The sequence below is a fragment of the Mizuhopecten yessoensis genome, unplaced genomic scaffold (assembly GCF_002113885.1).
Source record: "Mizuhopecten yessoensis strain PY_sf001 unplaced genomic scaffold, ASM211388v2 scaffold9541, whole genome shotgun sequence".
NCBI lineage: Eukaryota > Metazoa > Mollusca > Bivalvia > Pectinida > Pectinidae > Mizuhopecten > Mizuhopecten yessoensis.
The window spans coordinates 179,945-285,762 of NW_018408099.1; the positions used below are offsets into that span (position 1 = coordinate 179,945).

At 35.0% G+C, this 105,818-nt stretch overlaps 6 protein-coding genes across 10 annotated transcripts in view; 3 read left to right on the top strand and 3 right to left on the bottom strand.

Annotated features, from left to right (window-relative positions):
* Positions 1–5,287, top strand: part of LOC110458313 (flap endonuclease GEN homolog 1-like) — a 20,468-nt gene extending 15,181 nt beyond the window's left edge. Inside the window, exons 10-12 of one of the 3 annotated variants that reach the window (XM_021509964.1) lie at positions 328–389; positions 1,543–1,659; positions 2,705–5,287. In XM_021509964.1, coding sequence (XP_021365639.1) covers positions 328–389; positions 1,543–1,659; positions 2,705–2,793 — 268 coding nt within the window. In that variant the 3' untranslated portion in view covers positions 2,794–5,287. Of the gene's footprint in view, positions 1–327; positions 440–1,542; positions 1,660–2,704 lie in introns of those variants that run through there. The other 2 variants (XM_021509965.1, XM_021509966.1) reach the window with 2 other exon arrangements.
* Positions 5,288–9,404: 4,117 nt separating this feature from the next.
* LOC110458325 (hydroxylysine kinase-like) lies at positions 9,405–17,025 on the top strand. The gene is made up of 5 exons (XM_021509985.1): positions 9,405–9,831; positions 10,525–10,655; positions 11,056–11,157; positions 11,850–11,934; positions 14,833–17,025. The coding sequence occupies exons 1-5, from the start codon at positions 9,477–9,479 to the stop codon at positions 15,324–15,326; spliced, it is 1,167 nt and encodes a 388-aa protein (XP_021365660.1). The 5' UTR covers positions 9,405–9,476; the 3' UTR covers positions 15,327–17,025.
* A 6,169-nt stretch (positions 17,026–23,194) lies between these two features.
* On the bottom strand, positions 23,195–27,464 carry LOC110458328 (hillarin-like). Its single transcript, XM_021509988.1, has 5 exons — positions 27,309–27,464; positions 26,418–26,606; positions 25,174–25,415; positions 23,450–24,611; positions 23,195–23,218 (listed from the first exon to the last, which is right to left on the bottom strand). The coding sequence occupies exons 1-5, from the start codon at positions 27,462–27,464 to the stop codon at positions 23,195–23,197; spliced, it is 1,773 nt and encodes a 590-aa protein (XP_021365663.1).
* An 11,924-nt stretch (positions 27,465–39,388) lies between these two features.
* LOC110458295 (phosphopantothenoylcysteine decarboxylase-like) lies at positions 39,389–47,959 on the bottom strand. The gene is made up of 5 exons (XM_021509935.1): positions 47,513–47,959; positions 47,083–47,178; positions 46,176–46,304; positions 45,629–45,797; positions 39,389–39,654 (listed from the first exon to the last, which is right to left on the bottom strand). Exons 1-5 carry the CDS (start codon positions 47,690–47,692, stop codon positions 39,575–39,577), a joined length of 654 nt encoding a protein of 217 aa, XP_021365610.1. The 5' UTR covers positions 47,693–47,959; the 3' UTR covers positions 39,389–39,574.
* Positions 47,960–48,250: 291 nt separating this feature from the next.
* LOC110458294 (neuroblastoma-amplified sequence-like) lies at positions 48,251–91,485 on the top strand. Its single transcript, XM_021509934.1, has 58 exons — positions 48,251–48,359; positions 51,547–51,610; positions 52,471–52,513; positions 53,314–53,394; positions 54,104–54,151; positions 54,737–54,914; positions 55,342–55,430; positions 55,935–56,226; positions 56,902–56,970; positions 57,447–57,575; positions 57,875–57,938; positions 58,274–58,323; positions 58,539–58,682; positions 59,276–59,445; positions 59,549–59,618; positions 60,952–61,077; positions 61,975–62,126; positions 62,782–62,919; positions 63,275–63,353; positions 63,853–63,957; positions 64,615–64,679; positions 64,931–65,002; positions 66,663–66,737; positions 67,004–67,078; positions 67,709–67,838; positions 68,311–68,445; positions 68,996–69,169; positions 69,773–69,846; positions 71,395–71,463; positions 71,874–71,936; positions 72,504–72,567; positions 74,002–74,060; positions 74,409–74,511; positions 74,993–75,335; positions 75,974–76,053; positions 76,529–76,624; positions 76,975–77,096; positions 77,823–77,910; positions 78,337–78,657; positions 79,164–79,287; positions 79,692–79,768; positions 80,406–80,706; positions 80,947–81,013; positions 81,326–81,436; positions 82,112–82,356; positions 83,307–83,425; positions 83,682–83,777; positions 84,702–84,815; positions 85,083–85,174; positions 85,674–85,836; positions 86,175–86,317; positions 86,594–86,683; positions 87,204–87,312; positions 87,629–87,715; positions 88,393–88,535; positions 89,052–89,178; positions 89,646–89,774; positions 90,161–91,485. The coding sequence occupies exons 1-58, from the start codon at positions 48,264–48,266 to the stop codon at positions 90,440–90,442; spliced, it is 7,014 nt and encodes a 2,337-aa protein (XP_021365609.1). The 5' UTR covers positions 48,251–48,263; the 3' UTR covers positions 90,443–91,485.
* A 6,451-nt stretch (positions 91,486–97,936) lies between these two features.
* On the bottom strand, positions 97,937–105,791 carry LOC110458323 (adenosine kinase-like). 3 transcript variants are annotated; one of them, XM_021509981.1, is made up of 4 exons: positions 105,331–105,394; positions 104,314–104,341; positions 102,083–102,191; positions 97,937–99,818 (listed from the first exon to the last, which is right to left on the bottom strand). In XM_021509981.1, the coding sequence occupies exons 3-4, from the start codon at positions 102,188–102,190 to the stop codon at positions 98,781–98,783; spliced, it is 1,146 nt and encodes a 381-aa protein (XP_021365656.1). In that variant the 5' UTR covers position 102,191; positions 104,314–104,341; positions 105,331–105,394; the 3' UTR covers positions 97,937–98,780. The 3 variants fall into 3 exon arrangements, with proteins under 3 accessions (XP_021365656.1, XP_021365655.1, XP_021365658.1); XM_021509980.1 differs by lacking the exon at positions 102,083–102,191 and having other exon boundaries at positions 105,331–105,791; XM_021509983.1 differs by lacking the exons at positions 104,314–104,341; positions 105,331–105,394 and adding an exon at positions 101,700–101,793 and having other exon boundaries at positions 102,083–102,158.
* Positions 105,792–105,818: the final 27 nt, after the last annotated feature.

The following is a 105,818-nucleotide window of genomic DNA, read 5'->3' on the forward strand; positions in this document are numbered from 1 at the left end:
CCCTTGGTTTCATTAATGCGATGCATGCGTTCCATGATGTTGTATTGCACTCATTGATCTACCAGTTATGTTGAATGATTTCTCTTTTAATATCAATTACTCACAAATACTTCATATATTTCAATCATACAAACAACTGCTCATTCAATGTGTGACGGGCGTATTATATACCGCTCGCGGTAACCTTGTGTATATCTATAATGTGTAAATTGTGATATTCCTTGTGTATATCTACAATGTGTAAATTGTGATATTCCTTGTGTAGACCTACAATGTACTTTCTGCAATGGTCTTGTGAATCAGGTATATGTTATCATTTCTTTACAGAATAATGAAGACCCACAAGAAAATGGCAGGAGATCAGCTGGAAGTTCGCTGGTCTAAACTAGGCAAGTCTAGCTTTGATCAATACACTCTCCCGCTACATGCCTAAGTCATTGTACAGTTATTCAAATGTTCACATATTAAATCCAACCACTTTTTATAGCGAATCATCCTTCAGGAAACCTTTCCATACTCTACTAGCAGATATTAGGTCTTTGTCTATTTAAAGCACTGCCTACCTGGATAAGAGATTACCTGTAGTATGTATGAAAGGTCAAGGCTATTGTGGTTTGTGACTGATGAAAAATAATTCAAACCAGGTACATGGACTTACTAACTGCCTGTTATACTTTTGGCATGTAGGGCAGCAAGGTGGTGTCTCCACTCCTGCTTGTTGTCCGCTTGTCTTTGTATGGTACCCTATTTTTCTGACATTCTTAAATCCCAAACTCTTTTGTGCACGTCCATATTATCTTGTGTTTATCTCTCCTGCTTCTTCCCTTTGGCATCCAGAAATGTCAGTCTTTGTAATATGTAGTATTTTCTCAGTAAATGGCCAAGCGATTTCCAACGCATTTTTCAACATATGGTGGTCGTGTCCTCTTGGAGACATCTGTTGAGGAGGTCCTGGTTTGATATGGTACAAAAAGATTCCTAGGATCCTTTTCAGACTTTGTGTACGAAAAGTTGACAACATGTTAAAAGTATGCTCCGTCATTCTCCAGCATTCAGATCAGTGTAAAAGTATGTATATATGCAACAGTGGTACGGTTTAAATTTAAACCAGGTATGGATGAGTCTATAACATTGAAGATGAGGTAGGGTGTTTGTTTTGAGCATATCATCCTCTGACTTGTTTAGTGAAGTGGTAGGGGGATGTGAAATTGTGAACTTCATCAGCTAATTATATAAATAATCTACAGAAGGTGTGTGATTGGAGAGAAATGACATATATATATATATGTTCTTGTGTATAACAAAGTGGATACAATAGGTAGTTTTTAATTGCCTTTCACATATTGATACAATTGTAATGCACATTGATATAAAAGCCTTTGGCTTCATAATTTATAAAACTAGAAACTCGATATTTATCAAACTTCATATATATGTGGATACATGTCAAATGTAAGCGACTGAAATCATTAACAGCTCTTCTTATTTTAATTTTGACAATTGTACTGAAGTTGATGATTTCCAATTGTTTCCTTTGATCAGATGAAGACAAAGAATCAAGTGTTGAATTCTATACAGTTACATCAGAAACAAACTGCTTCAAAGAAAAATTTCCGGTTATGACTGCTAAGTATTTTGAAGAAGTACAAAGTAAAAAAGGTATGTACATGTATTTGTGAGCACCTTTTGGGTAGTCAAACCATCATGTGACCTACTTTTAAAAAACATTGTTTACAAAATCCCTGGATTTTAATCTGTAAAATTAAATTAAGATATGACTTAATATCAAAATTTTAATCTGTAAAATTTGATTAAGAGACAACCTGATTTCCAAGAGTAATATTTTTTTTATTTACCACGATAAAAGTCTTGTTCTCTATATCGTAGATAGTTAGCGACACACAGTGTATTCATATTCAATTATAGCCTTTGACTGAGGTAGGTCAATATATCTTTTCTCGGGTCGAAAAATCCAGGTATCGACCTCAGCCAAAGGCTATAATTGTTTTATTATTTTCAAAACAGCAATGTAAGCAATCTGAATAAAAAAAAACACAACAAAAAAGCTACGGAAGCGGGACTGTGCGTTCGTTTGGAGGCTCGTTATTATTTATTTCATGTTTAGAAACACCCAGTCCTTTAACAAAAACGACGCGCTCATAGTCAATATCAATTTTTATTGGTGGACATGTGATGAACTTCTGGCCAATCGCTTGTTGGGAATAACATGAAAAAACAATAACTCTACTTAGTGCACAGGGTGCTTGGTAAATTGGTTGAAAGGGTGCTTATTTAAATAGCAAGACACAGGCTGTGTCAGTTGCTGTGAACAATTACTGTCAGACACATAGCCGTGGAGAATTTCAAAATTATTCTCTGCTGTTTAAATACTGGGAGAAAAGGCTTTGGGCCCTGATTTCATATCTTATGGACGAATCTTAGTACTAATAATCATTATTGATATCTTAATCGTACAAAATGTATTCCTTCTTTATCAGCGACATTTTGTGTCAGATCTGTGAACACGATCTTATAATTATTTTTTTAGGTATATAGTGTCAATCATGAACCACACTTGATCAAATGAATACTTTTCTTTGTTTTGTAATTATTAATTTACTTAGATGTGTATACAGAAGTTGTAATTTGGTAAAAATATGCTGAGCCTTCAATTATGCTTTAATTGTATGGACTTATCATTTAGGTGTGAAGAGGAAGGCTGAGCCCCCTGTAGATGGACGTTCTTCTAAATCTCAACCTTCAATGAAACAATTTTTCAAAACGGTCAAATGAAGTGTAGGAGGCTGAGACCAGTCCAATGCAGACCACGTGCACAGGTTACAAGGCATTATGGTCAGGTACCATGCTGACCAATTGGCCCATACTCTGGAAGAGCAGAGACACCACATACCCAACATTTCATTCTTATAACCCTTTCACCACTATGGACCATAATGGACTCATCCAGATAAATGTATGGTAGAGTCTACTCAAGTTACCTAGGAGTGAAAGGGTTAATTACCAAAAAGGGAACAGTAAATAGGACACGTCATTTATGTGTAAATCTTCAGAAGTACAGTTCCTCACTGTTATTTGAACAAATGCCTTGAAGCATAAGTGTGTGAATGACATTTGTTTTTCTCATTCTTATGTGTGCTTCCCGGTACATAAAAATATCCAGTAGTCTTGTTGACATATTTTTTTTTCTGAAATCTGTCATATGATATAGTCATAAATGTGATGTCACAACGAAGACAATTGGCAGGCAATCACGATTTAATAATGTCTGGCCAAGCATGGAAACTGGCAGGCAAATTAATATTTTTCTCACAAAATATTGATATTGTCTTGCCTTTTAAAGGCAGCAAATCCAAGGAACATCAACTCACAAAAAGGAGTCTTCTGATTTTGCATGTTAAGTATTTTATGTCATAGGACAATGTACATGTACATTAGGACATTGCATGTTTAGTTAAGACTTAAGGAATGTTATAACATACTGTATACTAATAAAGACACAATGCATTTAAATAAAACCAACAGATCTAGAGCTGGTCAGGAATTGAACATGGCTATGTAGAACTAAAAGATTTTCTGAATTACTTAAGTTCAAGTGTACCTGTGTCACAAATTTAATTGGTCAGTATGAGCTCCAGATATTCCCAAGTTATGTGTGCTTGTTGATGGTCCAACATGCATTATGCTTTGTCATGTAATTTTTTTAAGTCTCAGAAATCATAAAATTTACCATTCAGAAACAGAGACATATATTAAAATGTAGCTGATAATTTTCTTAGAGTGCCTAACTCTATTTTTAGAACATATTTTTTTTAAAAAATGATGAATTTTTTATATGTTTGTTCGGTGCTTGTATAATTATGATATTTTATGATTTAGTGCAATATATTCTACATTTCATGCATGTAGTGCTTGTTGATATTTCTCATACATCTTAAGAAGAATTACTCTATGTTAAGTCTATGAAAGTTTAGATTTTAAAACCAGGCGATTCCCTGCAAAGCTAGGGATTTTAGTCAAGGTTTGTTGACACACTCTATTATGTACAAGCAATCCTTGAAATTCCAGGGGTTATGTTCATTTACGTTCTCTGCACCCCTAGAATGTGTCATGGAAGAAAAATCTGACCAATTGCGAGGCTGACACCTGTCCCTTAAAGATTACAGCTAGAGGAGCGACACTCTACTTCAAAGCCAGACAGTTTTACCATTACACTGCTGTGAGATTCTTTTGATGGACATCAATAGATCAAACTTATTTTCTTGTATCATCCACAATACGGCACATGCATATCCTTCTATTTCTTCACGATTTATTTCAGGGTTACAGAGAACATAATAGAGCATAATCGCTGGAATGTTTAGGATCGATGTGTATGACTGGATTTGAAGATGAGCAAAATATTAAGAACATTAATGGAGCTATAGCAACTGCTTTATAATGTTTTGAATTTCACCAAATATGGTAATGCCCATTGCCTAGCCTCAGTCAGAAGGTGACTGGGATATTTGTATTTTAATGAGGTCAAACGTACACTTTGTACTTCTTCACTTCTGTTTTATTATTGTTTTTAAGCCAATATACATGTTTTTTCTACAGGTATCTATGAATTTAAATTTCACCAGATTTGATTTATGGTTTTATAGAATGTCCAAGTTGGAATGAATGTCTGTTTTATTCAATTCATTCAGTTACATCTGTAAATCGAATGAGATTATAGGCATGTGTATCAACTCTCATTGGCCATTTTTTTTGGATATTATAGTTTTGTTATTTCTTTGAAATTCGGCTAGCTAATGGCTTATTTGTATAATTTCACAAACAATTAAATTATGCTTCATAAGAGTCCGCTAAGTTACCTTAGGGAAAGCTTAAGGTTTTTCCCAACTTAAACCTATTTCTTTATGCATTGCATTGAATCTATTGCATATGTTCTCTGCCATCGTACAAGATATTTGTATGTGTATAAGTTTATTGGTCAATGTGTATATTTCTATATACCTACAATGTGCATTTGGTAATATATTGAAATCCAGATATTACTACATATATAGGAACATAACAATGGAGGACTTTAATCCCCTTTTGACTTTTTCTGATAACCTCGTTTTTTTATACTTAGTTTTTGTTATGTAATTGCATTATTCCTTAACTAAATGTACCAATTATGTGATAATCAATGGATAATATGCTATGTAATTGCACAATTCATTATACTGAATGTGCCAATTAGGTGATAATCAATGGATAATAAAATAATTACTGTATTGAAGATTTTACTCTTGTTTATCCTTACACATGGTAAATACAAAATACAAAAACAAAAAGATTGTCCACATGCTTTTGATGTTGTAATGCCAAATGTTTAATTACAAAACTTAATCACATTCAAGTGATCAAAATTATTAGAGTTTATTTTTTTCCCAAATGATTCAATATTCTAGAGATGGGGGCCAGTCTAGACTGACATCTGCCCAAGTGGAATTACTGGTACCTTTTGTCTTTTTTTCTTCCTTTCACAGAGGAGAAGAATTTATGAAAAACGATCTTGTAATTTTAGTAAAAAAATAATCATAACTAGTTAATTGTTATTTTTCTGACAAGATTTGTTTGTAAGTTTGGCTTTTAAAATTTCTTGGACATTTCTGACAAATACTTTCATAACATTTTTTGCATAAAGTAGCCAAAAAATAATTCCTACTAATGAAAGACATGTTTCTCATTGTTCTTTACTATCTGTTGTTTTGTGTCAGTAAATGTCAGTCATGGTGTGTATAATATGATGTGCTGTATAGGATTTATATTAAAAAAACCAACAACAATGTAATGCAATAACATAGCTGTCAACTCTCCCTCATTATGAGAGACACCCTCTTTTTGACCAAAATTTACCAATTTCCCTTAAACCTCCCTCATTCAAGTCCAAACTCACACAAACTAAAAATCTACATCCTGTGGTCAATTGATCTCCTAGTTACTGCAGGGTGTGTGTAAGGATCATAACAGGTGTGTCTGAATCAAATTAATGCTTTTTTGAGTTATTTTGATGCATAGGAAGGGAGAGATAAATTGAGCAAAGCAGTTGAAGTCGGGTTTCAGGCACTTTCTCCCTCATTAGAATGAGGGAATGAGGGAAATCTCCCTCATTGGAGGTTTCTTAGGTTGACACCTATGGCAATAATCTTAGAGGCAGTTGCACCTCCATCTAATCATTTTTTATTTTTTTTGTATGCAGGTAACACATGATTAAAGCATGAAACAGTTTCCATCAGTGAATTCCATCATCCATCTATTAACCTAACAAACCAGTGTGTCTATATAAAAATGTTAAAGTAATAATTCATGGAGTATATATACTTATGTATTGTCATGCCACTTGATATATTAATGCATATTAATAAAAACTAAACATCACATGATAGGAGAGTAAACCAGCTACCTACCCTACCCCTCCACCGATAAAGTGACAAAGTGACAGCATTCTTGAGTCTTAAGTAATATAGAATATGTTTTTCTTCTAAGTTTTTGATAATTCATGGTGGTAAAACATGGAAAATCTTACTGTAGCCTAGCTAGTGCATTTTCAATATAAAGTTTAAATTCTGTCATACACACGTGTACAATTCTACTGCAAGTATTTAGCGGTGTAGTAAATCATATCAAAATCTTGTTTTAGGTCTTAATTGCTGGAATATTTTTACAGAAGTTCATGTTGCTTAGAACTATACAGAACTGTTTCTAATGAAATTGTTCATAATAAAACATTATATTAACATTATTGATAACTACTAATAACGAATATATCACATTATGCAATAATCTATATAGGCCTATATGTGTGTTGAATTTTGTAACCAATCTCTGATCAATGTAAGCTATGAACTATTATCCAAACTACATACATATATATATTCCACAACCCTGTTGAAATATTGTCATATATATTTCTGATTGTGGGAATCCCAATCTTGCTTGCCAAGACATGCAGAGTGGGGAAGTCACGATATCACCAGAACCCTAGCCTGTGGCAATATCGCCGCAAGTGCACCAGAACATTTTGGCTATATCGAGGAAAGTGCACGAGAGCATTCTGGCTATATCGCCGCAAGTGCGCCAGAACATTCTGGCTATATTCCCGCAAGTGTACCCCAAAACATTCTGGCTATATCGCCGCAAGTGCGCCAGAACATTCTGGCTATATTCCCGCAAGTGCACCACAGAACATTCTGGATATATCGAGCCAAGTGTACCGGAACATTCTGGATTTATCGCTGCAAGTGCACTAGAACATTCCGGCTATATCGCCACAAGTACGCCAGAACATTCTGGCTATATCGCCAGAAACATAATTTGCATACGAAATCTGAACATGCTTTATGGCAGCAATAGTGTGCCAGAGACTCAGTATTTTTGTAAGGGTATTTAGAATTTTGTGACTTTAAAATGGGTCTTGGTCAGTCATTTGAACAGACTTGGTAGCCCTTCATCCCAGTACGCTTCTGGCCAAACATTGTTACTCAAAAGGATGTCTGTCGGTAAAATTAAACAAAAGTTGTTTAAATGTTTTAACACAATTCACCCCTGTGATCTTGAAAGAGATGAAGGTAATTTTGTTTGATGCTTCTAGCTTTTCCCCAGCAAACTACTGGCCAAATATGTAAGTAAGTCAAAAAAATTTTTTTAAATGTTTTGAATTATTCGAAGCCTTGAACGTTGGTCAATGTCATTAATTTGAACAAATTGGATATCATGATAGCATTAGTCATTCCTGTCACCTTGAGAGTGGGTGGAGGTCATTCATTTATGACCAAATGTGATATCTTATCATCCCAACATATTACAGGCTAAATAAAGAAAACGCAGAAAACGCGAACTTTGGTATAAAATGCGTAACAAACTAACTCCAGACTATTTAAATTCTCTATCGCCATCTTCCGTTCCAGAAAATAACCGTTATACCCTTAAAAACAATGATGATTATAGAATTCGTCCTTTCAGGCTTTCTCTAACAAATTCATCTTTTTTACATTCAACTCTTTGCGGTTGGAATTCGTTGGACCTTTCAGTACGATCATTGACCTCATTACATTCTTTTAAAAACTCGTTAACTTCACATGTACAATCTCCTCCACCAATATACTTAGGTTTCGGTGAACGTAAATTGAACATTTTGCATACTAAACTTAGACATTAGTGTAGTCCACTTAAATATGATATTTTTAGAGTAAATCTGATTGATAGTCCAGTTTGTTATTGTGGCCATCCCTGTGAAAATGCCTTTCACTTTTTTTGTGAGTGCTTACTTTTTAACAACGAAAGACATACCCTGCTCCAAAATTTGAATGCCGTGCATGTTGATTTTAATTTAGAACTACTTTTATTTATGTGTAAGTTGTTATATGTGTTTATAAAATTGTAATTTCATTATTTTGCCTGATTTATTTGTTACATTGATTCTGTTCATTTTGAAATTACTCTACCAGGATGCATGTCATGAAATCTGTAATTTATAATTTATTCAAATGCGGATCGATTTCTCAGTTTACACGTTTACTTTTCTATAGAGGTAACACCCGTACCCCTCCCCTCCATCACCCCACCCCCTCCCACCCCACATTTCCTTCCCCAACCTATCTTTTTCCCTTTCCCAAAAAAAACATATACACTATTTTTACAATATGTATTGAGGAGAGGACTCTATTAAGTTGTAATAACTTAAGTTGTAATAACTTGTTGTCCGATCCATTTGTAAATTTGTACAATAAAATATGTTTAAACTTAAACTTACAGGCTAAATATCATGATCTTTAAAATTCCTTTTGTTTTTTAACTGAAGATCGAACTTATAGTTAAAAGTTTTGACACATTAAACACCATTGTGAACTTAAAAAAATGAAGTCAATGTTATTCATTATAACAAACTTTGAGCCCATTATCCAGACATATGGTACTTTGCCATTACCCTAAGCCTCTCAGTTGTGATAGAAAAAAGTTGATGGTGTTCTGACAGACAACTGACGCTGCAACACACGGCAATATGCTCACGTGCTACAGGCACTTGAGCGAATACATTTACTTTTTAGCTCCATTTAGTCATAAATAACAGACTATTCCTTTTAACTTTTTCTTATTCGCCAAAAACATAAAAAGTCAAAATGACATTCAGTATGTATGAAGACATGTATATAATATAAATTATATATGAGTATGATGCCTTATTCTTCCGAGGCTAAATTCGCTATTTAGAACGATTCTTTTTAAAAAGTCGGTTCGGTATATGCGTATTATACATTTATATGATTTATTATGAGTCAAACTATTTATAATGATTATTTCGATCAGTTCATGTGCGGCGTATTTCTATACGAACACGCCTATATCTTTGCCGCACTGTGTATGTTGCTCATCTCTTTTTAAATAAGCGATTCCCTTGTTGTCGTTATATACACATACATTGTATGTCGGCCAGAGCAGATGTGACACCAGTGGACGTGGTCCATCTGGCAAAAGAAATATACGGACTGACAGTAACAGACTTGAAGGAACTTCCCGGTTTTGAGGACAGAAATTTCCTTGTTTCCTGTGAACCGTCCCCGCCCATCCACGAGGACAAGCAAACTGTACCGGATGCTCAACAGAAGACCTCGGGGCAATACGTGATAAAAATTTCAGGATCGAGAGACAAACAAGATGATTCCAAGTTAGAAAAGCAGAGATTAATTATGAATTTTCTGTCTTGTGAACACTTTATATGTCCTAAATATGTAAAAACTAAATCGGGAAGTTGGTTCGAATGGTACGACCGTGGTAATGGTAGGTGATAATGAGCTTTTGCGGCGCGTTCTATTCGGTAACCGTTTCGATAATAGCAATGCAATTATAAATATGCATCTACTGTTTTACCTTTTATTATGTAGAATAATATATTGTTCTAGTTCTAGTTCTTTATTAATTTTAAGTCTTGCGACTTATCAGTGTAAACATATAATAAACAGGATATTTGCATATGTACAAAAAGCCACATTGGTCACAGGAGAATGAACAATACACATATACAAAAATATATATGATTTCTCATGAAACATTTTTTGCTTTATTTCTAAGACGGTATAATTTTTATTGGCAGTTCCTTAAAATATTCAATTTACTTACTTTAGTTATTCATGAACGGAGAATCGTGGGTTGTGCTTAAGTTGTATTTGCCCATAATATTACAACAGTAACTTATTATTTACACAATTTTAAATAATTGATATCAATGTTGACATGGTTTGATTAATAATAGGAAGACTCCACAAAACAACGTCAACGAAATTCTAGGGGTTACACTCACTTACGTTCTAGAGTTACCAGAAAACAAATTTAAAGTTGACGTTGTCAAAGATATAGCAAATTAATATAAATATTAAAAATTGCATTATGTTCGGGGAGACGCCTCTCTCCTGTAAGATAGCCACAACCATTACAATAATGTATTAAGCTGAAATATCCATTACAAACTTGCAGGCCCAATGCGCGTGCGGATGCTGACCTATGTACCCGGCGATACTCTTATGGACCACTGGGAAGTGCTGTCTGCACGTGATACACTGACAACACTGGGTGAATTTGTTTCAAAATTACACCTAGTACTTGAGGTAAAAACAATACTTAGTTCGCAAAATGTGTTATCCCTCGCGACACGCAGAAATATTAACAACTTACAAGAAAATGTCACGCCGGGGCCTGCTCAGAGCTCGACGTTTTAGTATAGAGGGTATTAATTAGTCAGACTTTTTCATTTAAACACATTGTCTGATAAATACCTTTCCCTTGTCATGTGAAAAATACACATTAGGTATAATATCGGGGGAAATAACTATTTTTCTAGAGTAAACACTGCATACAGCAGAGTAAATGTCCCGCCACATGCTCTGTAATACATCGTAAATGTCCTGCCACATGCTTTGTAATGAGGACACGAATGCATCGTAAACGTGCTTTATCGTGTAAATATTATCCGGTCCTAGTACTCTTTACATAATAATTGTATTGTAGAGGCTGACCCAGTCCGGTGATGTCCAGGTAGACGTAGATACACTAAATCCTTGGAGAATGGACAACTTTCTCTGTCTCAAAGACTTTCTGGACGAAATACAAGTAATGTCATTTATATGACTAGTTTTATAAATGGGGTAACAGTAAATACACATTTCACCTGTAACTTTTAACAAATTATCAAGATGTCTTTTATAATTAATGAAGCGGCTTTTACGCCTGACAATGAAGGTAACATTCTTTTTTGTAGAGGTTGTATTTAATTGCTATAAGCAAATGATATTTGCGATTTTTATCTTGATATGAAAATGGTGTGTTTCCTTCAAATATCAAACCTCTATATATGCTCTTTCGTTTTCTATTTCTGTTCCAACATAACGTTATTCTGTTGATGATTTTATCAAATTTTCAATGGGCTTTTTTTTTTATCAAAGAGGCTATTGACGTGAATATGTTACAATGTAGTGTTCAGGTATTGGCATCACATTGAACAAGAAAAAAAAGAAAAAAAAAGATGATGAACAGATTTTTTTTTTGGAATGTCAATGGTGATATGCGTATAGCATGCCAATTATCGTTACAATGTGTTTCTATACAACATGTATTGAATAATGAAATATTTTATTGTCTAATTGATATCGGGATTACTTCAGAAACACATGTTTTACCAGCTGTTTATGCCGTTCATTGCATCACTGTAATGTTTGAATGGGGCACATGTTTTGATTGTCAATTGTCTTACTATCTCTTAGGAATTCTGTTATTCCGTTTTACTTTGTTTTAAATTAACACAGGATGTGAAAAAGAGGCAAACGCTATCAGATATACTCAAACGATTCCAGGAGGAGGTGCTATGCAAATCAGATAGTCTATCTTCAGGTACGTATCATGTTTAAAACATATCAGGAGAGAGGCAAATTTTGTTCACGTAGGAATGACCACAGCCTGATGGATAATCTTGTAACCCTAAGCGACCAAGATATTGCCAGCCGGGAACATCTTTCTCACGATTTCATCTTCAGCTGGGCGTCTTTTGAGTTCCACATGATTCACATTCTATTGATTCCGACAGAGTATAAACTGTCACAATACGACAGTAGCCCTGCCTTAGTGGTACTAAGAATGGTATAAGACGGTTTTTATAATGGAAACGAGCAGAGTTGGCCAAATATGGACCATAGACACTCGACGTGGTTTGTGAAGTTCCGGCATCAAATACAAATGAGACCGGTCCGTATCCTTATCAATAATCGTTATTCAGAAAGTTTTGGTTGGTTGTGTAAAAAGAACTTCTCATATTCCATACTTACCAACCCGAAGAGAATGTTTAGAAAATAAGTTATTCAGAAAGATTATAAAACATAATGACGATGAGCTATAATTTTATCTTTCGCAAAATTGGAAAATGTATAGGTACAGTAGTGATTGCAGACAGAGAGCAAGCTATTGGGCTCTTTGTCTGCCGAACTTTACACATTGTACGTGTATCGTGCAGATTATTGCAATGGTTGGGAGGTCGGCGTCATCATTTCTCAGTTCAAGCTACCTAATTTCTATTTTTTTCTTGAATAATAGACCTGGGCCCTTATTCATAAGACTACTCAAGCATGGATTTTCTGTTCAAACCATCTTTCTTGTAACTCACTTAAGTCATGTCAAACGATAAAAAAGTCAAATGTAAACATTGAAAACAGTCTATTTGGCTTAAATCTCTCTTTTTCCCCAAATCATTTACAAAATAACGTTTTATTTTATAATTTATAAACGGAACAAGAAATAAGGCTTGAGCACAAAATCCATGCTTGAGCATGAGAACGGTTTCATGAATACTGGCCCAGGTATATTTCATCCTACTCTGAAAATGCGTCCAATTCAATAGTGCAATATGAATATGCTTTTCTCTTTGTTTTTACAAGTGTTGTATTTGCTTTTGATTTTATTCCTTCGATTTGAGCAGTGACGATCCTCAGTTTGCTTTCGTCAGTCCAAAGAATATGCTAATTTGTGTTCTATGTAGTCTTACTCTATTTAAGATGACTATTGATTTGTTTGATTGCTTTTTGGAAAATGAAGTTTTTATACAGAAAAGGAATGAAAACAACGATTGTTGTCCTAAAATTATTTGTTTTTCTAAAATGTAAGATTCGATGTCCATTGAATTGTTAACAAAGAAGTAAATACGTTCCTGGGTTTATATAACGTATACTGTACGATAAACGTCTTTGGATCTACAGTTACAACGCATCATATTTACACTGAAACTAGCACGTGTAAAGTGTAAATTGTTCCGATCAACAACTTTTCTTCTGATAACAACACCTCAGGTCAAACTTATGCACGATGAAAAGAATTTAAAACCTATTTCATTAGGTATTATGAAACTAATTTTGAACGATAATTTTGAACGATTTATTTGGCTTAAAAGAAGTAAGAATATTGAATGTGAGTTAAAAACAGGGAATTATCAAATGGGAACTCACCAAGGATCTCCTTTAATGTAATTTTTAGGTCACCTGAGCGTTAGCTCAAGTGACCTATTGCTATCCATTTTCGTCCGTCGTCGTCCGTCGTCGTCCGTCGTCCGTTAACATTTTACATTTCAAATTTAAAGTCAAGTGCTGCTGGGCCGATTGAACTGAAAGTTGGTTGGAATGATCGCCTCATGGCCCTGACAAAGTGTTGTTATTTTTCGGGTCGATCAGAAATCCAATATGGCCGCCACGGCCGCCATTTTGAAAAACTGTTTCAAACTTAAAGTCAAGTTCTGCTGGGCCGATTGAACTGAAAGTTGGTAGGAATGATCGCCTCATGGTCCTGACAAAGTTTTGTTATTTTTCGGGTCGATCAGAAATCCAATATGGCTGCCACGGCCGCCATTTTGAAAAACTATTCCAAACTTAAAGTCAAGTTCTGCTGGGCCGATTGAACTGAAAGTTGGTGGGAATGATCGCCTCATGGTCCTGACAAAGTGTTGTTATTTTTCAGGTCAATCAGAAATCCAATATGGCCGCCATGGCCGCCATTTTGAAAAACTATTTCAAACTTAAAGTCAAGTTCTGCTGGGCTGATTGAACTGAAAGTTGGTAGGAATGATCTACTCATGGTCCTGACAAAGTGTTGTTATTTTTAAGGTCAATCAGAAATCCAACATGGCCGCCACGGCCGCCATTTTGAAAAACTATTTCAAACTTAAAGTCAAGTTCTGCTGGGCCGATTGAACTGAAAGTTGGGAGGAATTATCAGCTCATGGTCTTGACAAAGTGTTGTTATTTTTCGGGTCAATCAGAAATCCAATATGGCCGCCGTGGCCGCCATTTTGAAAAACTATTTCAAACTTAAAGTTAAGTTCTACTTGGCTGATTGAACTGAAACTTTGTAGGAATGATCGAATCATGGTCCTGACAAAGTGTTGTTATTTTTCGGGTCAACCAGAAATACAATTTGGCTGCCGTGGCCGCTATTTTGTAAATACCTATTTCAAACTTAAAAACAAGTTCTAATAAGCCGATTTCACTGAAAATCGGTCTAGGAATGATCAGCTCATGGTCCTGACAAAGTTAAGTGAACATTATACTTAAATTTTGTTTTACTCAAATTGGTACATATTTCAACAACAAAAATAAATACTGTAGGACTCAGGTGACCGTTAAGGCCCATGTGCCTCTTGTTTTAACTCATGATATATCTAATCCGAAGTTTAATTTGAAGTAAACATCTGTAACATTTTAAACACATAGAGACTGTATGACTCACGTTATGAATATTACTTTTGCACAGGGATAATACACGGTGACATTCACGATATGAACATCATTATCCATGTAGAGAATGGAAAGATCCGTCCAATACACCAGCCGGCAAAAGAAACAGATTCTGATCGTGTCAAAAACACGTTTGGAATAATCGACTTTGGTGACGTCACCTTTTCTAAATACGTGTTTGAGGTATCCATGGTAATAAGAGACGCCATTGTAGACGTGAAGTCGATGGACCCTATCGAAATAGCTGGTCATTTTCTTGGAGGGTATCTTAAACACAGACTGCTCAACTGTGCCGAATTGGACGTTCTCTTTGTGTGTATTCTGGTTGCCCTTTGTCAGTACGGAGTTCTTGGGGAACACGAATACAAACTTCAACCTGACAACGAGTACACAAAGCTTGGTGCTGAAGACGCTTGGAAACATCTGGAAGTTCTTCAAAAGATGGACAAATTACACGTGATAAAGACATGGTCAACTTTGTTGTCCTCTACATATGATCTAGTATTATAACACCGAACTTTACGGAATTCGTGTCATAGGAAAGTATATTTGGTCCATAGGATTTAAATTTACAAGGAAAACACATCAGTTATTTAAATGTGTAAAACATTTTTGTACGGGATTAAAATGCAACATTGATTCCTGATTTTAGAGCAATTCACTTTCATGTTATTGAAATCCGACATGAAGGGAGTTACATATAATTGAAAAATGAGTCCTTTCTTCAGTGGTGAAAATAATAGCATTTTTATCAAACTTTAAATACACTAATACAGCATCAAAATGAGAGGGAAATGTTTCATGTTTCCTTGATAGCTGATGTTTGGGCTTTGCTCGAAATATAAGATGTTTGGGTTGTGCTCGAAACATTAGTCAGATTACCAACAAGGACGTCTGTTCGCACTTGCTGACGTCCTAAACCGGAAATAGTATACACACAAAGGTGTTCCGCACAAAAAAATAGTCCGTCATAAGTATATTATGAAATAATGAAAAAAATACATTTTTGTGAATAACTATACCATTCTAAGCGTAAATATGGATATGAAGAAGCCAACGGCAATACTTTTGTTTTAAAAATATCTTTCTACATAGTTATAAGGTGTATGGTATTCCTCCGCGCAAATCTGCTATTTGTTTACGCTTGTCAAAGGCCGATGATCTCTATGATAATTAAGCTTAGAAGTCAGTTACAACATATGCTATTAAGTTGACTGTTTATGAATGAACAATTATATAAGGTACATGTAGTAGTATATACATAATAATCAGTTTATCACGCAATGTTTTCAGGGTTTGCCAGTGGCCTTCCGCATCGTGTGATTGTCTCTAAATCTGTCTGCAGCCTGGATCATAAATCTTTTGGCCCTTACGTTTTCAAACTTTGATAGACGCGGTCACATAAGAGAGCCAAACTCTTCATATTCACTTCGTTGTTCAATTGACAAAGTCACTGCGTCTGAACATGACTTCACACTTTCCAGTGCACTTCCAAATGAATCTAAAATATGACAGTCATTTTTTTATCACTTTTTACAATGTACTTCAAAATGCATTGTGGAGTTTTGACTTGTATGCATAGTTACTTAAAATTTCAGAGACATGGGTTAAAAGGTCAAGAGTACTTTAAAATACATTCCAGTCCAAAAATCTATTGCTTATTCTTTTAGAAATTTATGAACATTATAACCTATTCAAGGACCACCAACGCTACTTATATTGTAGTTTAGAACATAAGGAAAATTTCACTAAGACATTAATGTTGGCTGAGATGTGATCGGTGTCATCACTGAACTTGTAATGATATATGGTCTTCCTAACAATAACGTCACTGATCGCTTATATATAGTTATCGACGATCATAAATTTATCGTAACTCTACACTTAAGATACATTGATATGGTACAATTGTTTGCCACCTGTTTTAAAACTTTCCATAGTTTAATGTTGTATAATAATTGTTGCATAATAATATGTCCGGTATAGAGGTCAGTAGTGTGTCGTCAGTATATATCTGATTGGCTATTGTGTTGGCGCGCAATACCTTTGTAGGACTAGGTAGACGAGAGAGCGACGACAACGACAACGGACAAGAATATAAGTGAGGTATAAACTCGATTTCTTGATTTACAAACTTACCTGTCGATCTTTTCTATTTGTCCTTTCTGCTGTCCGGCGTGCGGTATTTCCCGCGAGCAGTATCTGATATTATTTGTACGGTATTTTATATTATTTTAAATAAAACATGTATGTGTGCGTACGCTGGGTTTACCTGAGTGACCGCCATTACACCGGCCGGAACGAGTGTGTTTATATTCCATATCTTATTATTTGTATCGTTTATGTTTACAGACTTGAATATGTGTACAGACTAATACATGAGCTGGATATATTGTAAAGCTTTCTGCCACACAGAGGTGATTATTTCATTATAAGTCATAATAATCCCGATATGTATATATCCTTTTGAATGTCCCGTCATAGTGTACGTCCTTGAATAGTTTTCACCATTTATGAGTAACGTCAACAGTAAATACCAAAAGGCCATACACTTATAATATAATATATGTGTAAAGGTAAATTGTAATCCATATTGTAACTAATAGATAAGGAAATAGCATATGCCCTATTTCCAATTCTTTATTTGTTATTATATCATCCCCGGTTAAACGTACGTATTTTACAGCTAAGTGTTAATTGTCAGATTGTACTCGTATCTGTAATATATATATCGATAGCGATGTGTATGCGTAATAAAGTATTGTATGTTTGTATCGTTGCAGGGTAAGATTTACCTACAATAAAACCACTGGTTCGTTTATTCACCCCCAAATACCCCCTCGGTTTCACTTTTATTTCAGGTTTAGTTGTTGAGAGTGTTGTTCATAATGTCAAAGGCGGTATTACAAGTAAGGAGACTTGTCAGCATTTTTCAATAGATTGCTGATATGACAATTAAGTGCTGTTAGTTTCAGCAGAACCTCTGATCGCATGTACAAGCCTCATTGACGTGTTGAAGATACTGCTAAGTTCAGAAACTGATTAATTTTGTCGACGTCCTTAACGAAATCTTAGAAACCATACAAGACATATGCTATTTTTCACTTACGTAATCTCTGCCTGCTTCCTAAATGGACGATTTACTCAATCACTGTAGAGAAATAGAGCTGTGGATACATCAGGTAGGCGTGCATAGAGAGAAAGTAAATTGGTCCGTTTGATCTAGGAAAAGTTGTTATTGAAATTTTTAATATAAGTTCTACCTTTTCTAAAAGATGAATACACTATCATATTTTTCATGTGATCATACTGAAAGCCATTAGGGAATGTTTTTGTGTTATGAATATTTTCAATATAACATGTGACAGGAAAGTAATTGGTTCAGTCAATCAAGCTCCCATATCTACATGTATTAACGACACTAAAGTTGTATTTATGTTAACTACCTTAGAAACTGATTCTACCATTGTCACGTTACTCTCTTTATAACATTGTAAGTTTGCAGGATAAACAATATGAGATTTATTTTAAAAAGAAATAATTTTTATTCAAGAATAAAAATTCATGATTACAGTTGAAAGTAAACACAGAGATAGAATATGAATAGAAATATTCTAATAATAATAAGTTATATTATACATGTAATTAATTTCTGTAAACTTTGATAATTGATACAACTATATCTTTAATAAATCATTACTGAAAATAAAACATTATTTTACAGAACTTTCAAATGACCTTTACGGAATTAATGAAGTTCTGATACCTGTTTATAAGGTTGATTTATTGTTATTTGCAACAAATGAAACAACGTGTTTCTTATGTGAGTGGAATATGTTAATTTGAAATATGACTTGAAAAATTAATACTTCTGTCATCATTATTGCGTGATTTTTTTTTGATTTTTTTTTGAAAGTGCTTTAAACACATTTTCAAGAAATAAAACTAAATATTATGTGTCAAGAAGTAACGGACTTATTTCCTTCATAAAAAATATTAACCATGGAAAAATAATAAGTAAACATGTGATCTGTGTTCTGAGTAAAAGCACAACGGGACTAGACCGGGAATTCTAACCCTAGAACTCAAAACAAAAAATTGTCAATCTAACAGGCGCGTATGTGCCAGCGCCGCTAAAGCTACATTTAAACAGTGATAAGAGTAGGACATGTTTGTACTAAAACACTAAGTTAGATTTCTCTCCTGTTTTGGCAGGGATTTAAACTTGATAAATTCTCTGCAAAGACCACGTGGAATAATTATTATGAACTATTTACCACGCTAAAGCACTGACAATATAAAATCCTACCAAGTTTTTATATCATTCATGTAGACCGCTGTAAATGCCATGTCCCATGTGTTGACGTCATCACTATTATGACGACATAATTATAACGTGAGATACATGTACAGCTGATTCTCCATGGAACATTTTTGACTGCTCGATTCTGCTGGAACAAACACACACGATACATTCACTAATTTAAACTAAATGTTGAATTTGATTGAGCAGATTTTTATTTCTATGATGTTATTTGTCTGCATTTAGTCCTGGGTATGGATACCAGACTGCTTTATTTTTTTACAAAATAAATGAAGATTGGAAAAAGAACATTGGATCGAATCAAATATCTAGCCTGTATTCTAATGTGCCTTTCCAAAGCTTTCTATTGCAAAACAGTGATTCTTAAATGAAACCCCGTCAGTAACATGAAGAAGACAGACTTTCAAACCATGAAAAATGAAACACTTTGAAACTATTAATCAACAAAATTAATAATAAAATTTCACAAAATATAACATAAAAAGGTGGGGAGGGATTAAATTATTGAATTGTTAGTGTGAATTTAAGAATAGGACTAAACATTTAAAAGTTATATCACAATATGGTTTGAAATTCAAATTAACACCGTTTAAAAAGATATATAAATATACATAATGCAATTAGTCTAAATTGTATTATTTGCGCACTTTTCCAGTAATTAAAAAAAAATAGCTTTAAATAAAACTTCTTACATCTTTTCAATAAAGCTTTGTTTAATATATTGGTAAATAGAAGATACGTTTAGATTAAAATTTCCAAGAGTTAAAACAATTGCTTTAAAACCTAAGTGGATTACAGCTTGATAACAGATAGGTACTGAATTGCCATACCTGTAGATTTATTAAGGGTACATATGCACACACGATTGGCCAGCACCTCCTGGAACAGGTGCACAACAAACTTGTCTGTGGTCTAAACGTACAACATTCCTAGTCTTGAGGTACAAGTTAGCCCAGAACAGACTACAAACAGCTTACACTTAACTCTGTATAGACTATTAGCAGTCCATATTCAATTCTGTACAATGTATTAACAGTCTACATTTAACTCTGTTCAGACTATTAACAGTCTACATTTAACTCTGTTCAGACTATTAGTAGTCTACATCCAACTCTGTACAGAATATAAACAGTCTACATTTATCTCTGTACATAATATTAACAGTCTACATTTAACTCTATTCAGACTAATAGTAGTCTACATTTATCTCTGTACATAATATTAACAGTCTACATTCAACTCCTTGCCATCCTCGATTTCCAGGGGTTACGATCACCTACGCTCTCTAGAGCGAAAGTGTGCGTAACCCCTGGATATCGAGAATGACTCCTTACAGACTATTAGCAGTGTACATTCAACTCTGTACAGAATATTAACAGTATGCATTTAACTCTGTACAGAATATTAACAGTCTACATTCAATTTTGTACAGAATATTAACAGTGCACATTCAACGCCGTGCAGACTATTAGCAGTATATATTCAATTCTGTACAGAATATTAACAGTCTACATTCAACTCTGTACAGAATATTAACAGTCTACATTCAACTTTGTACAGAATATTAACAGTCTACATTTAACTTTTTACAGAATATTAGCAGTCTACATTCAACTCTGTACAGAATATTAACAGTCTATATTCAACTTTGTACAGAATATTAACTGTCTTCATTTAACCCTATACAGACTATCATCAGTCTACATTCAACTTTGTACATATTATTAGCTTTATGCCAGTACTATTCCGGCATATAAAAGTGATACATTATTGGAAATAACATGTCTTTGAAATGTTTTACACTGTTTAATATATATTTGCATGGAGTGCAATACATAGTTCAATCTTATGATATGTGTACAATTGCTGTGCCAATAATCTTTTAGTTCACATCTACTATGAATGCAACCTGTGAAAAAAGAGGGAAAACAAAAGAAAAATAATAGTTTATGCTCAAGCCACCTTTTAATATCAGTGGCATTCATTTGGCATATCAAAGTTGATGCTTTCATTTAGTTTATTACATATATAATCTGGAAAGAGGCAATTAACAATAACATCATTGAATGAGATTACCTACGATCGCAGTGAACTATTCATTAATCTGTTTTGCCGGGTTTTTTTCAAACGCTTATCACTTGTCGCCAAAGTTATATTTAAAGATGCAAAAATGTACTTTAGACTGCGTTCAAGAAAACGTCTCCATAGATTTACAGGGTAATCAATATTGGTTTCAGTAATCAATGTTTTGATATTTTGATTTTACTCTTCGAACAACATGTTTTATTTGTTTTGCTCCATTAATGATATCATCTTTCCAACCTAGGTTTTTTGTTTAATACTGAACCAGCTATTAGTCATTGTTTACTCTACATAATGGCCTATAGTATACTGGGGAGGAAAAGTCAGGGCATTCCTATCACAACTTTTATTCAGATTCCTTTCGTTGAAGTGCGAGTCGTTCTCTTTCCTGTTCCAGCTCCTTGATTTTCTTTCTGAACGTGTGGGCAAACCGCGATTGTTGCAGCCGACGGACGGTTTTCTCTGTCACGTGCCAATTCTCTCTGAGTTTGGCGTCATGTATGTCTGAGAATAATGAATATTAAAAGTATTGTCATTATTATAATAGAAAGGTAGACATCATAACCATCTTAAAACACGAGAGGAAAAAGCACATGCTCCAGATTAGTATGAGTTTTTAAAACTTATTTACATGATGAACTTGTCATGTTGTCTGTCAAATCCGGGAAGGTAGAGTATGTTGGTGCCCTACTAGGAAGCGTTAAGTACGAATTTAAAATATAATAAGAAGTACTTTCGGATATACCAATCAAAAGATTGAGTATAATTAGTAGGATCAATCAAAAGGGAATAATTAATCAATAAATAGATAGGTTCAAATATTGCTAAAAAATCATCGTTTTGTAAACAATGAAATTTCAGCCATCAAGCAGCTTACCAATTTTAAAACGCAGATACTCCAGCCTAATTTTTCCAGATTCAAACTCTTCGTCATCTTCTGGAACTTTCTGCTTTCTACAATTTTTCAATACATTCTCAATATCTTTGATAGCTTCTCTGTCTGATTTAGTGTCGAAGTCATCTGCTAAAATGTTTCGAAGCGCATTCTTTGCGAATCTCACATGACTTTTCTGCAAAAAAGAACAAATTCGCGAAATGAAACCGCTGAGAGCAAATCAAGTACATGTGTATCATAACATAACGTTATTGCACAAGGACACAATCGGAACTAAGATTGATACGAAGGACAAGATGGAATTCCTTTCGTACCATTTATAGCTAGTGAGCTATAGAATTCTTTTTGTGGTATATATCAAAAGTAGTATCTGTAAGTGTGGAAATGTAACCTTTTATTATTTACAAGTCATCATTGCATTTCTTTTCTGTTAAATGCCGCAGAATTTCTAATCATAAATTGATGAAGCGACGTTAGAATAAATCGTTGTTTTAGTACTTCTCTATTGCATTCACTAAGGTAGTAATTTACCTACAACATTGATACCATTTATCACCGCGAATATTACCAAATTATTGCAGAAAGTGGTAGAATTGTTTTGACAAGCCCGTTCAAAATAGCGCACAGGTTTTTTGTCATGCGTGGGGTCCCCTGTTTCTGTAAGGTGTCAGTTACTTAAAAACAAAATAGTGTGTGTCATTAGTACATACGGCGAACATGGAACATTGATAATGAAGGAGAGGATATCCAATGCTGATAACGTTCATATATCACTGACAAAGATTGATTCGATGAGATTAGGTTGTGACGTCGTTAGAATATTAGATCATCGATTATACTAACACATCCCAAATTGTTTTGACTTGGTAAAATTTGCGTCGTTACATGTAGTTTTAAAATGTAATAAATAGAAATAGAACATGTAATGGTTTTACTTGGAATACTATATATTTTACACTTGTATGGTAGATAATATACGAGTATTGCACGAATTTGCCTTCTTGAGAAATACATATGGTATTCAACGGTCAACCTCTACGCCTCCCATAAGCGCATACGTATACCTCGGTATCAAGATCAATGACCCGCTCGAAGTGTGGTCTTATCCCGAAACAGAATACAACGTAAACATATTGAAGTATTATTCAGATTGCATAGAGACAGTTGTTAACGCCCTGATAAGGAAACTTCTGCAAAATTCTCATATTGACCGGAATGTATTTATTATTGTTTATCAACGCATTATTAAGCGTTGTATCAAAGGTCACTTAATAATAATTTAAGTGAAATAACAGATAATTCATTGCACGAGTTGTAAAAAGAAGAACATACCTCTTTGTCTGCAGTTGTATCAGATGACACGAGATAGTTGCAGACGTTCCTGTATGAAGCTGATGATACCGTTTTTGTCGTAGAAATTGTAAGAGCATACTCCCCGTTTTCAGCGATTGCAAATGTGATTGATAGCTCCCTCTTTCTCCTGTTTACAACGGTTTTGACTGATGATTTTAAAGAATGTTGTTCAAACTGCCCTTTGCCTTTGACATATTTTGACGTGATGAGATCGGTTGTCACTTGTACAGATTTTGAAGCCTCTTCTTCGAGGTGGAACGTGAATCTCATTTCCTTGTTCTTGGAAAGCGGATATATTCCATTTCTATGCGACGGAAATAGTAGACCAGACACATCAGCAGCTGGTCCGGGTCCAAATCCTACTACCTTTGGGTCTATTGGCAGAGGTATGCATTCTTTTCGGCGTGATGTACAATCGAGTCTAAACTCCCCAAGGAGAAGGAGCGGTGTCTTATTAGGTGCACCATATAATCGTAATTTGTACGTTCCTTCTATTGGGAAACGGACTCGGATCTTCCATCTTTCGCCGCATCTGAGCATTGCAACCAGCCTAGGCATTGATTCCATCGAAAGCAGGAATTGCTCCTCTAGGCTTTTTTCGTTACTCCCTTCCTTCAACAAAAATTCGTACCACATATTGATGGCATTTGCATTTTTCGCTGGAGCCTCTATATCGATTTTTACTTCTCCATTCTTGGCTTCATAAACACATGCGTCTCTTGATTTCATGACCATGCCTAATCCAAAAAATGGTGGGAGAACGTAAGCCTGATCCAAAAACTGCTGCTGTGTTATAGTTTTCTCCAAAAGCTGCCATCTTTCTTCAGAAGGGTGACACATATAAACTAATTCAGCAGGATTGGTCATGAAGTAATATTCTTCAAATGCATTTTTCATCACTCCAATTAATTCTTTCTCCTTTCGACCGATGGCTTTACCATCTGCTTCAAGTTTGATCCAACCGCCAACGGTTTTACCCACAATGCATCTACATATCCAGAATGGATGAACAATATGCCATGCTTCCTCCACATAAATAGCATTCCATACACAGTTGACATTTCCTAGATTCCTATCTCCCGGTTGGTAATTTCCCGCTTTACATATTCCTTCGATTTGCGTGCATTGTATGTTTGCCTTTCTGAGAATAGCAAAAACAAATTAACGATTGAGAATATCAAATGAACCCAACAGCCAATTGAACATTTATACAGATGCTAATTAAGTGCTTAACGTATCTCATAGAAAAAAGGAATTGTTCAAGACGTTGACATATTTTTTTTTATTTTTTTTTCAACAGAAATGCTGTTGAATAATGATAGGAATATTTGTTTATCATTCAATTACATAATAAACCCGCTGACGTCACAAGAGCGTTACAAATCGATAGACTACGGCACTGCCTTATTCCGTTGATTTTACCATGGAAACCATAACGCTTGATAGAGTGCAAATGGTTAACACGTAATTCCACTCGATGCAAGATAAACACCGAATATTAGTGTTTTTGTAAATTTCAAAATTGTATAGCAAATTTTTGATTTTTTACCATCATATTTATAAGTTCTCATTAATACTTAAATACAAACATGCTTATGACATTTATAAAAAAAATACTACATTTCTTTTTCATTTAAGCCACTAATTTAGAAAGACAACAAATGCAATGCTACATTATGTAAATACCATTATTTAAAATATACCTGCAAAGCACCAAGAAAAATGTGGAATATGTAGTTCTACTCTGTGCTAAAAGTGTAAGGTATCCCTCAGGTGTTTCAGTGTTCCCGTCTTTACGTTTCACATGGTCGGAGTCAACATCCTGGACACTAAGCCATACCATCAGTGCTCTAGCCCTGAACACCTCAGGTCGCTCTGACTGGTCAAGGTCACCAGTAAGGTAGTTTATAAGGTCATTGAAGCTGCTATTTAATTCAGCAGGCGCCTATTAAATGAAGAAAATGACCTTGCCACTGAACTCAACACAGAAAAGAACGTTTTAACGCTATGCTTATCGTTGGGCGCTTAAAGTACTAAGGCAAGCATATTGTTATTTATGCTGATTGATTATTGTACATATGTGTCCTTTTAAAATTAAAGTTAAAAAAGAAACAGCTTGTTAAATTACGATAGTTTTGGGCTGTATGAAGATACACCTACTAATATTGATATAAGAGGCAATGTCTGATCGTTTCATGTTTGTCAAACATTGTAACGCACAATATTTTGTTCACAACATTTTATACCATTAAGGCTTAAACATCATACTCCCTAGATTATTGATACATGACGTTGTTTTATCATTGTAATGCCTGCTGACACTATCATTAATAAATATGTTCATGGGGTAAAACCGTTCTTATCGATTATTTACCTCGAGATGTACAATAACGGCTTAATTAGCGAGGGCAGTCGGTAGCCTGTTAAAATATCTCGCTCAAAATAATTAGGAAACCTCATTTGGTCAGTTTGTGTACTGAACAACAGCCAAAATAATATCCAGTAAATATTTTAAAAAAGTCAGATATTTCATTGTATATGCCTCAGTTATGAAATGTTCCTTGTAACACAACCACAATATTTTTTCTATGTGATGTGTCGATGACTAGTACGGTATGTATTCTGTCACCTTCATCAGATAAATGACCAGTGAAGCGTATGCACACAAAGGTATAAACTGTGTACGAGTTGTCCACAAATCGATGTCCTTTCAGTTATTATATCTTATATCTTCTTTTGTTGAGTATAACAAGATTATGTTTTGTTGACGTGGGAGAATTAACTGTTTATGTGTCCCGCATTTATCTATGTAGCCTTGCTCAATTCATTACTTTTGGATGCGTTGGGTACATAATTATAGCTTTGAGTGATTCTTGTTGTATTAAAAAGAAAACAAATGAAATCAACGTTTCTATTTCCAATTAAAGTAAGATGTTCATGTACAAACCTGCCGCGCATGTCTGTCGACGTCCTTTTGTGTACGTATTGCTGGCATATCTGACTCGGTGGCAACAACGTCACCAACGTCGTCATCTATCTGAGCTGTCCATTTAATCTCCGTCCCCCTTTTCAGTTTGGATTTATCATCGATTGGAGCAGCGTTTGGATAGGAGGATAATATTTTATCAACCTTGACCTTCAATTCAATTAAGATAATATCCTAACAGATTTGAAATAAATATCTATTTCAGTAAGGTGTTTTTTCGGATATGTGATTTAAACATGGACGATAAGCCTTTCTCTTACAACCACTATAGGTTTCCTCACTTTAAACTCTTTGGATAAACCTACGAAGAGATGATAAGCATTTTGGTTACCCACTTGTGAACGTTATTTCATCGGTCAATCTTCTAATTATGACGTCAAGGAACAATGCTTTTCGACGTCATCCTCCATAGAGAGGCATTAATCATGACAATTATTTCGAGATATAATATCTTAACGTTGTGGAAGAAACATATCCCCAAACTCATAATGGTTGGTTATCATGTTTAACTCTCGTTAGTTAATTTTCAAATTGTAAAAAACACTCGATAAACTTCGTGTATTTCTAAAATCATATATTTAATTTGATAAAATAAACAGTTCATAATCATGATGTGCTGTTGACTCATTTTCCCAAGCATTGTAGGCAATGGAAATAAAACAATGATTTATAATATTAACTACAATTGGAAAACCATCGGTATATAATCTAAACATTTCGATGTGCGGCATTCCAATACAAAGCTTGCTACTGTACTGTTACGGATAATGTCAGTCATATATTACATAGCCCATGCACGTACCTATGCATTTTTATCGTAACTTGCTTTTAACATTAAATTTATAATTTTACCTCATCATTATCAGCGCTTTCTGATTCCATCAGGAAATCAGAGCCGTTTTCTTCCTCTTCCTCACTGACAGGTTCTGGTTCCGGATCCGATGTTAATGGTCGATTTTGACCAGTTGTATCTACTTGAGCACTTCTGGACGACAGGCAGCTACCCATCTATATTTTAGTGGTGAAATACAAAAATAAGTTAGGAAATGGAACGAATGAAACTAAATCATCATAAATCGTTGCACGTATTAATCGTACGTTTTGGAGTATCAGTTTATCAACAAAATCTAATGAAAGAAATAAAAAAATAAAATTGCCATTAAAAATTACGTGTTTAATTTCGATTTAGGACGTGTGTATCATACATTTGTATAACTACAACGAGAACATGCCACTGTAGTTTTATGATACAAAGATTAACATGCCCTGGTTTGCTTTTACAATGATTTAGTAAAAATGTCATCTCAAAACTGTGTTTGCCAATAGAAATACATAATCCCACCACCGTTTGTTATTATTTTTCTATAAGCAGAGAAAGAGGCATCGGTTCAGAATCCACGCTCTAATCCTCAAATAAAAAAACAGGTCCCATTCATCAAACCACATGAAATACATAGACACAAATATATGTTAATTATATCCATTCTACCAGCTTTAATTTATTGGAAGTATGTTTTCATTTTTACCTTGGCTTCCTTACGCCTATTATTATGCCAGGTAATCTATAAAGTCCCATTATTTAAATTAGGTTTAATTATGTGCAAAAAGGTAGAGAAATTTTACAAAGAGCTGCGCGTTTGTTTCATTTCTGAGACTGGGAGAGGTCCATTTTTCGTGTTTAACATTTGGGAAGGATAATATACATGAATATGCCTCATATTTTGTAACTGTATCGTAAAAAAAGATTGAAAAATCAAAGAAGATATTTTGTGCCCGCTACCTGAACGTGGCCTTTCAACCTGAGCAAGTTGAGAGGAGGATTTACATGACTGGCGAATATCAACAACTTGGTACAATACTGATGTCATGTTTAAGGTTCAACAAGTCCCCTAATAGATGATGTGCTCACCTAAAATCCTATTCAAAGACCTTCCATTAAATATCGGAAAATATGTAATTTGAATATATTGAACTTGTACATTTGCTTTAAAAAAATACTAAGCCATGTTAACGTTGTCATTCGAAACCACTAAAATCATTGTAAAATCCCCTGTTAATATATATATTAGCAGATTAAAAATAAGAAAACAAAGGTTAAGTAGCCTTGACTGATAAATGAACTTTAGATGATGTGCAATTTGATATCATTCTGCGCTAGACATGTTATAAACACTGAAATTGAAAAGTTCGATAATGTTTATAGCATGTCTAGCTTTATATAATGACATTAAACGTTACGAAAGGACACTTTATACGAAGTTAAAGTGGTTCTTATTGTCATAGATCTATGGTTTTATACAGTTTATACAGTTAAACCAGCAAAATAGGTCACTTGGACGTTTAACAAGGATTTTTGTTTTTTATTGACTACGTTAACCTGGTTATGTACTTTTTTCATAGGTTATGAACATGTTCTGAGTATCCAAAGAGTAAACATGTATATGAATGTGACTTACCAGGGAGTTGAAATTTAAGTTGACTACAACATCATTTTGGGGGGCATAATAATAATAACAGTTACTATGTAACTCTTCTCAGCGACAAGTATATCCCGTCCAAATATATATTTCATTAACAGGGTTCGGTTGAATAACACCACCAATGATGTGCCCGAAAATCTCGATAGTAAGTCTGATTTAAAAATAAGGAGGGGATTCCGTGCAGTCAAATATATCTCGAAGTTGTAGTCGGCTTCGATGACAGGCTGGCATTTAAAATATGCCTTCAATATGCAATAATTTTTCTCAAAATTAAGCTGCCAATGTATTTATACATAGCTGTTATACAAGGGTACATATTGTACAAGTTGTTAAGCAAACATGATAATATATGTATACCAAGTATTTACTTATATGAAACCATTAATATTTTTGTATTTGAAGATAAAATCAAAGCAAATTTTTCTCTAAATAAAGGTATCAGAATGCCCGGAAAATTGACAACGAAAAAGAAACTAATATATACTATTTCGAATAACATCCCACCCAGTAATTCGTTTTGTGTGTTGATAGTGATTTAAAAGAAGAAGAAAATGTTTTAAATAGCTGGCATATCGGTTGTTGTTGTTTTTTTGCACATATCGGCACACACAAACCTTTCAAGTTAATGTGTAGTAATCACTGGTGCATTCATAGAGACGAAAACTGTATAATCAAGACAGCTAATGTGACCATAATTATGATCGAAGTGAAAAGGGTTCCACAATGACTTCGGATATCGTATTTGTTAAAGAGGTCATAATTCGCGTCACCGACCAATCCGTCGGCTGGTCCAGCACCCCGTATTTGAGTCAATAATGTTGTGCTTTTTTAATAAATGCCTACAGCTGCAAACTAGCCTGATATTTTACCACCACTACGGGTATTCTTTCCAAGACCTTGGAGGACCTTGCAAATCAAAGATTTCGTTGAAAGTAAAAATACCTTAAAAATAGGTCGTACGCGCATCACAGTCTCAATAGCTTCGAAAATTTGACGACATTGAAGAAAGGTTGCCTTCGAAAAGTAAGCCTGATCATGAGATTCCGCATTAAGAATTAAATAAGCTAGATTTTACGGTTTTGTATTGCTAATTCAGTGGAATCAGTATTATTGTAACGTGTAAAATTTTAGGGAAAACCCATATTTGAGTCCTTCAATAATGTTGAGTGGAGTTATATTTGCGAATTGATAGTAAAAGAAATTTGATTCTAAAACAAATATCCTAAATACATGTACCTAGTTTATAATTGAGATATAAACCAGAACAAAATACAGCTTCGCGCTGAAGTCCTTTCACTTGCTACCAGTAGAATAACATGCCATTATCATGTTTTTATTTGTATGTATTCGAGGCTCTTCGCAGAAATTCTCGAATGTGCCTCAAAGACCTTGTGCTATCATGCGTTCCGAGAACACTTAAGTCCCAGTTTGGTGCCTGCAATTTCGCAAAACACAAGTGACCTTATCACTGCGTATTGATACACTTCAATGACGTAGCACAGGGCGTAGTTGGTTCACGTCCGCCGTGAAACAGTCATCGATGAGGATTTGTTTTGCTTATATGAACTAACATTAAACATGATTGGCTTGATTTCAAAGCTAAAATAAGGTGTGAAAAGGTATATAAAAATATGAACGACTTGTATAAGCTATACAAAATCAATTTTGAAAATGGAACTATATTTTGTTTGTTTTGTTGTCATGCTGTTGCTAGGACCCCCAGCGGAAGTTTTACATATTCCCGCGAAAACATGCTGTTTCTCTCAATAACGTTGCCCCAAAGAATCAAAAATTTAAAAAAAAACCTGTATTTTTCTATTTATGCTTGCATCGGAAAATTCAAAGCACTTAAAATGTAAATATAAGGAACGATAAATGTATTCCTTAAATATCCAGGTGTGTTGTCTTTCTGTTCAGGGATGTTATTACAAAGAAAAGGTTAAGCTAACGATCTGAAAATCTTAATTATAACGCTTACTACATAGCCTAATGAATGCATCAAGTCCATAAGCCGTCCATGATATTGATGTTGTAAGTATAAAGATCGAGATAAAGCAGACCGTTGTATAATGAGAAAGGTATGTAGTGTCTTTGACTGCATGTTCAAGTGAACTATAGATCGACGTGATCAGTTAATTTCGTGTTACACTGTTACACAACATATATTGTTTAGACAACATATTTTTTATTTATCCGAAAAGGAAAATTAAAGGACCTGGCAATGTCTTTACTTATTCAACGTTCCTGCCTTCTCCGAAAATAACGCACCTTGTCTAGAGAAACTTCACTATCAAACATTTCTGTATTTCAAAAGCTTCTTAAGTGACACATCATTGTTTGAATATCAACATCCATTCCGGATATTTTTCATTTCGTCCTGTAACTCGAGTTATTCATGTTTCAAATTATATTAGAAGCTCTGAAAAATCCCCAACATTTAACTTGTGTGAATTCTGAACAGGTTGTAATTTGAGTGAAAAGATTTAATCAATAATACAAACAAGTAACCATCTGTCTTTTGATAATGTATGGAGGTGAACTTGTTTTGCACCTGTGAATAGGGTTAGGGTTGACGTTGCTAGGGATTATTTAAAAAAATCAAACATTTTGCATAGTTTTCTATGAGGTATTCTATGTTTTTTACCATTTTCCCCATTTCTTTCCAGACATTATTAGATCATAAAGGAACTGTAGTACTAAGTAGGCAAAATTCCCTTACATATTCAATGTTCCACACAATATAACAATAAATTAATAGTATGTAGATATACCTACCTTCCTGCAAACTGTTACGACGGCGAAGAAAGAATCCCTACAAAAACACACGTGTAAACCAGTAAACCGTGTAGTTTAAAAATAGTTCCATAATTTACGTGCAAAACAAAGCAAGAGGTACGCTTAACTTACTTCATGCCACGCACAAGTGAATTAAATGTAGAACGCAGATTCAACACAAAGCCATTCGAGAAGGACGAGTCTTATTCAATATTTGCTTCCAGGAATTATATTTATTCACAGTTCCTTGAAAAAAGGTTTACCTGTACGCAGTGTTTTTTTTCTCTCTTTACATTGGTCTATATGACATAACACAAATTTTATTTGATGTCAAAATAACATCAAACTACGCACACGCTCTTTGATTCGATCAACGAAACGTTCCTAACCGATAGGAATGTAATGGCTAGGTAATTCTGCCTACTTTGTTCCATGCTGTGCGCTGACTTCCTTGTTTAGAGCTATTTCTTACCTGTACTGTACCTGTACTTAAAAAACCGTGTCATTTAAAACGCCACGTAGAGCCCAAATTCATAAAACGATATCAATTTAAAAAACTATCTCACCTATAAATAATATTCTTCGTTCAATATTTATTCAATACCGTTTCTGAGTAAATAATCCTATTCTGGAACGACATTTGTTAGTAAGAAGTTCACCGACAGTTTCCGCTAATTGAAGATTTCTTCATTACTTATTATGAACGCCAAGAAAGCATGGTCTCTTGTGAATTTCTCGACATGCTTAATAATAAACGCCGTGTTTTTGTTTCATTTTGACAATAAGACACACATTCTTTGTAACATGTACCCATCCACCATTAGCCCAAACACTGTTACATGTATACTACTACTGTACTGTTACCATGATTTTATAATTTTGCCAGCAAGATGATACTGGCTGGAGAACAGGAAATGTTCCACTGTGAGAACTTCTATAACGAGCTGACAAAATGGAGAATGATCAAACAAGAATATTTTAGAAGGTAATGGAGTACGGGTAGAGGTTGTCTGACTTCAATTGCACTTTCGTCGTAATGTTAATGAATCTTTTTCTAGTTATTACTTGAAATTTAACACCAAACAGTCATCATAGTAATTCCTCATTTATTTATTCTTCCCACAATCTATAACAGCCCATAATGAAAGTTGTGCTTGTAAATATATGCATAATGGAACAACATATGAACGTTAGAATGCTATCTTATGATCGTTGTCAACATCTAACCACATATTGGCCTTCGACTGGTCTGTTATAGGAAGTTTTGACCAATCTGGGTTTTAATATAACAACAGTCATATAGTATCTCTTAGTTATTAAATCTGCGCTGTAACTCATTATTTGCACCAAACGAAATGCATTTCATTACACCATTAACGCAATAGGATCAGTGATCTTTTGGTCACTTTTCCTTAAAATTTTATAACGCGAGTTTATCATCACCTCCACACTTTCTTGGATTTGACAGAAAACATCATGGTGGGTGCTTAATGTGGTGCAGAAAATCATTTTTGAAACTTTCATGGGATTTATTTCCGCCTCAAATTTTGTTGTGGTGTCTTCATTGATTTCAGGGCTTTCTTGTGCATAGACACTGTGGTATTTCTTTTTATAACACTCATCTTAAGTATACATTTGCATGTACACCTGAATGTTATCAAACCAGATAGCGTTCAAGTAGATAGATTAAATCTACTCTAGGCACGATGGAATTTAAATAAAAATACAAATTCTAGTAGTTTACAGCTTAGTTTCCGAACGAATATCGGATATTTTTAAAAGTATCGCTACAATGTAGGTACATATAGTTGTAATTTGAAACAGGAAATCAGTGGGGACTCTGTGACTTTTCCAGTAGAATCAATGTACACTAATGTTTAACAGAAATGAGTTCTCTTGCACATACACGTGTACCTTCTCCGATTAACTAGAAATGGTATATTCATTTAATTGACAAAACTTGCCAATGAACTCTATGCAAGGTTTAGCTGTCGTTATAGAGTGAATTAAACATGAAGTGTCTTACACCGTCTTTTTATATCAGATATGCACATTCTATAAGTTTACAAATATGAAATGTACCATTTAATCAAATGAATGGAGTCCTATTTTCTGTATAATTCAAGATTTTATCACTATGTATCGCAAATTATTTACATATCAAACACATAGCAGGATGTACATACTAAAGAAGATGTTAGATCAACAAACGCACGTCATTATTGGTGGATACATCAATCATATTTAAATCTTTATTCAAATGAAATCAAAACAAGAGTCCTAAATGGGCCTGCATCGCTCACCTGGTATTCATTTCACACTTGTAACCCTAAAAGAGATCTAAAATAAAGTTACAAGCAAAATATCAGTATTCATAACTTTAAGTAATTCAAAAGAACCTGTTAACAGATTTTAAAACATTTAACCCCTGTGATCTGAAATAGAACAAGGTCTTTACATTGAACACACTTTATGGCCCTTCATCTCCGCATGCAACTTACCAAATATTACCACTCTAGACCAAGATAAGGTCATTTATAGGTTAATACATATTTTACCAAATGTGACCATGAAAGTAGGTCAAGATCATTATAATGAAAAATCTTGATAGCCCTTCATTCTAGCAACTACTGGTCAGATATCATCATCCTGGGCGTAATGGTTATTCAGAAGAAGTTGTTTAAAGTTGTTTTCAGACAATTGACCCCTGTGACCTTGAATATGAGTGAAGGTCATTTATTTGAACAAACTTGGTAGCCCTTCATCCCAGTTTGTTTCTGGCCAAATATCATCACTCTAAGTCTTTTGGTTGTCCAGAACAAGTTGTTTAAAGAAATAAAATGACGCCGGACAGACGGACGACGAACGGACTTGGGCAGGTGAGTTTATCGAAAACACATTCAGTAGTAGTAACTCCGGTTAATGTCTTCTATGAAATGTATAGTGTGATATATATTTATGTCAGTTTGTCCGCCAGCCAAGCCATTGACATTTATCATGGAAATTGTGATATCTCTAGCTGTACAATACTGAATCATTTGCAACAACTGAACATGCGAGGGAAGAACGAAATATTTGAGGGAAGAACTAAATATTTGAGGGAAGCAACAAACATGTGACGGAAGCGCTAAACATGTGAGGGAAGCAATAAACATGTGACGGAAGCACTTAACATGTGAGGGAAGCAATAAACATGTGACGGAATCACTAAACATGTGAGGGAGGCACTAAACATGTGAGGGAGGTACTAAATATGTGAGGGAGGCACTGACCCTGTGAGGGAAGCAATAAACAAGTGAGGGGAGCACTAAACATGTGAGGAAAGCACTTAACATGTGAGGGAAGCAATAAACATGTGAGGAAAGCACTTAACATGTAAAGGAAGCACTTACAATGTGAGGGAAGCAATAAACAAGTGAGGGAAGCACTAAACAGTTGTGGGAAGCACTTAACATGTTAGGGAAGCATTAAACATTTGAGGGAAGAACTTAACATGTAAGGGAAGAACTTAACATTTGAGGGAAGAACTTAACATGTGAGGGAAGCACTAAACAAGTGCGGGACTCACTAAACATGTGAGGGAATCACTAAACATGTGAGGAAAGCACTAAGCGTATGACGGATAAAAGTCGGCATCGTCACGCTCTCACAGTTAGTAGGTTGCATTTGAAGATTAAAGTAAGCGGATGGTGTTGAATGTTTTGGTGTCCTTTATTTCAAATTCAAGAGGGTATATACTATTGATGTGGTCATTAATGTCTTTTTTAAATGACAACATGTTATCAATATATCTGAAAACGGACTTGGCATTTTTTTTTTATAAATTCAGCCTCGTATGAAAACAAAAACTGTCGGCCAAGAGAGGAGCATATTTTGTTCCCATTGAATGCCTACAGTCTATAAAATCTTGTGATCGAGCTCAACAAAAAAGATTTTATATGGACATGTTTTGTTTCTTTTTACAAAATGAGCTCCATAATAGTTATATATTTATACTGCCGGTTGTTTTTCCTGGAAGTGAAAGCATTCATATAGGTAAGTTCGAGTTTTTTTTATATTATTAAAATATGGTTTCAATTGATGTTAAAGTTAATTCGAAGAAAGGTATTTGTAATCAGTCGCAATCAAAACATGTATTACTAGTAAGTCATAACTACCAAGTATCTTGTCTGGGGAACTACAGTTTTAAAACCGAACAATATACTAGCTGTTGTAAGGTTGATTTAACCTATTACAATAAATCCGGTTATACAGTGTACATTGTATATGTAGTTTGTTCTGGTACCGACCTCAAATGGTGCACCACATGACTAATGGGTTAAATGGCTATCGTTTTTGTACAAATGTTCAGCAAGAATTTTGCTGAAGATATTTATATAATCACTTTAAAAGTGATGGAAATACAATAAATTTTAAATGCATATTTAGGTGTTAGCAGTCAGTTTTTATAAAATCCGAAATTAGATTGATTATACTCAATCCAATTCAGTATTAGAAGTCTGAATTTGGATGATTTCATTGACTATCTGCCGAACCACTTGGGCATCACTACATATGTTTACACCAAAGAATGTAGGCTGCTTTGTATCGTACAAAAGCGTTCATGTTTAAATTCTTTGAAGTTCCTGGTTTACTGATTTGCCTATTATGCTATGAAATATTACGATATAAACATATGAAATTCAAGATGCCTCAGAGTAAGAACTTTTCGACAACATTCCATCTTTTGACTTTAAAAACATAAAGATGTATCGTTGGAAGGGTCAATAGATATCGAGATGTTGTACCGATAGAGGCAGATGGAATAAAAAAAAGACTACAAAACAATGGTCGTCAATGTGCATCGATTTCCATTATTACATAAGCTACCGGCATCGGTTGAAGAGTGGTTTCACCAATATTTTAATACGTTATGATTATTTTAATTGTAAACTAACTTTACCACAAATGACGTCAAATTCACAAGATAAGCCCCAGAAGGGTGAAAACAGTTGTAAAGATGACATTAAATTGGGAGAATTCCATATGTCAGCACTTTTATGAAGTTAATTTGCGTTAATGAAAAGACAACATAATATTTTTTTACCTGTGAATTTACTGCAACATTGATTGACCAATACGTTTTAGAAGGCTCATCCTTTATCCATGCGGATAAGTAAATAGCACCAGGTACAGCTTACAATTTCAACATATTGATATGAAATATGCAAGCAACATAATCGCAAAAAGGATCAGATTATTTTTATACCGTGCGCTTGAAATGAAGGTCTTAATTAACAGAACAAAGTCAAAACCAAACAAAATCTTGAATTATATTTATTCAATTATTTCTTCAGTCTAAAAAGAAAAAATGCAACGTAGCAAACTGGATTTAGAATCGTTCGTATAAGCAAATCATACAAAATAATAGAAACATAAAGCACGTCAGCAATTACAGTATACAGTCTATACCACAATTAGGTGTAGCAATAGTTGAGAGGGTAAACAAAATATCAAAACTATTTTCGCAATTTTAACAGTTTTAACTCACCTATTTATTGAATACAGAAACAAACATGATGAAAACAAACTGGTCAGAAACAAAACAGGGTCTGTGACTAGTAAAACGATGTAAAAGTTGTTCAATATGTTAAGTTACTTATTAGCGTAATTTTGCAGTGGCTATTAGTTGAGGAACATAATCAAATAAATTAAAGTGATGGAGATTTCATGGTACATTTGAATATATTCACATTTTAAGAGTTCATAATTGTAAAATTCTGTTATATATTTGGTGTACATCCAAACCAATTATACAACAAAATGTAGAGCTTAAACTGTCATTCTGACTTAGTCTGCACCATACACTTCCCACCGTCAAGTTATACTGTACTCAATACGCTGTGCCAACATCAATAACGCATAAATGAGTGAACAAAGATGACGTTACCCTGTTAACATTAAATAAAGTGGTAACGCTATGGTGATGCTTTTTTTTTTTTTTAGAAAATCAGCGCATGCGAGTTATCTTTCCCTGGGTACATGTAGGTAATGACAAGTTTATCGTTTACCCATCCTCGATGATCCAGGGTTTACGCTAACTTACGCTCTCTGCACCCCTGGAATATGTCATAGCAAAATTGAAGTCTTTATCCACAGGGTTGCACACAAGGAGCCTTCGATTTTGCTAGGACATATTCCAGGGATACAAAGAGCAAAAGGGAGCGTTACCCATGGATTATCGAGGATGACTTTAACCTCGCTAAAGCGGAACGGAACGCACCTGTGAAGTGTAGGAGAATATAACTCTCATGACTAAGTGATTTCTAGTGTTATCTTTCATACACGGTGATCTCCAGGCTTGTTGTACGTGTGCTAAATTTGTTACTCTGTATTATGCATTTATTACAGTTAATATTTCGCGTTGAGCATATATGTATATGTGTTTCAACATCTTATTTCCACATTCACTTTGACATACACAGATTTAAACATTATTGCAGTATATTTTGATAAATAAAAATAAAGACGTTTGGAAAATGCCAACATACAATAACGTTATAAAAAATCAGCTTGAGATCTAAATTCTTCGATTTTCTTAATGAAATCACCTCACAAAATGTAGAGTAGAAATTACTTCACATAAATTGCATTTTATGGAAATTATTTCTTTAAAACAAAATGGTGAAAGTTATTTTCAGTAAATTATAAAATCACAATGATGGAAAAAAATAAATCAGCTGACAAACAGTAAGATACAAATACCTAGATATTACATATTGTACAAACAGAATAAACCGATTTAAGCAAAATGGAAATGTTAAGAACTAGTTACCCGATATCCGACAGATTGTATCGATACCATAGAACTTGTAAACGCCTCCCTCCACCACCTATTGTTTTTAATAGCTGGGTTTACTTTTCACTTCTGGTTTACTTATATGTAACCTGTTCACAAACAAAGTATATTTACTAAGAAGTTTCCTGATTATGGACACAAAAGCAGCAAATGACATAATTGTGCGTTATTGTCTCATATCTGGGCTGTAGTAAAGAGCTGTCTCATGTAAGACAATCAGATGAAATCGTTACCATATCAACACAATGTTCCCGACCTTACGGGTATGATAAAAATATGAGGGGTAGGATTTGTGATGCATGTCAAAACAGTCAATGCATGGAATTACAATTTTTCTATCATCCCAGAAAAGGTGCTCGGTGAAAAAGAATGTTTTTACGACATCCGTCAAGCTATAATATGACGTGGTAGGTTGTCTACACCTTAGGGTTTGACAGAGTGTAAGAAAGCAGCAGATAATTCTTTGTAATACATTATTCAATTCTAGAATTTCTATTCCTATATCGACGTGACAATCTAAGTGGCGTCACAACTGAATAACGTTACCATATCACAATCTGATAACGTCATATTATAGCATGGCAGTTGGCTTAGAAAATATTCTCATTTCTCGAGAAAACATTTTTTTACAACATTTTCAAGCAAAATATGGGAGCATTTCGCGTAATTGTTATGTAGGTGTATGCATGTGATATAGAAATGGTGAACTTGGTTACAAAATTAGACGTCAGAACCTCGGCTTCCACTGTTCTGACCCGAAACACTAAAACCCCAAATATAATTTCAATATTCTCTTAACACCTATATGTACACATAATAGACTTTTTAACGTCTAGTTATTTACTATTAGTCCCTGTTAAAGACATATTCGACTAGCCACCACTCGATTGTAGAAATGGCCACCAAATAGAAACATTAATAATGATGGGCTTGTGCGTTGGTTGTCAAAATTCCTTATGTATCTGCTACAAATCTTCTGTCTTTGACTTAGTTGAAGCATTTCTGACCAGTAATACATGTGTTGATCATGTGATTGAAGATTTCGAATTTAATGTCTCAATCACCTGTGACACAATTGTGGACACCTCTGCCATGGCTCCATATCCTGTTTAATGTAAACAAATCAATAAAACATACTTAGTTTCGTATCACGCTCAACACAACACAAAATCCGAAGTTATTAACTGTAGATGATTAAAATCTCTTATCACTTTCTCTTTATTTCATATTGCTGTTGCCCCTCATACCCTGATATACATCAAGCTGTTTCTCTATGCGGTACAGTTGACCGTATGTAATATGGTATGTTATCCTACGCCAACAATTACAACCAAATGTATTTTCTAAATTGTTAGTCCAGGGGAAATTACTAGTTAGGGTAAATCTGTACTTGCAAATAAACGTGTTGTTCTTTCGTTATCCTATGGGGAGATATCATGTTTTGGCCCTAAGCATCACGGATGATTCCCAGTGCATGATGCAGTGTTGGCAAACATTATCTCAATGTTTTACTAAATTTTAAAGGTGCAATCAACTGTGTGTCTGTATGTGTGCTACGTTCATATTCCAATATGGAGATTTCATATGTTGAGAAAATACATGTGAGTAATATTCTGTGGCTAAACATACACATTTTTTTTTATATAATATAATGATAGATTGGAAGATGTCCTTCATCTTTTAAATTAAAACGTTATATATTCAAATATAGGGTTTCTGTGAGAAACAAACATGAACTGTTTTATTGTATGGTTTTATGGTTGATCCAAGACAAAAATAATTTAAATGAGTCATGATAAAGTTGCATCTAAAGTTATGCAATAACGACAATGGTAATGCAGTTATCAAAGAATCGATAATGGGTAAAAAAACGTAAAATTATGTGAAGAAAAACATTGGTCTTCTCCGAAAGGCAATCTATATCAACATTGGTGTTTTTTCTCTGGAAACCGATCAATCAATATAATTCGAAAGGAATTCCAAAAACTTATTGATTGTCAACGCAGTGGCATTGAAAGGTCAGGCAATTTTGGAAGATAAAGGCTGGTTTTAAAAATTCAATATTTTGCGGCTTAAGAATGGAATTACTGGTCCCCCAACCACCAACCACCAACCACCAACCCCTAACCCAAGTATAATAACAATGTGATCGATGAGAGGGGTTATCTGTATTGAAAGCCAAACGTTTGACGGTTAACAAAACCCACTTGTCACTCAACAGGTGCGTGCCACTGCTTAAATGGAAGCGAAATATAATATATATTCAATCTGAACACGACTTTGTTATTTCCAAATACATGAATCACAATTCATGATCAAAAGGGTATTGCTTTTAAAATGTTACTAGCTGGGGAGGGGCGCAACGAATGAATAACAGAAGAGTGCGAAACGAACTGGATGACAGCTTTAACACATTATACTAGAAACAACACCGAAAGGCAGAGTGGAAAAGATTGCATACACAGTGAGCTGCGAGAGATTAGTAACAGAGATAGGGGGCATGCACAGTGCGTAAACAAAAAGGAGAAAATGAGATATCAAGAATCTTCGAGACGAGCTGCAAATATTGAGGAATCGGCAAAACAGTGATACTGTCTTTGAGGGAAATGGATAGCAGCAGCTTGGAATGACTTTCCAACACTACTGATGTCACTTCGAAATATACGAACAAGGCGAAAAGACAAAAAGGGGCGACAAAGAAAATGACAGTCATTGGAAACCTACACAAGTTCTCGTCAATACTCCTTGGTGGAGAAGACAGTGGGGTTTTACAGATTGCGGAGGGAAAGCTATTCGCCACACTTGCCAGACGAATGACAAACTGCATGACTGCAAAGGAATACATGTATTCATCAGTAGAGAAAACAGGATTCCAAAGGTTCCTGAGGGTACCGAGCACACAGGCGTCTTTTCAACTCATCACGAAGATCAATATCAACCAAGGTGACAACGAAGTCACTTGACTATAAATGCGACTAGGAATAATGCACAAGGGTCAATACCTCATCAGCGGATCTATAGAGCAACATCAAATCCCAGACGACATCAAAGATCACAATGGTATCAAGAGCTACTTCAGCAACATCTAACTGCGAATCACTATGTTAGATATAACAACAGCGTGACAGACCTCGGGAAGGGGAAATACTACTGGATATACTATCTCTGTGATATATTCATGATGTGATTGAACCTTATTATCAGGGCAGTGGTCAGAGAAGCAAGAGAACCGAAAATATCATCCGGAATCCGGTCAATTTCCTTCAGACGTTTTATGGACGACATGACAATGACCTGACAGCACATACGGGCACTATTTATAATCCTTGAAGAGATAGTGGGATGTCAAGAATTGCTATCAAGTCTAGAGGGTCAAGGGATATAGTCGTCACGGTAAGAGAAGAAGCCCCTGTATTAAGATCCAGAAGGAGGAAGTTGTTACAGCCATATGACCTACCCTTTGTCATAGCTTGGCAAAGGGACCGGTCGGTCTTGGTTCTTGAAAAGTTGTGACAGGTTTAATACATGCATGGTTCGTGTAATAAGTAAAACTTTGAAATTACATATTTCCAAAATGATAAATCTTATTGAATATTGAAGGAAGTAAATGAGAAGGTGGATTGGGGCAACGACATCAAGAGGCTACAGGCACAACTTCAGGAAAGATGCTGCCAAAGGCATTCAAGGCGAGGCTCTACCACCATGAGGTCTCCTGACATGACATCTTACATGATAAGATATTATTACAACAGTAGACACTCTGGACTGGACAATCAGCATGTAATTGAGCAAGGTGTGTCCCAAAGCTTCACGAGTGTTTGTTTTTAAGCAAATCGGCCGAAACTCCAGTCCCAATTTCATCACAAATTTAGGAGATCAAGGCTGAGAAGGCAAGAAAAATGAGTGCTGATTGATGATTGTGATCAAGTGACTCTAATGATGTAATCATCTTGAATGCTTCCAAAGCGACAAGCACATGAAGAAAATAGTTTGAAGCAGCGCAGTCGAATAATTAGAAAGTCGACTGACCCACAATGATATAAGGGTACGTGAAGAGTTCGGACGGAAGGCAAACGGTACAAGTAGAATGACAAGGGGCAACTGACAAATCTGGAAAAAGGATGATAGTACAAGTCGATGTTCGGAGAATGAAGGAAGGTATTGGGAAAGCAGGAACGCAATAGTGGTGGAACTGGTGCACAGGGAGCATGACCAGGCTGGAAACTAAAGATAGAAGACTGGCCTGGTCCTTCATCTGGAGATTACAACAATGACGATTCAGTTCATGATGAGGTCATTTTATAACTATCGCCAACAAGGTGCTGAGGGAACTTGCTGACAATTTAGACTGGGACCGAACGCCAGCTATTTTTGTCCTGTCATCAACTTTGTACAATCAGGAGAAAGTGGTATGGTGTCACGAGACCAAATCGGAAATCTTCGTGCTGCACAGAACTGGGAAATGAGGGTCGACCTGGACATCATATTTATTTTCTAGACATCATTCCAACAGCCTACATTTTCATTTGGCTCATCTGGCGATGTTGGAGTTGATGATACAAAGCAAGATAAGAGTAATGAGAAGGAGTTTGTGGGTCTTCCTGATAGTGATTGGATTTGTTAGATTTCTAGAACTGTCCTTGTGGAAAATGTTCTTGATGCTAGGGATCAAGACAGTAGAACAGTTGAGGCATGACTCTCTCAGACAGCAAAGACATTTTCTAGCTAGCTATGGTGCAGAGAAGATAACATGTGCTGGAACACATCCACTAACTGGCAGTGATATTGCCAATTACAATTGCCTGGCAACATACTGTTAGATGTGGACCTAGCTAACTAAGTCTGTGGATGCGCAATCTGCAGAAAGAAAGTTGAGAAGGGGAAGACACCAGAAACAATTATATATCAATATTATAAGACACTTCTGTATTTGCCTGCTCACATTCTACCAAATGTATCAGTGCAATATTTAGGAGTTTTTCTAAAATATGATTAATAATAAAAATTATATTCATTGAAAGATACCTAAAATATAGCTATTTGACATTTAAACTCATTCTACCGAATGTATCAGTGCAATATTTAGGAGTTTATCTAAAATATGATTAATAATAAAAATTATTTTCATTGAAAGATAGCTAAAATATAGCTATTTGACATTTAAACTCATTCAAACCTCATTAACATCAAGTATTCAGACACGCCTACATATTGAACATTTTGGACACAAAGCTAAGATACCAGTGTAGGTCAGTAAAATTATGACTTTTTCAGGAAAAACCTTGTTGAAAGTGCAGCTTGTAATACAAAAGTAGTGACATCCATGTAGACTTGTACACATCCATGTCTTTCATTATTTCTTTGATTACCAGCTTTTTTACAAATGCAAAATGTATTCTGTTCAAACTATCAATGCTTCAGATATCAAGTTTGATTTTGAATTAATTTTGTTAGGAGTTCACAGCTTAGACTGTAACTGTAGACTTTAATACAAACGTTTTCACACATTTTCAAAAATTCTCAAATCCAGAAATATATTCTCCATTCTTATCATGTAACTGTAAATGTGTATTGGGAGAAGGTGTTGATAAAATATGTATTATCGAGAGTTTAACCTTTGGATCTCTAAGAAGCCTGACCTTTTCTTATACATTTTGGAAATAAATATGTTAAAACTAAACAAAAACAATTTTCATAGAAGCATTTCCTGATTGTTGCATTTTTTCAATATTTCATTTCACAAAATGAAATCATGGCATATTTTTATGTTTAGTAAACACAATATTCATCTTTTTCTGTTGCAGCCTCCCATGTTTAACTATTTCTAAAATGGAGCCAAGGTTTTCATTTTAACCTGATCTGTTCTATTCCACCCATAGACTAAAATAGATTATAGTGCATAAATATCCATAAGGAAGACCATAGGTTGAAGGTGGGATAGGATATGACTTGAAAGTCCTGTTTACCTTAGCCCAAAAACTATTATGGTTTCCCCGCATTAGTGATTATTTTTGTTGTCTTTAGATGCAGTTGATTGACAGCTTCTTTGGCAATTGATTTCACACACATTTTAAGTTATTATCTGTGTTGTTATTAAATAAATATTACTCCCAAACTCCAAAAAAAGTTACCTTGACAACATTTACATGATCGAGTCATTTCTATTATTTAACAGGGCAGACAATATAATGTCTGAAAGGGTAAGGCAGGTCTCCGAACCAACTATTGTTAATATAAGTCAAGTTCAAGCAAGGTTTACTGGGAAATAAACAGCCATGCAAAATTGGAAGAAAATTAAGTTTTACTTGATACTGATTCTAATGTTGATTCCCCTATTCCTAGTCCAAAACTATAACAGTTAAGTTTTTAAATGTGTTTAATCATCAAATTTTCTCAGATCTGCCATTAGATCTGAATCTGCCACTATATATATATACTAAACTATGGGATATGGCAATATGCTTGTCTGTTCTGTCAAGTTTCGGTTAGTGATCAATTAATGTTATGATGCAAGGAGACTGCATATATATACATGTGTACCTGTATTTATCTATAAATTTGTACATGTATTTCTAATGGGAATGTAAGATTATGGAGAGATAAAGGGTTTGAACAATGCCTATCAAGGGTGCTATACTAAAGGTACCACTTCTAATTAACAGCATAATATTTAAAATTAATGAGGCCTAACCATGCGGGGACTCGAAATCAGGCACTCTCTGCAGTAGTCCGAATTATTCTGACGTTTTATCAACGTTTTTTATATTGGTCTGTCGTCGATTAACGCCCTCTATAATATGCAGGAAATGAGCGAATAGATCTTTCGGTCCATCTGCGACATTCGTGTGAAAGTGACGATTTGTTTCTAAAATATCAGTTTGAAGAGCGATCCTGGCGCGGGTCGCTTATTTCCCGCAAATTATAGAGGGCCGTCGTTCTGACGTTAATCGACGACAGACCGATACAAAAAAAGTTGATAAAACGTCGGAATAATTCGGACTATCTCTGCAGTATAGAACCAATGAAGGGCATTATTTTAAGACTCATTTTTTTCATTAGTGTCACATAATCTCATTTACCTGTGTCTCCACATGCGAGAGTCTTTTTAATACAAGGTATCTCCTTATATCCAAAGTTTCTCAGCTCCGAGGTTTGCTTGGCACTCAGTGGGTGGTTCCACATGTGTGTATTCATGGCTGGCGCAAACAAAAGGGGGCGCTGCAAGTCCCAGGCTCGAACAGTACATGTCTGTAAAAAAAATAAAACTACCTTTTGCAACATTATATGATTTATTTGTTTTTTACTTCATTGTAATAGGGTAAATGTATAAAGGCAAGAACACAACATCAGAAGCAACTTCACCAACTGTGCAAGCTTCATGACGGTACATAAAGGAACTAAGTATGTGTGAGTATTATAAGACATATGAGATAATTGGTATTAAACATACTACTGATCTTGAGGGAAGATGATTGGGATGTAAATATGACATGCAAGTCTTAACTAACATGAACCAATTCAACACATATACATGTAGTTTCATCATGTGTGAATGTCAAAATCATTGTATCATTGTAGAAGGGTTTTTTTCGGAGTTGGAAATTGAAACAATTGTTGCATTCTTACCAATAGGTTGTCACAAAGTCCATTGGCAATCTTGGCTAATGTGTTAGCATCCAGAGGTGCAATGACCATGAGATCAGCCCATCGCCTTAGCTCTATGTGTAACACTGGGTCCTTCATTGTCTTCCAGCCCTAAAAAAGTAAACCTGCCTCTGTAAACTCCACTGATGTGATATCTTTTTTAAATAAAATATAATGCATGCCAGTGTGTGAAATGAATTTGCTTTATAAGTTTAAAATGTAGATTTTATTCAATAATTCAGAGAAATATTCATAATTGTTTTGCTTAAATACTCTGACAATTACACATATATAGTTCATAGACAGAATAAAGAGATCTTTTAATAAAGAATCCATGCATGAATTGAAAATATTTACCAAGATAATAAAAATAAACATAGCTAAAACGCAAGTCACTGAGACTGGTAGTAAAACAATATACAGTAACAACATTGACAACAAGTATGAATAAGAATGTGCTTGTGTATGAATCTTGTGTATGTATCAATAATGCATTATTAAGAGACAATCAAGACAATACAGTATTAAAAAATTTGGTCATTCGTCAAGCTATAAAACTGTATCACAAAGAATATGCAATTTATAGCATAATATTTTTTCCTGTAGGTCTGCTCTATAATGGTGCATCATTTCTAGCATGTACATGTCCACCAGACTGCACCTAAATAATAGTCATTGGGATCGCGATCATAATCTCTGTATACAATTGGTGCATGAGATCCATAACACCATCGCAAGAGATATAGGAATCTTTTGGTTAACTCCCAAAATACTCATTATGAACTTAAATACGAAATGACAATCGTATTGCTTGAAAGCATGAATATATGCTCAAAATATGTTTTCTTAATTGCGGACACCAGGGGAGCCTGGACACTGCATCCCTTACCTGCCATTCATCAGCATCTCCGAGCACTGGTACCTGAAGACTTGTGTGGTCAAAGAAGTGGAGGGCATTTTCAGTAGTCACTACTTTGATTTCCAACTGAAAGTGTGCATATCAGAAGAATTTGATATATATTTTTTAACAATAATATTTCCATAAATGTATAATAAAAAAATAACTTTATCAACACTTTTACCTATCTATCTATCTATATGTTATACTCCACAGAGACCAAAATGGCTTTAATGTGGAGGGGGTTAATTACCCATGTGATAATTAGCTTCAGTTATTCCTAGTTCACCAGGTGCTTTAAATGCCTCTTCACTTAAAATCAGAGAAGTGTGTTTCGTTAGGAAAATGAAAGTATATGAAATGATATTTTTTTGAAGATTTCTGGGATAATCTTGACATCTAATTTACACATTTATTGTACCTGATCATCAATGTTCATCAACTCTTGAACCAGTATTGGAACCTTGACCGATGCCACACTCCCAGTGCATCCTATCAAAACGTTCCTTGTTTGTCTTGTTCCCGGTACTGAATCATCCATTTCAGGTACATATTCGGTATAAATATCTCCTCCCACCTCAGAAATTGGTGATTGGTTCATAGTATAAATCAGTATTAAAGTCTAAATTTGATCACTGTATAACATAGGCAAAATGAAAGTAAAAAAAAATGTTCTGTGAACGGTTATGCAATATGCTATGTTTTGTCAGAATTATAATCCATTATTGTACAGATTCAACACCTATGATATTGGTATATCTTGCTTTAAATACGATACAAGTCATGTCCAACGAACAATTCAGAGATCTGTTCCACAATTGAACAAATGCAGTGGCATCCCAGTCGTTGTCGCTTCGGAGGAAAGCAAACTGCGTAACGGCTAAAGTACAGATAATATCAGCAAAGCATCAGGTGTGATATTGTTTCAATTCACGAGTCTTTAGGTAGAATATCTTATTTCAATAAATAGGAAAGATACTCAATTTTTCATCAAAAGTTAAAAAGGTAAGTTCTTTACAGATAAAAAAATGGATTTTTTTTTATCTATGTCAACTTTGTTCCGGGTTATTTATCTTGTAGCTACCGCACTTCAACATTTAGCGGCTTCCGCAATTTTTTTCGCTCTTAAAATTATTAGTAAATTCCGAGGGGTCCCGAGTTAGGTTAAGACGATGGAGTCGGAAGATGACGACGTGGGCTCCAGCGAGGACAACATTCTATACGATTTTACTATCCAGGCAGAATGGCAGCAAGAGCCAGAAGTATTTGTAAGTTTTTTTTTATGTTATTGGAATACAGCAAACGTCACAAAATCTCCAAAAAAGAATATCTGATGTATCATTCTTCACGGGGACAAGGGAATGTGATTTTATGTACAGTATGTCATGTGTGCAGTATGTAAAACGTTCGGACCTAAACAGGTCCAGTACACTCTGCCGATTGAGCTATATAGCTGTAAATACCTATAATAGCTGTATTGACCTATCTGAAATAGGTCTTTAGAGCTATTTTCATGTGATTTTCTTTTTTAAGGAAAACGAAACAAAGTCGCTTTTAAAATAAGATTTTATCATTAGGTTGATAAAAAAGACATCAAATAAAAGTATTCTTTTTAAAAAATAATGATGTAAAAAAATCGAAATTTTACATTGATGAAAAATGAAAATAAACATGTATGCTCTTTGTAGTCAACATTACCATCAACCTTTAATGCGACTTTGCTTTAATTTAATAAGATATGAAATCTGAGAAAATATAGCTCAATACAGCTATAATTTATAGGTGAATATAGCTATGTAGGTCTTTATAGCTATATAGCTCAATCGGCAGAGTGTACTGGACCTGCTAAACTGATCATATCAGAAAAATTCTCGGTAAAATGCCTCCCGAACTGATGGCATGAACCACATGGGTGGAAAGCTATCAGGGTCTTAAAATCTACCGCAACTTATAACTTCCTTGAAATAGAAGTCACATTTCTACTGTGTAACTGTATAAGAAATCCCTGTAGAAATGCTTGAAACCGTTGTAAAGACGGATTATTTTTCTTTCGCAACTAGCAAAATAAAGCTCCACATGTTCATAAATCAAATAAATAATAAATATATATAAATAAAACTAAATAATCTTTATTCAACGTCGTGTAAATTGTCAACAACGAACATGAGCTCTAGAAGATGTTTTATAACGACGCCGCTGAGGAAACAAATTATGTTTTCGTGGTGGAGGAAAACACATGGGGAGAAAACCAGTGTCCAATCTAGATCTGTGGGATAACAACTTACCCAATCAGACATACACTCTCTTTTTCTAGTACTAATATTAATACCCGGCTCCTTTGCCCCGGCTGGGAATTTAATCGATCCCATGCCTTGTAATGGAGCAAGCCCGGTGTGAATCACACCGGAGCGATTTTAGAATTAATTGACAGCACATTGGTCCACATCCATAAATAAGGTTTTAGCATGAACTATTTCTGTTGTTATCCTGCACAGCTTGAAGTTTAACTCTGTCTAAAATGTCGTTAAATTATCAAGTTAACATAGCAAGTGTAATCGAAATCTGAATTGATCTTCATGTTGGAAAGTTTATCTCTCTTCCGATATAGGTCAGACGTCCAAATATGGGTGTCATGACTCTATATGGAAATTGTAGTAAACATGACGGCATCAGTAGTAATACTATATTTGGCCATGCAGGCCATATATAGAAAGGATAATTGAGATAACATCGCGCGTGATCTCTCATGGCCATCGTTTCTATTCTTTCCCCCAAGATGGATTTTGTTAATTTCGTAAAAGTGTTTTTGCATGGGTAAGGATTTGTTTTTTCGACAATTATGCAATATTTTGATAACATTATACTCATATAAGGCGTGAATTATAAGCAGTCTTACAGATTAACACTTTTGATTTTGCTCCATTAGATGGCATAGGGCCGCTTCTTAGCTCTGACAACGCAATATATAAAAAAAACTCTCTCGTCGTCAGAAAGCTACGTTATCGCAGCTACTAGGGATCTAACCGAAATTCTTTCGCTTGATTGCACGCAGTAGAAATGACTGTGCGCGTCGGCAATCACGGTTACCGGGGCACCCTTATACACAACAATGGACTTCAAGCAAAACACAGAAATCCTTTGGTAAACAATATACATTGTTAACACTTTAGACTTAGTTTAAATGTTTTGTATACAGTTGGTACATGTAAGATAGGACAGGAACTGTACTGGGTCGATGATCGGTGACCAGGTAGCTCAATCTGTAGGTATGGAGCGTCTGTCAAGAGTTCGGAGGGTCCCTGATTCAAATCCCAGTCGGGCTGGTGCATTTATTCTTTCTCCTATTACATAATTGTACTATCAAATAATCCAATATGACCTTATCTGACTCAATACATGTATTTTCACCTCTCACCTGCTAAAATGTGTCACACAATCAGGTGAAAAAAATACTCCTGAACTAACACTCAATAAGATCTGACATCATGATACTAAGAAATACTTAATACATCTGTGTACATGTTTGCTTGAAAAATATTAGTTTTAACATACTTATTAAAACTGTCACTGACACCTGGCCTGGTCTCAAAATCACGGATTGCAAAGGTGAGAAAGAGCTTCTCAGCACACAGCTCGGAGAACACCTCGCTCTAGGTCATAAAATAAGCATCCGTATATAAAGTAATTAAACCAGGACTCCTAAGTGTCTAAAGATGTGGATCAGTTAACGTTTCTAATTAGAATGTGATGATTTTTTTATAGTAGATACAGTATACAAACAATAAATTTAACAACAATTGTGAAACTGGAAATGTTTTAAACAAGCTGCAACTAATGTAAACCAGAAATTTTAAAATGTGGTATCTCCAAATTTTACTTCCTCAAAAGTGGGAGGAAATTAAAACAATGAGAGTGTTTAAAAATAATGAATTTATACAATTCTTATATTATACAGCAAATTATATCCATGATTAGGGCTTTCAGGTATTCATGAGAAAATTGAAGTACAAATTATTTTTGTAAACTACTCTAACTGAAAATAAGATATTACCCGAAGTAGAGCGTTCTACTAATTTCTTTTCATTTTTCTTTTTACATTTCTTGTGTTTCTCATTTTGGATTAACATCCCAAAATTATAATAACTGCAACACTACAAATCAATTGATAAATGGTCACTTACCTGCATTATTATTTTTTGTTTTCAATTTCAGAAGAAAAAATTGAAATTGATTCTTCTACATTCTATATCCTTACAATCTGTTAACAAAGAAACACAGTAAGTGTGGTATATTGTATTCCCTCACTGTGACCAGGTATTGGAGCATCCTAATATCCTGTCATGACCATATTAATTAAGAGCCTCCACAGGTTGACAGGTGTGACTCTATACTTACTGACAAATTTCAATGGTTGAATCTCGTGAGATTACAGGAATTATTTTGTTGTTAATGCAGACCAAAGGTCCAAGGGACAAGAGCCAGCTGTCCATGATGGGAAGGGTTTCGTCTGCAACTCAGAGTAAGTATAATCAAGCTCACAGTGTCATTCACTTTACAAGTTAACTTTTAAGTAATTAAAGTTTAGAGTTAATTTCTCTACATAATAAACTGTTTATGCCACAGTAAGTTGTTAATACTGCTGTAAATTTACACTGAATTATGCCAAGTTATGCATTTCAGGTTTTCCTGTCAGCAATGTTACTTCTTGCATATTTCTAACACCAGTAATGAAGTTCAATTTAATTTGTCTAACAACAGATATACTATATCAACATCCCAAAACTGTCAAGGTACCGAAACACCGTACCACATTTTATTCCAAACACTTTTTGGTACAAGGGAGCCAGATTTGGAATAATTTACCGGTTGAAGTACGACTCTCTTCCTCCTTGATAAAACTCAAACAAAATATGATTGGTAACATTAAGAATGCGGTTTAATTGTCTTTTATTTTTACTATTATACTTTTTAGATACAGCTTTGATTTGTTTTATTTTCGCTATATTAGCGTGTATTCTGTCAATTTTTAGCTTTTGCTACATTAGCATATATGTAAATTAGACAATTTGTCTTTTAATGAAAACCATAATGGGTTAAGCACGGAATATATTTCGTTCTTCTGTGATAATTTTATTGTAATTGTATTGAACGACCGTTTAAATTATGAAATAACTGTGATATGAATTGCTGTTTTAGTAGACCAACAATTATTTTATGTACATTTATTTGCTGTGATACTACTTTGTCCTTTAACTAACCAATTTTACTAACAGAGGACCCTGTGGAAGATTAGCTTTGCTAAACAGGTTTTGTATCCTCAATAAATAAAGTTTATTATTATTATTAAGTTCAAATTTGTGTACATGTGTATGATTTCAGGAAGCCTTTGGACATCATTGAGAATTGTTGGAGTGCCCATGCAGTAAGTTATTCAATATGATGCAGTTACTTTTGAACCAATGAAACATAACTGATAAGACAGTTCAGTGAACCTGTGTCGTTTTACCCTAAATCCAGTTCGCCCAAGGTTGCTTTGCCCTAATATATATATATATTTTTGAGTTATAATTGTCGGTTGAAATGTCATTAATGATTAAAAAACTTACTATTTTCATGTTTCATGAACAATTTTGTTGTCAAGAGAGATTAATGCAAGTTTGTGCTAGTCTGTACGTGCAGATCTGGTCAACCATGTATGAGTATAACGGGTCTAACGACATAAAGACTAAGGTAGACCTAGGAAGAAAACTTCAAATGAAACTGTATTTACACCATACACAACTAAATGACCAAACTCCCATTTTTTTCTGGTCATGCTCAAACTTGTTCCATTACTAAGATCTATTCCTGAATTTAAGTGAAAATAGTAAAGATATAGATATTCAGTAGTGTGCTTCATTAGAACCTACGTATACCCACTTTACTCAGGGCTTGTGTGTCGTTTACCTGAAAGTCATGTCAAGATCATACACTTGTAACAGTAAACTGAACTATATCTTCTAAAATGCCAAACATTATTTATGTTACAGGTAACATTACTAAAAAAAATAGAGTAGGTGGGTAGGGATGTTTAGGTACATTCGAGCGACATGAATTGTTGGTGTCGGAAATAAAAACTATGATTGGTTGGGTACCTGAAACAGACAGTTTTTTGGCCAAACCAATGCAAACACCTGATATGATTTTTCTTGTTCATTGAGTCATAAATTTGTTGTATTGTAGAAGTGCCAGTCCCTGTTCCTTACCTGCAGGATTACTCAAACTCATCAACAGTGAAATAAATTGGCACATTGCTGTGGGCAGGTATGTATAGCAGGAAAGTGTATTATTTTACTGTATACATGAAGTGTTCAGTAGTAATCTCATAAAATTCTTAGTTCTGTTTATTTCCAGTCTGTCATATAATACTAAGAAGATTACATACTTTCCTAGGCCTATATTCAAAATAAAAATAATAAAACTATTGAGACATGTAATAATAATAATAATAATTTGAGGTTCTGGTACACCGCTTTATCACAACCTAGTTTGTAGGTCATCTCAAAGTGGTTCACAAATTATTATCCATGGTTATAGGGCCTTTGCAACCAGCCAATATCTTTCTGGACTCCGTGGGGAGCGTACAGCCGGTGCTGCCATTTCGGCGCTCACAGCTAGCATTCTACAATTCTAGCACTGCCCAACCACATACTCATTTACAGCTGAGTAGACTGGAACAAGCGGAGTAAAGAGTCTTGCTCAAAGATACAACACAGTGTCGTGCCGTGACTCGAACCCGCAACCCTTCGGTCACGAGCCCGGCGTCCTACCACTAGACTACTGCGCCTCCATGTAGACAACAAAAGAACAATGTCATGAACCTTTATAGATATTTACTGCAGAAATAGTATTACAATATGTATCTGTTGTCTGTTGTTATTGCAAGAAAAAAGCCACACTTATTTATTTATTTATGATACAAAAAATACAAATTGATTGACACTTACAAAAATCTGATGATTTTATTTTTCAGGAATGCTGAGGTAGTGGCTATCCTTCAGGACCAGTGTGTAGAAATCAGGTATGGAAAAAAGTATTTGCACATGAATATGAAGCAGCCATGCATGGTCCTAAAATATCACTCTGAAATGTTTGGAGGAATTATTTATGAGGATATTTTGATAAAAATGGACAGGATATCATTATAAACTTCTTTCTTTTATTACTGTTTGGCAATTCAAGAACTTTTCTTTTACAAATATGAATTATAGCTTTTCCAATTAGCAAATTAACTTAATTACCTATAAGTAATGTTTTGGTGGGAATGTGATTTATGAAAGCGTATCTTTAAGGGATACTTATATTCTGATATAGTGATTGTTAGAAAGCTAATTGAGACCCCAAATATAATTGATTTACCTTCCACTGCACTAGCAAACAAAGCAGGAATTTCTCTGGGCAATATAATGTCTGTTATCCATTACTTTGGCCCTAAGTTGTAAGAGTTTTTAAATAATTCAATACTCCCTAAGCCATATACATATTATAATGAATGGGTTTCTATTTGTAAGTTGTGTTTTAAGTTTGATTGATTTAAATTTTTTAAAACATTATTGAATGTCATCCACAAATTGCAGCATTCTGTATTAGTCCTTTGTGTCCACAGGTCAAGCACTAATGGCTACGAGACAGTAGTAGGACGTGGATCAGTGCCTCGAGATCCGTATCCTCAGTGGCGCTGTGTAGCCTGGAGTGACGACAACTCTATGGTAGCCTGCTCCCAGAGTGATGGCACTGTGGAGGTGTTTGATATGATTGGGACTCGGCTGTTCACCATTCAAGGGGTACGTTTTGTGTCAAGGGTTACGTTTTACACAAAAGAGATAATCAAATTTCAAATACATCTTGTGTTATAGTACATACATTTCCTTTCTCCATCTTGAAAGCAAGTACCTATTTCCAATAACCAAAATTTTGGGCAGGACATTCAATGTTTGTATAAAGGTCAATTTGTTAAAGATGGTTGACATTTTTCTCCAAACAGTATTTTTCTAGTACATGTACCCGACAATTGGTTATATTCAAAACATCCTTTTTTAGGAGGGGGGGGCTCAATGGGGGCTTAAAGGCACCCACCCTGTTCCCAGGACATTTACCAAAGTGGGAAGGGGGCTTATTTGCGAGAGGGGGCTTATTGACGGTAAAAGAGAGAGTTAGATCTATAATAATTATTGTATTAAGTGTGTTAATAAGGACTTTTATATTCTAAAGGAAACACCCAATGAAAATGGCCAGCCATTGGAACTGAGTTGTGCAGTAGCAGGCATGGTTTTTACTGACACCATCCCCAACCCACCATGGTAATATCAATTTTCATGTTTCATTTGCTAATTATATTGTATTCTAACACTTTGGTTAATTAAAAATACTTTCCATTAGTTAACAACCATGTATTTCGGGACAATAATCATTGCCTGTGCATGCATTATTGATATTTTTCAACAAATCATGCACATGCATTGCTCTTCCAAAAGCCTCCCGAGTTTACAGTTGCAAACATCTATGCCGTGTGATTTGTCTCGTCAATAGTTCTAACTCATTATAATTAGAAGATGACTTTGGCGTCATTGTCATCTACACTGGAGGAGGTTTCTGTGCAATTGATTTTAAATCATCCTTGAAATTTCTGGGGCTAAACTCACATTCTCTGCAGCCCTAAGATATATGTTATGACACACCTGGTACAGTATATAGTATCAAGTTTGACTCTGTCCCAATCTGAAAATCAAAATGACTGCTACCTGGAGAAATTCAAGTGACACATCCACTTCTGTGAAATTCCTGTTGATTATTGATGTTTGTAGGTCTGCGGGACTCCTGGTCGTGAACTACCATGGAAGCTTACACAAGTACTGGGTAGAGCGTGACCAGGGATACGAGGCTCAGCACAGCTTCCTGTTTAACCAGCACTATCCACTGGGCATCAGCTGTGTGGAGTATCACTCTGGGGCTCAGCTCCTCCTTGTGGGTGGAGCAGGTTGTGATAACACCCAGTCCTCCTCCCAGGCGCGACAGGAGGGGCTTACAGCCTGGAGAATGCTGTCTGGACCTCCCCACTACAAACTCGTCACAGACTACCATGAGGACCTGCACCAGGTATGTGGTAACAATCTTGATCTCAAGTGATCTACAGGGGCCTTACTTATTGAAGGATGTCATACATGTTCACACCTTAATCTGAAATGCTAGCCCAGTTTGATATATACTCTTGACATTTTTGGATTTGTGATTTTACCAAAGACTAATGTTTTTGTGAATTGGATTAAAATGGTATTGAATTGTACATTGACACCTTTTAAAGGGCATAACACTTAGGTTAAATTGGTAAATGTAGCAGAAAGCAAGAAATTTTGGATCAGAAATGCATTAATTACATTTCTAATTAATGAGGAAATTGATTTTACATATAATATATATTTATGGGTAAAAATATAAATTTCCATACGTACATGTGGGCAATAATCTGACACAGTTTAAACTAAAATTGCTGTTTCAAAAAAATCTGATTTTTTTAAACTTTGAAGATATATGACAAGTTGGTTTAAGTTTTTTAATGGAATCCAATTGTATCTATCTTGATACTGAAGCTTGTCACAAATCGATTTAAGGAAAAAATTATATTACATGTACTGATATTTTCTTAATTGTTAATTAAAATTTAAACAATTCTTGGATTCAAAATAATCATGTACCTAACCATTATCAAGCTTATTTTTTGTAAGAGGTGATTTTATACTCTAGAATTGATTTTATTTTGTTGTATGTTTTCAGTCAAAGCAAGGAGCATCATTCTTTGGCAAGTTTAAAGCTAGTTTACGACTGAGCAGCACTGGAAACCAGGTGAGAGATTAAAAATTATGTCAATACATTGTACAAAATAATTATTTGTGTTTTTATCAATCATTATGATTATAAGATAATTTCATACATTAGATAATATATGGAGAAAAAGGAAAAGTAACATTTCATAGTTTAAGTCTTTTTATCTCAGTAATCTTCACTATACAGAACAGAATGTTTCTGAAATTAAAAGATGAAACAACACTTGATCAAGTGCTTATTTAATGCATTGATGAAAAGTATTGGTATAGAAAAAAACACATTGACAAAAGAGTAAACATATTTAAATATACAGGGAAATCTGACATATATGTACGTTTGAATTTTGTATTCGAACATATTTTGAGTGAATTCTATTTTATTTTTTTTCAATTTAAAATTTTACTAAAAAAGTTTAAAGATCTACGGAACGTATCTTTTAAAAATGTTATTATTGCTTAAGTTCAGCATCTTACAAAGTTTAATTCTGTTTGCAGGATGGTATTTATAAGATGTGTCTCTCCCCAGACAGTAAAATGCTAGCGACAATTCATCAGTCAGGAAAGCTAACCTTATGGCAAATCCCTTCACTGAAAAAGTACCGAAGTTGGGCCCACGATGAACAGGTAGAAACCACTTAACGGCCTGTCAATTATCTTTTACAGTTTTACCTTTCGACAATTTGAAAATAAATTGTAGTAGCAAATCTGTACATTTTATCGCACTGTTTTTGTATAAAATTAAATGTGGGTATTTTTTTTCAACAGCATCATTATATCGTAGAATGAAAGTTGGCACATTAAATAAAGATGAATTCATTGCCTACCAAGAAAAAAATATATGATTTCAAAACTTTCAGTAGTTTGAAGTTAATACATTTACTGCTGCAATGTAAATCTGATATTCTACGTGGTTTCACTTTCAGCCTTATAGTGAAGAGTACAGTCCTGAGTCCATGGAAAACCCACAGAAAAGGAAGATACTAAAAGGTGATTTTTTAACTAAATTAAACTACTGTTACAGTGGTTTTTAATTACTATTTCTGTCTCTTCTTTAAAATCAACTATAAAATTTCATGTGGTAGGATATAGAAAGATTATACATTTGCGATGAATTTTGAGAAAAAGTATATAAGAAAGAATTATGAGAGAAAAATATCTAAGAAATTTCAAACTAAATATATTTACTTAAATAAATGATATATTAATGAACAAACAGTTTTGTCAGTGCTCTTCATCTTTAGTAAAAAATCAAAAAGACCAAGTCAAGATACAGTATCAGTCATTCGTAAAAGTTTGATATGTTGTTTGTATTATTTGAACAGACTTGGTGTCCTGTAAGAATTTGATTGATGTCAACTGGTGGAATAATGAGGTAAGTTATATGATGTGACCTTTACTTGACCTTGATTTGACCTTGAGTTGACCTTATGTTACTGTCATTTTAATTCCACTTCAATGTCAAAAGGTTTTCCATGTATTTACCAAATAAAAAATGACAGAAAAAACCCACAATAACTGGTTTGATTAAACATACACACATAAGACAATTGTATGAATAAATCCTATATATTTTAACACAATCTTCAGGCTGTGACCTTGTCAAGAGGTACAGGAGCTGTCACAGTGTCATCGGCTTCGACACTGAAGAATCTACTGGGCACATCTCCAGAGTGGTTTGAGCCGTCCTCAAGGGTAACAGCCGTACATGATGGAGGATTTCTTGGACTTGAGGTAGATTTCTAGGAATGGACAGAAAAATATTAATTTAGAGTCATTTATGATGTTTTTTTCACATAGTTTTGTTCATATCAAATGTATAATTCAGTGTACATTCAATCTTTCCTTTAATAATGGCCAACTAAAAACTGAAATACATTGACCTCTGCTATATGCAGCCAGTAACAGGACACCCTAATCAAATGTACTGTATTAAGGCACTGTTATATGTAGACACCTGTCTAATGCAGCTAATGAGAACAAGTACAATTAACACTTTTATTTATAATTTTATGCAAGTCTGTTCCCTATATGTAGCTTTATACAGGTCTAAGTCCAGTCTCCTGCAGTGTTAAATACAAATGCTCATTTTCAACTTTTGAGAGGATTGGTTGGGATGGGGGGCATATTTCTTTTTACAAACATCAATTCTATAAAATATTGCAGCTATGTATACTGAAATGGTAATGAAGGTGACTGGACAAATCAGGCTTAACTGCATTTAATTTTTCTATATAAATACAAAATATGAACAGGTTTGATAACCACATACCAGAGAAATGCTGAGTTTAATATTAGCGCTTCAACTATATGAAATTGTTTTGCAGGTTGAGAACAAGTTTCGGCAGAAACGTCGTCTTGTGACTGATGACGACAATGAGAATGAGGACAGTGATGAAGAAGAGGATTCAAGATGGGTCCGGACATTTCTTACCAAAAATGTCCTGTCTTATTTTCGTGACATTGAGCGGTTTCAGCCTCCAAGGAAACGTCCCAAGTAAGGAGATCATGGTCATGAATTCATAGATTTAATATGTAATTGCTCTGAAGAATATTGAGACTGCAGTGTATTTAAATTATGTTTTCTTTGCATATTGTAGGATGGTAAACAGAACTTACAGATTGGTTTGTTTCAAATATACCACTCCTGAGGAACTGTATACAAGAAAGGTAAGCCAGTGTCTCAAATATACCACTCCTGAGGAACTGTATACAAGAAAGGTAAGCCAGTGTTTCAAATATACCACTCCTGAGGAACTGTATACAAGAAAGGTAAGCCAGTGTTTCAAATATACCACTCCTGAGGAACTGTATACAAGAAAGGTAAGCCAGTGTTTCAAATATACCACTCCTGAGGAACTGTATACAAGAAAGGTAAGCCAGTGTTTCAAATATACCACTCCTGAGGAACTGTATACAAGAAAGGTAAGCCAGTGTTTCAAATATACCACTCCTGAGGAACTGTATACAAGAAAGGTAAGCCAGTGTCTCAAATATACCACTCCTGAGGAACTGTAAATCTACCACTCCTGAGGAACTGTGTACATGAAAGGTAAGTCATTGTCTCAAATCTACCACTCCTGAGGAACTGTGTACAAGAAAGGTTGAGGGGTCCAGACGTGCCTGACCGAAACTTATATGCTGACTATTGCCAATTTGCGTTATTTCTTTCTAAAACAATGTCAAGTCACATGTAGTTTTTAAGTTACGTTATGTAATTCAGTGGACGGATGAAAGAAGGTCATAATATTCTTGAAACACTGTTTTTTATTCTCCGAAACTGTGGATTTTTAGCTCTGCTTATAGAACCGTCCAAGTGTGTTCGTTTATCGTGGAAAATTTCTGTGCCACACGTACCGTTTCAATCGGGATACGCGAATGTAGCCTTAGACTCAAATATACCACTCCTTAGGAACTGTATACATGAAAAGTAAGTCTGTACCTGTCTAAAAGCTTCCACTTCCAAGGAACAGTATACAAGTAATATAACAAAGGTAAGTTTACCACTCAAGAGGAACTGTATACTTTATTGAGGCACGGTAGTCTATTGGTAGGATGCTGGGCTCGTGATCGAAGGGTAGCGGGTTCGAGTCACGGCACGGCACTGTGTTGTATCTTTGAGCAAGATACTTTACTCTGCTTGTTCCAGTCTACTCAGCTGTAAATGAGTATGTGGTTGGGCAGTGCTAGAATTGTTGAATGCTAGCTGTGAGCGCCGAAATGGCAGCCCGGCTGTATGCTCCCCAGGGAGTTGAGAAAGATATTGGCTGGTTGCAAAGACCCTAGCTATAACCACAGATAATAATTTGTGAACCGCTTTGAGACGACCTACAAACTAGGTTGTGATAAAGTGGTATATAAGAACCTCAAATTATTATTATTATTATACAAGTATGCTAATTCCAGAAATAAAACAATGCCTTACCCACATTTTCCAAGTTAACCATTTAGATGACGATAGTTTGTAGTGCAGTGATGTTTTGAACTCTGGTTTTATTTACAGATTGAGTGTGAGGAGTATGGAGAGGCTCTGGGTCTTGCTAGGGCGTATAACCTTGACTCGGACAAGGTGTACCAGCGTCAGTGGAGGAAGTCGGGTGTGTCCAAGGCCTCCATACAGGACTATCTGGTGAGAGCTTCCTACAATCCCTGTGTGATGCAGGGCAGGCTGAAAAATCTCAAAGCCAGTGGTGATAATTTGGAAGTCTAAAAGTAGACTTTGCCGAGTTATAGACAACAAAATAATTTATTGTGAATTATTCAAATTTCCCTCATTATGGAAGGCGAAAGACTTTTATGAGTTTAGACAACAAAAAAACTATTGTGAATTATTCAAATTTCCCTCATTAGAGCGAAAAATTCAAAAGTTTAACTGTGACAAAATTTCCTGGTATACAGTATACTGTTTGCATATGGCGAACAGTAATACAAGGCATCCACACCTAGCACGTCAGAGGGAGACAACGCAATCGTAGACTACAGGACTTTGGGATACAAGTCACTGTCTACATCTACTGTTTGTCAGGATGAACATGAACGTTATAATACAGCTGTATATGTTAATAATATTTAGGGATAAAAGAGACTTGGACTTATGTCAAACTATATACACACATACAAAGATATAGATTTAAAAATAGTCAGTGAATTGTACGTACCAAAATAATGTGTTCGGATACTAATACTACAGACTAGATAATGCTCATTTACTAATAATGACTGCGATGAAACTTTCTAGAACATTATAAATAGATAATATCACGTGACTTTACCTGTATTACATCACAATCTACGATATAAGTGTGCCCAGATTTTTAGTACTTCAGGGGACACATTCAGTTATTTTAAAAATCGTCCTGAAGAAGCCCACTGTTCGGGCGAAACCGGGAGACGTACCTAATTAAGAAGATTCAACTTATCCTGAGCTTGTTGCGATTGACACCTATTCTCTGTTTACATATGATTGCAAATTGCAACACAACATGTGTAATTTGAAGTTTGACTTCTATAAACGAATTTGTTTCAGAGTAAGATCAAGAAGAGAGGCTGGGTCCTCCATGAATGTCTGGAGAGAATGCCTGAAAATATTGATGCCATGAAAGAGCTGTTAGAGTTTGGTCTACGAGGAACTGATCTACAGGCTCTCATCGCAATAGGCAATGGAGAGGATGGGGGCAGGTGAGTAGGGAATGTGACTGGTACAGTATAGCTACACTAGGTACACTACAGGTCAGGTATGGCAGCATTGACTACTCATGGGATACGTTGGAACACCAGGGTTAGGCCCAAAAGAGTAATATTTAATGTTTGCTATAAAACCGTACCACTCAACAAAAACCAAAATAAAATTCATTTATTTGCTGTTAAAAAACTCTTTTTATGAATAAAAAGACCCACATTGATGTGTACTTATTTATGTTGTATATCCCTTCCTTTTGACTATCACAAAAACAATTACAGGTAAATTGTAAATACCTGTATGGAAGAATAAGGACCCATCTAGAGGTAATCACTACAGTGTACTTAGTATTTCAAATTTTTCATAATGCACTTAACTACAATGTACTATATTTATAATTGTCACTGCACTAGGAATACTATTTTTCATGCATTGTAAAGCGCCTGCGAGTAACTTTGCAAATTATACAGGGCATTATTTAAATGTTGTATATTATTATTATTTAAGTAATATTAAGAAAGGATTCATTTTGTAGTTTCTCAAAGAATAAATGCGCTATTTTAACACAATTTTATCAATAATACTTATAAAGTTTTAATCCCTTATTTTTCCATCACTCTCATCACCTATCACATTCAATTCTATTTTGTTCAGGTTTATTCTATGTGACCCAGAAGAAGGATTGTATGCTGATTTGTCTCTGGATGAGTTTGATCCGGATACAGAACGAGTGAAGGAAGAATTGAGGGAGGAAAAGACCAAGGAATTAATGGCACAAGTTGATTTTTCAAAGTAAGTTGAAATTTGTAAATTTTGATAAAAGGTACTTTTGTTGAACCTAACAATTACATATATCTGGTAAATATTTGAGAGAATTTCGTTTAAAATATTAATTTGGTCAATGTCGGGCTTACATTTTTCACCAAGTTCGATGGGGAATTTTAATATCTTCATTTACCTTCTGATTACCCATACTATTACCAAGCAAACATGCATATTATGATTCTAAATCAACAATATTTCTGTTAAAACATAGATTTTGTTTTAAATTTTAGATTTTGATAAGACATATTCAAAGATCTAAACTGATAAGACATGCTCAAAGATCAAAACTGTTATTGCAGATTTCCATAACGTTTCCTTTCAGTTTAAACTTGGAGCAAAAAGAGCTGTGTAGAGTCCGCTTCAAGCTTCTCCAGTATCTTGATCGACTGAGAACGTATGAAGTAAGATAATGATTCACAATCACTCGTAAGATAACAGCATGAATACAAACATTGTTATGATTATTACTGCTAGATCAGTATAAGGACCATGCAAGATGATTCTTTAGTTTTAAGATAAAACCATCATGTATATAATTTCGATTTATATTACCAGCTCTTGTCGAGGAGTATTTGACAGCAATCCTAATGTGCAAGTAATCAACTCCCTTTGACAGTGGTTTTCTGATCTGTTGACAGACAAATCAACATTATCTTAAAGAGGTACAATTGTGAAAATAATACTGTGGTGCACGTATTATACTGTATAATGTCTATTTGTGAAAATAAAGTAAAATGCAGAGCAGTTTGAGATATAGAGCTGTGGGAATGAGTTGCCATGGCAATCATGAAACAATTCTATAGGTTCTCAGGGTTATGTCTAGAGATAAGTATTCAAACTTGAGATTGGAAGACCATTTCTGTATTTATTCCACATTATATGTTTTATATATCAATATAGCTTATACTTGGAGGAGAAGTGGCAGCTGTCTCAAGGTTCAATGACAAATTTTTCGAGAAGTTCCGTTCTCAAAATATTGTAGAGGCTGCAATGAATTACGCTCGGGTAAGGTTGATGTAATGATAAAATTTTCACAATATTAGTTTGGTTTGTTGGTTATAGTTTTTGAAGAATTTGATTTCATAAGTACAATAATTTTTGTTTCTCTTTTCAATTAAATTCCCTTCCAAACGATTCACCAAGGATACATATATCTGAAAAGATATTTTGTGCTATTCTGATTTTGCACCATTTCCAAAAGAAAATATGATTTTCATGTACTGTAAATCCTTGAACCATTGAAAAAAAAAATCTTAACAATAGAAGAAACAGATAGTTGCAATGGGGTTTTTTTCAATGAAAGAGAAAATATAACTCTACATATTAAAGGCATCACCAAATTAATTTGTTGTTCGTAAGGATTGCACTTTTACATATATTAACAGAAAGGGCTATTCCATAATGAACCGTATGGGTCTACGTAGGTGGGAGGCACCTGTATCAATATATCATGGGTGTTGTGTTTAAACCAGATCTGCCTACCATTCCTGATATTAAATCACTTTTAATATTTTATGGGTGATAGGGTCTTTGAAAAAGTGCCACCTACCCCTCCCATACGGTTATTTCTGGAACAGCCCTTATATAATGATTGGTGATATTATGCAGTTTAGATTTTAGTTTACAATTATATTTCCATTCTCTTTTTCCGGTTTTTTGTAGCATGGTGACTGGAAAGCACTGGACTTACTATTCACCTACCACGGCGAGACCCTCAAACCTCACAGGTTAGAATGAAATGGAAAAATCTTTTTACATATTTTATGTACTTATTAATGGTGATGAAGTTAGCAGCTGAAACGTATTGGTATACATTTCTCAAATGTCATCAGACTCTGTAAAGCTTTAGTTGGGATGTTGTTTAATGAGATAAGTTAGAGAAAGGTTTATAAAGTTGAACTTTGAGATTCTCAACACATTTTGTCACACAAAAAACAACCATTTTGAAATCATCTTTCACCATTGTGTTGGTTTACAGACTTGCTGTATTGTCAAACTTCCCTGAAACAACTTGTCCAACAGAGTACAGAGAATTGTTACCAGAAGTTATGTAAGTACATCTATATATATTTACCATTATAGGGCATATTGCCACGATATAACCCTACCAAATTCAGTTGGCATTCATATAGGCTATGAATACCATGGACCGATTGTTGACGTCATCCTTATTATGATGTCATAGTTGTTACGTTGGATAACACTGACCCTCCTATTCATTGAACAAGCAAACATGATACATACATTATTTGAACTAAATGCTGAATAATGATAAGTGTAATTGAATTTTCTATGAGATGAACAGATTCCCAAAATGTAAATATAAGTATTGAACTGCTTTCAGTTGGCATTCATAAGCAATATGAATTCCAACTGGACAAAGGCAAATCCAACATGACGTGCGCTTCATTGAATTTGCCTTTGTACAGTTCGCATTCATATTGTCTATAAATGCCAACTGAAAGCAGTTCAATGCTTAAATAATTTGTGAAATTCAGTAAATATTGCGCTTAATTTTTTGTTTGTCGATAAAGATTGCCTTTGTCCAGCAGAACCCAAAAAAATCATGCCCTTTTTCATAATTTTGCTGCATTAAAGTTTGAACTTTTGATCAGAGATGTTTGTTTATTTAAACAATAACTGGTTGTCTGGATGTAATTATTGTTGATATAATTACATCCAGATAACCAGGTATTTTTTATATTTACATATTTTTCTTTTTTAAGACATATTCCTACAAAAACCATTTGCCCTGCCTCAAAATACATTTCAGGTGGCCATTTTGTTTGTTTACATATTCCTACACCTGAAACAGGCAGTTGTAATTATAGTCGAGCAGTTGTAATTATAGCCTATATAATTACACTTGCCCTCTAACACTGTTGTAATGGGACAGCGCGGGGGCAAATGTAAATATAAAATGGTAACATTCCTTGTGGTCAAATGCTACATCTTGAAATGACTTGATGCAAAATTTTCCACATTGTTCTTGTAAATGAATGTGAAGAAATAATTTCCAAAATTTTGGCGGTATACTTTTGTACAAAAGATTTTTGTTAATACTAATATTATTGACTTGTTTGCAATTAAAATCCATTACCTCATTGTGTGTATTAAACATTAAATTTATATGTACAGGTTTCATAGAAAGTTACTCATCGAGAATTTTCGGGCTCCTGTCCTTCATCAGTCATGCCGAGGAAAACCTGTACATATTCTGCGAGATGTCCATTTTGAATGACATGTTTCTATATGATGTCTTTTTTTAATGGCTACAATTTAAAATATCATTAAAAATTGACATCACACAGAATCTGTACAGTTTTTCCACAGCATGACTGGTGAAGGACAGGATCCCAAAAATTCTCAATGAGTGACATTCCATGAAATTTGTAAAGGTACTGGTATGTTTCCCTTAGGTGACTTTTCAAAGTTATGTATTGCTTACATTTATTGATCAAATGGGCCAAGATGTTGCACTCTATTATACTACATGTATAACTGTTATTATTCCATGCTAAACAGCCCATCAACACAACAGATTGTTTAGACATAAGGAATAGGAAGTGACAACTCTCAAACAACACAGATAAAACATGTGACAGGCTAGCTAAGATACTGAAGTAAAATTTCTAGGCTAAGTAGTACTTAACAGGTTCCAATATCACTGAATCACCAGTTACTGGTATGAATGGTTTACTTTCTGACAGAGATGACAGCGGTGTGTTTCCTGTCGAGGAGAACAGCTGGCGTGACCCAGACTGGTGTGAGACACAACAGTGCAGGTACATTTGGAAAGCTAGCATTTTATAATGTTACTGTTTTCTCAGGAGCAATTATTTGCTGAATATGCTAAATTGTCTTATTACGGAAAAGTAGACAAATTAAAAATTTTAAAGTTATTTCTTAAATATATTTAAATGAAATCCCAAATCAGAAAATATGATAAAAATGAACATTGAAAAAATACACCATTTTTGTAAGTGATACTTGATTTACTGTAAATAGGGATCATATTGCATTGATTAATCAATTCTTCAATTTTTTACAGGTCAGCTGTTGAACCTCTTCAGGTAGATTTGGGAGAAATTTTGTATGAAGATCACCCAGAGTTGTCACAATTCCGGTCAGTACATCTTATTTGCTGTTGTTTCTGTAGATATAAACAAACCATTAATTAGTGTAATTTTTTTAGCTCACCAAAGCACCAGTGTGAGCTGATGCCATATACCGTGGCATCTGTCATCTCTCCATACTGAGATAGATGTAGGCTTCTGAATGATACCTTATCTACTGTTTTATGTATGGATGTCAGGCTTAATGTGAAAGTACATCAACGGTCAGGACATTGATTTTATTATCTATAACACTATCTGTATAGGAACAGATATGTGGGGTGCAAGGGTATCCGTGAATTCCACGCTTCTATTGAATCTATAATACAATGTGTTACATATTTTCCATCTTTCTAAATTGTAGATAGCAGAACAAACAACGTTCGTTGAAATGTGATGTTAAAAAACTAGTTCTAATGTGTTCTTCTATAAGCCTTATTTTGCTTGTTTCTATTTTTACAACAAATTAACAGAATTCACAATAATTTTCAGATTTTCAATTTTCAGATTGACTATTCCATATTGCAAATTAAAGAAAGTATGAAATTATGAATTTAATTGAAATTTAACTGTTTGTAAATACAAAATAATTCAGAAATGAATTAAATCTAATGACAATCTATTTTTGCTCCATAATCTAGGTGTGACGACTTATCTGCAGAGTTACTGACAAAATGGTACAGGTACCGCACCTTTGAGATAGAGGCCATGTCCTTACAGGTAGAACATGCCATCAACCTCGTCAAGTTGGCCGTGGAGCGTGGCGTACAGGTAAGACAAAACAACTTGGCTGAGGTAGTGATGATTGGTAATCAACAGTGATAGTCCTAGGTGACGATGCTTTGTACTTAATGCAATGCATTGTGCATTATTTGAATATTAAAAAAGACCAGCATCTTCTCCTGAAGAACATAGGCCTGAAGGCATGATATTATGCCAGTCAGTAGCTTGCTTGTATGGAGTGCTTCAAAATTTACAAAAAGAAGTGACTTTGACCCATAATCAAGGTCACAGGGGTTAAATTTGTTTAAACACTGATTTGAAAAGAACAAAATTTCTTCTAAAGAACATAACAGCCTTGAGTAATGCTATTTAGGCAGTAGCTTGATGGAATGTAGTAATACATTTTTTTCAAAAAGATCTCTTTAATGAAGCAAGCTTTTTCAGGCCTTTCTCAATATTGCCTTTTGGACCAGTCTTAAAACTGTAATTTTGCTTACATTATATTGTAACTTGGTAACAGGGTTTGAGCGATCTCCTAGACGACCTAGTTACCATGGAAATGCTGGTGTATGAGTGCCACATAGAGGACACAGTGACGTTTGAGGCAGTTACAAAAATGGCAGACTATGAGAAACTGGAACTTATAATGTCAAAGGTAGGATCAGGAGTACTCTACCCTGTAGTCTAGTCCATCTGTCTGCTGTCACAGCAGACTATTACAATATGTACAGGAATCATTGTACCTTATTATAACTTTGATGGTAAACATTACTAGGTACATTCCCATTACTTTGACTTATATGAAGAAAACTAATGTTTAAAAAATATACATATACCATTGTAGTCTTTGGATTTGCATGTGTGTGGTGATAGTGACAAAAATAACGCAGTATATGTATTTGGGATCTACAGTGACCTTAGTCTGTTGTTTCTACTGAATGTACATACTAGCTAGATATATATGACGACTATATTTCAATGCAGAGAGGACATTTTAGGAAATGAATGTAACTATTTCAATACGGGGACAATTTTTGAAATGCTTAAGTATACAAATGTAAGAATTTAAGGTCATTTTCTTAATTTTATGAAGTTCAGTGGATTACTGACATACATACTGATAAATAAATGTAAAATACTGTGATTCGTAAAATGTCTTATAACAATGAAAAAGATATCAATGTATTTCAATGTGTCGCTTGTAGTCGACTGAGGAGATGTATTTGAAGAACCTACATCGCTGGTTGGTGCCATTCCTGACTCAATGTGATCGACAAAATGCTGGTGCCTTCAACACCCTGCTACGGGACTATATCGTCACCATGGCAAAGACCGATCTCAGCCTTGTCCTCAAAGTCTTTGAGTCTTCCAAAGCCAGTGTAAGCAATCCTTGGACCATACCCTTCCTTTCTTAAGAATGAAACTGGGACTAACTAGAAAAAAATAATGCAAAATTTCCAGTTTTCAAATATTAACAGCTCATTCAGTACAACAGTTAAAATGTTTTCATGAATCATCAATTATTGCAAGTATCTACAAATTCTGATGCATATTTGACCCAAAACAATTGAATGTATTGCACCACATACAGCTGCTCTCATTTCTTGTAAAAGCTTCTTCTCAAGAATGGTTAATAAGGTTTTATCCAAACCCAAGTATAACAACTCTCTCATTGCTGTAAACATGTGAGGTTTTTTTCTTTAGAGTAAATTCAAAATAACATATTGCTGTCCTTGGTCTCGTATTTGCTGAGGCATATTTGACATATTCTCAAATTCTACTTTACCAAATTGAATTTAAATTGTGGTTTTCTCGGAACCTCTAATGACACATACAAAATATTTTCTTTTTGATGGTTTTTTTGCTTCAATTTAATTGTGTAAATTGAAAATAAATCTGGAAAGATAATAATTATTTTAGTAAAATTATTATCACATAATAACAATGTATGTGAGATGATTTTGTATAATATGTAACAACAGCTACCCAACCCTGTCATCAAGACCCAGGATGATGTCATGTCGATAGCATTAGAGGCTGTGTACAGTTGTGAGAGGTAGGTGAAAATCACGAAAGATTCATGATTAAGTTTTCCCATTTTGCCTCTGTTTAAGGATATAGACTATTGTACATAATTGTTTTTTTTTTTATGAAATTAAGTTATTTTCGAACGAGACACTCTTTGCTTGACAAAGTAAACAGACATATTTCGAAAGCTTGCAAAATAAACTTTTAATTAGGGCCCCGTATCGGAGATACAGGTGCCCTATAGTAATCACTCTGTCTGTCTGTCTGTCTGTCCACAAATTTTGTTCCTGGCTGATAACTTTGGTATCTATTGACCGATGTACATGAAACTTGGTCTAGATGTTCAGTTTACAAAAATACACATTGAGGTAAAAAGTCAAGGTCAAAGGTCAATGTCATTGGGTTCAAAGGACAAGGTCAAATTTTACATCTTTTCACTGATGAACATTTCGTTATGACATTATGAAGCAAAGTTGATCCGAATTAAACAAGGAGTCAACTTACCTAAGGTCAAGGTCATCGGGTCAGGGGTCAAGGTCAAATTTTACATCTTTTCACCGGTGAACTTTTCGCTATGACATTATGAAGCAAAGTTGTTCGGAATTAAACAAAAAGACACACTGAGGTAAAAAGTGTAGGTCAAAGGTCAAGGTCATTAGATTCAAAGGTCCAGGTCAAATTTTGCATCTTTCCACTGATGAACATAATGTTATGACATGATGAAGCAAAGTTGATCAGAATTAAACAAGGAGTCGACTGACAAAAGGTCATGGTCATTGGGTCAAAGGTCAAGGTTAAATTTTGTATCTTTTCACTGGTGAACATTTCACTATGACACTTTGAAGCAATGTTGCTCAGAATTAAGCAAGGAGTCAATTCACCAAAGGTCAAGGTCACTGGGTCAAAGATGAAGGTTAAATTTTGTACCTTTTCCCCGATGAACATTTTGTTATGACATTATGAAGCAATTTTGATCAGAACTTAACACAGAGTCAACTGACTTTAGGTCCAGGTCACGTGGTCCAAAGGGTCAAGGTCAAGTTTTGTATTTTTCACTGATGAGCATTTTGTTATGATATTAAGAAGTAAAGTTAGTCTGAATTAAAGAATAAGTCAACTGACCAAAGATCAGGGTCACTGGGTTAAGTGGATTTGACCCTGGCTCTTGATGGAGGAGGTATATAAGGTGAAATAAAGCAAATCAAAGCTAACAAATGAGTATTGCACCGGTATTTACATTTCTGTTAGCCCAGCAAATATGGAGGTGGAAGGAAACAAGACTCGCATCATAGTACATGTAAATATATATTTCGCTTCCTTGCGATTCTTTTTTAAGTCCAAATGTCAAATGTCAAGCTCAGCTATATGGGCAGATTGCTTCTTGATAATTATGGGGGATATATTGCCACAAGACGGGGCCCTTACTGACCTGTCAGTGTTCTAGTTACTGTTTGTGTTCAAAACAAACTTAGCCTATAAACATTCATGAAAATTAGCTGGATTATTTTAATCATGATATCATTTACCTTACAAATGAAAAAAATATAAATATAAATCTACAGAATTTTTCTTACAGAAATGACCAGCTAGAATTGCTGCTGGCCATTGTCCAATGTCTGCCGATCAAACTCAAGTCTAGTACAAAGTAAGTGTGTGTATAATGGTAAAAACCAGATAATTGTCTAATACAAAACTTTTTTTTGTTTAAATGGAATATTTATTAAATTTCACTATAATATTATATGTAAATAGTCATTTATATATGTTTTCTAAAGTCTGACCCTGTCTCACATTAGATCTTAAAACTCTTGTTACCTATCCAAATTAATCCAAGTACATCCGTGTATAATCCGGCTATCTGGATAAATGAGACCTACAATTAACGTTAACTATATTTATGTTCCATGCAACACGCTGTTACAGCGATAAGTTAATCTTTGCAACCAATTCCAAACTTCTGTCTATTCTGAACAACTATATGTAATACATTGGTCCCTGTGTTGTTAGAAGTAGACATATGAATGTATCATTCATGACGATCGTATTGATTTGTAGAACACAAAGGAACGAAACACAGGAACTCCACAGTAGGGTAGACAAGCTGAAGCAGCATCTAAGGTGTGTTTGTGTATTTAATAAAGAATGCCTTTTCATTTTAATGTCAGAGGTTACTAAATGATAACTCAGTTAAATTTACAGAAAGATTTGGGTACTGTAGAATCATTTATTTTTGTGGGGTTAAAATTTCATGGTTTTCATATACTAGCCTGTTTCAAGGACATTATATTTCACTGATTTTTGATTTTCTCCTTTTTATATCTTACCTAATTTATGTTTTTGTGGAGATTTAATTTCGTGGATTTTTGTTATCCACAAAATAAACGAAATTAAATGTCCCACGAAAATTATGATTTTACAGTACTCATACAAAGCAGTCTTAGCAGACACTTAATTTTGCAAAATTCCAATATTTCTCTTATACTGTAATTATGTTAAAGGCAATGAATATTGATATAAAACTAACAACATCACACATGCTTTGTGATAGTCCTAATTGGATAATTGATTCTCAAGCAGGCAGGCAATCTGATTTGTTGACATATATTGTACCGATAATCAAATAGTTTATTTATGTTTAGAAAGTTAGACAATGATCTAATGCTCCTCTGTACATTTTGTGATCAGTGCGGCTAAGATTCTGGAAAAGCACGGTGTGATGAAGCCACTGCATTATTTGAAAGAAACGGAGGTAAGATGTTACATCAATGATTGATCTGTGAAAACAAATTTCTGAATTTAAGTCAGACTTGATACTAAATATCGTCGTCAGGTTTTACATTGTTGATCTGGATCCTCTTAGTGTTCTATGTTGTAAGCTCAGATTTTTTTTAAATTTCATAAAAATTTGGAACTTAGCTATCTTTTAACCCACTAGATAGGTCTATAATTGCAGCTTTAGTTATGCGTTTAAAATGTTATTATAGAAGTACTAGACTTTTCAAAGGGTGACAATATTCTGATACTCCACATGAGTCAATTTTAACAGATTAGTTTCAAAATCACAAAACCTATCTAGTTGCTTTGTAGCATGAAACCTTCAAAGTCAACTTACTATCACTTTTTGCTGATAATTCAGAGATATAACAGTGAGTGTATAGAAAATGTGTCTGTCAAAATTTCACAACAACTGGTTGGTCAAGAAAGTTAATATCATATAATGTAACAAAAATCAAAACGGTTTGTAAGTGTAGAACTGTCAGTTAAACTGTCCATGATTGTTATGTAAACAAACTCTTCTTTCCCTTCTTTCCAAGCAGGCATTTCTGCAGTTACCGAATGCTCTTATTATTGATGCTGGTTCCAATTTAGCAGTGATAAATAAATATAAATGTCCCGGGTAGCTAGGGTAGTTCACTTCTTTGCTGGCTCATTCTCCTTCCATCCGAGAAGTTTGTCCAGGACATATTATCTTCTATACTATTTTACCTGGAGTAGCCAGATTTGGTGTACAAAAACATCTTTGGATGGCAGAGTGCAGAGTGCAAGAAGAAGGTCACTATGACCTCACTGTGACCTGTGCTTTGACCTTAACTTTTGAAAAAGTTTGTCTGGGGCATTTCTTCTATACTATTTAATCTGGAGTAACCAGATTTGGTGTAAAAGTCACTGTGACCTATGACTTGACCTTTGTCCTTTACTTTTGAAAATGTTTGTCTGGGGCATATCTTATAAGCTGTTTCACCTGGAGTAACCGGTTTTGGTGTACTAGGATATCTTGGGATGACAGAGTGAAGAGTGCAAGAATTAGGTCATTGTGACCTATGACTAGACCTTTGACCTTTACTTTTGAAAATGTTTGTCTGGGGCATATCTTCTATATACTATTTCACCTGGAGTAACCAGATTTGGTGTACAAGGACATCTTGGGATGGCAGAGTGCAATAAGTAGGTCACTGGGACCTCACTGGGACCTATGCTTCCTGACATAAGTGTACTGTTTGTTAAATGTAGAAATCATTACCGGTGAGGGACTATGGATTGCCTTGCAATATTTTGCTTTGTTGGAAAGAGTCTTACCTATAAACCTATATTGTAATGTATAGTTAACAGTAATGTACCTATTTGAATATCAGTATCAAATTTTAAAATAACCAATGTGTAAGCATTTCTTCCCCATTTTTAGGAGGATGCTGAAGAAGCGAGGAACCTGATGATTAGACTGACAAGAAATGCTGGAAAGAGGTAATAGGTGTTAGTGATTTAGAAAGATGTAAACACTTAATGTGTGTGGGTGTATGAAAAGAGGTAAACAATAAATTTTGTTTGGAACGGTACTGAAAAGAAAGAATCATATGCAGTGGTTTCCCTACACCACAACTTTTTTTTAATAAAATATTATAATTTTCAGTTAAAGTGGAAAAACCATTAATTCATCAGTCTCATGCATTGTAGAGTTTGTTGCCTTTTCTAGATTACCAACAAATATTTTGACTAAATTAATTTTTCAAAAAATTCAGAACAAAGATAATTTTCAAATAGAAACATGTATTTTAGTATTTCATAAAATCAGTTGTCTCCTTCTTTGTTCAGAGAGAAGCCCCTGGACCAGAAGGAGTGGCGAATTCTACACGAGGATGTGTTAAATCTACAGCAGAATGTCTACAAATGTCTCTCTGCTGGTCTGTGTCATGAGGTATGTTTGAAAACATAAAATTGGATGTAATACACCCCTGCAGGTTGGTTAATATGAGAAAAGAATTGACCTGCTGTATTCATTACATTATCCTGTAAAGCAACAAATTTTGGGCCTCCTGTGGATTTTCTGTTAGTAGGAACATTGAAGAAAAAATATCAGGCCTTCTTAACTTAAAAGCAATACTTGAGATTTCTGTCTTTTCTTTTCATACCCTTTTTACTACTACTTTTTACTTAGTGTCTCTCTTGGTACACCTGCTGTAAACTCATTTTCTACCGTGTGGCCCTGTATATAACCTTAATGTGTTCACATTGTGTGGGTTTATACATACAAACCACTATTTTTTTCATGCATTTTTCTTTCTGTCATTTTGAAGCAAAGTGTCTTTCAGATTGTTTTTGATATTTTAATTCAATCATTAATCTAAATCATACCTATTTTTAATACATATATGATCAAATCGGTTTTTTTTAACCAGATTTTCACTGAGAGCGTTCTGTGCTCCAATCGTCGGGAGAACATAACTATGGCTGGTGACCTCCTGGAGAGGGAGAGCTCCGAATCAGAGCAGTTGTTTCGTCCTGGAATTCACCAACATCACAAAGTCCCATACGAACAAGCAGTTCAGCTAGTGATCAGTGCTTCAAGGGAGTACTTCAACTCATCATCCAACCTGATGGACCCATGCATGGATCTGGCTCGCGCTTGTCTCAACCTGATATGTGACACGCCTCTTCCTCCCTCCATTCAAGAAGAGCTGGATCTGATAGGGTCACTGGCACTGCTGGACGATTTCAGTGTATCTGTTCTACCGTTACAAGGTAATGTGTAAGCCAGGAGATGACTTCTCTAAAGAGGCTGTGGTACAGTAAGTTATGTTGAAAACAGATGAGGATTGATTTAATATTAATTCAAAGTGTTCTTTATACATAAAAGAAGATGTAAGGCCTTGCTGACACACACTGTCTAAATACCAAAACAACAACGTGAGTGGCAACCATACAATGATTTCTCAACCACAAAAACACATCAACATTGCAGAAAATTATGCTGTTTTCATCACTTAGTATATTTTGTTAAATTTGAAATTGGCAATGAGCAGGAAATGAAGTCTGTTTTGCATACATAAGTGATTTAAACCAACAGGATAAAACATTCCTGGTAGGACTTGAGTGAAGCTTGGTCCTTCCAAAAAGTCATCTGATGATCATGACTTGATCATGAGTTTGAATGACTTTATCTATACCTCACACCAGTGATAGATTCTGTTGGTGTTTATGTTTCTGTTTGTAAAGTTAATGAAACATTATGTTTTCTTATGCAAAAAAAAGATAGTTGAAAAATAAGATTTTAAATTTGAATATTGCTTGTATTCAAATAATATGATAGATTTATATGTTAAACATTCTCTGTATACATGTAGTTGTTTAAATGACATTTGTGAGTCTGATTATTATAGTTCGCTTGAGTGACGACAGATTGGATCTTGTAAGACAGGCTGTGAAATGTAAACCAACCTCCTTCAAGCAGAGACAAAAGGTATGCTAACTAATGCATATTTCAAAATATTTTTTTATGTTATTGCATTCATTGGTAAAATTGAAATGTGAAAATGAAGCATGTAGCAGTTAAATAAAGTGTGAGAGATATTCCTTTTTGCTTTGTTTGTGTAAGATATTATAATTAAAAAATATAGTTTAAACAAGATAAAAATGTTCCAAAAAAGTTCATGTCAAATTAAAATTGATTTCAATAACATAGATATACCTTTTTAATACAATCTTTTTAATTCAGACATCAGTATTTCAGATAGGGATCTTTAAATAATATGTTGGGTTGTTTGCTGTAATTTCAAATAATTTCTGATATTGTGTTCAAATATTAAAGCCATTCTGCTCCAATTTTAAAGTGTAGGAAATATCCGAAATATATTACAATATTCCTTTGGGATGCAAAGTAGCTGGACTTTTATGCATTAACACCTAGATTAAGATCTTGAATGTGTTGTTGACAGCTGTTGAGGCTGGGACATCTACTGCGAGTTAGTGGAGATGACCGAAACCTCCGAGAAGGTCAAGTGTTACATCTCATCGCTGAAGCTGCTGTAAAGGTAATGTCTAATGTCTACCTGTAGGTCACCCTTATCGAAAAGAAAAAGAAAAATTATTCCTACTTTTACTCATTCACCCCTAAAATTTCATAATGAACTCTTTCAACCTTTGAATTGGAAGAGTTCAAATATGCCCTCAGGGTTAAATGAATTAAGGAATACATGTATTAAAGAAGTCAGAAGTCTTTTGCAAAGTACAAAAATGGAATTTGTCTTGTCTATAGTATAAACCTGACTTGTCGATTTCTGATTTTATGAACCCCACCTTAATTAATTCCAATTATTTAACCAAACATAATGAGTAAGTTAAAAAAGTTTAAGTGTGCAGGATTTATCTTTTTTAATTACAGGGCGAGGATTTCATGTTCGCATTTGAGGTGTGTGAGGACCTGATGAGTCAATGTTATGGGAATGCTTGGAATATCTGTGTCGACCTCGCCTGGCAAGAGAAGTTTACTGATATGGCTGCTAAGTATGTACCAAGAGCAACTAGTGATCAGTATAGAGCAAAAATAATATTTGGTTTTGATTGCATTTTATGAAGAACATCCTTTAATAAATTTTATTTGCTGTAAATAGGATGTTAAACATATTAATCAAAATTAGAATTGGATTTCATGTATAATAAATGAATAAATGTCAAGGAAAGTTGAATGTTGTAGTGAGTGAGATGCAATGTTTAAGCTAGCTAAATACAGTGTAAAAGTGACAATAGTTAATGTATGGATAGACCTCTATTATATAATTGATACTCTCAGTACTTAAATCGCAATTTAATTCAATACAATATCAGTTAAGACAACTGCAAGACTTTAACTACATCATTTAGTCCAGGAAAAACACTACTCCTTATATAAAGCTAAAGAAGAATGTACCCAATCTGATTAAAATCATATCCTACGTTCTCTACGTATCACATTAGGTAGTGATGCGTAGAGAATGTAGATTGAATGTACCCAGTATATAATACATTATACATCCCCTCTAGATCTACAAACACATCCTTGACAATCACCCGGGCAACAAAACCCATTGACAAACACCCGGGCAACAAAACCCATTGACAAGCACCCCTCAGCCAAAGCTTGATGACTCCGATCACCACTCACACACATACATTCAAGACTTCACATGATATCAGGAAATGAGGTTATCAATCATTTAATATGAAATAACAAATTCTTTTGATGTTTTTCAGGGCAAAGTTATTGTCGTTTTCCGTGACCTACTGTACCCCAGATATGATAGAGCCAATCCTTCAGGCAAAGGCTTTGCTGGAAACCCAGGTAAGATCACTAATAGCCATTATCATATTGACAGAAATACAGTATTGGGATCTCCTTGTAATCGGATATTCAAAATCCTGTTTAGCAGATGTATCAGCAGAGTGATTTTATATGTCCAGTGTTTAAACAAACTGTTTTACAGACAAGACTTACAAGTGACCCTTGACATTTAGCAATTTCAAAAGTCAAATGGGATTAACCCTGATTTGGGGAGAGTCAAAACTTACGAAAGTCAAATAGACCTGTCCTTTAAAACCCATGAGTCAAAGTTCATTTTGGGGGGTCAAATATATACAAACATTGTCTCAAGAGTCTACTGAACACCCTGCATTTCTATTTAGATTTAAGCGAAGGTGTAATTACAATGAAATGATTTTCTTTATCATAATGTTACCATCAATGATAATATTTTTTTACATATCTTAGATCCTGCATCGGTCCTTAAACACGGACGTTCAAGGAGAAGTCGATGAAGGCTCCCAGACACATGAGGTACCTCTGTCAGCCAGAGATGCACTGACGCAAACTAAAAACATTTTGACATCAACAACAAAATCCACCAAAGCGTTACTATCGACAATGACGGATAAGAACTGGTGGCACGGGACAATGAATTACCTAACCAAGTCCTCGAAACAATCTACGTACACGTCGGATCAAGGCCATCGTGATGAGAACCAGAATTTTGAGAGACAAGGATGTCATCCATTTTATTGTGATGCCGTTGAGAACGCATACGTAGATCTGGTCAGTCTTTACCACTGTTGAAATCGAAAAAAATATAACAGAATACTATGATGTTTGTAGATTTAAACTGTTTATAGTAGATAGAATCAAAGGTTTTAAAGATTTGGTATTGATTTACCTTATTGTTAAGAATTTCACATAGATATTTAATATTTCTATTCCTCAATACAGACTTATAGAAGTTATGGAAAGTTAACTCTCCAAGAAAAAGACAATCTAAAGAGATAGCCATATTTAATTAATAACTGCTGTCTTTCACTTTTCAGTTTTTAAATGAATATATTTCTGGTTCTTTGATAAAACCGACCATTGATCTGAAAGATATGTCAATGTCATAACAAAACTGAAAGGTTGAAAGCCATTATTTACTTTCATGGTATAGTGTACTACACAAACTATCGTGAAAATAAATCAGTTTAATTTGTTTATTTGAGATTAAATCCAAATAAAACATCAGTTTGACTTATATGTTAGGAAGCAAAGCTATGATACAATGTGTTTTACAGAGTGCAATCAACTACCAGAAGTGTCAATCAGAAGACGACCTCAGTACCGAGATGAGCTTGCTGAGGGCTGTGTATCTAGAGGAGATGCTGACCGAGGGTGAAAAAACACAGTCCACTTCACAAGGTAAGTTATCATCATGAAAAACTCCAGATAGATGACTAACATTATTTTTCCCTGAAATATATAAAAATTATATATTGTATATTGCAGTAATTGTATTAAACTTCAAAGATGCCTTTTTATTGCAAATCAGGTGAATTGCATCTGGGCCGTTTTCGTTAACGGTTGAACCGGTCTGACCTAGTAATCTGATGCAGCTTTCTGGCGAGCCTTGACAAAACCTTGCAAGGCCTGCATGAACATTTGTCGGTGCCAGGATTTATACTCGAAATTGTTACATTAAATGTTAATTTCTTTCTTCTTTTTGCTTTTTCAGTCTGAAAGATATTTGGGCACATGTAGACATGTGCCAATGTTCATAACGGTACAACTGTGTGACATTTAAACTTTGTTTTCTGTACCTACAGTATTACTGAAGATAGCACAGACCAAAATGACTGCAGACAGTACTTTAGGCTTGGCATTTCTTCTTGCACTTCCTAAAGTAAGTTTCTGAATTTATTTCATTTGCTATTGTTTTGGATGAAAAAAACTTCTTACCTATAATATTATGTTGATGTGTCTGTAGCCTATTTGGGGCACTATCAGTCCCATTAAGTGAATTCCAACGATTTAAAGTACAGTTAAGAAAAATAATTATAAGGCTAAACCCATAATTATAACATGTTATTGTTGAGTGTTATTGTGAATTGAAGAAATAGAGATGGAGTCTTCAATGCTCTTAAAAGAAAATGTTTGAAACATTTATGACTGGAAAATGACCGAATAAATATTTGTACTGTTGGTATTCTTTCTCTCTGACAGGAGGTGACGGAGCACGACCACTTTACTATATTTGTACTGTTGGTATTCTTTCTCTCTGACAGGAGGTGATCACGAAGCACGACCTCTTTGCTATATTTGTACTGTTGGTATTCTTTTTCTCTGACAGGAGGTGATCACGAAGCACGACCTTTTTGCTATATTTGTACTGTTGGTATTTTTTTTCTCTGACAGGAGGTGACGAAGCACAACCTCTTTGCTATATTTGTACTGTTGGTATTCTTTCTCTCTGACAGGAGGTGACGGAGCACGACCACTTCACTATATTTGTACTGTTGTTACTTTTTTTTCTCTGACAGGAGGTGATGGACCACGACCACTTTGCTGACTTACCCTTCACAACCATGTCTCTACAGATGGCGCTCTATTACTTTGCCCTACAAATCTACTCGGCTTTAAGGCCGACATTTGACCCTGAGCTAAGTCTGTTGTACAAGTATCCACCGTTCAGGCTGATAGAAAAGGTCAGGACGTACGTCAGTAGGACCAAAGACCATCAACAGCCCAGTGAGGTTGCCCAACTGGTCAACAACTTCAATCAGTATCAGGAATTTCTGGAGGACTCCATCCAGGCCAAACAGCTGAAGAAACTGGACAGAGGTCAGTGTGACCATGAAGTATATTGGACACTTCTGTTCCTAATAAAAAAATCTTACTTAAATATACTGCCATGAGATCAGCTTTTGTGTAAAAACAAAAACAAAGAAAACACCACTGTCAAGAGAATACATTGCAATTGCTTGGGTTTTTTTTTAAAGCCAAATGCTTAGATTAACTTGTTCATAATACATTTGTTCTAATGTATGATAATTTGATTTGGTTTTTTTCCCTTTCAAACAGGTATAGATACTGGACGGTTTACGAAGGACAGTCAATACAGGGTGGAAACTATCTGTGGGCTAGCCATGTTAGTACACCCATCCATGTGGAATTTATGGAAATTGAAATATTCTAGAAGTTCAAATACTCATGTTGAAATGAAAAATATTCTCAATTAAATAATCTTGAGATTTAAAAGATAATGTCAAAGATTGAAAAAATCAAATTTATAAACATATAAGCTTGTAACATATACATGTACCAGTAAACTTTTAGAGAGAATTCATCAGTCTAGAATTTGCATATGAAGATGTTTTATCACAAAGGGAATGTCGCTGTAATAGTGGTTAGTACTGCCTTCAGATTTAATGTTCTTTTTTACTATAATTAATTGGAACAGGACTTTGGAGGAGAGTGTGTACAACATTTCCTTGTCCCTGGCGGCCAGGTATTCTGTCTGTCTGTGGGATGTGTACATGGCCCATCTGGAGTTCCTCTTCTCAGACAGTCAGTAAGTAATTTCACATTTTTTAACTACATGTATTATCAAACAGTAAGTAAATGTTTCAGTTTCTGAATAATCAAATGATAATTTTCCCTCCAACTGATGATGGTATTTCATAAGAGAAAACATAGGATAAATCGGAAGTAAAACTGTCTGAGACTTAGGTATTAGATATATATACTTGGTATCTTTATGTGTTAATGTTGGTGTGATCTGGTAATGTTGTACAGATCAGTCACTAAGTTTAATTAACGGTTTTGAGAATTAACAAATTATGCGGTAGAATTCCAATTGTCGGAACTTTCAATTATTCATACCTTGGTCTTGTCCTCCAGTAAATAGGCAGTTTTAATAGTATGTGACTGGTTATCTGAACAATTTGTATGTGTCTCATTGGATTAAGATAATATATCTGCTGCATATTTAGAATTCAGATACTTTAAGAAATTATAGTAAATAATTAAACTGAATAACTCAGTTTGTCAGGTCATCAAAAAGATGAAGTCATCTTGGTGCTCATAATTCATGTGGAAATAATATATCGTGATACTTTATGGTAAATGTGGTACAATGTACATGCTATTTTCAAATTAGTGAATTAACCAATTGTATGCACTTTATATGCATTTGTTTTGAGATTATTTAATGTGTACTATATTTGTTTGATATTTTTTATATAAGGCTGAAGACAGAGGAAATAGAGGATCGTGTAGGAAGGATGGGGATTCTGTCTGTACTGAAGGAGAGAAACGAAAACTTTGTTACGAAGATGACTACTTATGTGTACCCGTCTGTGGAGGGGACAGATCAAGCCCGCCTCCTGTATTACTACACCCTGATGTCCGGGATAGACACCCCGCTAGCTGGCAGCCTCACAGCTGACGCCCACGTCAAACTCCTCAAGAAAACTAAATTTTCTGCTGAAGGTACATGGTAGACTTATTCCATATAGATATTAGTGTGGATTCTGAACCATTGTTATGTTATTTTGATATTTGATAAAGCTTTGATCGATGATATCACTATTTACTACTTAAGAGCTCATCAGATAGATAATTCTTACTCAATAATCAACTAATTTTCTTTATGATGATTCTCTTTCCAGAAATACTTTTTGCTTCCACCTCAATAACTAATCTCTAAAGTGTATATTGTGAATCCATTTCAGTTCTTTATATTTGCAGTTCCATACATCGTGCGGAATATTTATCAAAATGTTGAGCCTTCATATTTCATGTTGTATGAATCAGACTTTGATATTTTATAAAGCTTTGATCCTGGATATCAGTCACTATGTACTGTTTTAGAATGCATCAAAAGATTTCTTTACATAATTCTTGTTCAATAATCAAGTTATTTTCTTTTATGGTGATTCTGTTTCCCCGAAACACTTTTTGTTTCCACTTCGGTATTTAAATATGTAGAGTGGCTTAAGTAAGTAAAAATCAGATGAACTACATCTATTAACAAGAAAACATCAAGTGAGCTAGTCAGGTCAATAGTCTTCTGGCCATGGTCAGATCTAGAGTTTGAATCCAGTTTCGATCGCTTCAGTTCTCTATAGATTTGTATTGGCAGCTCTATACATCATGTGGAATTTTGGTTTGGTTTGTTTATGTTTTACGCCCCATTAACATCTATGGTCATTTAAGGATGTGCCAGGTTTTGGTGGTGGAGGAAAACCTGAGTTCCCAGAGAAAAACCACTGTCTTACGACCAGTACCTGGCGACTGCCCCACGTAGGCCTCGAACCCGTGACCCAGTGGTGGAGGGCTAGTGGTAGCAGAATGTCAGACGCCTTAACCCCCAAATCCAAATGTTGAGCATTTATATGTTTGATGTATGAATCAGGTACATGATTTTATTTCTTGTATAGGTTTGGACTACAAGAGACTGGTGGAGGGAGAAGACAACCCTGTAGATGTTCTGGTTCCCATCCTTACCACCAGTAACATAACTGTGATAGCTAAACTAGCCAACAAGATTCCAGATGGGGTGAGTCTGAGTCATGCTCAGTAAATGAAATATTATAAGTGTTTTACTGTAAGATATTCCAAGAAATAATTAAAACTCAATGATCGATTTGAAACAAAAATGGTGTTCCAAATCAATAATCAATAATGAAGTATGAAACAAAAACAGTTTTTTTTTTTTACCAATGCATTTAGTAAAATAAGAGTTTTACAGTCAAAATGATTCAAGGGAGGAGTAAGAAACAATAGTACGAGGTATTTTCTGTTTATATCTACAGAAAGGAGGTATGTTGATGCCTAGTGCTGTGTATTGTGCCTGGGCCATCAGGATGTTCTGGGATACATCAGCATCTAAGAAGGTACCAGACACTGCGGTAAGTCAGACAATCATTCACAGGAAATAGGACAGCAACTTTCCATCAATTTACCAAAAATTAATCAACACAACTAAAAAGATATTTTTCCATAAAAATTATATCTAGTATTGTGTAACGTAATCATTGATAAGGAGAAGAATATTTTCTGACAAAACTTCTGATGTGGGTGCCTTTAAACTAGTGGATGTGTCCTCGTACCCCAAGGGTCCTGGTTACAACAAGGGATCGGTTGGAATATTGAAATGTTTACCGACCCCATTTTCTGAACAACAAAAAATGTTTTCTGAAACTTCACAAATGGATGTATCATGACTGCATGGTTACTGGTTAATGTTCCTGAACCACACTTGTGTCTTTCCAGGGTCAAGGTCATGTTGAAGGAATAAAGGTCAAATCATTGTAATCCTTGTCCATATGTAATAATTTCTGCAGCCTTAAACATGTTTTATTATGTTACTGTCATGTTTTCATCCCAAAGTCCAAGTCACACATGACATGAAGCAACACCTGGTTCTGTAAATTCTTAGAATGTTTCATCCCCAATGGATGTTTGGGGGACTGATTATTTTATCTTACCCTATTGGCCATGTCGTATTTTCAATGTGTTGTTGATATGACGTCATACAGTTGCTATGACTGGCAAATCCCCTGTTACAAAACCTTGGGTGACTGAGACAAGGATATATCGAACATTGTGAAAATTGTGGATAAATATTTCCAGTGTAAGAGAAATATGTATTCATTCCTAAAACTGTAAAGTGAAGGACATTTGCTACAAAGTTGCAATATTTTTCGAGATTTATTGAAACAAATATCAACATAAAAAGGAATATTATGGTATTATGATTAGCATATTAAGAAATCAGATTTTCTCCTTGGCAGAGCCTAAACTGAAATATAACATATTTTTTGTGTTAACAGCTGGGCTGGGTACATCGATATGAGAGCTGTCGGGAAACCCTACAGAAACTACTGCCTCAGGACCTAGTGCAATTTGTGGACTCAGTTGTCTTCGTTCCACAGTCAAGAGAAATGGTAATTAACAAACCAATTTACTGGATGTACTATGCTGATCTGATAAATACTCAGAAAGATGATTATATAGAGACAAAAATCATTCTATTCGTATGTATCAGCCGGCATTCAGACCCTGGTGATCAGCTGGTACCGTATATTTTTATTTGCAGAGATAGCTCTTGAATGATAAGCCAAATGTACCATTATGACTTAGAGGTCTGTGTAACAATATAAATATGTCCATATATGGTGGTGTTCTACACACTTGGTTGTGTTGTACTGCAGGTTGGGTTTGAGAGCCGACAGCAGATTTTGAACCGTTGTCTCAAGTTTGCCAGACAGCAAGGCAGCAAGAAGAAGAAGCAGGAGGAAGCTGGGTAAGTACATGCTTCAAAGACAAGTGGAATCATATTTCAATAACGTTAGTTTCCTTTTTTTGTGCAAAATAATTCTAACCATAAGGTTTCGTGGGCCTATATGTTTGTTCCACATGAAAGCTATTCAGCAATAATGGCTCAAGAACAGCATTACAGTAGGACTTTTTACACAAAACTAGAAAAAAACTTTGACTGTATCTGATCTGTGACTAGACTAAATTTGTTCAACAATAATAGCGCCCAAACTATAGGGTTTATGACAGCGTGTCAATAAAGCCATGGTCAATATAAGATCATGTAATTACCTAACAACAATTTTTTGTCTTTGAACACCAAAAAATATGTTAGATTTCATCAGATTTTCTGAAAATCAGGTGCCAGTAAAGTCCGGCTTCACTTAAGGTATATAACAAAAATAAAAACAAAGAACTGTAAGGAAATCAGAGAGCTGTGGAAACTGGTCACTTTTTTTCTTACTTGATATTTATATGTCATTAAGTGACCAGATGAGTTGGGAGAAGGCAGCATCGGTATTAAAGGGTTACCAGTCACATCTTACTGTGATGCAGCACCAAACCTTACAGTCCCTGGCGGAGTCAGAGGCTGGCGACCTCCGGCAGTACTCACTAGAGCTCGACATGAGCAAGGGAAAGGCTGTCAAGGTAAGTAACACTTGTCTCCGTTTGGTTCAGTAAATCAAAGTCTTCTGTTTTTCTATCGGATTAGCTTTACCAAACAATAACATCTCACATGGACAGTTAGTCCAGAAGGCTTTGCTTGGTTAACGTTGTCATTGGTTCTGTTGTGTTTTTCTGTGTCATATTTCTTTGAGCAAATGTTTTTATTTTAGATGTAATGATTGAAATATTTCATTGAGTATAAACTATAAATGTGTGTAAGCATCAATTGCTAATTTAAGTAACTACGTGATTAAAAGAAATATATTTTAGATGATGAAAACTTATAATTATATAAGGTGTCATGTTTTTGCTCATTTTAGTTGGAGGAAATATTTGTGAGGATGACCTGTGAAGGCTTGGGTATAGATGTAATTGAGAATCTGTTGTCGACCATACCCACGTTGTCATGGAAACCTTTAACAGCAGTCCAGCAGTCACTGGACAGGATTATTTCTCATCTAAGGTAACTGTCTCTGCAGGAAAGACATGTATTTAATCAGTCTGTTTTGCTTTTAAAAATATGGACTTTAACCTCCATTTATATAATTAGTACACACATATTGTTTCCTTACTCTGAGCAGAAACGTAAAAATTGTCAAAGTTTTAAGTTATAACATTGTTATAAAATAGTTATAAAATTTGAATCAGCTAAAATAAGTATAACTCTTACAGTATAAGGAAATGAGAATGGCCAGATCTAGACTTGAACCAGGAGAATAATATTAACTTCTATTTGCAGCGACGAAAGTTCTAGTCTTGACTGTGTGGAGGAAAGTCTGGCCTCCTTTCAGAGAATCGTCAACAATGTCTACTCACACGGGCAGGAAGGGTAAGTAACTCTGAAGTATAAAATAACAAGTGTCTTGCACACCACGGCAGTAATGAGGGATGAAGTATATGTCATCATTTTAGATATGTGAAGGAATATAAGGTTACTTGGTTTGAACTATAACAAGTATTCATTGGTTGGTTGGTTGAATTGGTCAGTGGTTTTACGTCTGTCTTACACTGACGGTAGTCTGTGTTTCAGCCGACGCGAGGGGATAAGTTGCCCTTTACCAGACCCTATTGAGATTCAAAACGTCCTAGGCCCGGCCAGGTCACGCCCCAAGGTCCGACTGCTCCTTAGATGCAGATAAACTGTTATAGTGGCTTTGGTCCAAAGATCCATGTCCTTCATGTGGTCCCCGTTGTCCTCCTGTTATAACTGGTACACAAACATGCAGGGGAGATAACTCAATCACAACGGTTTTCATACTGTCAGTAAATGTTATGGACATTGTCTGGTGTATGGTGATCAGAGCCAATGCCAAGTTGTTTTACTGTATATCAGCATTACTGTGTTGTAGCGGAGACCATGTGACAGCTGAGGACGTGATGACCTTAGTGCGGCCATTTTGCTCTGACGATACAGTAGCAGTAAAACCTCGTCTAGACCTCCTTCACACTTTAGAAAAGGTACAAAATGATCTTGAAAATTGTGTTTAAGTTTCAGTACATGTTAGATATCAACTATTTGATCTGTGATATCAATATTTAGATTATAATTGTATAAATATTGGGAGTACTTAGTACTGATTACTAGATAAACAGTAAAAAGTGAAGCTATATCGTTGTGTAGTGGTTTTGGTCGATCATCAGAGACCAGGTAGCTCAATTGGTAGAGCGTCCGTCAACAGTTTGGAAGGTCCTGGGGTTGAACCCTGGTCAGGTGATGTATTCTTTCGTTTCTATTACTGTTGAAATAAAGTGCAGAAATATCTCTATTTTTCAGAGTTTTGACCTGTCCCCTGAAGACCTGGTGTTACTAGTGCTGTACAGGTCGGAGGCGGTGATAAACAAAGGCTGGCACGACATCACTGTATGTACTTCCTATTATTTTACTGTTATATAGGTATATATGCATTGGATTCCAAACATCCCTAAGCCAAGTCTTACATCTCTATACAATAGCATCGCTTGGAATCTGATTTTTTACAAAGGGTTGTCTAACACTGATTGACGGGGACGTGTTAAATTTAGCAAAACCTGCTCCATCAATCGTTCTCAAACTACACTAATATACTATCCATGGCAATTTTCACTGGGTGTTTTAATTACACTTATTGGTATAATCTATTGCCATATACAATGTATAGCAAAAATGTTGCCATTCACATAATAGCAACAATTTCGTATAACTTTTAACTTTTCAAATGTTAAAAGTACCTTTTTATATGACCTTTTTGGGGGTTATATTTTTGGATTCTCACTTCCAGATCAATGCCACAAATTGAGGCCAGTATTTAAAAGAAAAAATAATACAAAATTAAAACATATCAACTATCACCAAGTAGTTTACCTATGACCATTTCCAGGATCGTCTTTTCAGAGTAGAGATCACAAAGGTCAAAGTTCAAATAAGTTAGTCTGTGAACCACTGAAAATATATTCATGCAATTCTATAATGTCAATGTGATGGTTTCAAATTAAATAAGGAGATTATTGTCTACTAATTTGAGTATTTGAATTAAGATTTCACATCTACACCATGTACAGGTACAGGAGGCCGATATCAACACAGACCAGGCCAGATTTTCACTCTTCACTCGTCTGTTGTCATTGACAACGACCTTTGAACAGACACAAGCTCTTTATAAGCTCCTCCATCTCTGGCCACCACTGACAGCATCAAGTTCAAGGTATGTACGGCTATATATGTTTGTTAAGACTTATTTTGTAGTAGGTCTTCCTAGCTCCACATTCTTGAAATGCCTCTCCTAAAAATAATTATCATATTGCTTCAAAAACAAACGACTATGTTAGAAATGTTTTATCAAACAGTTATCTTGTAATACACCCATGTCATATATATATAGATGTGTGTATGAACTCGTGTGAACATTGATGTTTGGTTTTATACTGAAATTAATACTCAAGAAAATACTATGAGGTTAAATATTTGAAACCAAGAATTTACCCTGAATGCTCAGACTAAGGAATTTATTCTGATTTCCTGGACTATGGAATTTAGCCATATTTCTCAGGCTAAGGAATTCACCCTGCACATGACTGCTATATTGTTGTTTCCTGTGGTGTGCTCTTTAGCTTTCAAAAAGATATTAACTACACATAGAACATAGCTGTTTTCTCACCTGCATAAGGTTTATTTCTTAAATTTTGTCCCGGTTTATATCACTTTGCCTTTCCATTTGAAGGGTGGCTATGGAGAATCCCTGGGTGAACATCTTCGACATGATGGTCCAGGAGAGTGACCAGATGAATCGAACACTTGTGTGTCCCTGTCTGAAGGAGGTTTTGTCTGTCTGTCAGCTCAGTGAGGAGGTATATAGTTAAAGACTCTTCTGATAACTCGTCTCCTCTTAATCAGGATTACCCGTCTTTGGACTGATGAGAAGTGGTGTTTTAGTTACCTGCAATCACATGTTTTTAGAAGTTCAATCTTTAAAACCTGCTGGGGACTTTTATATAATGGCCGATGCCCTCATCGATCGATCGGTCTGTATTTCATAATCAAATAAATGTGGTCAATTTACTTAATACTAAATATCTGCTAGTATTTAGTGAATACAACAAGTGTTAATTATAAGAACGACTATAATTTCTAGATATTAATCTTCCAAAAATATGCAAGAATTTTCACCAAAACGTTTTTAAAGGTATCATTAGCTTCGTAAATTATGTTTTCCTGCAGTACTAGTATTAAAAACACTGCTATTCATGTTTGACAAAGTTACAAAAAAATTACAAAGAGAACAACATTATAATGTATTATTTAATTTTGTTTTCAGTGTGTACGTCATATTTATGATAGCCTAGTTACTACGTCCACTCACTTGGAAGCTGTAAGGTGCGCTCTGATTGGTGGATATGATGACCTAATGGTTACTGCCATACAACACCTTGCATCACAGCCTCAGGTAAACTGTACATAGCTAAATAAATGTTTGGAGTTCTCGTAAACTATTGACTTCAGTGTTTTGGGGGTACGTTCGGACCTAGTAGATGTGGTATGTGTGAATATGTTGTTACATAACAATATAGTGGTATATTAGGTGGTTGAAAAAATAATTTGTCTTGAAATTGGGAAAAGAAGGCGACCTTTTCAATATGTACTGTATGCAGCACTACTAAACAACCTTGCTCAGGTCTGATCTTCTGAATACCATGTAACAGGGTATTCCAGACATATGCAGTATACAATACATCGAAATGAACTACATTGCAACGTAAATACAACCTTTGGTTAAATTTACAATTTTTTCAAGAAATACAAAATGTTTTATTATTCATATCAAATTTTCAGGTTGCACCAGATGACGATCTTCTTGACCTTATCGTGCATAATGATCTAGTCACTAGAGTGGTGTTCACCCATATATACCCAGCCATTACAGACTATATTCTGGCCAATCAGAACATTAATGATGAGTCACGTGACTATCTCTCGGTTAAGGAGGTGTGTAGGAGATTAGGTGAGCAGGGGTTTGAAGCAGAGGCAGGATCTCTACTGATGAGGAGTCGAGCCACACACCCATTCCTCCAGACTTTTAGTGCATCTTTACAATCTCTTAAAAAGTGGTTTTAACGTTAGTGAAGCATGAGTAAACTCTACCAGATGTACATGGGCGAGTTTGATCATCAACCATTTACCATAGTCGAGCTGTAAAATATCATTAAATGTGCTTACATATACTGGTAAGCAACAACCAATCACTGCCTTGCTTTCAAATAATCACGCATGCTCAGACTATACCACTAGTTAGTCTGGTCCAACCAAAGGAAATTGGTAGGTTGTACAATAGTTGCCAGGCATGCGCACTGCAACTAGCTTCTTGTTTCTTTACACATGCGCAATACACCTTACTATCGTACTCTAGTTAGACCACAGTCGCTACAGTTGACGATCAAACTCGCCTGAGGGTGTAATTGCCCTTGTCTCTATAATTTCTTTAAAATGTTTGTTACAATAATTATTGATGCAGAAATGATTCTGTGTACAGCTCATCTTAAACAAAGTGCTATTGGACTTGGTATTATGTAGTTGCATGGAACTCATTGACAACTACTCCATAAAATTATTAAGATTTTACTTTGTAATACTTCAACTAAAAATAATGGTGCAGGTCTTTTAAAAGGTAACATTGATATTGATTATTACCAGGTAAACAGATTGGGTCAAAAACAGATGTACTATCAAACATTTAATATTCATTTACCCTGCTTCAAGAGTTTTTATGAACTAGATAATCATCAAGTTTAGTACTAGATAATTACTGGAAAAACCAAAGTCAGAAAAGCCTTTGTTCTGGAATCCTATCAAACTATGACTATATAATATGTACACTTATGGTGCACTATTTGCAAAGAGCTGACAATCAGAACATCATACAATCCTGTCTGTAGTTTAGAAGTTTTCAGAGAACTCAATCTGGTTATGATTGTTTATGGCTTACTGATAACAGCTCTTCAACTCAAAGAGGTCATTTAGAGATATTTAGGTTTCATTCGCGTATCCTGGTTGAAACGGTACAGGTGGCGCAGAAATATTCCACGATAAACGAACACACTTGGACAAAACTATAGGCATAGCTAAAACTACAGAGTTTCGGAAAATAAGTAACAATGTATCAAGAATAGTATGCCCTTCTTTCACCCGTCCACTGAATTACATAACATATCTTACAAACTTCATGTGGATTGACATTGTTTTAGAAAGAAATAACGCAAAACTAGCAATAGTCAGCATTTTAGTTTCGGTCAGGTACGTCTGGACCTCTCAATCTACACGTGCCATATAATTATTACTGAGGTCAGCCTCGGTTGTTCATAAATGTGCCTGTTGTTTTCTTTCCAGGTTCAATGCTTTCAACTGGTTAAACAGTATACGCGAAAGTGGGAGATATTGAACAGATAGTCGGGAAATTATAATAACATGAAATTGAATTATAGATAAAAATTATGTCAGAACTGCAGTAAGCCCCGGGCCAACTTGTATAAAACATCTCAAGTCTAAGATTTCCCATACATTGCTTGTAAATTTTCTTAACTTTGAGATGTTTTATACAAGTGTTTCAAAACCTGGTACGTCCTTCAAACCTGGTACGTCCTTAAATGACTATAGCTGTTAATAGGACGTAAAACACAAACAAACCAAACCCTGGTGTATACAGCATTCAATCCACTATGTATCCTTTCTGTCTACTGTTAATGAAGCTCATGCAGTTTTTACTCAAGATCATGAATGGATTTTATTTTCGTCGGTCACATTTTTTCTTGTTCTATGTGTTGCCTTACACATGTATAAGAAAATATTAATTGTTAACCATGCTACTAAAAATTAAATTCTGGTAATATATTTATCAGATCTGTATCGAGTTATGTAATGTTACTGCTCAATTAAAATAATTTATGAAAGATTAATGTTTTGTTTTATTGTTACTTTCATAATTGCAAATGCTTTCGTTGATAGTCTCAAAAATTAATATTGCACCGTCATAGGATGAGTATTACAAGGATATTTGCCCGACAAGTGTCCTCAATGTCATCGCTTTATAAACTGTTTGTTATATGATTGTCGTGATACTTCCTGTGTGATGGGTGGGTAAACGTAATCTCGTGCATAAATTTGCGTGTCAACATTTCTGTGTTTCTCGGGTCAAATCAAGGTGACATACTACTGAAAAACAGAATTTTAGCTTCATTGCTGTACTGCAGGCTAATATCTTTGCCGAATGTCACAAAGTTTCAATAATGTGTTCACAAGCATCACTTCTTGCACAAATAAGAAATAAGGGGCACCAACATTTGGTACAAGTTTCCATTTCTGCTTCCTGCTTTTAAAAACAGTGTCACTGTAACTATCACAAATAGTTTTGGTGTCATCACTCTTAAGTTAGACTTTTTAACAAAGTCAAAAACAAGGTCACCCTTTCTAACAAGAGCTCCTGGAGAACCTTCGCATACATGACATTTAATGCCATCATAAATAAGACCTGATAGAATCATGTATAACACATAATGTGAAGGTGAACAAGGTTCCCAGCAGCAGATTTGTCAACTTAATTTCAAGGAGTATACGGGTCTTGTAGGTTGAAAGATTTGTTAAGTTATATTTCAATTCATGGATAATGTTTAGGTGCTTAAGGATGTACTCTGAGGTTTCGGTCATGTTCAAGTCTCGTTTTGATCTGGTGTAACGGGTTTTTGTAATATTTAACAAATTATGATAGGTTTAATAGCAAACACAGATCTGAAAAACATGTCAAAAAACTAGATGTCTGTTGTGTGTAGATTTTGTTTTAAACAAGAATTTGAAAAAAATGACCAATTTGGCGGCCATTTTGAAAAAGTGTATTTATGTGAATTTCTTGCGCTTCACAAAGGGCAAAATTTCACCTTTTTTGACACTAGATTAATCACTTAAATTGTCATTGTGTCACCATTTTTAAATGTACAGCAGGTTCAATTTTGCTGTACAACTTCATAATGTTCAATATGATTAAAATAATATGCAAAAGAGTGGAAAGTTATATATTATTGGTAATTTTTTTTACATATTAGGGTAACTGAAGCACTTCTGATTTTTGATCTCGAAAAAGGTGAAAAATAACACAAATAATAATGGGACAAAAAAAGAAGCACACTGACCCCCCATTTTTGTGGCTGTTTTAGAAAGAGAAACACATTTTCTTTTGATTCATTGAATACCAAAAAAAGTTTAATACAGGATTTTTTTATATCAAGCGTTTAATCTGCAAAAAGTGGTGAAAAAATGTGCATTTTTCATTAAAAAATAAGGGGTAGGGGTAACTAAAATCGCATTTCTGAGTAAATTTTACTTCTATAATTTAAAAGAAAATAATATTTTTATCAATTCTACAAACATTCATACATATCTGATAACACACTTGGAAGAAATTGTATGAATTTGTTCTGCAAATGGTCAAAACCCAAAAATTCACCTAAAATCACCTATTGTGTTAAATTGGTATTTTTGACCGATCATAGCACAAAAACGAACACACGGACATATATATTTTTTTGCATTTTCTACTATGCCATTATCTCCTTTTTCCAAAAATCAATATAAGAAAAAAATCAATATAAGAAAAAAAGTTTAATACAGGATTTTTTTTACTTCTCAGAGGTGTACATCCTTAAGGGTCCTAATGGTAGAAAGATAAGTCAACTTATAATTAACTGACATTAGTTATATCATAATGTCAGGGAGTACAAGGGTCCTAATAGGGAAAGATTTGTCAACTTAATCATTTGTAATATCAAAATGTAGGGGAATACAATTGTCTTAATCGTAAATAGATTTGTCAACTTTACTCATTGATGATTAATGGGGTTTTTTCATGATGTACAAGGGTCTTTATAATAGAAAGATTTGTCATCTTTACTCATTGGTACATGGTGTACTAATGTTCTAATAAGAGATAGATTTGTTAACTTAACTCATTTGTACATTCTGTACAACGGTTCTAATTGTAGAAAGATTTGTCAACTTAACTTATTTGTACAGGCCTAGTGGTGTACAAGGTCCTAACAATGGAAAGATTTGTCAACTTAACTCATTTGTACAGGGTGTACAAGGGTTCTAATTGTAGACAGATTTGTCAACTTAACTCATTGGTAATATTAAATTTGTCAGGCTGTACATGGGTTCTTATGGCAGAAAGATTTGTCAACTTACATCATGGGTAATGTCTGCAATCCTAGGAAGTATTGGAAAGATTTGATAACTTACACATCTTTAATTCAATGTATAGTAAATTATTACGTCATCGTGTACAAGGGTTCAACTGGTGAACATATTTGTTAACCTATTTTAAAACATCATGAATAATCACAGGATCAGAAAAATGTACCAGTGAGTGAAGTTTTGTTGTGCTTCATGGTTCCTGTTGTGTTATCTTTAGCTCACCGTGGTCCTAAGGATTTTGACTAAATTTGGTCTGGAGCATTCTTAGGCCAAGAGTACTCCATTTTGTATAAACGCTTGGTGGGGTCCCCCATGAGGCAGAGGAGCGGGGCCCAATAGGGGAAATATATGTAAAACCTTTAAAATCCTTCTTCTACAGTAGAGATAAAGGGATTTATCCTAATTTGGTTCAATTTTGTATAAACGGTGGGTGTGGCACCCCTGGGGGGACAGAAGTGGGGAAAATAGAGTTAAAACCTTTACAAGAGGCCCATGGGCCTAACCAGTCATCTGACTACAAAGATTGAGCAGGGAGAATGGTAACTTTTCAACTTTCAATGAAATATTCTCAATCCCACTGGTGGAAGTTGAGAAGAAGTTTAAAATGGGTTTTTTAAGATGATGTCCATCTTAGATATTGGACCTACCCGAAAAATAACAATACTTTGTCAGGACCATTTCAGGCAAGTCTCGGCTCAATCCCACTGGTGGAACACGAGAAGAAGTTTAAAATAGGTGTTGTTTAGGAAAACCATGATTGCGAAATCATGTTACAAAATGGCCACCATGGCTGCCATGTTAAAGTTTTGACGGGGCTGAAAAATAACAACACTTTGTCTAGTTGCTTCCTTTCCTTGAAATACCCACTCAATGGCACCAGTTAAACTGGAGCAGAAGTTTAAAATGTGTATTTTAACATGGAGGCCATAGTGGCCATCTTGGATTTTGGACCAACCCTAAAAATAACAACACTTGGTCAGGACCATCTCGGGATCATTTCAGGCAAGTTTCAGCTCAGTCCCACTGGTGGAACTTGAGAAGAAGTTTAAAATGTTGAAAGTTTACGGACGACGACAGACGAAGCAAGATGACTAAAAATCCTTCTTCTGCAGTAGAGATAAAGGGATTTTTCCTAATTTGGTCTGGAGCATCCTTGGGCAAGGGGGACTAATAAAAAATATAAACGGAGGATCTGGCCCCTCTGGATGCAGAGTTACAGGATCCAAAAGTGGGATCTGAGGTTTGAATCTATGTAATAAGAATAATTTTCCATGGTTGCTTTATTATCCAGGTGAGCGATACAGGCCCTCTGGGCCTCTTGTTGGATGTAGTGTGAGATGTTATTTAGTGTAGATTTAATATACCTGGCACTACTAATGAACACGTGGACTACTGCCAGTCCCTACAAATGCAGAAACTGCATTGTCAGCATTTCTTCCCCAAGCAGTGTGAAACCATGCCACAGAATCCATCCATCAGCTATGTTAGTCAGTAACACATACCATTCACAGTTGGTATATATATATATATTTTCCCTGCATTATCAGCATTTTATGTAGAACTGTAGCAATTACATGTAACCGTTACTTCGGCCAAATCCAGTACAGTAATAAGGCAATACAGATTATGCATAAGTTTTGTTTTGTCAGGAATGAAAGCTGTCTTTTTAATGTAAGGATGTCTTATAGGAATGAATTAATTTGATAATTTTATTAGAAAGAAACTTGCAACAATGGAATCTACAATAACAATATTTAAAAAAGAACAAGAGGCCCAATGGGCCTGCATCGCTCACCTGGTATTAATCTCACACTTGTAATCTTAAAAGTGGACTAAAATACAGCTACAAGCAAAATATCAGTGTTTCATTCATAAGAACCTATTAAAAGATTTAAACATATGACACCTGTGACCTTGAATGTCGAACAAGGACATTATAATATTAGGTTGAACAGAGTCAACTTTGCACAGTGAACTTTGGAGCAGCATCGTTTCCTGTCCGATTTGAAGTTTGAACAAACAATGCAGCAGTGAGAAAGTGAGATCACAGGGGTCACCCGTTTACAATTAACATGTCTTATGGAGATCACAGGGGTCCCCCGTTTACAATTAACATGTCTGATGGAGATCACAGGGGACACCCGTTTACAATTGACATGTCTTATGGAGGTCACAGGGGTCACCCGTTTACAATAAACATGTCTTATGGAGATCACAGGGGTCACCCGTTTACAATTAACATGTCATTATGAGTTTTTGTATCCGACTTAACGAACACACTTCTTTAACAACCTTTTCACTTGTAGAGTAAATATCTTGCTCGGATTGTTTTAAGACGGACCCATGACAGAAAGACAATGTTTTTAGGCAGGGAAACAGTGATGTCATGGACTTCTGGGTGAACCTTACTTTTGTACTGACATTAAGTACATGGTAATGTCAACTAATTTCCCTGCTACAAATACCTGACTAAAGCCACTGTTATTTATAGTTAATTTTGTTTGTATTGGGTTTCCATTGAATAGTTCTGTAGAGAGGCTGTATAGTTTAATCACACTGGAATTATTTTCCAAGACAGATTCTGGAGGAATGAACTTTAGGAGATCTAAGAAATTCGCTTTTTTGTCAAGGTGTGTATTCCTACAGACTTTAGAATGCTATAAATAGTGAACATTCTACGCTACAAAATCTCAGATTATTATTATTATAGTCAAGTCAAGTCTTATCGCAATGAAATGAAAACAACGAGAAATGAAACGTTAACTTTTAACTAGAAAATGTCTGTAAGACATAAATGCCCCCCCTGCCATGTGAAATTAGTTTTAGTGTTCTACAAAATGTTACAACCACTTTGATCTTGATACCCTGAAACATGCACACACACAAGGTACTACACTTAAAGTTGATTTAATAGTCATGTTTTTTCTGTATGTTATTACCATCCTGAAACACAAGGATGTCAGAAATATACCCATATTTGACCTTTATATAAAGTTTGACCAAAATCCATGAAAGAATGAAATTGCCAAGTGTTTAAATTGAATCAGTTGATGATTTCTATATATAGCAAGTGTGACCTTGGCCTTGACCTTGGATCCCTGAAACACAATGATGTCCGAAGTATACTCATACTTGACCTTTGTATGAAGTTTGACCAAAAACTGTAAAAGAATGTACTTGACCTTTGTATAAAGTTTGACCAAAAACTGTCAAAGAATGAAGTTGCTAAGTGTTTACATTGAATCGGAACGCGACAGGACGAGATGGACATGGCAAAACTACATGGGGGGTATATGCCCCCCCCCCCCCCATTTTATGGCGGGGGCATAAAAATCACTCAGAAGAGTTTAAAACAAACAAAAAATCCATATGTGAATAAAATTGTTTTATTTGCAAATGTAATAAAAAAGCAACCTTTTCTTCCATAGCTACAATTAGAATATTTATACTATATATACCAATTCTACAACTCTGTCGTCGGTCTGTCACGTTCTTTAATTGAAAATTACAATCAAAAGGCACATTTAACACCAGCAGTGGGTGGAGATGTTAAATTTAAGGGTCCACAATCCGGAGTCTCTCTCCTAATTAGGGAGAGTTGGCAAGTATATAAGCTCTGTTTTGTTTCATGCTACATGCACAACAAACATACCTATCAAGAACACACAACACAACAAAAAGTACCGAGTATTAGTGTAATGAGTTAATTAGGATGAGTATCGATATTTGACTAAATTATCCAAAATGTGTATATGTATCAACATTTCAAGTCTTTGAAGTTGTATGTAGCAGGTACCAATAATAATTACATGGTACACATTGTTTATTAGTACTTAGTACATCTTTGTATGGGGGGAATAAGTCTCAGTCTCTAATCCCATCTTTTGAGGTAGCATATATAAATGGCATTTAATAAGAAATGTTACAATTTAATTAATCTCTCATGAATACAAGTTATAGGGGTCTGATCTGGAGTACACCCCTTTGGAATCATTCAAAAGTATATGTTTTTTAATTCGTACTGGAATAATTTTAGACAGACAACCTTCATGTAAAAAAATTCTGAAACATTTTGGCAAAAAAACTGAATAATTGTTACAGAATAAAAAGACTAGATAAATGAGATTGAACCTAACTGAACTTGTTTTGAAATAAACATTACAACCTTAAAGTGTCCCATACAAAGAAATCAACAGACTGAATAACGTTGCAGTCACTAGTGAAAATCTGGTTTTTCAGGGTAGTTACAACCAAAATGCTGAATTACAACTTTAGCAGCATAGGCGCCACACCGCATGCATTCCTCCAGAGATTTATTCATCACCAATTGAGATAGAAATCCTCCCACAAAGGAATCTCCACAGCCATTGGTGTCTTTTATAAGGCTACGTTCGGCAGGTACGACAGGAAACACAGTGATCTCCCCTTTATGGCATGTAACGGTTGCTGCCTTTCCTTGCGTAAATATTATTGTACGTTCTTTGTTCTTGTTTGCCTTGGGTAGATTTGCTGTTAACTTGGCAATGTCTTTCAAGTCCGAAGACTCAAATCCTTGACACTTTGCGAATTCTGCAGCTTCATCAGAATTTCCGAACAACACATCAACGTATTGCATCAGATTAAGTTTGGGGTCTGCAAAATGTTTGCAAAGGAAAGTGGCATGAAGATTCATTACAACTGTTTTCCCATTTTCGGCAGCGTGTTTGGCCACAGCTAAAACAGCCTCGGAGCTGACTGGAACTATGAACCCTCCAATGTAATACATTTGAGCATTTTCAACTAATTTCCAATTGTCTTCCTGTTTAACAAAATCGGATGTGAACAGCTCTGCAGCTCCAAGATCTGTTATAAGAGATCTGTCTTCACCAGTGATCACGGCTGCACATTTACCCGTTGCTTTCTCTGAATGAACTTCATATTGGACATTCACACCAACTTCTTCGGCTTTCTTTGCTAAAATATCCTTAAACACATCATTCCCTACTCCGCCGAGAAAAGTTGTGGCATTCGGCTTCTGGAGTAACCACTGAGCCACACGAATAGTATTCTGTGTGGCACCACCGGCTAAATAGATTGGAGTGTAATTTTTGACGAGATCATCAAACAGAGGCATGTGTTGTTGTTCAGCGATTATGGCATTGTTGGCTAGCAGTTTGTACTTGTCCAGAAGAGCCTGGTCAGCCTCTACTGTGATGTCCAGTAGAGGGTTGCCAATCCCCAACAGGACATCCTCGGAGCAGCTATCGGATGACATCTGAAATATTTGAAACACAGTAATTAAAACGGTAATTATAATGCAATAAATGATAATCGATAATTCAATTTCCAGTTATGGAATTTATAGTTCCTATTAGAAGTACACCATTATTTGGTAAGCATTTTAACCATCCATTATCTGTAAACAAGAGTACCGCGGAGCGGAACAATATATGTCCGTCGAATGCCATATAGTGTTACATTTTGTATATCCTTTCTTACATTGAAATATGATCTCTTTGCATCATTCTAAGAGTGTTATCTGACATGCTATAAAAAATGTAAGAGAAAATCTCCGGACAAAAAAGATTTTAAGGGAGACACAACTTCATATCATGATTATAATGTAAACTAAGTTTCAAAGAAATCCGTTGAAAAATGTAGGAGGAGATTGCCGGACAAAAATCATATACTGAAATAAACAAAGGGCAATAACTTTTGCAAAAATTGTCGAATCAAAATTCTTTTGAGTGAGACACAACTTCATATCATGGTTATAATGTATACCAAGTTTAAAAGAGATTGGTCGATAAATGTAGGAGGAGATTGCCGGACAAAATTCAAATACTGAAATAAACAAAGGGCAATAACTTTTGCAAAAACTGTCGAATCAAAATTCTTTTAATTGTAAGGGAGACACAACTTCATATCATGGTTATAATGTATACCAAGTTTAAAAGAGATCAGTCGAAAAATGTAGCAGGAGATTGCTGGACAAACAAAAGTTTACGCCGGACGGACGGACCACCCCATACCATAATACTCCCGTCAAATTTGATAAGGAAGCACTGCATGAAGTTTGAGTTTGATCGGCCCAAGGAAACTCAAGTTATCGCACCAAAACCTCTGTGCGGACGGCACCGACGATGCTGACGCCGACATAGCAATACCTATGTGTCACCACCTTTTCGCAGGCGACACAAAAAAACTGATTTTATTGTGTATTTATTTAGTTAAGTTGAATTATTCCTTTGATGTGGAAAACATAGACTAGACCTAAATAAATATATTTATTTGTTACATTTCATTTTTATCAGTTAAATATTAGGAATTTTCCATTTGATATGAAAATAAATGAAATATAATATCTTATTGGTAATGTGAATCAAAGTCCAGTCTGAACCGTTCTTTCTATTCATTGCGTAGATTTTCAGTTTCAAGTCTAGATGAAGCAACAGTAGAATAAGCGGTTGTTTTGGTACACCTTCGCAACATACATAAAGGATCTGTCATAAGTTTTCCTTCATATATTAGATTGATGAAAAGACTCTCAGAATGTTTCAATTTAGCGAGCCTCTGGCGAGCTAAAATGAAAGACTCGTGACGAGTTTCATGAATTTCATATGAAATGAAAACGAGTGTAAGATCCTTTTTATCACATAATCAAGATTTGTGGCATTTCTTCGTGTAAAACGACAATTTTCATGCAACCTTGAAATGTAAAAAGCTGCCATTTTGACTCTAGTACGGAAGTCTGTGGTGTCATGTACTGTCCTAGGCGTGACGTCACAATTGATACAATTGAAATTTACAACCAATCGCTGGGCTGATAGGTATTACACGGGTTAAATTAATACGCAAAAAATATGACAGGGGTATATTCACTGGATAACACAGTTCATTATGTGATAAATGACATTACTACACAATTGATATCAGTTTTGTTTCAAAAAACCTTCCCAGATAATGGAAGCAAACAGGATAATTCCATTGAGTTATAATCTGCTGAAAAAAGCGCTATGCCTTATTATCAAGCTTGACTTCATTAGAATTGGTCACTAAGAATTAGTGTGCTATTAATTCCTTCAAATGTTTAATGAATCAGTATTTGCATCATGTTACTTTATGAAAATGTAAAATTAAGAAATAGAAAATTTACTGGTTTTCCTGTTGTATATCCTCTTTGTAATAAGTAATGTTTAGTTGTTTTGGGATGGCCTCCCTATGCCCATATTTCTTCCTACACTATTTCCCTTAAAAAGAAAAAAAACATTTTTTATAGGATTGTCTCCCTTCCCATATCTATTCATTTCTTAATTTTTTACATGGCTTGCCTCCTTATGCCCATATTCCATTTAATACATGAAATTAATACCATTCCCGTATTCCAGAAGAGCTAATTAAAATACATTCAGATTTCCTTCAAATTACAACAGCCTGTTTTAAGATTAAATGCTGACCAAGTTTCATCAGAATCCAGTCATTGACTTTCATACTATGTACAATGCACATCCTTTACACAACTCCCCATATTTAGCTCACCTGGTCCAAAGGACTTTTGAGCTCATGCCGTGGCACGGCGTTCATTTGTCGTCCATCCACTAGGACGCTACTAGTCCTGAACGGCTCAGTTGATTTTGCCGGGAACATCCTTTAAATTGGCAAAGGGGACTTAATTTTGTATACAATCTGAACAGTGCTTTCAATTCTTTGCATAGATTTTCAGTTTAAGTAAAGATGAAGCAACAGCAGAATAAGAGGTTGCTTGCCAAATAAAACATTATGGTGTTTGTAAAATTAAAATTACACAATTGATATCAGTTCTGTTTTTCGAAAAATCTTACCATATTAAGGGAAAAAAAGAGCAGAATCGCATCAAGAGACCCGTTCAAAATAGCGCCCTGCCTTGTTATAAAAATGCACTATTTTTTGTTTTCTATTAAAAACAAGAGGCCTATATGGGTCTGTATCGGTCCCCTGTTTTTTTGTTACATGAAGTTGTTGGCCAAATATTGTGAAGTTAGGTTGTTTGGATATTTAGAAGTGGTTGAAGGGTTAGTTATTTGACCCCTGTGACCTTGAAAGTATACGTAGGGCAAGTTCTTTAGCTTCCCACCAAGGTCTTCTTGCCAGTTTTGCCTAGAGGGAATTTCCCTTAATTTAAGTGGTAGAGCGTCTGACTAATAAAATCTTTTACTTGTAACTGAGCAGGCTTAGTCTCAGTTGAGGGCTAGAGTCTGTAACATAATCCCAACCAAGGCGTTAGCTGAGATTGGAATGTTACAGAAAATTAGTCCGAGACTGAGATAACCCGATCTCGCTCAGTTTAATACAGGTAGTTGATTTTTTTTCTTGCAACTTTTAGTTAGAAAAAAAAACCTGTTCAATTTTCCTAAAGTCTACAAGTATCCCGTCTGGGGCCTCAAATATATATAGCATCTACACTTCTAAAGCTGCATTTGAATGATTTAAATACCCCGGGATATATTTGAAATTGCTTTCGCTAAAATAAAGTAGTCCGTCCTTACAAAGAAGACAACATATTTAGCAGTGAAGATTTTATTTTATCTACAAAAACATAATGTTATAAGTTACTAATAACATCAAAAGTTCAAAACAACACATTTATAAATATAATAACGACAAAACGGAATATTTACAATGGAGATTGTCAATTCCGAGCTGTTTACTCGTGAATAAATATTTTATTGTCGCTACAGTGTAAAAATTCTGGGAAATGCACGTAAAGGTACCAGACATATCAGACGAGACAGAAAAATCTATCACAGTGTATCGTGGCATGGGATATCTCTATCTGACGTGCGAGAATAAGACGTCTTGGACCACAGGTTTGATCCCTTACAAACTCACATATTATTTCTCTAGTTCCTTCTTACTATTTATGGTTATGGAGTATATAGATCTATCTTCAGCTTTTAAATTTGACAAGTTTAACTATAATTTGTCCGATTTGACAGCTCTTTTTCATTTCAACAACAGTTTGAAGTTGACAAGCCTTGTTTTCATTTTTGGAGGGGTTCCATACCTTTTTTCGTGAATTCGGTGTGTGTTATTTCACACTGTCACAACAAGTAGTTGGAACTGCTCTTAGCTCCCGAAATCAAGTAACAAGGTGGAGGAAAATCACTCGCGTGTGTTCAGCCGAATGTCAAGATATAAACAGACCGTGCCGAGATATCACATCCAGGTTGTCGACGCGGTTATCAGTCTAAGGGAGAAAACTCTACCCAAAATTCACCACACCTTTCTATATATTTAGTCTCACTTTTTTCTGTTGTAATGTATTTATTAGTCCGAAATATTCTGACTTTTTATATAGTAACGCCAGACTGATATAAAAAAAAGTCGATAAAACGTCAGAATAATTCAGACAAACGTTAACGCTATGTACATGTATTTCATATAGATATTTGTGCATTGATTTATAACACTTTTCAATCTAGACTCAGTGACCCTCTTAACCCACAATATTAGCATATAACGTCTCTGGCCCAGGTAGAGTTTGTATTCATGATCTTTGCTGTTCTTAGTCAAAATTCCTGTAGCTGTTCTGGACAAGTAGTTTTTTCTTTGACACTGATAATCGTAAAATCATATATATATATATATATATAACTGTAGTGTTTTAGGTCCAAAAAATCCAAGACTATGTGAAAGCAGTTCGAAAGTAACCCATAAAGCTAGAAAGGTGGGCTAAACACTTTATTACAACTAGGCATACGAAGAAGAAAGTTGAGTGGAACTAAGTTTACCTTTCGCACGGTCGAGTGGTCACACAGCCTCAATCACAGGGGCACGTTACAAATGTCTGAAATACACACATATGCTATACTGATATGGGTCACAACACACATAAACATACACAAGGGAAGAAGCGTCGTCAGAGCACTACCGGTACCGCCAAATATCAAATGAAGATTTTCAACACTTACTTTTGTTATTGTTTTCAGCGATCTGCGGCGATAGCTTCGGTTTGAATTGTAATTAAATAATCCATCATGATCAATTGTGTAATCATTCGTCTAATACATCCAATCAAGCACTTTTTCGGTGAATTTGCAGTTTTCCCGCCATGATTAACTTGAACCTGACCCGGAAATGACGAGGGCTTTTCGACATGTCTTTATACCATACTGCCAAATACTAAGGAAAGTCCCAAGGACCCCCGAGTAGAGTCTAGTCACGCAGCAAATATTTTTTGGCGCAATGTATAAAACATCATGTCTCGCATCGTTTCCTGGTACGTATTTTGCATTTTACGTTTAAAAGTTACCGTATCAAAAATATTGGACTATGTAAATGTGAAATACAAACCAGGACACGATGCCAGACATGATGTATTAAACATTGCGCCAAAAACTATTTGCTGCGGGACTAGACTCTACTCGGATGGCCTTGGGACTTTCCGTAGTATTTGGCAGTATGGTATAAAGACATGTCGAAAAGCCCTCGTCATTTCCGGGTCAGGTTCAAGTTAATCATGGCGGTAAAACTGCAAATTCACCGAAAAAGTGCTTGACTGGATGTATTAGACGAATGATTACACAATTGATCATGATGGATTATTTAATTACAATTCAAACCGAAGCTATCGCCGCAGATCGCTGAAAAAAATAAAAAAAGTAAGTGTTGAAAATCTTCATTTGAAATTTGGCGGTACCGGTAGTGCTCTGACGACGCTTCTTCCCTTGTGTATGTTTATGTGTGTTGTGACCCATATCAGTATAGCATATGTGTGTATTTCAGACATTTGTAACGTGCCCCTGTGCCTCAATCGAGATCGATGGTGGAGATCAATGGGACTTCCGGTCAAATTGTTCCCAAGTCCAGGTCTGCTATCGACTAATGTGTGTAAGCCTGTTGATCTCTGATGTTGTTTACATGTATAAACACACGTAATTAAGCTGGTTCGATTCCGACATCCTAGCTTCACACATGTCCACACCAGTCGACTCGACACAACAGCCATACCTTATAAGTATCCTTTGTAATTGGCGGGCCAAATTTTCGGGGCACACCGGCAAAGTCTAAAACTTTATGACGTTTCGGACAAATATTTCGTAGTCGAATCCGACAAGTCTGTGATTTTGTAAGCAGGATACCATATCGCTTCTCAAATTAAAGCGTTGTATTATATATCTGTGCCAAAATAGTGATACCAATGGGTTGTAGTATACAAACTTGAGTTGGTATGCGGCCCGTATTGGACGTGGACGGTGAATACACAAATACTACCCAGGACATATCATACCCGCCC

Bases quoted from the DNA above. Each gene is read 5' to 3' on its own strand.
- LOC110458328 (XM_021509988.1), bottom strand. From the start codon at position 27,464: ATGGGTAGCTGCCTGTCGTCCAGAAGTGCTCAAGTAGATACAACTGGT. The intron at 26,607-27,308 runs GTAAAATTATAA...ATTGAATTGAAG, and splicing joins AAAGCGCTGATAATGATGAG to GTCAAGGTTGATAAAATATT. The intron at 24,612-25,173 runs GTATATTTTAAA...TGCTATTCTCAG, and splicing joins TTTTTCTTGGTGCTTTGCAG to AAAGGCAAACATACAATGCA.
- LOC110458295 (XM_021509935.1), bottom strand. From the start codon at position 47,692: ATGAACCAATCACCAATTTCTGAGGTGGGAGGAGATATTTATACCGAA. The intron at 47,179-47,512 runs GTACAATAAATG...GCACACTTTCAG, and splicing joins TGATGAACATTGATGATCAG to TTGGAAATCAAAGTAGTGAC. The intron at 46,305-47,082 runs GTAAGGGATGCA...TTACTTTTTTAG, and splicing joins GAGATGCTGATGAATGGCAG to GGCTGGAAGACAATGAAGGA.
- LOC110458323 (XM_021509980.1), bottom strand. From the start codon at position 105,530: ATGGCTGTTGTGTCGAGTCGACTGGTGTGGACATGTGTGAAGCTAGGA. The intron at 104,342-105,330 runs GCACAGGGGCAC...CCTGTGATTGAG, and splicing joins CACCATCGATCTCGATTGAG to GCTGTGTGACCACTCGACCG. The intron at 99,819-104,313 runs GTAAACTTAGTT...CAAATATTTCAG, and splicing joins ACCACTCGACCGTGCGAAAG to ATGTCATCCGATAGCTGCTC.
- LOC110458325 (XM_021509985.1), top strand. From the start codon at position 9,477: ATGTCGGCCAGAGCAGATGTGACACCAGTGGACGTGGTCCATCTGGCA. The intron at 9,832-10,524 runs GTAGGTGATAAT...ACAAACTTGCAG, and splicing joins ATGGTACGACCGTGGTAATG to GCCCAATGCGCGTGCGGATG. The intron at 11,935-14,832 runs GTACGTATCATG...ACTTTTGCACAG, and splicing joins ATCAGATAGTCTATCTTCAG to GGATAATACACGGTGACATT.
- LOC110458294 (XM_021509934.1), top strand. From the start codon at position 48,264: ATGGAGTCGGAAGATGACGACGTGGGCTCCAGCGAGGACAACATTCTA. The intron at 57,939-58,273 runs GTGATTTTTTAA...TTATTTGAACAG, and splicing joins GAAAAGGAAGATACTAAAAG to ACTTGGTGTCCTGTAAGAAT. The intron at 81,437-82,111 runs GTAAGTAATTTC...TTTTTATATAAG, and splicing joins TTCCTCTTCTCAGACAGTCA to GCTGAAGACAGAGGAAATAG.